The sequence below is a fragment of the Notamacropus eugenii genome, chromosome 3 (genome assembly GCF_028372415.1).
Source record: "Notamacropus eugenii isolate mMacEug1 chromosome 3, mMacEug1.pri_v2, whole genome shotgun sequence".
NCBI lineage: Eukaryota > Metazoa > Chordata > Mammalia > Diprotodontia > Macropodidae > Notamacropus > Notamacropus eugenii.
Window position 1 is genome coordinate 209,073,132 of NC_092874.1, and position 144,179 is coordinate 209,217,310.

Consider the following 144,179-nt stretch of genomic DNA (forward strand, 5'->3'; position numbering starts at 1 on the left):
TCAAAAAAGAAAACTGTAGGCTAATTACCCTAATGAATACTGATTTCAAATAAAATATTAGCAAGGAGACTCCAGCAACATACCACAAAGCTTATATATCTTATGCCCAAGTTGGAATTATACCAGAGGATTCAAGTTTATAAGAAAACCACAAACATAATTCATTATATTAGAATGAGAATAAAAGAAATAATATTAAATCAACAGAAACAGAAAAAGCTTTTGATATGATACAACACCCATGCCTAGTTAAAATTAATAGAAAGCATGTGAATAAATGCATTTTTCCTTAATATTGTAAATAATGTATTTAAAGTATGGCATATAATGAGAATAAAGTAGAGGCCTTTCAAATAGGATCTGAATTAAAGCAAGGATGTCCATTAATAACACTGCTATTTGATAAAGTACATAAAATTCTATTTATTACAATAAAATAAGAATAAGAAATGGAAGGAATAATGATAGACAAAATTATAATTTTTTAAAGATAACATGATGATTTACTTATAAAACCCTAGAGTCAACTAAAGAAATTAATTAATTGAAACATTTAACTTCAGCAAAATCACACATATAAGATAAACCCAAATAAAACATTAGTATTTCTGTATATTACCAACAAAGCCCAGAAATAAGAGAAAGAGAGAGACATTTCATTTACAATAATTTTAGGAGCTATAAAGTACTTGTCAAGACACACATACAGGAGTGATGTGAATGTAACCTGAAACAATTTTTACATAAATACAGATCTAAACAATCAGATAATTATTCATTGCTATGGGTTAGTCAAAGCTAAAACAATAAAAATGACAATAAAACAAGTTAATTTACTTACTTAGTGCCATTGCAATCAAACCACCAGAGGATTACTTTGTAGAGCTAGAAAAAAATATAACAAAATTCATCTGTAGGAACAAAAGAATCCCAACGACACTAATTAGAAAGTATTAGGAAGGAACAGGACCTAGCAATATCACATCTCAAACTATGTTACAAAGCAATTAACATTTTTTTAAATGGTACTAATTAAAAAATAGAGAGATCAATCAGTGGAACAGATTAGGTACACTCTCTCTCTCTCTACATATATATATATATATATATATATATATATACACACACACACACACACACACACACACACACACACACACACACACACAGAAACTTATTGAGTAACCCAAAAATCCCAGACATTGAGAAAGAACTCACAATTCACCAAAAACTGCTTGGAAAACTGACAATCAGTCTAACAGAACCTAAATATAGACCAGCATCTCGTACCTTATACTAAGATAAACTTCAAATGGTTACATTACTTAGATGTAAAGAGTGACATCACAAACAACTTAGAGGAGCAAGGAAGAAATTACTTCTCAGATTTATAGCTATGGGAAGAGTTCATGACCAAATAAGGGATAAAGAGAATCACAGAAGGTGAAATGGATAGTTTTAATTACATAAAATGGCCAATTCAGTTAAAATTAAAACACAATCAGAAAACTGGGAGAAAAAATCTTTGCAGCATATTTCTCTGATTGTCTCATTTCTAAGATATGTAGGGAACTGATATAAATATATAAAAAGGAGCCATTCCTCAATTGATAAATGGTCAAAGGATATGAATAAAAAATTTTCGGAGGAAAAAAAAATCTAAGCTATCAACAACCATAAACAACTGGGGAAATATTCATTGCACTTAGTTAGTCTAGCCAATATAATAAAAATAGAAATTGATTTACTTATTCAGTCCTGTACCCAAACTACCAAAGAAATTTTTTATAGAGCTAGAAAAATGATGAAATTTATCTGCAGGATTCAATGGTCAAGAATCCCAAGAGTAATAATGAAAAAAAATGGAAGAAATGAAAAAAAAAAGTAAATTATTATGACATTAGTAAAAATAGTACTACATGCTGCCCACCAAAAGTTTTCAGGTGGCCTGTGAAAAATGTTGAGTTTGTAAGAGAAAGTAAAGATGCAATGAGTGCTTTGTCCATGCCCACCTACCTCCCCTCCCCCAGTGTAACCCACCTTCCACTAGTTACTGTTGTTCCCATCTTATCTGTTACATGACCCAAGACAACCAACCATTGTCAATCTGTCTCTAGTCTGAGAGGAGAGTCATATCTTTTCACTGTGTTTTTGGTCATTACTGGTGTTGAACAGAGACAAAGTGAGAGTAGCAATGTGCCAATGCAGCTGATGCCCACTATGCAATGAGCAGCAACCACCTAAGGGTTTCTTCTCCTCCCTCGCTGCACAGTCACCCTCCAAGTTACATGAGTGTCCAGTGCTCTCTCCAAGGTCAGACACTCAGTTCAGTATTTCTTTGGATGTGAGCAGTTGCTGTGGAGATTTTTTGTCTCTAACATTAAAGTTTCTGGGGTAACTGTAAAATGGGTGATAAAAAGAAATGGAAGATGGAATCAGAACATAGAGTGTTTAATCTGGAGTGGACAAATAGACACAAGTTTACTTACACGAGAGACAAAATATTGTGCCTTGTTTGCTGAAAATAGCCATTCCAAAGGAATATACTCTTCATCACCATTTAAAATGAAAACCTCCTGACTTATGAAAATTGGACACCAAAGAAAAACAAATGAAGCATTCAAATTGTTGAAAAATCTCAGCGGAGAACAGTGGTTTTTCAAGAAAGTAAACTCAGAAAATGAGGCAGCTACTAAGGTTAGTTTTCAGGTTTCTAAAGAAATTGCTGCTACTGGGAAGTCTTTTATTGAAGGTGATTTCAAAAAGTGTTTGCTAATTACAGTTTCTGGATTATGTCCTGATTGTTTTTAAAAATGTTTTTTGAGAAATAGTTTGATGATTAATTATATACCTTTACTTGGAAAGTGAGCCACTAAAAACCTCTCCGCAGCCCAAAGAAGTTTAACCTATTTTAATTCTGGCCCCTACCTATTGCCAAGTTGCACAGTTCCGGTATAAGATCTCAAATTGTACTATCATTAAAAAACAACTCTGTTGTGGTTATCGTTCAGTGGTATCTGATTCTGCATGACATCATTTAGGGTTTTCTTGGCAAAAATGCTGGAATGGTTTGCCATTTCCTTCTAGACTTAGTAAATGGACAATACAATAATCCACTACAATGGATCCATTCCACTTAGAAAACTGATAGACTGGGAGAGTACAAATTGAAGCATGTTTTTTCCTCCTTTTTAAATTTTCTTTGGGGGGAGATGGGGAATATAGCCAATGCAAAAATGCTTTGCATGATTTCATATGTGCAATGAGTATTGTATTTCTTGCCCTCTCAATGGATGGGTGAAGGGCTGAAGGGAAGGAAAGAATTTGTAACTGAAAATAAAATTCAAAAACAAAAACAACAACACAAAAAAAAAACCTAAAAAAACCAAAATGGATACTTGATTCACATTTTTTAAAAAAGATTACATCATAAATTATAGGAACAAGGAAAAAGTTATCTTTAGGATCTATGAAATGGAAGCTATCATGAAGATAAAATGGGCAATTTTGATTATATAAAGTTTAAAAGCTAGTGCACAAATAAATCTAATGTAATTAAACTTAGAAGGGAAATGAGTAACTGGGCAAAAATTTTTGCATTAAGTTTCTTTAATAAAGATTTCATATTCAAAATTTATAAGAAACTGATTCAAATTTATAAAGACTAAGAGTCCAACTTGTAGATGATAAGAGGATATGTATGAACAGGCAGTTTTCTAAGGAAGAAATCCAAGCTATCAAGAACCCTAAGAAAAAATTCTCTAAATCACTAATAATTAGAGAAGTGCTAATTAAAGCACCTTTGAGGTTCCATCTCACTCACACACAGACTAGCAAAGGTGATAAAAAGGGGGAAAAGCAAACACTGGGGTAAGGGTACAAGTACACCAGTGAACTGCTCCAGCCATTCTGGAAAGCACTTTGGAACCACGTCCAAAAAGGTCCCCTACCCCCACCCCCAAAAGAAAAAAAGTCCCATATGTATAAATCTTTTTCTAGTGGCTCTTTTTGTTTTGCTGGAGACGAGCATTACATTTCAGAATTAAAATTAAAAAAACTTTAAAACTCTGTGTAGGGGCAGAGTCTTCTAATAAAATAAAAAGTGAGGTTGGTTCTCTGGGATGGTAGGCAGCAGAGAATTTTACACGATGTGTAAACACATTTTTTAAAAAAGTAGGATTAGAAAAGTAGTAAAGGGCTAGGTGGTGAGGGGTTTTAAAGTCAGAGGATGTCAGACGTGATCCTGGAGCCCCCGGATTTGTGACTTAAGCTCCTCCCCCCCGTCCTCGTGTCAGTTTCTTCTGAAACTGACCCTCGGGGCTGGGTGCTGCCAGGCGGGGACGCGAAGGGGTCCAGTACCAATGTGAACCCCGTTTCCCTGACTCCCCAGCTGAGATCTTGTCACCATACCAAACGTCATCTGCACGTAAGGTAACAACCAGTTATCCCCAAGTGCCAAGAGCTGCCTCGGAGGCGGCGGCTCCCGGCTCGCCGGAGTTCATCAAAGCCCAGATGATCGTTTTTCCTGGGCAGAAGTTCTAGTTTAGGTCCGGATTTAACTACACGGCCGCCGAGATGGCCTCCAGCTCGGAAATTCCCGGAGGAGCTGGGGATGAATGAGGAGTCCATTCCATGAGGATGGATGACGTACCCGCGGTCAGCCCTTTAAATTTTTTTATAGGAAATAGTTAATTGCGCCCAGCTCTCCCTCCTCCGTTTCCCTTCCCCTCTCTTTCCGGCCGCTCCCCTCCCCCCACTTGGAGGGTTCCTTGGAGGAGCAGCGGCGGCGCCCCCGGTTACACTCGGCCCCGCAGGAGGCGGGCTCTCCTGCGTCTCCTAGCAACGCCTTCCGGAGCCTCGCTGATTTGCCGGCTTCTGCCCTGCCGCCATTTTTCAAACCCCGTAATGTTGGCTATGGTGGCTCCTTCCTGACACAAACCCCTTTCCCTCCGCGGAGGCGTCAGGCCGGGCCCTATTTTCTTCTCCTCGGCCCAGCCCTGGGGAGCCGCGGCGCCGAGATCTTTCCTGTAACCTCCCATCCTTCTTCCACGGCCATGGAGGTGGAGCCGACGGCGGCAGCGGAGAGCCCGGCCCCGGAGCCCGAGCAGCGCCCGCCTCGGAGGCGCGGCAGCCGAGCCGCCGCATCCCGCACGAATAGCGCCGACGAGCCGGAGGCCCGGCTGGACGATCCCGCGTCCGGGCCTGACCCGCGGAGAAGGTGCGTGCGTTGGAGGAGCGTCTGGGGTGGACGGTGGAGGGGGGCCTCGGGCCGAGCGGGGCTGGGGGGAGGCTTGCTTACGTTTAGGCCGGGCCCCTCCCCCTCCTCGCCTGCCTGGGGGGCCTGAGGGTCAGCAGGCACCCACCCACCCCAAAGAGTGGAAGGAGCCCTTGGCAGAGGCACCCTACGTGCCCAGCCGGGCATTGTCCGGACCTGGGTTTGGAGTCTGCCTTAGATCCTTGCTTGGCAAGTCACTTAAGCTTTTCTCAGCCTCAGTTTTCTCATATGTAAAATGAAAGGTTGGACTTGACCTCTGAGGTTCCTTCCATCTCTGATCCAGTGATCTTACGAAATAGAAGATTTGGTGCAGAATAGAACCTTACATGTTTGTATCTGATCCAGTACCCCCTTTTTATATATTACACTTTAACATTCATTTTTTTAAATTTTGGATTCCAAACCCCCACCTTGCTCTTGTCCCTCCCCCAGTCATTGGGAAGGTCAGCAATGTTCACTTATACACAGTGAAATCATGCACAATATATTTACATATTAACCATGTTGCAAAAAAAAGCAAGAGAAATAGAGATGAGAAAAGTATGCTTCACCGTGCACCTCCCTGGAGGTAGAGTTTTTCAGCAGGAGGGAGGCCTTTGGAATTGTCTTGAATCAGTATTTTGATCAGAGGAACCAAGTTCTTTACAGTTGGCGGTTGTTAAAATGTTGCCATGTACAGTGCTTTCCTGGTTCTGCTGACTTCACTTTGCATCAGTTCATAGGAGTCTTCCCAGGTTTTTCTGAACCATCCCCCTCATCATTTCTTATAGCACAGTAGCACTCCAGTCATAATCATATACCACAATTCATTCAGCCATTCCCCAGTTGGTGAACATTCCCTCAGTTTCCAGTTCTTTGCCACCAAAAAAAAAAAGAATTGCTGTAAATATTTTTGTACATATAAACCCTTTCCTCTTTACTTTTCTTGGTCTGTAGACCTAGTAATGGGTTGCTGGGTCAAAGGATATGTATAGTTTGGACATAGTTCCAGGTTGTTCTCCAGAATGGTTATACCACTTCACATTAATCCGCCAACAGTGCCTGTGTCCCTATTTTTCCACATCCCTTCCAGCATTTGTCATTTTCCTCTTCTCCCATGTTAATCACTTTGATAGATGTAAGGTCATACATCAGAGTTGTTTTAATTTGCATTTCTCTAAACCTTAATGACTCAGACCATTTTTATATAACTATTAACAGAGTTGATTTCTTCTGAAAACTACCTGCACATATCCTTTGACTATTTATCAATTGGAAAACTAATTGCTCTTATTAAAAATTTGGCTCAGTTCCCTATTTATTTGAGAAATGAGACATTTATCAGAGAAACTTACTGCAAAAAAAAATTTTCCCCCAGTTTCATGTTTTTCTTCTAATTTTGGCAAAACCTTTTTACCATGATGTACTCATAATTATCCTCTTTATGGCTTGTGATCTTCAAACTGTTCCTTTATCCGTAGATCTGACAGGTAAAATTTTCCATGCTCCACTAATTTACTTGGGATATCATCTTTTATGTTTAAATCATCTACCCATTTTGACCTTTTCTTGGTATACAGTGTGAAAAGTTAGTCTCTGCCTAGTTTCTGCTAAACTGCTTTTCAGTTTTCCCAGCAATTTTTATCAGAGTGAGTTCTTGCCCCCAAAGCTTGGATCTTTGGGTTTATCATGCACTAGATTACTATAGGGGAAGCAACTAGGAAGCAGCTCAGGAAGAACTGAGTTATGTGGCTTCTGATACTCATTAGCTGTGTGACCCTAGGCAAGTCACTTAACCTTTGTTTGACTTAATTCACTGGAAAAGGAAATGGCAAACCTCTTCATTGTCTTTGCCAAGAAAACCACATGGGGGGTCATGAAGAGTAAGGCTTGACTCAACAAGATTACCATAGTTATTTACTACTGTATGTTGTACCCAACCACTTTTTTTCTTAGCTAAGTACCAAATTGTTTTGATAACTACTGCCTTGTAATGTAGTTTGAAATCTGGTACTGTTAGGCCACCTTCCTTAATATTTTTTTCATTGATTCCCTTGATATTTTTAACTTTTGTTCATTCAGTTGAATTTTATTATTGTCTTCTAACTCTATAAAATAATTCTTTGGTAGTTTGGTATGATGCTAAATAATAGGTAAAATTGACACTCATATATATATATATTTTTTTGGCTTGGCCTGCTCATGAGCAATTAAAATTTCCCCATTTTTAATAATTAATTTTTATTTATTTTATTACTTATTTGATATTTGTTAATTTAATATATTAATATATTTATAGCTATATTTTGACCATTTTTAAAGTTTTAATATTTCATAACATGAATTTGATATTTAATATTAATAATAAATTATTTATTTGTTTGTTTTAGTTAGTATTTCTCCATGTTTAGATCTGACTTTGTCTGAAAAATGTTTCATAATCGTGTTCCTATAGTTCCTGTGTTTGTTTTGGCATGTAGAGTCCCACATATTTTATATTGTCTGCAGTTATTTTAAATGAAATTTCTCTTTCTGTGTCTTCCTGCTGGGTTTTATTTTCTTTCTGTCTTTCTTGTCTTTCCCAAAACCTTAAACCCTGTGCACTTTGAAGCTATAGATTGGACAACAGTAGGTCCCTTCCCAAACTCCACTTAATGGCTGTTTACTGGTCTAAAGAGTGATTATCAATGGTAACTGTTGCTCTTTCCCTCCCAGTTTGATTTAGTTATATTTTTTCTTTTGTTCATTGAAAGGGCAATTCCCTGACTACTTCTTATGGAGGCCTATTCACTGAATGGGCGTTACCTCACTCTAAGTGAGTCTCTGAATAGACCGTAGCCGAAAAAGTCCAAGGTCTCCCATTGTATCCTGGGCCATCTCTAGTGATCCTGATGAATATCTGGTCACTGGATCCTGATGACTCAGGAGGAGAAAGTGAGGCTGGTGACCTTGCACAGCCCTCCTTCAAAGTCAAAAAGTCAAAAGTCAAATGCAAATCATATCATCATTTCTCTGATGTCATGGTCTTCTTCAAAAAAAACGAAGGACGAACACAACAGCAGCTGGGTTTTGTTGCTAATATATAGAAATGCTGATGATTTATATGGGTTTATTTTACATCTTGCAACTCTGCTAGTTATCTATTGTTTCAGCTAATTCTTCAGTTGATTCTCTAGGGTTCTTCAAGTGACATCATATTATTTGCAAAGAGTGATAGTTGTGTTTCCTTGTTACCTATTTTTATTTCTTCCATTTCTTTTTCTTGTGTTATTGCCATGACTGGCATTTCTAATACAATATTCTAATTAACAGTAGTGATAATGGCCATCCTTGTTTCACCTTTGATCTTACTGGAATGGCTTCTAAGTTTATCCTCATTATAGTTAATGCTTGCTCTTGGTTTTAGATAGACACTATTTATTTTATGAAAGGCTCTATTTATTCCTGTGCTTTTTAATATTTCTAATATGGCACTCCTTTTTTACATATGAGGAAATCGAGGCCCAGAGAGAAGATTCCATATAAGGAAACATTTTCAGCTTAGGAAGATGAGTGGCCTTGGATAAATCCCTTCATTTCCTCAAGAGTAAAATGAGAGGGTTAGACTTAACCTCTTAACTGCCTTTCAGCCCTATGATCCTATCATCTTATGGAATAGAGGACTTAAAGCAGAGTAGGACTTTTTACTATATGCCATTTGATCCAGGACCCTTTTTTACACATGAGGAAACTGAGGCCAAGGTAAGTTTCCATATAAAGACACTTCCATATTATCTTAGGAAGATCCTAAAGTAGAATGGCCTGAAACATAGTGAAAAGATAGGTGGATTTGGAATTGTATACTTGGGTTCCATTTCCAGCTCCTATACCTGCTTACCTGAGGGACCTTGGATAAATTCCATCACCTTTCTGGGTCTTATTTTCCTCATCTCTAAAATGAGAAGGTTGGATCTCTAACTAACCTTTCCAACTCTAAATCCTGGTCAGTTGTGGTGGTATCATTAGAAACTTTCAGAGATTGAATGACCACTTGTCAGGGATGTTATAGAGCACACTTCTAAGAAGGTTCCTCAGAGTTGGACTCATGAATGAGTGAAAAAGCATTTATTAATTTTAAGTGCATAATATGTGCCAGTCACATAGGGTTAGGGATACAGATAGAAAGGTTAAGGTAGGTTCTGTTCTCTAGCGGGTTATATTTAAACAGGAGGAGATAGCACATACTAGAGGGTAAAGGCCCAGTGGTCCTTACAGTACTAATGCTGATAGTAATGCATCTATCTACTTTAGTGTAATTTCCATTAAGAAGACATTCCATTTCTGACACAGAATTTTTGACAGTACTAAGGAATTTGGTGTCAACAACTTTTGTTTTTCAATCTTAAGTAGCTATGGATGTTGAGGAGGTGAAGTACCTGCAAAGATAGTTGCCTTCTTAAGTCTTTATTGGGTGTGTTCCCATGGAAAATGACTGGGGGATAGAGCTGGTGGCTTGGGGGAATGCTGCTATTCTTAGGGCTCTTGGGAGGGGATCCTGGACAGCTTCTACTATAGTATGTTATATTGGGGATTCCTTTTGTGTGTAAGTCGCACTTGATGATCACTGAGTTCTCCTGCACTCTGAAATTCTTTGATGCTGTCTTTATAAACATTTGTAAATGGTATAAAGTGGTATTTATAGATTTATGATTTCCTTTCCCCTTCAGTACCAGGTTGAGATATCAATACTTTTCAATCCATGGGACAAAGAAATGGGGAGCGATAATAATAACTGATTATTAATGAGTTGACATTTTTATAGCATTTTAAAGTTTCCAGAGCACTTTACATTAATTATCTCATTTAAGCCTTACAACAGCTCTGTTAGGTAAGTTTTGCTAGTATTATTATGCCCATTTTATAGAAAATTCTCAGCTCTCACAAATTCCCCTCCAAATAACTTAAAACAATACCTCATTGAATTTTAGAATGACAGAAATAATAAAAAGTTGGGCTAAAGCAGTCATCCAGCCTGACAACGTAGAAGGATGTTGAGAAAGATCTGACCTACCAGGATGATCTAACTGGGAGTGAAATACAAATACTGCTATGTCAGTAAGCAGAAGATCTTGGGGTCAGCTGCATAAATGGCTGTTTGGGAGTTGTTTGCCCTGGGGAAGGGGGAGCCCAGCAGCATGATTCCAAGAAAGATAACAGGACCCTCTGTTGACACCAGATGCAGGGCCCAGTTCTACTGACTAGTCTGATCCCAGGCTGTGGCTATTAATAGTGAGTGTGGTAGCAGAAAGGTGGAGCATCGGATGGAGAGGACTAGTTGTATTCACTAACAGGAGTCCGAAGTCCCTAGTTTCAGTTCCAAGGCAAAAGGGTAAACTGAAACTTGCAACTTAAGAAAAGCAGAAACCAATGATGTGTTTCAGGGACCATGGGGAGCAAAAGTATTTGCAGTGATGGGTGGTTCAGGGGGGCCCTGGTTTTGTCTCAGGGCTAGATAGGAGTATCAGAGGTTACTCATAAACCAAACTGGAAGATCAGTAACCACACCAGGTCTTAGATTAAAGTGCTTTGGAAGAACCAAAAAGCTAAAGACCCATAGTTAGAACTCTGAAAATAGCATGAAAAATCTGAAGCCTGAGACATCTCTCACACCACAGAAACAGCCCTATCCTAATATAAAATTAACAACTAATAAACAGGCCATTTTTTAAAAAATTAGTAAATAACAGAAAAACAACCTGACTGAAGTTACCATGGTAATAGAGAAGATCAGGGTTCAAACTCAGAAGCCAATGAAGTCAAAACAGCTACTTATAAATCTTTAAAGAAAAATGTAAAAGAATTCCTGGAAGAACTTAAAAAGACTTTAAAAATTAAATAAGAGAGGTAATGGAAAAATTGGGGGAAAAAATGAGTAATGTAACAAAATTATGAACAATTGGAAAAAAGAGGTCCAAAAACTTACTGAAGAAAATAACTCCTTAAAAATTAGAGTTGGGCAAGGAGAAGTTAATGACTATAAGACATCAAGAAATAACAACACAGAATAAAAAGAATGAAAAAATAGAAGAGAACATGAAACATCTCATTGGAAAAAACTGACCTGGAAAACAGATCAAGAAGAAATAATATTATAAGAGGTGTTGGACTACCTAAGTTACGATAAAAAAAAAAAGTCTAGAACTATACTCAATTATTAAGGAAAATAACCTTTAAGTTTCGAACTAGAAGACAAAATAGAAATAGAAAAAAATCCACCAATCACCACCTGAAAGAGATCCCAAAATGAAAACTCACAGAAACATTATTACTAAGTTTTAAAGCTCTCAAGTCAAGGAGAAAATATTACAAACAACTAGAGAGAAACAGTTTGAATACTATGGAGTTATAGTCAGGTTAACATAAGATTTAGTAGCTTCCAAAATAAAAAGACTGAAGGGTGTGGAATATGATATTCTGAAGAGCAAAGGAACTGGTTTTATAACCAAGAATAACCTACTCAGTAAAGCTGAGTTGTAATCCCACAAGGGAAAAAAATTAATATTTACTTAATTAAAGGACTTTCAGCCATTCTTGAGGAAAAGACCAAAAGTGAACAGAAAACTTAATTTTCAGATATAAGTATCAGAAGAAACATAAGGAAGTAAACATGAAAAACTAATCATAAGGAATTTAATAAGATTAAACTGACTTGTCTCATGAAAAATTATATTTGTAACTCTTAAGGATGTTTTCATTATTAGACTAGTTGGAAAGAATATTCATAGATATAGGGCTTGAGTTTGAGTTGATTATGATGGGATGATCCTAAAAAATAAAATTGAATAGAGAGAGGTAAAATGAAGCAAAAGGAGGCATGAATTGAAGAGGTTTTACAGTGGAGGATGGGCAGTGTAGGAACCTTACTCTCACCAGAACTGAGTTAAGGAGGGAATAACATATATATTTAGTTGGGTATGAAGGTGTTCATAACTTACAGAAAAATAGAAGGTCATGTGGATAGGACAAGGGAGGGACTCTTAGAAGAGTATGCAGATTAGGGAGGCATTGGTCAGAAGTGAACTAAACTTCTGAGGAGGGGTAGGATAAAAAGAGGGGTAAACAGTTGGGGGGAAATAGGATGGAGGGACATGTACAACTATTAATTATAATTTGAATGTGAATGGGGTGAACTCAACCATAAAATGAAAATGGATAGCAGAATGGAGCAAAACCTAGAACTTAATAATATGTTGCTTACAAGAAACACATTTAAAAATGAGACACAAAATAAAGAGCTAAAGTATAATGTATTATGCTTCAGCTGATATTTTTAAAAAAGGTAGCAATGATGATCTCACAGTTAAAACTAAAACAGATTTAATTAAAAGATATTCAGTGAAGCTACATTATGTTAAAAGGTACCACAGATAATGAAGTGCTATCAGTATGAAAATATATGCACCAAATGCTATAACATCCAGATTTATAAAGGAAAAGGTAAATGAATTACAGGTCAAAATAAGTAGCAAAACCACAATAGAGGGGGATCTCAACTTTCCCTCTCAGAGTTAGAGAAATCTAACCAAAAAATAAATAAGAAGTCAAGGAGATGACTGGAGTCTTAGACAAGCAAGATATGATGGACATCTAGAGAGAACTGAATGGGAATACAAAAGAATATACTTTTTTCTACCAAACATTTAAAGATAAATTAATTCCAATATTAAATAAAGTATTTGGAATAATGAACAAAGGAGTCTTATCAAAAAAACTCCTTTTACGAAATAAATATGCTGCTGATAACCTAAATCAGGAAGAACAAAATTTCAGACAATTTCACTAATGAATATTGATGCAAAAATCCTAAATAAAATACTAGCAATATTTGAGTGTTTATTTTTGGTATGTCAGAAAGCATGGTTGAAGTTCTTGCTGTTTTAGATTCATTTGATGCATTTAAATATTTTTTCATTCCCTCAGCTTTAATTTGCTAATATCTTTGTTTTAATTTTTTTTTTCAAGCACTGTTTGCACAGTCCTCATTTCCCCTCCGACTCACTGGTCTAGGTAGGGAAGTTGGAATACCCCATTGTCACTTCCAGGCTTTCCCTCTACCATCATCACTCAGTAACTTTTCTTCCTTTAAAGTTCATTCCATCCATTCTATCTGCTATCAGTAAAAACTGAACTTATTCAACTCTCCACCATCCACTTGAGTTTCTCTTAAGTAATAGATTGTAGGGTTTTGTTTTCTTGTCCAATCTGTCACTTTTTTAGTTTTACTTCATTATTTCCTCTTCTCTGTTTTGAGTCCTCTCTACCTTCTCACCTATTCTCTTACAGGTACTTCTTCCTGAGAGACAACAGGAATCACTTCCCTCTCATTTCTACTAGCTTTTGATTTGACCAGGTATTATCACACACTACTTCTATCCTTTGCCTTCTCTCCCACTTTCTATGCACCCTAAAAATGTAATGCAGTCCCACTTCACTCCTGCCTTCACCCTGTTTCCTTGTGTATATTTAGAAACAAGTCTTTTTTACTAGTTTTTCTGCTGTCGCTGTTGATAATTGCCTTCCTTACTTGCTGTATTCATTCTTGCTGTATTTCTATTGTCTTGGATGTTCGAGAAGCAAATAATTTCTTTTGGCTTTCTTTTTAAGAATGTTTTAAGTGCCTCTTTATTATTGAACATCCATCTTTTTTCATTTATACATAAGTTCAGATAAGCTCCGCCTGGGCTGAATCCTGAATATGTTATTCCATTCCCTCCTATGTTTTCTGGTGAGTTCAGAATAATCTGTAGTTATTTGAATTTCCTTTTCTTTGATCTTGAAAGTTTTTCTTCTGATCACTTGCAGAGTTTGTTGTTTCCAAAGTGAATTGTTAAGTTTAGCCACTATATGTCAAGTTTTTCAGTCTTAGAATTTTTTCCCCTGGAAGCAATTTATGTATTCTTTAAATTGGCATTTCATTTTCTGTATTCAGAAGTTCTGGGCAATTTTCTTGTACAGGCATACTTTATTTTATTGTGCTTTGTTTTATTGCACTTCACAGATACTGCAATTTTTTACAAATTAAAAGTTTGTGGCAATCCTGCATTAAGCAAATCTGTTGGTGCCATTTTTCTAACAGTGTGGGCTCTCATTATGTCTCTGTGTCACATTTTGGTAATCCTTGCAATATTTCAAATTTTTTCATTATTATTGTATCTGTTGTAGTGATCTATGATCAGTGATCTTTGGTGTTATTGTTGTAATTGTTTTGAGGCTCCACAGACTGTACCCATTTAAGATGAGGAACTTAATCCGTTAAATGTTGTTTGTCTTCTGACTGCTCCACCAACCAGCCTTTCCCTTTCTCTGTCCCTCTCCTCTGACTTCCCAACTCCCTGAGGCACAATATGGAAATCAGGCCACTTAATAACCTTACAGTGACTTCTAAGTGATCAAGTGAAAGGAAATTGATGAAGCAGATTTCATTGTTTTATTTTAAGAAATTGCCATAGCTACTCTAACCATCTGCAGCCACCACCCTGATCAGTCAGCAACCATCAACATCAAGGCTAGACCCTCCACCAGCGAAAAGATTAAGATTCACTGAAGGTTCACTGATGGTTAGCGTTTTTTAGCAATAAAGTATTTTAAAATTAGGGTGTGTACATTTTTTAAGACATAATAGTATTGCACACTTAACAGACTATAGTTTAATGTAAACATAGCTTTTATATGCACCAGCAAACCAAGAAATTCATGATTTGCTTTATTGTGATATTCACTTTATTGCGATAATCTAGAACCAAACCTGCAATGTCTCCAGTATTATTATTGTAATATTATTAGTTGATTATTATTGGATTGAACAACCATAACATCTTGAAGAGGTATTTTTAAGCACTTGAAGATCTTTCAAATGGAGGAGGGATAAAATTTGTTTTACTTGTTCCAGAAAGCAGACATGCGAGCAAGGGATACTGCTTTTCCCCCTGAATTTTTGTGATATTGTTCTCCCTTGATGCTCTTGCATATCTGTATTCTCCCAGGATCATTCTCCCATGTAAGAGTCCTTTTCTTTCTCTACTCTCTACTGGTGACCCCTTACCTAGGCAGATACATGGTACAGTGGATAGAGCTCAGGGCCTGGAGTCAGGAAATTGTTGTTGAGCTGTTTGGGTCATGTCTGACTCTTTGTGACCCCATCTGGGATTTTCTTAGCAAAGATAGTGAAGTGGTTTGCCATTTCCTTTTCCAGCTTATTTTACAGATTGGGAAACTGAAGCAAGCAGGGTTAAATAGCTTGCTAAGAGTCACATGGCTAGTGTCTGAATTTAAATTTGAATTGAGGAAGATGAGTCTTCTAGACTTCAGGCCCAGCAGCTCTTTCCACTGCACCACCCAGCAGGAATCAAATCAAGCTTCAGACACTTAGTAGCTGTGTGGATCTCTCAGCCTCAGTTTCCTCAGCTATAAAGTGGGAATAATAATTGCATGTATCTTGTAGAATTCTTGTGAAGATCAAGTGAGATGTTTGTAAAGTGCTTAGCACAGTGTCTAGCATGTAGTAGGTGACATATAACTGTGTATTTCCTGCCCCTTCCATCAGCTCTCATAGATTCCATTGTTATCTCTATATAAATGACTCATAAATTGGCATATCTGTCTTTCATCATCTTCTGAGCCCGTGCCCACTTATCTGCCAACTAGTCATCTCCTTCTTGATGTCCCATAGGCACTTCAGGTTTAACAAGTCCAAATCTGACCTCATTATCTTTTCTCCTAAAACTAGCCTCCTAAATTTCCCTATTTCTGTCTAAAGCATTGCCATGCTTCCAGTCACCCAGGTATACAACTTTAGTCATCATTTCTTTCTTCTCTCTCACTTCCCATATCCAACCAGTTGCCAAGCCTTACGGATTTTTTTCTTCACATCCATTACATCTGTCCTCTTCATTCTCACAACCTCCTCTATTTCAGGCCTCATTGTCTTTCACTTCAGTTACTGTAAGTGTATCCCCATTGGTTTTTCTATATCCAACCTTTCCTTTCCCTAATCTATCCTACTCAAAGCTGGAAAATTGATTTCCTTAAGTGTAAATATGACCATATCTCCTCATATTCAAGAGACTTCAGCAGCTAAATAAAGAGATCTTTAAAGGAAAATTTTATTAAAAGTAAATGGAAAAACTATTGAAGGTCCTGGAAAAGAAGTAACTAAACATACCTACTTCCTCATGTCAAAGAGGTGTGAAAATGAGGGCAGACTATCATTTGACTCTGCTTCACACTTCTCTGTCTCTTAGAACTTCTAACTTTCTTTAAGGATCAGCTAAAGATCAACTCTTACAGTAGGCCTTTCTTGCTTGTCTCGAGTTGTTAGGTTCCCTCTTTTGCTCCTCCCATATGTTTGTATTTATTTTGCATATATTTTGTGTATATTTAGCTATATATCTGTTGTTTTCCCCTGGTAAAATATACCTTTCTTAGTACAGGGATTCTTGTTTTTGTATATACTCTCTATACCAGGCCTGTACAATTTGCATCCTGTGGCCTTCGGCGTATGTACTGCATGCCAAAGGATATCCTCTACAAAGGATGTTTTCTTGTACATTTTTCAAGGGCTACCAGAAGGTGAGTTGCAAATGACAAGAGGGCTACAAGCAAACTGTGGCCTACAATTTATATAGGCCCGCTCTGTTCTCTTATACTTTTGTATACTCTTGAGAATATTCTTTATGTCCCTGCTGTCTAGAATATAGTAAGTCACTTGATCACTATTGTAGAATGAATATATAATTTGTGACATGGCTTTGATGGATACTTAGGTCACTTCAGATTTACAAATGTGGGAGATGCCAGGGATCTGCACCTAGTAGAAAATATACTGCATTTAAGTCTTTAACTCTTATCTCAAGGAGCCACAGTTCAGTGATTAAGCTCTTTTTCTCTCATGTACTAACTTGGTGGGGGAGGGGGGAAGAGAACATCTTTTCCTTTCCTCTTAAACCCTGTGGCCCCAGGAAGCAGTGTTGAGATTTTTCACTAATTCTTTTCAGTTTTACTAAAGCACAGGGGGTAAAGTTCTCAGACCCAGAAGGTTAAGTCATGATATCCTTGGAGCCCAGGCTTCCAGGTCAGATGTTAACTATGTAACAGAGTTTGGCAAACTATTCTTAGCATGCAGATCATACAAAAAATGAAAAGTATTTTAATTCTTCTGCACAGCATGACTATAGTGAAAATGTATTTAATAGGTATGTACGTGTAAAGCCTATATAAAATTGTATGCCATCTTGGGGAGGTACCGGGCAGGGAGGGGGAAAAAAATCTCAGTTATATGGTAGTGATTGCACAACACTGAAAATAAATAAAATTAATAAAAAATTAAAAAATAAAAAGTAGAAGGCCATATTTGCCTCTTGAGCTGTAGTTTGCCAACTTGTGCCTTACTGAACTGAATTAAGCCATGAACCTAATCCCCTCCCCTTTGCCGAGAACAATGCCCTCACTGCCTAGAAGCCAGGTTGGTTATGTTTCATCTCTTCTTCCTGGTTCTCCACTATCCAGTAGGTGTCTAGTCTCTGCCATTGGCTCAAGCACCTACTGATTGTGTTCCCCCAATTTTAAGAATCCAGTCACTTAGTTTTTATAAAGGAATGTTTACTTCAAAGGTATAGCAGGAATAAATATATAAACATTCCTTCCCTCCCCACCCTGGCATCTTAATCCTTTCTTACTCTTTCTTGGACTCCCATAGAGTAGAGAGAGTGGATTTACAACTTAATTCCATTTCTGTATAACATTAATCCAGTCAGGTTCCAAGTCCAAATTCCCACCTCTTGGGGTTTGCATCCCAACAGCCTGGCTTCTCAGGACTTCTCTTCTGGGCTGGCTTCAGCAACTGGCTTGGAATCTTAGGCTTCAAGTTTAACATGTGCAAACTCCCAGGTTCAGGGATTCCATCTTCTACATCTAGAATTGAAAAGGACAAAGGAAATAGACTAGTACTCCAAACTTTTTTGGTACCACAGGGCCTAAGGAGAAAGGGAAGGTGGCAGACATGGTGCCTGGGATGTAGGTGAATGAGACCTTCACTCCTTGATGCCTCTGTCAGATAGATTTAAAAACTCAAGAAGTCCTGGCTATAGAATCAATGAAAAGAAGTTGCTCCTACCCACAGGGTAGGGGAACTCAGAATGGTTTCGCCCAGAAATAGGTCCCTGGCATTTCCCTGGCCTCCATTTTAGATTATGTGGATCTGTTACAAAATAAATCATTTAATTTGTCCGAAACTCATTTTCCTCATCTGTAGCATTGTTTTACAAATCTTATGATACTTTACAGTTATTATATGTGATATACTATTTTATTTTCATGTTTTGCCTTAAAGAAGGACAAGAATTCTGCATTAGTGGAGAGAGTTTTTATAGTGGGAGCACCAAAGAAGTAACCACTGTAAGTTACAACCACCAGTCAAAAAAACCACCAGAGAAAATATTCCTTACTGTGTAGTTGTAGCTATTAAAAGAATGACTTTAATCTCTAGCAAATTATAAAGGCTAATTTTTAAAAACAAAATATTCCTTCTAAATTTACTTTAAGATTGAGTGGTATTTTTGACTTATAGTTCAGGGTGTAATAAGCAGTAAATTGGACTGTCTCTAGATGGCAGTAGAAGTTAATTTTACACAAAATGAAATCAAAGTTGAGAAGCTCGTCAATTTTGTTATTGTTCTTTCCTCCACAGTTTGTAAGAAAGTAGCTTCTTTCCTTCCTTCCTACTTTCCCTCCTTCCTCCTTCCTTCTTCCTTCTTTCCTACCTACCTGAAATTTAAAAAAAAAACAAAAAAACGTACAATATAACATTAGCAGACACTGAGCAATTGAGTGGTTTCTTTCATTAATTTTTTTGGTTAAGGTTAAGGAGTCCACATCTGTTGAGTTGTGTTTTCCTTTAACTGTCAGATTTGTTCTTTTTAATTTTTCAATGACCAATCCATATTCAGACAGACATAATAAAACATTTTTTTAAAAAATAAAGACATTTGGAGCCAAGATGATATAATAAGCAGTAAATCGCTGTAACTCCCCCATATTTACCTCCAAACAACCATAAAATAGTGCCCTAAAACAAATCCTGGAAGAACAGAACCAGAAAAAGGTGGATTGAAACAGTCTTTTAGCCCAAGAAATTTGGATGAATGGCAAGAAAGGTAGTCCAGAACAGGAAGCATCCAAGTAAGCCAGCAGCAAGCCCCACCTTAGCAAACAGCAGGAGATTCTAAACCCCAATGCAGTGGAGCAGGCAGATGCCAACACCAGCACCCCTAATGTGCCTTAGCATATCCAGGGAAACAAGCAGACTCCCATTCAGAGAACAGCCAAGTGCTTCAGCGTAGCCCTAGGCAAACAGGCAGTTTCCAATGGCCAGATCTCCATGTGGTTCAGGATACTTAAGGAAACAGGCAACTGCAAGCTCAGCCCCACCCTCCTCCCCCCATGTGCTTTAGTGTATCCCTGGTGAAATGCAAAAGCACCCCACCAGCCTCAGCACATGCCAGATACCTGCACTAGGACTCTGGCTGAGCACCAGGGAAGCTGTCAGACCCCCATGGCCTCCAGCAGTGCCAGCTACCACCCCCAGCCCCCCACCTCCTTAGCACAACAGCAGACATAAAGGTTACCTGTGGGCCTCAGAGCAGCATCAGTGCAGCACCAGGTAAAAAACCAGAGGAGGATGCAACCCCTGGTACAAGAAGCCTGGGACCATGCCCCTACTACCCAGGAGCAGAGCTCATATTTAAAAGAAAGGAAAGAGGCCAAAAACAATGAGCAAAAAAACAGCAACAAAAAAAGAATCTGACCATAGAAAGTTATTATGTTGACAGGGAAGACCAAGACACAAACTCAGAAGAGAAAAACAGTGTCATAACTCCTATGGGCAACACCCCAAAGAAAAAAAAGGGGCATGTTCTTGAGCCCAGAAAGAATTCATGGAAGAGCTTAAAAAGGACCTTAACAATCATATAAGAGAGATAAAAGAAAAATTGGGAAAAGAAATGAGAATGATGCAAGAGAATTATGAAAAAAGACTCAACATTTGGAAAAAGAAAAAAAATGCTTAAAAAGTACAATTGGCCTAATGGAAAAGGAGATACAAAAACCCACTGAAGAAAACAGCTCCTTAAGTAGTACAGGTGCCCTCCTCCCCCCCAAAAAATACAAAAGCTAATTGAGGAAAACAATTCTTTAAAAGTTAGAATTGGGCAAGTGGAAATTAATGACTATGAGACATCATGAATCAGTCAAATTCAAAAGAATTAAAAAATAGAAGAAAATGTAAAATACCTCATGGCAATTCACCTGGAAAATAGATTCAGGAGAGACAATGTCAGAATCATTGGAATACCTGAGAGCCATTATCAAAAGAAGGACCTGGACAGCATCTTCCAAGAAATTGTCAAGGAAAACTGCCCTGATATCCTGGAACCAGAGGGCAAAATAGGTATTAAAAGAATCCATTGATCTCTTCAGGAAAGAGATCCCAAAATAAAAGTTCTAGGGAACAATATAGCCAAATTTCAGAGCTAGAAGTTAAGAAAAAAGTACTGCAGGTGGCCAGAAAGAAACTATTCAGGTATCAGAGAGCCACAATCAACATTACACAGGACTTGACAACTACAACATTGAAGGATCAGAGATTATGGACGATGATATTCCAGAAGGCAAAGGAGCTATCATTATAACCAATAATCACCCACCTGGAGAAATTAGACAATACTTCAAGGGGAAAAATGGTTATTTAATGAAATAGAAGGATTTAAAACTTTCATAAGAAGACCAGAATTTAACAAAAAAATTTGATCTCCAATATCAAGACCCAAGAGAAGGTAAAAAGAAAAGAAAACATAAGGGATTCAGTGGAGCTGAACTGTTTACATCCACGCATGGGAAGGTGACACTTGTAATTCTTACAAATTGTATCACTAATAATACAGCTAGAAGGAATATATAGCAGTAGAATACATAGATATAAAGTGAATTTGAGGGAATGACAAAAAAATAAGGGATGAGAAAGAAAAGTACTCTGGGTGCAGAAGGAAGAGAGAAGTAGAATGGATTAAATTATTTTACTTGAAGAGGTGTGAAACACCTATTACAGTAGGGGGAAAGATGGGAGGATGGGTGATGGGAATCACTTGAACTTTACTTTCATCAGTATTGACTCAAAGAGGGGATAATATACACAATCAGTTGAATATAGAAATCTGTCTTACTCAACAGGGAATTAGGGTGGGAGGAGATTAATTAAAGGCAGGGGGGAGACCAGCAGAAGAGAGGGCAAACCTGGGAAAAATAGTAGAAACAAAACAGTCAAGGAGGGAAAGGGTGAAAAGTAGGGAAACTACACTATGTGTCAGCCACATGTATCAGTATTATTTTGGACTGTTTAAAACAACCAGATAGTGTAAGATGAGAATATTGCTGTGGTATAGAAAGTGATGTGTAGGTGGACTTGGAAAAATATAGAAAGACCTGGGCTAATGAAGGAAGAAGTTATCCATCCTTAGAGAAATAGGATAAATAAGTATAGTACATAAATGCATATGAATGTATATGTCTGTATATGACTGTGATTATTGATATCTAAATACACATATATGTAAATAAGTATACGTATGTATGGGTATACGTGTGTGTATGTGTCTATCTTTGCATGTAATGTGTATATGTGTGCATGTATATATGTGTGTACACACACACACATAATTGTAGCCTGGGGAGGAGGAAAGGGGGAAAAAGAACAAAATAAAAACTGCACTGCAGAAAACAAAAGAAAACTTTACAAAGAAGCAAAAAAAAAAAAAAAGCCAGACAGTTCTCAACAGAATGTATAGTATTTATTATATAGGCTTTCTTGAAATGGAAATTTATTGCTGTATATTTTGAATCCTCTCACATTCTGCTCTGTGCATGACAGTGCTTTCTTCCCCTTTTCTTATTGTGTATTTTATTTTTAATATTTAAGTGTGTTTCTTATTTTTCTTTTCTTATTTTGTGTTTATGTTAAAAAAATTTAATCAAAAAGAAAAAAAGAAAAACTAGGGGGAAAAGATGTAAAGGAAGGAAATCAGACTTTATAAGGTGAGAGCATTGTTAAAGTGTATAATTGATAGTTTTTATTATTTTAAATTAAAATTTTCTTATATAAATAAAACCTATGCAACCAAGAATAGAAGGAATGCAGAAAACTGGGGGGAAACTTTGACAGGTTTGAATATTGTAGGAAATGAGGAGCAGGTTGATTTAGAAAAACATGTAAAGACTTAGACTTTTGAAAGAAGATCCTACCCACCTTAAGAGAAACAGATGACAAGTAGAAACAAGCATAGTGTGGTCTTACATATGTGTGTATGAGTTTATCTGTGTATGTTTATAGATATCTATGTATGTGTGTATCGTGTGTATGTGTATGTACGTGTGCTTAATTATAGTCTTCTTGGGAAGGGAAGGGGAGAATAAGTTAAAAGTATACAACAGAGAACAAAAAAAAAACCTTCAAGGAAGCAAAGAAAAGCTGTATAGCTTTGAAAAAACAATATGTAGTATTATATAGGTTTTCTTGAAATGAAAATTTGTTCCATATTGAATCCTCTCAGGTTCTGCTATGTACACAGTGGTTCTTTTTTCTTTTCTTATTTTGTATTTACGTTTAAAATAAATTTTAAAACTTAAAAATAAACTTTTGCACAAACAAAACCAGTGAAGCCAAGAGTGGAAGGAAAGCCAAAAGCTGGAAATCAGTCTTTAGAGCAAGTGTGTTTGATAAGGACCTCATTTCTCATATATGTAGAGAACTGAGTCAAATTTATAAGAATATATTGCCGAATTGATAAATACTTAAAGGATATGAACAGGCAGTTTTCAGATGAAAAAATCAAAGCTTTCTATAGGTATAGGAAGAAGTGCTCTGAATCACTCTTGATGAAATAGAAATTAAAACAGCTCTGAGGTACTACCTCACACCTTTCAGATTGACTAATATGACAAAAAACGAAAATAATAAATGTTGAAGAGGATGTGGTAAAATTGAGACACTAAGAACTGTTGATGGAGTTGTGAACTGATCCAACCATTCTGGAGCGCAATTTGGAACTATGCCCAAAATGCAACCAAACTGTGCATACTCTTTGATCCAGCAGTACTAGATCTGTATCCCAAAGAGATCATAAAGAATAAAAGAAAGGACCTACATGTGCAAAAGATATTTAGAGCAGCCCTTTTTGTGGTGGCAAAATATTGGAAACTGAGGGAATGTCCATCAATTGGGAAATGGCTGAGCAAGTTGTGGTATATGAATGAAATGGAATACTGTTGTACAATAAGAAGTAATGGACAGATTTCAGAAAAGCCTGGAAAGATTCATATGAGCTGATGGAAAGTAAAATGAGCAGAACCAGAAAAGCATTGTATATAGCATTGCAACACTGTGTGATGATAATCTATGGATGACTTAGCTCTTCTCAGCAACACAGTGATCCAAGACAAATAAAGACTCAGGAAGGAAAATGTTATCCTCATCCAAATAAAGAACTGATGGACTCTGAATGCAGATCAAGGCATACTTTTTTTCACTTATTTTATTCTTTTTCATGATTTTTTTTTCTTTTTGATCTGTTTCGTCTTTCAAAACTGTGACTAATCTGGAAACATGTTTTGCATGATAGCACATGTATAACCTATATCAGATTGCCTACCATTTTCAAAAGAGGGGAGGGCAGGAAGGGATGGAAAAAAAATTTGGAACTCAAAATCTTGTAAAAATGATTGCCAAAAATTGTCTTGACATTTAATTGGAGGAAAATACTATTAAAAATAGAAATATATGTATGTACACAGACACAGATAAAGACATTTGCCATTTTTTCTAGGAAAAATCAGTTTTTATTTAATTTTCAAAGATCAAGTGATAAATTATCTTTTGGAAAAATTTTTACGAGCAAAGTTTACCATGGTTTGTTTATTATAATTTATATCCACACAAGACATAGCAATGTTTTATATTTTCCTTAATGGAGTGGCCACCTTTTTCTGATTCATAATCTACATATTCCATTTAGCTAAGAATTTTATAGCACAATCTTGGGAGGCAGATGACAGCTTTATGATGATCCCTAGGTTCTTAGATATTTAAAGTAGGATACTATAGCGTTTGATGCTGTACAGCTCATGATGGGTGGGGGAAGTACATGAAAACTGTCTCCAGGCTACTTTTATCTTACCTATACAGTATGAGCTCACCTGTAATCCACGATGATGCAGAACCTTGTCATGTTTTTCAGACTTGGTTCTCAGATGCTAATATATGTCTTCTGGCATCTTTAGGTTAGCATCCAAATCTTAGGAAAATGTTCAGAGTAGGAAATTATCAAAAACTGTTTGCCCAACTATAAACTGATGATCTAAATGAAACAGATGAACATTTAATATAAAATGCTCAGATTAACAGTGTAAAATAAAGACTCAGAAAGAAATTAAATTATAAATGAACTCTCAGAAAAAAAAACTAAAGGTCCATTTAAAGAACAGTTCTTTTTGATATTACATAAACTTTGAAAAATAAGAAAAGGAGAGGTGTACTACCAGAATCTTTCCATTATCCAGTGCCATGTGATTGTGCTCTATCCTTCTATCTCTTATCCAACAGTCCAGCTATTCTGGAGTCCTCAGATTCTGATTGATGAACATTCACCATAATTATCCAAACCCAGACCACCACATTACGTTGCTGCTTCCCAACCATCTTCATGCCATTTTATCCTACCTATTTTCCACTTCTAGTTCTGTGAATAGTAATGAAGTGAATAATGCCATTCCTGGAAATGAGCATGTCAATTAGTTGTCATATGACTACATTCACCTTCCCTTTAATATCTCTGAGCAAAAATATACCTCTCTGGATACCACTCCTTCATACGTTCTCTTCCTCTATTAGATTGTAAGCTCCCTGAGGGGAGGGACTGTCATGCTTTTTATATTTGCATGCCAGCTCTTATCCCAGTGCCTGATGCATAATAATAAATATTTGTTCATGTAATCATTTGAGAATCAAAGCATCATATAATCAGCAACAATGAATGGAGTTGGCAAAGAAGGATATTTAAATTTAATATAGGGGAAAAGGTCCCAACAATTAAAACTTTCCCCAGGTAGACTATGTAGCCTTTCAATGTAATACATTTGACCTCGTTGGAGAACTTTGAGGAGATGAGTACTTATCCGCTATGTTATAGTAGGATTTCTTTCTGATATGAGTTAGACTAAATGGCTGATAAAGTCACTTCCAACTCTAAAATTCTGTGATTTTCTATGGGCTGTCCATTGGTCAGCTGCTTTTCCCACATGCCAGCTCACTTCTTTTTCCTATTCTACTTTTTGTTGTTGATATTGTCATATCCTTCATGATATTCCTGTATGTTATTGGTAATATATTGCAGTATATTCATACCCACCATGCACTTCTTCATTGTTCTTTGAATGATCTTCAACTTCTAATTCTTTAGAAACTGTGATGTACTGTTATCTTAATCCATTAATTCTTAGAGATTATGATATTCCATGACTTACAACTACTTAATATCCTTGGATGAATATTGCCATCAAAATGATCAACCTTTTAGGAGAAGTTTGGGATCATTAAAAGTACTACAGAACTTCCCAAAGGCAATCTAGTTATAAATGTAGACATTTTTCTTTTTTGGATTTTTAAGTGCTAGAAACAGGAAAAGAATAAACTGGATAACCACCTGTGATCCCTGCCAATTAAAAAAATATATGGTAAGAAACCATCTACTTAACTATGCTTTGTTTTAATAACACTAATCTTATTGCTGAAAACATATTGACCAACCTGGGGAAGAAAGAATAAATGGAGGTGAGGTTTTAATTCTGTTGTTAAATATCTTAACTATTCCTTCAGAGTACTTCAAAAGTGTCCCAGAATTATAACCAACTTTCTCTTTAACTACTGCTATAGCTCTGTATCTCATAAATTTATTTTATGTATTTTGTTAATAGATGCTCCCTTCGGAGAGGCAGTTCCTTCACATTTTTAACACCTGGGCCACACTGGGATTTCACTTTGGTGGGTAAATGCCTTTTATATGTTTAAAAAAGTTCTTTAAGATTTGTTAGCATTTGGAATCCTATAGATTTAACATTCTTCATGAAGTACATACTGAAGTATTATTTCAATTGCTGTGGCATAGTTTTGAATAGAAATAAAACAGCCATGGAAGACAAACTTAATTGGCATGTAGAAGTAATAAATCAAGAAGCCTATTTAGATTTTTTAAAAAAAACTGAAACTTAAATGATAAATTTTTAAATCATTTGTAGGTTTTTTGATCCCTTGGTAAGCCAATTCAACCTTACACTGTTCTCTTCCCTCCAGTCCTATACCTTCTTTTCCTGTAGATCTTGCCCTACCTTGGATTACTTGAATTGAGAGTGCTGGAACTGGAGTGAGGAAGACCCAAGTTAAAATTCTACCTTAGATAACTTAATTGGCTGTGGGACCTTGAACAAGTCACTTAACCTCCACCTACCTTAGTTTCCTCAGTTGTAAAGTGGGGATATTTATAGTACCCAAAATCCTTCCTCCCCCTGCGGTTGTTAGAATCAAATGAGATATTTGTACAATTATTGTCACATAATAAGTTTTTAAGAAATGCATGTTTCATGCTTGTTTAACAGCTCCTCCTTCTCCACCCTCTTATTTGAGAACCTTGCTACATATTTCACTGAAAAGTTGAGGCCATTAATGGATTGGCCCTATTCTCCCCTCCTCCTCATCTAATACCTCCTTGATGCTTTCTGCTACTATCTCTTCCTTCGCCCATTCATATAAAGACATAGCCCTTCTTCTTGCCAAACCAAACCCTTCTACCTGCACTCTTGATTCCAGTCCAACCAGGTTTCTCCAGATGATTGCACCATCTGTTATTCCCCCTCTCTCCTTTGTCTTTGATTTCTCCCTTTCTATTGTCCTCCTTCCTGCCGCCTACAAACATGCCCTTGTCTCCCCGTCCTCAAAAGTCCTTCATTTGATCCATCCATCTCTGTTAGCAGTCATCCTATATTGTTCCTCCATTTCATGACTAAACTCCTTAAGAATGCTGTTTATAGTCTGTGCCTCTAGTGAGTCAACAAGTATTTATTAAGCACGTAGCACACATGAAGCATTGTGGGGATACAACTTGTGTTTGTCTCATTCTTGAAGGACATCAAGATGATGACATGATTTGCAGTTGACTTTGATTTGAGTGAGGGAGGGCTGTACAAGGTCACCAACCTCACTTTATCCTCCAGAGTCATCTGGGTCCAGTGGCCAGATGTTCATCAGGACAACTAGAGATGACCTAGGATACAGTGGGAGACCCTGACCATTTTAGGCTAAGATCTTATCAGATCCTCACTTTGAGTGAGATACACACATTCAGTGAATAGGCCTCTTTAAATAGTTGCTTGAGGGATGGCCCCTTTAATTAAAAAAAAAAAAACAATCAAACTAGGAGGAGAAAACCCTCACTGTTCCTGGGTAAAAGAACTATTGGAGGAGAAAGTGAGGCTGGTGACCTTGCACAGCCCTCCCTCGCTCAAATCAAAGTCACCTGTAAGCCGTGTCATCATCTTCATGTCAAGGTCCTCTTTGAGAACAAAAGATAAACGCCACCCGTGAGTAGCAGCTCCTCTTCTTTCTCTCCTCTCCTCTCCCTCCTTGCCTGGGGTTCTCTGCCCAGGGGATGGTACACTTTGATGGCCAAAAACTGCCTTTTTTCTTTTGGTTTTACTGATTAGATTTCTTGCTCAAAGACCAAGTCTTAAGCCCAATTCACTCTGGAGCTCATAGGTTGGGCAACAGGTACCCTCCCTCCTAGCACAAAGTGAATGTAAATACTAAAAAATAGTAACTGGGGATAAAAGTACAAGCAAAATGAAGAATTTTTTGTTCTCAAGGAGCTTTCCTCTAATGAGGAAAGACTACATAAAAGGGGACCTGAAAAACAGGAGGAATAGAAGGAAGAAGTGAAGAAATTCAGAGTATGAAGGATGGCTAGTCTGTTTCCTTTCCTCTTGCCATTTCTGTAACCTGGCTTCTGACTTCATCATTCAACTGTAATACCTCTCTCCAAAGTTACCAGTAACATCTTAATTGCCATATCTAATGACCTTTTCTCAATCCTCATCCTTTTTTATCTTTCTGCAGCCTTTGACCTTGTCAACCATCTTCTTTTCTCTTTAGCTTTTTGTGACACTACCCTTTCCTGATTCTATTCTTCCTCCCCAGTCTCCTTTGCTGCATTTGTATCCAGATTTTACCTGCTAACCATGGGTGTCCCTACATCCCTAAGAAGGCCCTCTGGGCCTTCTTTGTTCTCCTTCTCTTTGTGCAATAATCTCTTCAGTTTCCATGTATTCAATTATTATCTCTATGCAGATCATTCTCCGATCTATTTGTCCAGCTCTAATCCCATTTGTGACCTCCAGTCTCACATCTTCAACTTTCTATTTGATATTTTAAACAGGACATCATGTAGACAAATTAAACTGACTTGTCCAAAACAGAACTCTGTTTTTCTTCCAAATCCTCTTCTGAACTTCCCTGTTCCTGTCAAGGATTCCCAGTCACCCACAAATTTGAATCTTAGATGTCATACTTTCCTCTTCAATCTCTTTTCCCCCATATCTAATCAATTACTAAATCCTAGCTACCATGGAGATAATTTCTCATGTGCACTATCTTCTCCTCTAACACTACCACTACCCTGCTGTAGGCCGTTGTCTCCTCCCACCTAAAGTATTGCAGTATCTTGCTGCTTGATCTGCCTGCCACAAATCTTTCTCTACCCAGCACATCATATATCAAAATGATCTCACAGGTCTGCCATGTCAAGCCCTATTGAGGAAGCTCCAATGACTCTTTATTATTTCTTGTTTCAAATATAAAATTCTCTTTTCTAGCTTTTAAAGCTCTTCATAACTTAGCCCCTTGCAGTTTTCCATATACTGTGCAATCCAGTGACACAGGCCTTGCTGTTCCTTGCCCAGAACGCTGCCTCTCCTGACTCCATATATTTTTACTGGTTGTCTCTCATACCTGGAATTCTATCCCTACTCTTCTCTGCCTCCAACTTCTTTTGAGTCTTATCTGAAGTCCCACTTTCTTCAAGAAGCCTTATCTACTTCTTCTTAACTTCCTTCCCTCTTAAAGTATCTTCAGTTAATCCTGTATATATCTTGTCTGCATGTAGTTGTCTGTGTGTTGTCTTCCCCATTAAGACTGTGATTCTCTTGAGAGTAGGAACTGTTTTATAGTTTTTGTTGGTGGTGATTTTGCTGCCTTTCTGTCCCCGTCACTTAATAAAGTGCTTGCCACATAATAGACATTTAACAAATGCTTGTTGACTTGTCTGGATTCGAAGAGCTTAGGTGATGATTTATAATCCAGTTTGTATACATGTACTTGCTTATACAGTATATCCTATTTTTTCTTGTTCTTTTTAAAAGTTTGGTTTTTCTTTAAAGCAATAGACATATTCTAACTTGTATTATAGTAGTGTACTTTCCAGGGATATACACATTGACAGTGAGGCTGATGCACGCATTACCAGAGCTAGCTCAGTGTTTGGGAGGCTCCAAAGAAAAGTTTGGGAGAGAAGAGGTATTACATTGACTACCAAACTGAAGGTCTACAGAGCCGTTGTGTTGACCTCATTGTTGTATGCCTGTGAAACATGGACAGTCTACCAATGCCATGCCAGGAAACTGAATCGCTTCCATTTGAACTATCTTAGGAAGATTCTGAGGATCACCTGGCAGGATAAAGGTACCAGACACTGAAGTCCTTGCTTGAGCTGAAATGTCAAGCACTCAAATTACTCTTCAGAGAGCACAGCTCCAGTGGACTGTTCACATTGTTCAAATGCAAAATGTACGCTTGCCAAAAAGACTATTTTATGGAGAACTTACATGGGGCAGGTGATCACATGGTGGTCAGAAAAAGCAGTACAAAGACACTCAACGTCTCTCTCAAGAACTTGGGGTTGGACTGTGCATCATGGGAGACACTGGCACAGGACCGCTCCACATGGTGCGCTCACATCAGAAAGAGTGCTGTGCTCTATGAGCAAAGCAAAATTGAGACAGCACAAAGTAAACATAGGGTATGCACATTTGGAGTACCCACCTCAAATATTCACACGGACTATTTGTGCCCAACCTGTGTTAGAGCACTCTGAGCTTGTATTGGTCTGATCAGCCACAGTCGGACACACTGAAACTTTACTTTATCGTGGTGATATCATTTTGGTCCTCTTCGAGAATAAAGGACAACAACCAACCAGTAGTTACCATAGTATAGAACTATACTTTTGTCTGTCTCTTCAATCGGTCAACAAGCATTTATTAAGCACATACTATATGTTGGGAACTAGGGAATATAAATACAAAAATTAGATAGTTCCTGCCCATAAGGAGCTTACATTCTATAAAGGTTGCATAGTGATTTACAGGCTATGTGGTAGAGAGACAACATAATATAATGGAAAGTGCCCTGGTTTTAGAATCAGAAGATACAATTTTGAGCCCTGACTCTAAAACTTTGTGACCCTGGACAAGTCTTAAGGTCATAGATCTAGAGCTGGAAGGGACTTCAGAAACCATCAAATTCAGTTCTCTTTTTTTATGAATGAAGAAACTATGGCCTAAGGAGTTTAAGAGACTTGCCCAAGGGTGCTTAAGTAGTACATACCAGAGGTGAGATTTGAACCTAGCTTCTCGACTCTAGAGCTAGTATCGAATTGTTCAATCTCTTCCAGAGAGACAGCATGATATATTAGAGAAAAAAGCACTGGATTTAGAGTCTGGGAACTGTTTGAATCCTCTTACTCCAGTATCCTTTAGTCATTTTTACCCTGGGTAATCATTTTACCACCTTGGGTATAAGTTTACTGATCTCAAAATGAGGAAGTTGGGCTAAATTATTTTAAGACCCCTTCTTTCATCGTGTGATGATCCTGTGGTTCTCCCATCTGTAAAATGGGGATGATAAGCCACTTGTCTAGTGACCAACAAAGGAATATATTGCTGGAAGAACTGAATCTCATCAGTCTTAACATGCTTGCCATAAATGAAATAGAAGAAAGAAGTTGCAGCTAAATGGATTTGGCTCAGAAGTACTGTATGGATAAAGACAAAGAAAGGAATGAGCAGAATATGTTTTATCATACCTATCAAGACTAGGAGAAATATTATTTCATGGGAGGACAAAGTTAAAAACAAAAAAACACCCAAAATGAAAACTCCCAGAAATATCATAACCAAAAGCCAGAGATTCTACATCAAATAAAAAAATGCTTTAAGCATCCGAAAGGAAAAGAATTTGAGTACCAAGGAGCCACAGTCTACTTCAGTGATGTCAAATGCAAATGGAAGTGGATCCCTAAGGGATGCTGACTTAGGAAACCACAAATCAGCGTTATCTGTGTTGTATTTTTATTTCATTTTGTTTAACATCTCTCAATTACATTGTATTCTGGCATAACCAGATTAAATTTTGCAGTGTATTTGGAAGTTTTGTAGTCTGTGAGTTTGACATCCCTGGTCTTCATTCCATAAGAGTAAATGAGAAGAGAACTTGGAATATTTGTGCAAAAGATAAAGGCTTACAACCAAAAATAACCTATCTAACAAAATTAAGTATAATCCTATAGCAGGAAAGTGGCCCTTTAATGAAATACATTTGCAGACTTTCTTGATGAAAATGCCAGAGCTGATTACTTTGAAATAGAAACAAGAGAAACAGAAAAGTGCAAATACTTGTTTAATTGAAAGGGACTGTACAGGACAGACTGTTTAAGAAATAGTTGTCTTCTGAGAACCCTAACATATTCAAGAGTTATAGAAAAACATAAATATGACAGAGAGTCTGAGAATGGTTTTGTTCTCTTTTAATGACCTTAGGAGGAGGCAGAATTAGGAGGCGTAGGGATCTATATTGGAGAAGAAAGGAAGAAGAAGGGTAAAGAAATCATCAGATAATAGAGGTATGTAAGATGAAGAGTGTTCATTCAAGGAGCAGAAAGTATGAGTGCCCCATGAACCTCATTTTTATTTGAACGAGAGAAGTAGTTCTTAGTCCTTGGTGAATATATGAAGTAACATGTTTAGTTTTTTCACTAAGAAGAGGGAAACTGTCCAGTGGAATAGCTTTGTAAATTAGTTGAACTCAACCAGAATTTTAATCTGCAAAACAATTTTACTAACCCTTCTCATGTTAAAGAATCTTATATTCTTTTTAAATAATTTTTTGATCATCTTAATAAGAGATGCCCCCTCCCTTCTCTTTGAGCAAATCATTTTATCTGTAATTCTGTTTACCATGCTTGATAAGAGACCATTTGATTAAAATTAGAGATAAATGAAGTAATATCCTTAAAGGGCAAAGGTGGTTAAGAGTAGGGACATTTGCTTTCTTCCCTTTAGAAAATGATCATAATTTTTCATGTGACCAAAAATGGAGATGTATTTGGGACTTTAACTTTTACTTTTTCATTTTAAAATGTATTTTAGTTAGATGATCTCTAAGGTTCTTCCTAGCCCTAATGTTGTATAACTGTAAACAAAATGTTGTACTTCTAAATTATAGACAAAAAAAACTGTGTATATGCAACTTAATACAGGATGGTGGTAACAAAAGGCTGTGTTTAAGGTGTCATTTATCCAGGTAAACAAATTAAGCCTACTATTCCCTTTTTTTCCCTTTCTGGTGTTTGCTTGTAAGAGGCAGAAGCTAAACCTCTGGTTAGACTCTCCTGCAAGCTATAGTCATAGAGAATTGTGTAGTCCTAGAAGATGAAGAGGTTAAGGGATTGTCCTCAGTCATGCAGTCAGTATGAATTAAAGAACCAGAACCAAGGTCTTCCTGATTCTGAAGCCAGCTCTATTCACTAAATCATTCTGCCATTTAGACTATAAAACCATATTTTCTTGTGACTTGCTGCCAAATTTTTATGTGTAACAGGATATTTGTAATTGTGCAACTTAATTGTTTTTCATATGATGTTTCAGGTTATGTGGAGTTGCTTATATTTTAAGTGTTAAATCTTCAGATTAAATTTGAGAATTTAAATGAGTTTTTCTCTTTTTATAGAAAAGAAAACGAAGGGAAAAAGAAGATGATGTTGTAAGTCTTAACAGCCTGGACTTTAAGGTAATTGATTTGTGGTTGTCTCTGCTAAAGCAAAGCACTGTAAATATACAAATCCTGTCCAGACCTGTGACTTCATAGTAATGAGGAATTCTCAGTGAAGAAGCTTCTTAATCAAGGTAGTTAGCAATTCGGTCATTTATGGTGTTAGATAATTGTCTGAATATTTGAACATATTCTGATAACATTTTATTAACCTGCTGTAAGACATTAACTTGTAGTAATTGTTGTATTAGAATGTAAAAGTGGGATCTATCTTCTTGAGTAATATAGGTTTCCTTTGTTTCTTATTTTATAATTAACAGCATCCTTTTTGAATATCACTATCTAAAACAAAAAGGAAAGATAGCAAAGGAATTTTGAGGTTTAAATGATTTAATGACACTTACATGCATATAAAATTTATTTAAAGCAAATCCAAAACCCCAACACTGCCCCACCCAGGTCTACATGAACTTGGCAAATGATGGAGAACATGTTTGATTGCAGCAAATCAGTTTTTTAAATATATTCTCCAAAATTGTGCATTTTAGAAATCAGACACTTTTGTAGAATTTCTTCCTACTTATTGATTAGGAATTAAATATTTTCAGAAATGTTATTTTGTGAGGAGGCTGAGCCAAGATATTTGAAAAAAGGTCTTGCCAAAACCCCTCCAAACAACTTTAAATACCTCAAAACAAATTCTGGAGCAGCAGAACCCATAAAAAGACAGACTGAAGCAATTTTTTAGCCAAAAACAACTTAGAAACAGGAAATGTCTCTTGTTCTGGTGTGAAAGTGAAATGAAGGCTGCACTCCAGCAAAACAGCAATAGGACTTGGGGGGAACAATGAGTGGCAGTAGTGGTGGTTTCTTATTATTTTCATTGTAATCACAATAATAATTGATAATGTTGATGTTTATGTGTCATTACAAAAATGGCCAGCATGTAAAAATGAATCTTTTCAGATTTACCTAAATCTAGTTGAGAATTTTTTTTTAATTGTTAATCTGGCGGGGGGGAGGTGGGTGAGGTTCCCCTTTAATATAATGATGAATTCTGTTCAGTATGAGTGGGCATACTGATTTGTGGAATTATTTGCGATATTTGTGATTGTTGTCCTTCGTTCTTGAAGAGGACCAAAATGACATCACCATCATAAAGTCAAGTTTCAATGTGTCCAACTATGACTGATCAGACTAATACGAGCTTAGAATGCTCTACCAGACTGGGTACAGATAGTCCATGTGAACGTTTGGGGTGGATACTCCAAATTTGCACATCCTGTGTTTCCTTTGTGCTATTTCAATTCTGCTTTGCTCATAGAGCACAGCATCATTTCTGATGCGAGCACACCATGTGGAGCGGTCCTGTGCCAGTGTCTCCCATGTCGAACAATCAAATCCGAAGTTCTTGAGAGAGACGTTGAGAGTGTCCTTGTATCACTTCTGACTACCATGTGATTGCCTGCCCCATGCGAGTTCTCCATAAAATAGTCTTTTTGGCAAGCATACGTTTTTCATTCGAACAACATAGCCAGCCCATCAGAGATTTGTGGACTTGTTTGCAATATTTGTAGTATTACATTGGAGGAATTGGTATCATTTCTCCTGCAGTGATGGTTCATCTTTTTATACATTTCACATTACTGTGGTATTGCAGGTCATAAATCAGTTAGAAATTTTGACATCAAATTTTCAGCTGAAAATCATATACATATATATGTATATACATAATTATTGAATTAATATAATGGAATGATTTGTCTTTCTTAAACTAAAGCAATAATAATTGAACTAAAAATTGCATATACAAAATTTAGGTTCCATTATATTTGTAAATTAGAACAGAAAACAACCAAGTTCATATTTGGATACCCATGTTGGAGGTTGCTCTAATGCCAGTATTCTCTTAGATGTTAGAATAGAATGAGACTTTTCAGTTCGTTGAATAGTTAACAGAAGTATATTTAAAAACACAGAGAAAACATGTAATGGAAAGAAAATAAACATTTGGTAAGTGCCTACTATGTACTAGGCACTGTACTAAGCACTTTACAAATAACATCTCATTTGATAAATAATTCTTGATCAATAAGATTGGCACTCAGCTTCTCTAGATGTGGTCCTTTTTATCTCTATATGGAAACTTCTCTGGTCCTCAAGGAAGGACATGATAAATAGAATGGTATTTATAAATCTACCTTAAATCTAAAGTGCCCTGACTGTCTGTGACTGGGACTTTTTATGCCTCTAGGTGTCTGAGGCGCTCAGGTCCTGGGGACAGCTTCATCTCTTTTTAGGAAAAGCTAATCCTCCAGGTTTAGGGAAGGAAGCGGGACCTATAACCCATGTTATAGGTGAGGAAAGAAAATGCTTCAGAGAAACACTGATAACTATTAGTTCTATCACACTACAATTCTTGTGAATCAATTTGTGAAATTCTTGGTGAATCAATTTTGCAAGTAAAAGATAGATGAGGTGAGGCCACTCAATAATTCATCTGAAAAAGTGTTAGTAGACTTTAAGCTCAGTATGAGTCAGCAGTGTGATGTGGCACTCAAAAAGGCTATTTCAGTCTTATGGTACATTTAGAAAGTAATATGTCCTCTGCCCTGCTCCGACTATGTCTGGAATACTGTATTCTCTTCTGTATGTGACAGTTTTGAAGGGTCATTGCTGAGCTAGAATGTCATTTTAGAAATTCACCTAGGATAACAAAATGTCCTCAACATGTAGTTAGTTCATAACATATAATTATTAGCTAAAGGAACTAGGGATATTTAACCTGAAGAAGAGATTTCTTGAGTGAGATATTAGTTATTCTCAGATATTTGAAAGGATTACTATATAGTAGAGTATTAACCACTGAATTTAGACAAAACATCCACAGGAGCCTCAGTTGTTATCTGTAAAATGAGAATAACTAGGCAGGAAGAAAGTGGGGGGGCGGGAAGTAATACATAGATAGCAGAGGACTGGGATAAGAAGAGGTAGTAGTAAAAGTGGGAGTGTATTCCAAGATGCATAGGAAGTGGCTTACACTTAAGAGGCTTATTTAGGAGGAAGATAAAGCTTCAAATTGGGGCAACAGTCCATTCTGGATGGTTCCTAGAGCATATGAAGGGTACTTGTCATCATACTCTGGAAAGTTGAAGTTGGACATGGCTGAGAGTTTATATTCTAGATCTGAGTTAGTAAGTATATGGAGATCAAGTACCCAGAGACCTCATTGTAGCTTTGTAAGAAGAGATAATTTCAGAACATATCTATAAATGAAATATCCAAGCTTGTCAGGGAGATTCCATACTCAGGTAGTTGTGTACTTTGTAAAGTACAAAACACTTGTAAAAATGTAAACTGTTATTCCTTTAGTACTTCACAGATACAAGTCCATGCACAGAGATTAGATTCTGATACCAGAATGAGTTAGTGAATGATCTTAGAGAGTTATGGTCAAAAATTCATCAATCTGTTACCAACCTCATGATAAACCTCTTATAATTTAATTAGGTAAGTCAACAAATGTTGACTAAGTTCTTGCTGTGTTCCAGGCCCTGTTTTAGAGATACAAAGCCTAAGACATAGTTCCCTAACCCAAAGAAGCTTCTATTCTAATAGGGAAGACAGCTATGTAATATAAGATGTTTAGAAGATTACTTGGAAATAATCTCAGAGGAAAGGCACAAGCAGTTGGAATTGGGGGTTGGGGCCTTCTTGCAGAAGGTAGAATTTTATCTGAGTCTTGAAGGAAGACATGAGGCAGATATGAAGAGGGAGTGCATCCCAGTTATAGAGGGTAGTCAGTGAAAAGGCACAAAGTTGGGAAATGAGAAAAAGTAAGAGGGACCAAGTTGCAAAGTTCTTTAAAAGACAAATAGGATTTTATATTTGATCTTAATAGAGCCATGGTCAGATTTTTATTTAAGAAGAATTACTTTGACATCAGAGTGAAAGGTGGACTGGAGTAAGGAGAGATTTGTGACAGACAGACCTTCCAGGAAGTTATTGCAATAGTCTAGATGTGAGGTGATGAGGGCTTGCCTCGGGCAGCATCCAAGGAGAGAAGGAGGCAAGAGAAGTTTGTTGTTCATTTTCAGTAGTGTCTGACTCCCTGCAACCCCATTTGGGTTTTTTTGGAGAGAGATACTGGAGTGGTTTGTCATTTCCTTCTCTAGCTCATTTTACAGATGAGGACACTGAGGTAAACAGGATTAAGTGATTTGCCTAGAGTCACATATCTAATAAGTATCTGAGGCCAGATTTGAACTCTGGAGGACAAGCCTCCCAGTCAAGCACTCTAGCCATTGCACCACCTAGTTGCCCTCTTAAGAGATGTTACCAAGGTAAAATTGACAGGCCTTGGTAAAATATTGGATGGAGGGGGGAGGTGAGGGTGAGAAAGAGTAAGAATTGGAGGATGATGCCTAAATGAGGAACCTGGGAGACTGGGGGTATGTTAGTGCTCTCAACAGTATTAGGGAGTTTTGGAACGAGGGAGGGTTTGGGGGGATGATAATAAGTTTGGAATTGCTAGACATTTTGAGACAGATGAACTGATGCAGAGTGAAGTAAGCAGACCCAAGAAAACAATATATACACTCACTCCAACAGTGTAAATGGAAAAAACAATCATAAAACAATCAAAAGTAAATGTTGCAAAATAACAAGAAACAAACATGGTCCCAAAGAGATGTGATAAAAAATCCTTCACCCTACTCCTTTGCAGAGGTGGGAGTTCAGTGGGCATGGAACACCGCATTTGTTTTCAGATTTTTTTTTAGTGTATTTATTGGTTTTGTAGGTGTTTTTTCTTTTTTCTCTTCCTCTTTTTCTTTATTATGTGGGATGAGTCTAGGAGGGTTGGAAAGGAAGGGATATTGAGATAAGTTTTGTTAATGCCTAAACAAAAGATAGCAATTTAAAAATACTTATTCTTTGCAAACATGGAGAGATAATGACTGAAAGGAAGCAAGCAGGTTGGATGGTAATAGAATATGAATACTGTTCTTTGGGTACTCATAGTGGCCGTGTGAATTGTCTTTAATCACACTTAAGATACAGGGGCAAATAGCACAGAAAGTTCAGACAGGCAGTGAAAGGTTACAGAAATAGACCACATGGAGACTGGAAAGGGGTGGTGGAGGAAAGCAGGAAGCCTAGGGAAGAGAATGGGGAAGGCAGGTACAGAGTACCTCACATAGCCATGTATTAGAGTTAGAAGCATCCAGCATCATGGACCAAGATGGAAATGGAAGAGGGTGGGGGAAGGAGGCCAGAACTCGAGGTTTCATTTTTATAGGTTTTTCTTTTGGGAGAAGGGGGCCACAAACTCATTCATGTCACCTTGACGTTATTCCATTATAATAACAAATTCACATCATCTCAGAATTATCAGTAACCCTAAATGAGTGCTGATCTTACTACAGATACCTGGAACTTATCTGAGATTTACATATCATAGGACAAAAAGGCCCTAAAGCCTAAATGACTTTTCCCAATTTAGCACATAATACCAGGATATGAGTTTTGGTGGATTTTTAATACACTTTGCAAATTATGCTCCTTTGGTATTTGGGACAGTCTGCATGTGAATTTGTAGGCTTCCCTTTGCTTTCCATTTACTTCCTACTATTGTTACTTTATAGAAGCTACTTAAAAACTTTCTATGCTGGGTGGATGCGAAGGGGGCAGTGGTCAGGGGGCCTAGAATAAGGTACAGTTTTGATATATTAGGTCAAATCTTAGAAAGTATCTGTGGGTATCAGCAAAGAATAAATATAGGAGAAACTAAAGGCTCTGTGATTTTGTTTACATGAGGAACTCTCTCTGTGATTTCGCACTTGTACGATCATAGTTTCAGAGCTGCAAGGGACCTTAGAGGCCTTTGAGTCTAAATCATACCATTTTACAAATTAGGAAATTGAAGTACAGAACAGTTAAATCCCTGTACCCAGGGGCAAGATATTCCTAACTCTAAGATCAGCAGTCTGTCCAATAGAAAGAAGGGAAGAAAGGGAGCAAAGAAATTAAAAGCTGGGGATATTAAATAGATAGAAATATAAATATCAATTAGGTGGCACAGTGGATAGAGTGCCTGGCCTGGAGTCAGGAAGGTTCATCTTCCTGAGTTTAAATCTGGCCTTAGGCACTTAACTCGCTCTGTGACCCTGGCCAAGTCACTTAACCCTGTTTGCCAGTTTCCTCATCTGTAAAATGAGCTGGAGAAGGAAATGGCCAACCACTCCAATGTCGCTGCCAAGAAAATCCTAAGTGAGGTCATGAAGAGTCACATGAATGAAATGACTCAACGTCATAATAAATAGAGACAGCTCAGGTTCTCTAGAAGCTTTTGCCAGGGGAAGATAACACATAAAAGAAAATTCTGCTCCAAGCCATATGGAAAGGCCCAGCTGTCCTGGATAGGCTCTTTCTCCATCTCCCTAAGGGATAAAGAAGAGAGGCAAGACAGGGAAGGGCATCTTCTGTGGTGAAAGGAAAAAATGATCATGCGTCATAACACTTGTTCAGTTATGTCCAACTCTTTGTGACTCCATTTGGGATTTTCTTGGCAAAGATACTGGAGTGGTTTGCCATTTCCTTCTACAGCTCATTTTACAAATGAGGAAGCTAAAGCCAACTTGATTAAGTGACTTGCCCAGGGTCACACAGCTAATAAGTGTCTGAGGTGGATTTTACCTTGGTCTTCTGGACTGCAGTCCAGGTACTCTATCTACTGCCCCACCTAGCTACTGGAATTGTTTAAAGCCAAAAAGTTGAAAATAGTTTTCAGTTTTCAGTCTTAACTAGAATAACATAAATATTACATTGAATAGGTATTACACTGAAATGGCATGTAAAAAAAAGCTTGACTGTTTTGAGTAAACAATGAAACATGACCTATTTATTATTACGTGTAAACCCTAAATTAATTTTATTATAATTTAATGTTTCTCATCACTGAACTATGGTCATTTCATATTTTTTTTGTTAGCTAACGTTTTATTATCCTCAGTTGTAAATCCACCTTTACTATTTTATTAGGTTTTAAATGATTCATTTTGAAAAGCACACAATGTTTATCTTTCTCAAGGTGTGTCCTTGTTAGCAGCCCTTGCCATTGTTATCTCCAGAAAACACAAAAGGTACTGTTTACCTTCAGGAAGTAAAGTGATACTCTGTGGAGAAATATTGAGTCAGGCTGTTTCTTAACCAAAGTTCATCAACTGTCATCGTCAGTTATTAACCTGGATTTCTTACAAAATAAACTCCAATACTTAGGAAACAAATGGTAAAAGATAATGTTTTGTGTTAACACTTGTTTAAATTTTTATTTATAATTTATGGAATAAAACAAGCATTTCCATGACAGTGCAATAAAAAAAGATGATTGCGCACAAAATTGCAAATCTGCTATACATAGCCTGCTATTCCTTTCAAATATACAACAAAATTATCATATAAATTTCTTTTTTTCTTCCCTCCCGCCCCCAGAGATAGCTATCATTAGACCCAAAAAGGGGTGTGTGTGTGTGTGTGTGTGTGTGTGTGTGTGTGTGTGTGTGTAAAATTATTCTATACTTCTACTTACGAGTTTGCTCTCTGGACGCAGATAACATCTTTCTTTATATATCCTTTAGAGTGAATTTGAATATTTGCAATATTCAGAATAACTTATTCGCCCAAAGTTGTTCTTAAAACAGTATCGCTGTTACTGCATGTGGTGTTTCCTTGGTTCTGCTCATTTTGCTCCTGGTTATTTTGTGCAAGTCCTTCCATGTTTTTCTGAAATTGTTGTGCTCATCATTTCTTATAGCACAGTAGTATTCCATCACAATCATAAACCATAACTTGTTCAGTCATTCCCCAAATGATGGACATCCAGTTCTTTGCTACTACAAAGAGAGTTGTTGTAAACATTTTAGAGCATAATAGGTTTTTTTCCTTCTTCCCTAATTATCTTCAGAAATGGTCTAAGGTGATTTAATAACTCTTTGGGAAAAATTCCAGATTGCTCTCCAAAATGGTTGGGTCATTTCACCAACAATGAATTAGTGTTCCAATTTTTCTGTATCATCTTGCAACATTTGTTACTTTCCCCTTCTATCATTTTAGCTGATCTGGGTAGGTGTAAAATAACATCTCAAGGTTATTCTAATTCACATTTCTCTAATTAATAATGTTTTAGAGCATTTTTATATGACTATTAATTTTTGATTTCTTCACCAGAAGATTGCCTGTTTATATCCTTTGACCATTTATCAATTGGGGAATGACCTGTATTATAGATTTTACAAAGTTCTTTATATATTTTAGATATGAGACCTTTATCTAATAAACTACGTATAAATTATTTTCTGCTATCCTTCTGATCTTGGCTACATTTGTTTTATTTATACAAAACTTTTTTAATTTCATGTATTCAGAATTATTCATTCTACATCTACATTTTACATTTTGCTCTCTACCTCTTGTTTATTCATAAACTTTTTGCCTATCCATAAGTCTGATAAGTAATATGTTCTATGTTCTTCTAATTTTCTTATAAAATCTCTTTATATCTAGGTCATATGTCAATTTTGGCTGTATTGTGGTAAATGGTGTAAGATATTGGTCTATGCCCAGTTATTTTTTCTCAGTATTTTTCTTCTTCAGCCTCTCTTTTCAACCTATCCTTGTTATATTGTCTTCTCCCCTTACCCTCTTATTATTTTACCTACCCCTCTAAAAGTCCATTCATTATCCTTTATTATCCTATGTCTTCACTCCACCCTCCTAATCTTAATCTGTGTACCCTTCTGAGAGTCTCTCCCACTACATCCCCCAATTTTTTACCTCTCTAGAAATTCAGAAGGTTTCTAAACCTTAAACCTAAAGAGTAAGGTTCCAATATTATCAGCCCATCATCACCCCTGCCAGCTTCCTCTGTGTTAGTTCTTCCTTTCAATTCCTATTTTCATGAAATAATTTCTCCTTTTAATTTTTTCCTACCCATTTTTTAAAATTTTAATTATTTTATTTGTTTTCAGTTTTCAACAATCACTTCCTTAAGTCTTAAATTTTCTCCCCCTTCCTCTATGCTTCTTCCCCAAGACAGCATGCAATGTTATATGGGTTCTACACATACATTCTTATTAAACACATTTTCACATTAGTCATGTTGCATGGAAGAATTAAAGTGAATGGGAAAAACCATAAGAAAACAAAACAAAACATAATGCAGGAGAAAATAGTCTGCTTTATTCTGTGTTCTGATTCCATAGTTCTTTGTCTGGATGTGGATGGCATTTTGCCTAAAAAGTCCTTTGGGGATTGTTTTGGTTCCTTGCTTTGCTGTGAAGGGTTAAGTCTATCAGAAACAGTCCTTGCGCACTGTGGCTGTTACTGTATACAATGTTCTCCTGGTTCTGCTCATTTCACTTAGCATCAGTTCATATAAGTCCTTCCAGGCCTGTTTGAAGTCCTTCTGTTCATCATTTCTTATTGCACAAGTATTCCATTACATTCATATATCACAACTTGTAAAGCCATTCCCCAGTTGATGGACATCCCCTCAATTTCCAGTTCTTGGCCACCACAAACAAAGCTACTATAAATATTTTTGTACATGTGGGACCTTTTACCATTTTTATGATCTTTTTGTGATACAGTCCCAGAAGCAATATTGCTGGGTCAGAGGATATGCACATTTTTGTAGCCCTGTGAGCATAGTTCCAAATTGCTCCCCAGAATGGTTGAATCAGCACACAGCTCCACCAACAAAGAATTAGTGTTCCAACTCTCCCACATCTTCTCTGACATTTATCATCTTCCTGTTTTGTCGTGTTAGCCAGTCTGATAGGTGTGATGTGGTACCTCAGAGTTGTTTTGATTTGTATCTCTCTAATCAATAGTGATTTAGAGCATTTTTTCATATGACTATAGAGAGATTTAATTTCTTCCTCTGAAAACTACCTGTTCACATCCTTTGACCATTTATCAATTGGAGAATTACTTGTATTCTTGTAAATTTGACTTTTAGAACTACTTCATCATACACAACTTAGCCCCAGCTTTTCTTTCAAACTACCTTAGTAAGGATAAGTTTTAAAAATACTATTACTAATGATAACTAATATTAATAACATATATGTGTATCATAATTAAACAGACTTTAATCAGTGCCATATGATCTTTAATGATTTCCTTACATTTCTTCTAGATCTTATATCAGATTTTCCATTGAGTTCTAGTCTTTTTGTTACAAATTCCTGAAAGTTTTTCAGTTCGTAACATGTCCATTTATTTTTCATTCAGTATTATACTCAACTTTGCTGGATAAGTTATTCTTGGATGCAACCCCAGCTCCTTTGCTTTTTGAAATACAATATTTAGGAAAATGGATCTCTCTTTTTTTTAAACCTAAGTAGTATGTTTAAAATATCACTGTTCAAAAGTCAGTAAACCTAGAATAAGAAGGGAAGCAAGGGTGGGAGTAGGAGTGCTAGGAATATCTTGATATTAACTATTTCTGATATCCAAGCTATGTATGGAATAGAATTTACAAGACCAAAGGCAGGCCCCCAATGGATAAGTGGTCGAAGAATATGAACATACAGTTCTTAAAGGAAAACTTACCATCATTATCCAATGAAAAATTGTTCTGCATCACTAATAAGAGAAATGAAAATGAAAGCAACATTGAGGTTTCAATTCGCATGCAAGCAAATAGATTGACAATGTTGGAGGGGCTACAGAAAAGTAGACCCTGTTGGAGCTGTAAATGGAGCTTTCCATTCCTAAAAACAATTTGACCTTATCGTTTTGTTGTTGTTGTTAACTAAAATGTTTGAACTCTTAAACCAACAAATCGCACTACTAGGCATAAACACCAGCAAGGTTAAAAAACAGAAACAAGGGTCCCAAAATATTCATAGCAGCACATGAAAACAAATGCACAATGATTAGAGAATGAATAAATTAATTGTTTCATTAGTGTTTTATAATATCACTACATTGTAAGAAGTGTTGAATTTGAAGTCCAAGAAGCATAGGAATACTTAGATGAACTGATAGAGTGAATTAAGACAAAATAATAAAACAATGTTTACAATGACTATCGTGTTGTCATTGGAAGAATACAATAAAAAATAAAACTTAGATCTGTATGATTTTAATGAGGAAATTTAGCCTAGAAGAAATGAGTATCTTACTCTCCTTTTTGCAGAGATGGTGCATTATGGGTATGAAACATTTCCCATATTGTCAAGATTCCACATACCCATCCCCTTCTTCATCAGGGATGACTCTCTGGGTTTGAAAAACAAAGGGAGAAGGGTTGTATTTGATAATGAAGGCAGAAGAAAATCAAAAGCTGTCAGTAATAATTTAAAAGGTACAATCTGTTTCATTGTTTTAAGGCAAATCATTTTTTTAGATATGCCACAATTCTGAATGGATTATAATTTCCTTTTATTAATAAAATAAAAACAAATTCATGAGCAAGTGAGATTAGTTAGTCAAGACCATGCCTGTACAACCCGTAGCCCATGGGTTGTGCAGGCCTAGTCATGAAAGATTCCTTTATGTAGGGAGTGTAAGAGATGACAGAGCTCTGATTAATGGAAAAACCAGTGAAGTTCTTAGAACTAAGAGATAAGTGAAACATACCCTCAGAGAAATGGAGAAAACTACCAGGACAGAAAATGTATAAAACCCTTTTTAGATATGGTCACTATTGGGGATGGGTGTGTGTGTGTGTGTGTGTGTGTGTGTGTGTGTGTGTGTGTGTGTGTCTTGTCACAAGAGAGGATTAAATGTAGGGGTGATGGGGAAAGATAGAGAAAGGAACATACATGGAGGAAGTAATAAAAAAGTAACTTGAGGGTATTATTTCAATTTTCTGGCTAAAATAGAAGTTTCATATGAGCCCTTTGATCTAAATTAGTTGCTTTTAATCAACCAATCAGTATTTATTAATCACCTACCATATGCCAACCACTGTGTTGGCCACTGGAAAAAGATGAACAGAGAATTAAATAATTCATTCTTACAAGGAGTAGTTTACGGTTTAATAGACAAATACATTTAAATATTGTATGTATATGTAACAAACATGAAGTTACTACAAATATATGGGATAGGAAAGCATTTAAGCAATCATGAAGAAGATGATGCTTAAACAACATCTTAAAGAAAGAGAGGGATTGCATATTCTAGACCTGAGAGTTTACATTTAGTCCTAAAAGCAATAGAAAGGCCCTGGAGTCGGTTGGGTAGGGGAGTGACATGGTCAGACTTATGCTTAAGGAAAATTGGGCTAAAGTGATGACACACAAGGCAGGGAGACCAAGGAGATGATTCATGATTGAGAAGGATGGGGGGGGGAGCCAAGATGGCGGAGTTAACAGCATGCACTTTCCAGAGTGCTGCTCTCAACCCAGCCAAATAACTGTGAGAACATGGCTCTAAACAAATTCTGAAGCTACGGAACCCACAGAATGATGGAGTGAAGCAAATCTCTAGCCCAAGACAGCCTGGAAGGTTGCTGGGAAGTGTCTGTCATGCCACGCAGGAGGCAGGGCGCAGTCCAGCTTGGGCTGTGCTGGCACAAACAGGACCTGAGCAGGCCTTAGGGAGACTGAATTTCTTGCACCTGTGGCAGTTTCCAGACTTCAGGACCCCAAAACGCCGAGAACAAATTGGAAGGTCAGTGGAAAAAGCCTGTGGGACCAGTGTGGGAGAGTAGAGTGGTCTAGCAGCAGGGGCGGAGACAGAGACTTTCTGGAGCTCTAGGCCCAAAGATTGTGGGAGAATTCAGTGGCTGACGGCCCACCCCCACTGAAAGCAAAGATCTACCTTGACAAAGAACTCAAAAGTCAAGTAAATGGCTGAGGAAATGAGCAAAAACCAGAAAAAGAATCAGACTATAGAATCTTACTTTGGTGACAAGGAAGACCAAAGCATGCAAACGGAAGAAAACAAAGTCAAAACTCCTGCATCCAAAGCCTAGAAGAAAAATATGAATTGGTCTTAGGCCAATGAATTGGTCTTAGGCCATGGAAGAGCTCAATAAGGATTTTGAAAATCAAGTTAGAGAAGTAGAGCAAAATTGGGAAGAGAAATGAGAGTGATGCAAGAAAATCATGAAAAAAGGGTCAATTCCTTGCTAAAGGTGATCCAAAAAAATGCAGAAGAAAATAACACTATAAAAAAATAGACTAACCCAAATGACAAAAGAGATCCAAAAAGCCAATGAAGAGAAGAATGCCCTAAAAAGCAAAATTGACCAGATGGAAAAGGAGATCCAAAAGCTCACTGAAGAAAATAATTCCTTAAAGAGAAGGATAAATAGTGCTGTTTAAGATGCTGTTTATACAAGCATAAGATATATTTCAATATTCTTTTTTTCTTTTTTTAGATAGTATTTTATTTTTTCCAATTACATGTAAAGACAATTTTTAATGTTCATTTTTTGTAAAATTTTGAGTTCCAGATTTTCTCCCTCCTTTTTTCCTTAAGATTGCGAGCAATTTGATATAGGTTATATTTATGAAATTATATAAAACATATTTCCCCCATTTGTCATGTTGTGAAAGAAGAAACAGGTCAAAAGAAAAGAAACACAAAAGAAATAAAGTGAAAATAGTATGCTTCAATCTACATTCAGACTCTATCCAAATTCTTTCTCTGGATGTGGATAGATTTTCCATCATTTGGGTTGTCTTGGGTCATTATGTTGCTGAGAAGAACTAAGTCAGTCATAGTTGATCATCACACAGTATTGCAGTTACTATGTACAGTGTTCTCCTTGTTCTGCTCATTCCACTTTGTTTCAGTTCATGTAATTCTTTCCAGGTTTTTCTAAATGCCTTCTGCTTCTCATTTCTTATAGCACAATAGTATTCTATTACATTCATATACCACAACTTGTTCAGCCATCCCCCAATTAATGGATATCTTTTCAATTTCCAATTCTTTACCACCACAAAAAGAGTTGATATAAATACTTTCTCTACATGTAAGTCCTTTTCCCTTTTTTATGATCCCTTTGGGATACAGACCTAATAGTGGTATTGCTGGACCAAAGGGTAAGCAGAGTTTGGTTGCCCTTTGGATTTACTTTCAAATTGCTCTTCAAAATGTTTAGATCAGTTCACAAATCTACCAACAGTGTGTTAGTATCCCAATTTTCCCTTACTTTAACACTTATCATTTTCCTTTTCTGTCATATTAACCAAACTGATAGGTGTGAAGTTATGTCAGAGTTGTTTTAATTTGCATTTCTTCAATAGCGATTTAGAGCATTTCTTCATATGACTATAGATAACTGATTTCTTTGTATGAAAACTGACCATTTATCAATTGGGGAACAAATTGTATTCTTATAAATTTGATTCAGTTCTTTATATTTTTGAGAAATGAGGCCTTCATCAGAGACACTTGCTGTAAAAATTGTCTCCCAGCTTTCTGCTTTCCTTCTAATTTTGGTTGCATTGGTTTTGTTTGTGCACATTTTTTTTAATTTAATGTAATAAAAATTATCCATTTTGCACTTCATAATATTCTCTGTCTTTTTTTTTTGGTAATAAATTCTTCCCTTCTCCATGGATCTGACAAGTAAACTATTCTTTGCTATCTGATTTGCTTATGGTATTACTCTTTATGTCTAAATTACGTACCCATTTTGACCTTATCTTGGCATATGGGTTAAGATATTAGTCTATACCTAGTTTCTTCAACTTTTCCAGTTTTCCCAGCAGTATTTGTCAGATAGTGAGTTCTTATCTCACAAGCTGAGATTTTTACATTTATCAAATCCTAGGTTACAATGATCATTTGCTACTGTCTTGTGTATCTAATCTATTACACTGGTTCACTGCTCTGTTTCTTAGTCAGTACTATGTAGTTTTGATGATTGCTACTTACTAGTGTAATTTTAGATCTGTTATGGCTAGGTAATCTTTACTTGCATTTTTTTCATTAATTCCTTTATTTGTTTTACCTTTTGTTCTTCCAGATGAATGTTGTTATTGTTTCTAGATCTACAGAATAATTTTTGGTAGTTTGATTGGTGTGGCACTGAATAAGTAAATTTAGGTAGAATTCTACTTTTTATTATATTGGCTCATGAGCAATTGATATTTTTCCATTTGTTTGGATCTGATTTTATTTGTGTGAAAGTGTTTTATAATTACATTCATGTAGTTCCTAGGTTTGTCTTAGCAGTTAGATTCCCAAGTATTTTATGTTATCTAGTTATTTTAAATGGAGTTTCTCTATCTACCTCTTGCTGCTGGGCTTTGTTGGTAATATATAGAAATGTTGCTGATTTATGTGGGTTTATTTTATATCCTGTAACTTTGCTGAAGTTATTAATTATTTCAACTAGTTTTTTAGTTGATTCTTAGGATTCTCTAAGTATAGCATTATACATTTGCAAATGTTTCCTCAATTTCTTTTTCTTCTCATCGCTCAAGCTAACCCATTTCTAGCACAGTATCAAACAACAGTGATGCTTCACCCCTGATCTTATTGGAAAGGCTTCTAGCTTATCCCAATTACAGATAATGCTTGCTGATGATTTTAGACAGATTTTGAGGAAAGTACCATTTATTCCCATGCTGTCTAGTGTTTTTAATAGGAATGGGTGCTGTATTTTGTCAAAAGCTTTTTCTGCATCTGTTGAGATAATCATGTGATTTCTGTTACTTTTGTTATTGATTTGGTCAGTTATGCTGATAGTTTTCCTAATATTGAAGTAGCCTTATATTCCTGGTATAAATCTCACCTAGTGATAATGTATGATCCTGGTGAGATACTCCTTGTAATCTCATTAAGGAAATTAGTCTATGGTTTTCTTTCTCTGTTTTGGCTCTTCCCAGTTTAGGTATCAGCACTATATTTGTGTCATAAAAGTAATTTGGTAGGACTCCTCTTCACCTCTTTTCTCTATTAGAATTAATTGTTCTTCAAATGTTTCGTAGAATTCTCTTTTAAATCCATCTCTGGTGATTTTTTCTTAGGGAGCTCTTTGGTGGTTTGTTCAAAATTTTTTTTTTCACTGAAGTGAGGTTATTTAAGTATTCTATTTCCTCTTCTGTTAATCTGTACAGTTTATATTTCTATAAATAGTTACATTTCACTTATGTTGTCAGATTTATTAGCATACAATTGAACAAAAATTACTTTAGTTTCCTCTTCATTGGTGGTGAATTCATCCTTTTAATTTTTGATACTGGTAATTTGGTTTCTTTTTTAATTAAACTTTTTTATTAATTAATTTAATTAATCAAATTAATCTTTTTCATAAAACCAAATCTAAATTTTATTTATTAATTCAATGGTTTTCTTACTTTAAATTTAATTAATGTCTCCTTTGATTTTCAGGAGAAACAAATGTTGTTTAATTGGGGGTTTTTAATTTGTTTTTTCCCTCACTTTTTAAATCTACCTTTCTGTGGCCCTTATCAAATTTAATTTTTATTGCATCATGATCTGAAAAGGATACACTTAATCTTTCTGCATTTGATTGTGTTGCCCTAATACATGATCATTTTTTGTGTCAGTGCCATATACCAACGAGAAAAAGGTATATTCTCCTCTATCCCCATTCATTTTTCTTCCAGTCTATATCCTAACTTTTCTAAAATGCTGTTCACCTCCTTAACTTCTTGTTTATATTGTGGTTAAATTTATATAGTTCTACAGGGGAAATTTGAGGTGCCCCACAGTTTTATTGCCTATCCCCTCCTGTAATTCCTTCTGTAATTTAGCTTCTCCTTTAGAAATTTGGATGCTATACGTTTTGTTGCATATATGTTTAGTATTGATTGTCCATAATCCTTTCAGCATCATTGTCCATAGTACCTTTTAGCAAGATATAGTTTCCTTCTATATCTCTTTTAATTAGATGTAGTTTTGCTTTTGCTTTTGCTTTGCCTAAGATCATAATTGCTACCCCTGCTTTTTTTTTCACTTCAGTTGAAGCATAACATACTTTCCTCTAGCCTTTTCCCTTTACTCTGTGTATCTCTCTGCTTTAGGTGTTTCTTATAAACAATGTATTGTAGGATTTTGATTTTTAATCCACTCTGCTATCCATTTTCATTTTATGGAAGAGTTCATCCTGTTCACATTCACAGTTATGATAACTACCAGTGTATTTCTCTCCATCCTGTTTTCTCCCTGTTTATACTTTTCTCTCTTTTCCTTCACCCTGTCCTGTCTCACCATTGTTTTGCTTCCAACCACTACCTCCCTCAGTATGCCAGTCTCCCTTCCCCTCCTACTTCATTTTAGGGTAAAACAGATTTCCATACACAAATGAGTGTGTACTTTGTTCCCCCTCAGCCAAATCTGATGAGAGTAAGGTTCAAACAATGTTCATTCTCCCTCCATTGTTTCCCTCTACTGTAAAAGATCTTTCTCACCTCTTCATGTGATATAATTTACCCTATTCTGCCTCCTCCTTCTCCCAGTATATATAGTCCTCTTTCTCACCCCTTAAATTTTTTTTTATATCATCTCATCAAAGTCAATTTATATCCACACCCTCTATTTATATTCTTTCTAACTAACTGCCCTAATAGAGATGCAGTTCTTGAGAGTTCTAATTGTCACCTCCCCAGGGGGGGCATGTAAACAGTTTAACCTTATTGAAGAACCTATGTTTTCTCATTGCTGTTTACCTTTTTATGTTTCTCTTTATCTTGTATTTGAAAATCAGATTTTTCCATTTACCTCTGTTCTTTTCATGAGGGATGTTTGAAAGTCCCCTATTTCAATGAATGTCCATTTTTTTCCCCTTGAAAGATTATGCTTAATTTTCCTGGGTAGTTGATTCTTAGTTGTAATCTAACCTCCTTTATCTTATGGAATATTATATTTTAAGCCCTTTAGTCCTTTAATGTATTAGTTGTTAAATCCTGTATAATTCTGACTGTGACCGCTGCAATATTTGAACTATTTCTTTTTGGCTGTTTGCAGTATTTTCTCCTTGACCTGAGAATTCTGAAATTTGGCTATAATATTCTTGGAAGTCTTCCTTTTGGGATCACTTACAAGAGGTGATTGGTGGATTCTTTAAATTACTATTCTAACCTCAGGTTCTAGCATATCAGGGCATTTTTTCCTTGATAATTTTTTGAAAGATGCTGTCCAGGATCTTTTTTTGGCTATAGTTTTCAGGTAGTCCAGTAATTCTTGAATTATCTCTACTGGATTTAATTTCTAGGTAAGTTATTTTTCCAATGAGGTGTTTTTCATTTTGTTCTATTTTTTAATTTTTTTTTATTTCGATTGACTGATTCTTGATGTTTCATAGAGTCATTGGCTCCCATTTGCCCAATTCTCATTTTTAAGGAATTAGTTTCTTCAGTTAACTATTGTGCCTTCTTTTCCATTTGGTGCATTCTGCTTTTCAAAGTTCTTTTCTTTAGTGGATTTTTGTACCTGTTTTTCCATTTGGCTAATTCTACTATTTTTTTTGGAGGGGAAAAGGCAAGGCAGTTGGGGTTAAGTGACTTGCCTGAGGTCACACAGGTAGTGTCAAGTATCTGAGGCCAGTTTTGAACTCAGGTCCTGCTGACTCCAGGGCCATACTGTGCCACCTAGCTGCCCCTATTAATGCTACTTTTTAAGGAGTTGTTTTTCTTCAGTGAATTTTTTTTATATCCTTTTCCCTTTTTTGTGCTTCATTTATCAAGCTGTTGACTCTTTTTTAATGATTCTCCTGCATACCTCTGATTTTTGTTTTTGCCTCAATTTTTCTTCTCCCTCTCTACTTGATTTTTAAAATCTTTTTGAGCTCTCCCAGGAGGACTCTTTGGGCCTGAGACCAATTCATATTCTTATCAAGGCTTCTCATGTCGGTGTTTTGACATTGTTGTCCTGGTTTGATCTTCCCTATCACAATAATAGCTATGTATGGTCAGGGCTTTTTGTTGTTGCTGTTGGGATATGGGGAGTGTTACTCATTTTCCAGCCTATTTTGTGACTTTCAGAATTGAGCCCTGGACCAGGACCTCAGGGGCTAATGACTTAGCTGCTGCACTGAACTGGAGTCCTCATGTGCGCAGCTGGCCTGCTGAGCCAGAACCACAGAGCCTTGGTTGCTGATCTGGACTGGGGCAAGAGGCTCAGATTTGCCTGGCCACCACCTTCACTGGGCTATGCTTGTCTTTCACCCAAGTGAGACAGACCTTTCCTGCAGTCCTTCTAAGTTATCTTGGGCTAGAAAATTGTTTCACCTTTTCCTTTTGTAGATTCTTTTGCTCCAGAATTTGTTTTGAGGCTTGGTTGAAAGTTGTTTTGAAGGAATTGGAGAGACTTTAGTCAACTTCCTGCCTTTTCTCTGCCATTTTGGCTCTGCCTCTATATTTCAGAATTAAGTAGATTTATGATTTCATCATTGTGGATACTCCCTCCAGCTGTGCAGATCACAACCTATGCATCCAGTGAGATCCTAAACTCCTATAAATCTTCCTTAAAAGAGTTAATCAACATGTACTAGGCACCTCCCTCTAGGTCTTACTTGCATTCAGAACAGGATGCAGACTATCCATCTTTCAGTAATCTTTTTACTCTACTTGACCAGTCCATCTTTAGTTATACACCATTTCTTCTTTATAGATTGATAATATATTGTAGCCTATTTAACCTGTTTCTTGCTTTCAGATAGCCCGCATTATTAATTCTTTGGAAAATGTGGTATTCAGTGGTTTGTCGTCATGTAGCATCAATGGAAATATTTTAAAATGTTAAAAACATAGCCTTGTATGTTATGGAGAAGTTTGTGATTGTTGAAAGGGAGTTGTAGAATTTCCCAATTCCTATTCTAGTTCACTTTCTTATTATTCAGTTGAGGAGCCAATTCACTTTTCATCTTTACTATATGTACTAGTGGATCAGCTCAATGAGTTACCCATCCAGTTGTCTAGACTGGTTGTCTCCAAAGTGGGGTTCGTGTATTTCAAAAGATGCACAAGATATTAAACTGAAGTTTTGGAAAGAAAATATTAGAACTTCTAATTTTACCTAAAAAGAATGAAATTGAGCTTTACACTGGTGCTCTCATTTAGTCTTTATGTTAGATATTCATGTGTCATGTATGGTACTCAAAGTATCTTGAAGAAAGAGTGTAGAAGGATTGACAGTGATGCCTTTACTAGTTCTTTTATTTTCAGCATGTTGTAATATATTGCCACTTATGTATGCCCTGTCAAATAGATTTGAAGATTGCCTTATCTAGTTTTTACTAACTGTAATAAAATGGACAAGTGGCTTTAAAAGCTTCCTGTAAATAAAATGCAGATTGAAGATGATACTAATAATGAAAGCATAAGAGAACAACAAGAAAATGACAGAATTGGCATCTCCTTCCTCTGGTACAAGTTCTTTGTCATCCACGTATAAAGAAATATAAACAACAAAAATCTAATCAGGTCTGATAAGTCAGCCTAAATAATTTGGAATTGCCAGGGATTTGAAATAAAGATTGCAGGAAGACCTGAATTCAAATTCAAATTTGACCTCAAAGCTTTGTGTCCCTGGACAAATCATTTGAGCTCTCTCTGCCCCAGTTTCCTCGTCTGTAAAATGAGGACAGTAATAGCAGCTACCTCCCAGTGTTGTTGTAAGGGTGAAATGAGATAATATTTGTAAAGTGCTTACTTAGCACATTTCCTGTATAAATGTTAGCTTCTCCTCTTCCTCCTCCTCTTCATACTCCTTCTTTTATCCTCCTTTTCCTAATAATAATAATTATAAATTATATCCACTATCCTTAGCACTGAACCACTCCCTTTGTGCATATTTTGCATTGAGATATCACCTAAAAATATTATGAAGCCATCATGATTAGCAAGATATTTAAAAGCTTGTGCTATTCTTTCAGCAGTGTTTAAAGTCATGTGGTACTCAGTCCAGTGCTTTACAAAATTTTACAAAATTAATTTTGCAAACTTAGTTATATATGTTTAGAAGCCTCTTTGGGGTTTTCTTAATAGCACATGAGAGCCACAAACCATTGGGGGAACATTTTTGTAAGATTTTACATGAAAAACAATATGATAGCCAAAAATAAAGTACATTTCTTTTTCAGCAAAGACACAGAGCATTGCTAAAGATGTGAATAAATGGACCTTAAAAGAACTTATGCAGTATAGGAGATTTGTTATAGACTTGAATGAAAATACAGATGTTTCTAACATCTGAATTTATGATATTTGCTAGATTCTGTTTCAGTAAAGAAATACTCAAAGAACTGTTTTCTCCCCTGATCCACTAAAACAGTGATATGTCAGAGAGATAAATTTTGAGGAGTAAATGACTTTTTGCATGCAAATCATATGGGGAGTGACTGAACAAAATATATTATCTAATTTAATTAATACTTTCGTGCCATAAGAAATTATGGAGATCATTCAGGGAAAAAAATTTGGAAGACTTGTAAGAACCAATCCAGAATGAAATGAATAGAGCTAGGACAACAATTTATGAAATACTTAAGTACTCTCATCAACTCATTGATCACCCATGATTCCAGAGACTGAAAATGAAGAATGTATAACCTTCTGAAACAGGTGGTTGACTAAATATACAGAATGAGATACACATTTTTGACATGGCCAAGATTGGAATTTGTTTTGCATGACTATGCATATTTATTACAAAGATTCTTCTCTCAATTCCTCCATTCTTCCTTCTCTCCTTTTCTTCCTTCACTCCCTTCCTACCTGTCTGTATGACTCTGGACTTCACCATGCCCCAGTAACCTTTTTATTCTGCAAGATCAGTTCAGTCCTGGAGCTCATCCCATCAGGACCGCCTTACCCCTTTCCTTTTTCCCTCTAATTGAAGAGTGAGGAACTTGTCCCAGAACCTCCAATTAAGGAGAGGCACCTAGGCTAACTGTCCCTTCACTTACCACTACATGCACTCTTCTTGACTCCATCATGTCCTCATATGCTGCCCAGCCCCTTTGCTTCTCATGTCCCACTTTTCAGTTTCATTTCATGTAATATCTTCTCCCATTAGATTGTAAGCTCCTTGCTTTGTATCCCCAAAACTTAGCACAGTGCTTGACATTTAGTAGGTGCTTAATAAATGCTTATTGTCTAACTGACTTCCTTTTGGTAGGATATAAGATTTGGGGGCAAAAAATTAGGTCCTTGCTTAGTAAAAAAAAAAATTAATTTAAAAAAGTAAATTAATTTTTATGAAAAAAAATTGTATGTGTACTCACTAATAGAATGACTGCTTTGACCAGAATTGATAAAATGGTCTGGAAAAAGATTATAGAAATAGAATGTGGAATTCATTCATGGACAAGCCATTGCAACAAAGATGTTGGAACCATACTCTGCAATAAAAGTATAACCTTTGGAATTAGAGCTATGCAATAAAAATAAGTATTTATGTAGTTCTTTACTATGTGCAATTATTATCTCATTTTATCCTCACAACAACCCTGGTAGGTAGGTGCTAGAATCCTATTTTACAGGTGAGGAAACTGAAGCAAGCAGAACTTAAGTAACTTATGCAGGGTCACACAGCTTAAGTAAGTGTCTCATATCATGTTTGAACTGAGATCTCCCTGATGGCAGGCCCAGCACTCTTATCTACTGTGTTACCTAGCAGCTAATTCTTTGCAATGAGGTAGAGAGTTACTTTGAAAATCTTCTGTATCATCCAGAGGTTCAGTGGTTATCTCACAGCAAAATACTTAAAAGAACTGTTGAACTTAAAGATAAGTTACACATACTGAAAAGAAGTGTTTCAAACTTACTGGACTTTTCTATGATGGCAAGTTTCTATTGATAGTATGCTATTTTTTGTAGTAGCAAATATTTTTGAAAAAGGTAAACATGGATACCCTCCCTTCAAGGAAAGAGAGATATGTGCATATGGAAGGAGCATTTTGAAAATGGATGTGTACAAACATTTTCATTTTTAGATTATTTTATTGACCAAAATGATATGTTATCTAGAAAAACTATCATATGTGTACCCTTAAACTGGTACAGTACTTGTAGCCTGTTTACAAATCTTCTGGAGAGTTTTAAGTGGGTTTTGAACCTAATTGTTAAAAAAAAAAAATGTAATACCTTCTAATCAGTTTTCAAGAATAACTGATAAATATTAGGGAAAATGGAAACAACTTTGCTGAATTCCAACAAAAACTTCTGTGTAATTAGTGAATACAGTTGTAAATATATCATTTTTTCAGTAAGTACAACCAGCCATGTATTTCTTCCATTTGAATTTTTCTGAGTCATCTTTTTCAGCTATGTATCAATTAAATATCATGCTAAGCTGCATATTTAACTGTGTCCAAATAAACTGAACTTAAAGTAATTCAGAGGTGTGATTCTATCACAAAATGTTAAATCAAGATTTTAAAACATACTGAAGCATATTCAATCACATTAATTTCATCAAAACTATTAATAATAGTTTTAAATAGTTTTTAAACTATTGTTTATTTAACCTAATCATTTAAAAAATTTCTTGATTTGTTTTATAATATATACATAATAAGCTACTTATAAAAAGTTGTATATGTATATAATAATATATAAATGTATGTAATTATATATACATATCCATTGTGCTCAAAAATTTTTTTACTGACAAAAGTATGTGATCAAAAACATTTGACGACCACTTACCTAGAAAATAGATATTTTTCATCCACGTGAAGTTTTTCTTTTGAAGAATTTTTAAGTTCCATTCATGGTGATGGGATATATAATCTGACAGCTAAGATATATTGGGAGGAAGGAGTGATAGAAACAGGGGACATGAAATTTTACATAAAGATCCCTGTGGTCTGTATATTCATTTTTTTGTTCAGTCATGTCTAACTCTTCCTGACTCCATGGTCCATAGTATACCAGGCTCTTCTATCCTTCAGTATCTCCTGAAGTCTGTCCAAGCTCAAGTTCATTGCTTCCATGACACTATCCATGGCCCCTTCTCCTTCTGCTTTCTTTCTCAACATCAGGGTCTTTTCCAGTGAGTCCTAAATTCCACTGAGTCCCGCCATACATGTGGCCAAAGTTTTTCAGCTTCTGTATTTGTCCTTCCAGTGAAGGTTGTTATTATTGTTGCATTGTTTCAGTTGCCTTTTTGAGGATGAGTTTTTCTGGTTCCAAGCCCAGTGCTCTATCCATCTAGTGCACCATCTGGCCACCCATTCAAATGAATAGTCTGAATTATGTTCTTTAATTTGTTGTCTGATTTGATCTACTTGCTGTCCAAGAGACTAGCAAAAATCTTCTCTAGCACCACAATTCAAAAGTATCAATTCTGTGGTGTTCAGCCTTCCTTATTAGTCCAGCTATGTGTAAACCCTCATCAGAAAGTCATTTTGCTTTCTTGTTCTTTTTCTTTAGAATGTTTATATGGTTACCTCCTGTACAATATTGTGAACCCCTGTCTATAGTTCTTCAGGCACTCTCTCAACTAGATCTATTCCATTTCATGTTCACAAGGGGTGTTAATTTTGGTCATAATTACATAGTCTGGTAGTTTTCCCTTCTTTCTTCAGATTAAGTCAGAATTTTGCAATAAGAAGTTCATGATCTGAGCCACAGTTAGCTCCAGGTATTGTTTTAATGCCTATTTAGAACTTCTCCATCTTTCATTGCACCCTATATAATCAATGTTATTTCAATATTGACCATCTGGTATGTCCATGTGTGGAATTACATTTTGGGTTGTTGAAAAAGAGTTTTCTATTACCAGTGAGCTATCTTGCCCTGCTTCATTTTGTACACCAAGGCCAAACTTGCCTGTAATTATTTTCTGATTTCCTACTTTAGCATTCCAGTGTCCTGTGATGAATGTGATGATTTTTTTTTCCTTGGTGCTATTTCTAGAAGATGTTGTAGGTCTTCATAGACCTGAGCAACTTTGCCTCTTTGACATCAATGGTCAGAGCATAAACTTATATTACTTTGATCTTAAATGGTTTGCTTTGGACTTGAACAGATTTCATTCTATCATTTTGAGATTATATCCCAGTACTGCTTTTCTCATCCTTTTGTTGACTATGAGGGCTCCTGCATTTCTTCTAAGGGATTGTTGCCCACAGTAAAATGTAATGATTGCCTGAATTCACCCATTCTCATCCATTTAAGTTCACTGACATCCAGGATATCAATGTTTAATCTTTCTGTCTCCAGTTTTACCACATCCAAGCCCTTGATTCATAGGGCTTACATTCCAGGTTCCTATGTAATATTGATCTTCACTTCTTTCCTTTCATCACTAGACACATTCACAGCTGAGCTTCCTTTTAGCTGTGGCCTAGCCACATCATTCTTTCTGGAGCCACTTGTAGTTGTCCTTTGCTTTTTCCCAGTAATGAGTTGGACACCTTCCTACCTGAAGGGCTTATCTTTCTTTGTCATATCTTTTATCATTTTAATACTATCCATGGGGTTTTATTGGCAAAGATACTGGAATGGTTTGCCATTTTCTTCTCCAGTGGATCACATTTTGTCTAAACTCTCCACTATGATCTGTCCATGTTAGGTAACCCTTCATGGCCTGGCTTATAGATTCATTGAATTACTCACACCTTCCATTACAACAAGGCAGGAGGAGGGAGTATATTCATTTAGAAAATCACATATTAACATTATGCGCATTCTATTGTATTTTTATTTATATCTCCCAATAACAAGTTAATCTATTCCTTCTACACTCTGGACTGTTGCAGCCAAGTGCTTGACACTTGTGCTCCAGAATACCAGTCCAGTGCTGGGAGTAGGGAACAGATGTTACTCTTTCCTTTGGGGCTACCTTCAGTCCCACTACTTAGACCTCACCCAGGACTTGGCCTGAGGTAATTTGGTAGGAAAATAAGTGTGGGAACCAAGATTCAAGGAAGATAAAATAGAATTCACATATATTGGTATTTAAGGGAGCCAGCGTATTTATTCCTCAGGGGTGTCTGGGCAAAAAGACAATTAGTATGTAATGAACTATGTGGGTTGATAAAACGACAGTACCCTGTTGGTTGAGATTCAGTGTTGGGACAAAATGAGGCATTACTAGGTCATTGAACAATCAACAAAAGGAGTATGTTAGTCCTAACATAGCAAGGATATGCGGTAGCATTTAGCTTGGGGGGAGTATCTCCATATGGAAATATATCTGCTTATCTAGGCTGGATGTGATGACTCCTGGTGTCACCAAGAATCCACCTAAGTCTGTAGAACTCCAACCCCACTGTGGATGGATATTTCCCTAAGTGATTAGGAAGTCACATCAACAAAATCAGAGGTCACAAGAATGTTTTCTCAAGAAAGGCATAGATTTGAAACTTGTTCCAGGGAGGGGCGGAGCCAAGATGGCAGAGTGAGAGCAACTACTTACCTAAGCTCTTAGACAAACTCCTTCAGATTCCTCTAAAAAGAGAATCTGACCAAATTTTGGAGGTGCAGAATCCAATAAGAGAAAGACTGTGGTAGATTCACAGCCCAGGACAGACTAGACGGTTGACAGGAAGGATCTACTTGGCGGGGTGGAGGAGCACACAGGGAACAGTGCAGCGTGTCCCTGCCAGGAGTGGCAGGACTGAACAGGAAAGCCCCGGGGTGACCTGAGGCAATGGCAGCACAGCGGAATAGCAGCAAACAGTGGGAGCCCAGCGCAGCCCAGCAAGTGAGAGCCATGATGCCCCAGGTATCAGCAGAGGCTGCTCCTGAGACTATCAACCCACACATTAAATGTCTGTAAGTCACCTACTTGAACTTCCAGGAGCCAAAATGGTGGAGTGATGGGTAAATGCTCTCTCCTCCTCCCCTTGTGGACCCTGAAAGAACCTTAAAATATTTCCCCAGAAAAATCCTGAATCAGTAGGATCAGCAGAAGGAGCAAACAGTCTCATAGCATGTGAGGCTAGGAAAATCACTAAGGAGGATTCCTCTTACTGTGGCGGAGGACCAGAGCTGTCCCAGACAGCCCAACCTCAGCCAACCAGGAGATCCGGAGCTCCAGCGGGGTGGAGCCTCACAACCACCAACACCAGGACCTCAGGCATGCCTCAGCATTCCAGGGGAAATAGGAAGTCATTAGGACAGCCCCAAGTCACCAACCTCTGAGCTTGACTTTGCTCTAACTCAGCTGAGATCTCCTCTGACCAGACCACCCCTCCCCCACACTTAACAAGCTAGCTCCAGGGCTAATCCAGGGAAACACAAAACCAAAAAATAGAATTCACCTGGCCTTTGCTTTCTCACACCAGCCAGCTCAGCACCAGGTTCTTTAGCTTCTAGCTGAAAGAAGCAGAGGCCACAATACACAAATCGTCATCAAAGCAAAGCAGGAAGAAAAAGACCATAGAATGTTTCTATGGGGACAAGGACCAAAACATGAATACCAAAGAGGTCAATATTGAGACTGTACTCACATCTGAAACTTCAGAAGGGACTATGAACTGGTTGCATGCACAAGGAGCACTCTTGGAAGAGCTGAAGAAGAAATAGAAGAAAAACTGGCCAATGATTTTAAAAGTTTGAAAAAAGAATTCACTGAAGAGAACTCTTTAAAAAGGAAAACTGAACAAAAGGAAAAGGAAGCACAAAACCAAACTGGGAAAATTGGAAAAATGGAAAAGGAAGTACAAAAACTAACTGGAGAAAATAACTCCTTAAAAGGAATAGTTGGACAGATGGAAAAGGAGACTCAAACGTTAACTGAAGAATATAATTTGATAAAAATTAGAATTGGGCAAGTAGAAGCTAATGACTCTATGAGACATCAAGAATCAATCAAATAAAATCAAAAAATGAAAAGACAGAAGAAAATGTGAAATATGTAATTAGAAAATAGATCCAGGAGAGAAAATTTAAGAATTATTGTCTACCAGAAAGCCATGATGAAAAAAAAAGAGCCTGGACAATATCCTCCAAGAAATCATCAAAGAAAACTACCCGAAGTGCTAAATCCAAAGGGTAAAATAGTCATTGAAAGAATCCATTGTTCACCTCCCAAAAGGGATCCCAAACTAAAAACACCAAGAAATTCCAAAACTGTCAAGTCAAGGAAAAAATACTACAGGCAGCCAGAAAGAAACCATTCACATATCAAGGACCTACAGTCAGAATCACACAGGACCTTGCAGCTTCTACATTAAAAGATCAAAGGAATTGGAATATGATATTCCGTAAGGCAAAGGAGCTGAGACTACAACCAAGGATCAATTACCCAGCAAAGTTCAGCAAAACATTTCAGACAAGGAGATTCAAGACATTCAGTGAAATCAGGGATTTCCTGATAAAAAGGCCAGAACTCAATAGAAAATTTGATCTCCAAACGCAGGTCTCAAGAGACACATAAAAAGGTAAACGGGAAAAGAAAAACTGGTTACTCAATATGGATAAACTGTTTACCTCCCTATAAGGGAAGATGAAACTTGTTAATCTTGAGAATTATGTATCTATTATGAAATATAAAAGAGATATGCAAAGGTAGAGGGAGCGAGGATAAAGAAACTTGTTCCATTCAAGGCATGGCATTGTGGCCTTTCAGGGGAAATATAGCCTAACTCATGCTGTGGGGGGAAAAGAGGAATAGGTTCTCAAATACCCCTCCATGGTGGCAAAATCCTAACAATCTCTTAGGCATAGAGGATCTTCCACCATTTGAGTTCTTTTAAGGTCTTTACTAAACAGTCCTCCAGGAAGAAAAAGAAGAAAAAAACAATTTCCAGAACTCCCCTTCCCCTCAAGAATTACTATAAAGAAAAAAAAGTAGAAAAAAACAAAGCCAGAAACTCCAAGTTTACTCCCCTCTTGCACCTGAATGATGAAGTTGCAGTCTCAACAATCTGATTCATGTGGTGTGTGATACCACATTTTTGGGTAGATCACAGTAGATCTCCTAATGTAGGGTGGTAATGATTAGCTGGAACAGCATTGGTAACATCAGGGCTAAAGCACAGATGTTGATTCTTCTGAAAAGTCAAATAATTCTTATCACACATCAGAGTCATCTGTAGTAAAGTGGCTAAGAGGTCATAAGCTTCTTGCATGCAACCTTTCCCAGGATCTAAGTTGATACCAGTGCTTTCCTGTACCACCACCTATATAGTATTCCCTAGCCCACCTACCAACATCTCTCCCTCCCTTAGAGCTGTACTAGGGAAATGAAACAAAATCTTTGTTCACTTAGAGGCCTCTGTGGAAGGGACTGCCTTCTTCCTCTACAGGGGCTAAATATGAACTCTCACATCACGTCCACCCAATCAGCTGAGGAAACCCCTTGCTTCCAAGTAAATACATACCTATGATAGTTATGCAGCAACAGTTTCACCTCTCCCCTGCTATTAAAAAAGTGCAATAATACCTCGGAGGTGAGGGGGGGGGGGGGTGGAAGGTCTCTAAGCTTTAAGAGGAGTGTGGTTTTATCACCCTTTTTCTGTCAGTACTGTCTATATCAGGAAGATTATTTAGTAAAATACTTGAAAGGAGTTAAATGGGAGAAATCCTTTGTAAGATCCTTAGGACCTTGCCCCTGTGGGGATGATATGTGGTAGGACATGATCCTCCATTTTCTCCCAAGAGGGATTAGTTTTCCTTAAAGGGCATGTCTCACATCTGTTCCCTTCTATCCATTCACATACTCATATGCCATTTAAAGCCTTCATCAATCACTTTTTTGCCTAGACTTTTTAACTCCATTCTTTCCATCTCCAATCTACCCTCTACAGAACTACTAAAAATAATCTTCCTGATACACAGATCTGACCATGCCAATTCCTAACTCAGCATCCTTCAAACTGATCTTCCTAAGGCACAGGCCTCCCTAGGATCCAGCACAATGGTTCCATGTTGCCTCTTAAATCATATATAAAGTCCTTATTATGGATTTTAGGATCTCCCACAGCTGACTTTAATCTACTTTTCCAAACCTTTCTCACATAACTTCCCTTTATGTATTATAAATTCCAGACAAAATATACTATTCCCTGAACTCAGCCATCTCCTCCTTATCTGCTTCTTTGCCTTTCAGAATCTTCCTTTAAGGATCAGTTCAAATACTATTTTCTCTGTGAAAGGCTTCCCTATTCCCTCCCCAATTATTCAGTGCTTTCTTCCTCTCCTCAGTTTTTCCTTTACTGCTTTGATTTCTTTTCTCCTGTCACTCCTTACCTTGTATTATAGTTATCTAAACACATATATGTTCTTTTGGTCTTCACTTTTGTGTTTGTATCCTATCTCAAGCATCTAGTATAGACAGTCAACAAGCAAGTACTGTGCTTATTTTGGGGGATACTAAGAAAGGCAAAAATAGTATCTGTTCCCAAAGAGTTCATAATCTAATGGGGGAGGCAACATGTGAACAACTTTACAAACCAGAAATATACAGGATAAATTGGAGATAATCTTAGAGGAAAAGGCATTAGCATTAAAGGGGATAGAAAAGGTTTTTTGAAGAAGCTGAGATCTGAAGCCCCAGAGATGGAGAAGAAAAGGAGAGAATTCCAGACAGGAAAACCAGCATAACTGCCCAGAATTAGGAAACAGAATGTCTTTTGTGAGGCCAGAGTAACTGATTTGCAGTTTGGGGAGCGGAATAAGATGTAAGAAGATTGGAAAGGTAGGAAGAAACTAAACTTTAAAAACCCAAGAATTTTCTATTTGGTGTGAGAGGGAAGCCACTGGAGGGAGCTACTGTATATTATTGACTAGGAAGGGTGACGTGGTCAGACTTGTGCTTTAGGAAGATCTGTTTGATTAGCAGAGTGGAGAGTATTTACAGGGATGAAAGGCATACAGCAAGCAGGGAAACCAACCAGAAGGCTAGTAGGTAGGGGGCACTATCAGGACAAAAAGGTACATTGATTGTTTTCTTCCTTCAATACCAGTCCTATCTTTTGTGTATCAATCAATTAGCAAGAAGCTAGTAAGAACCTACTAAGTGTAGTGTACTGTGTTAGGTGCTGAGGATACAAATATAAAAACTCAGCCCCCTGGTGGGATGCACAGTTTACAGATAAGCTCAGTATCTGGAGCATTTGAGGTCTTGGGGAGGAGCCAAGCCGTCATGCTTTGTTATTCCCTAGAATCATAGAGACACACTGACCTTTTTCTGCCTGCCTAGTGTCCCAACCCTTTCCATTACTCTGCCTTTGCCTTAGAAAAGGGTGTGTTGTGGACTGCCTTATCCCACTTAATTATTGTTGTGACTTCGCTAGCCCTCTTCTGTTAGAATGTAAATTCCTTGAGGCCCCAGCAGACATATTTTGTTTCTCCCCAATAGAATACATGTTCCTTGAAGGCAGAGCTTGTCTAGTTTAAGTATTTGTATCTCCTGAGGCTGAGCTGGGTGTTTGTCACTTTCACTGTAGTAACTAATAAGTGCTTCTCATTCCTAAGTAAATACAAGATTATAGGAAAAATATATTTAGTGCAATGAAGCATTTAAAATTATATATAAAAAGCATATGAAAATTCTGAAAAGGATTTTAGTTTTATATACTTTTTTTTTAAGTCAACAAGCATTATTAAGGGCTTATCTTGTTCAGGCACTATGCTAAGCATGGTATACAAACAAAGGCAAAAAATCTCATCCATTGCCTCAAGGACCTCACATTCTTTTGGGATCGATACACAAGCCATAAGTTTTGTGTAAATGGCAAATAACCTCAGGTAAAGGGCAAAGGTGGGGGTTGGGAGTCAGCCAGCAAAGGAAAGAAGCCTCTTGTAGAAGATTGGGATTTGAGCTGTCTTGAAGTAAACCAGAGGGGGAGGTGAGCATTCCAGGATAGTCAGTGAGTATTATAGCTTCATATACAAACCCCTTTTTTAATGTTCTTTATACATTAAAAAGATTTTTTTTTTATATTTGCCAAGTTAACAAGTCTTCAGAGGGGAAGGGACTAACAACAGAGGGAATGAGGAAGAGCCTAGAAGGTTATGAGAGTTACATAAATTATTTATTTTAGCCTTTATGCCAAAGATTAAATAGTGTATTTTTGGAAGCATTTTTAAGTCCTTCATTTTAATGTAAGCATGCTGGAGGAGTTTCAGCTACACATTAGGAACATCCACCCTACCCAAACCTGGTCTGGTATACTAAAGAATAAGAAAATATTCATTGAAATAACTATAGACATTCCAAAGGTCTTGTATAAAGGATTTTCTCCCACACAGTGAAAACTGAGCAGCCTAGGTGTGCCAGCAGCTGTCAGTTAACCAATGTCATGTGATTCCTGGAGCCAGCCTATTAAGCTAGTTTGCTGCTGCTGCCCCTCCTCCTGAGGTTCCTGTACTTTGAACTCCCTGAAGTTAGTGAAGCTGTGAGCTTTACCACAGCACGAAGCTTGGGCAATGGCAGATAAGGGTGGCTGAACGCTTAGGCTAAAAAAACCCATGTAATTCCATAGTAATTCTTTGTAGACGCGAATCTGATGTGGATTATTTCAAAAGATCGTATTCGAAACTTGGTAAAGCATGGTGGCTCATGATGAAATTGGAAGTTTCCTGCCTATTAAAAGAACTATCCGTGTCCTAGATGTTAATAATCAGCCCTGTAGAGAACAAGAGGTAAGGCTTTGAAAATGGTTTTAGTGCTTTTCTCAGTTTTAAATGTTACAATCCAACTTCTATGAATGTTTGAAGCTGATTTAAGGGGCAGAAATGTAAAATTTAATTATTTTTTACCAACCTAGTTTAAAATATGTACATTACTTTAGATATCAGGCTACTAAGTACTGTAAGAAATGTAAAGAGAATTTGTTTCTTGTGGGAAAAAGAAGTAGAAAGTTGTCTGGTCTTAGTTTTTTTTGATTCTTGATCTGTCAGCTTCTTTTTTATGTTATGTCCTTCCTCAAAAATAAAGTATAGAATCTTTTAAATCTCCAGTCTTGTTATAACTGTCTGAGTTAGTTATTTATAAAGTTCCTTATAAACATATCTTTAAATAAATCAGGGGTGTTTTATCTGACAGTTTTAAAAGCAAGATTTGTGTTAGACATTATTCTCCAGTTATTTTTAGAAAGTCAGATTATGAACACTGACAAGTGTCTTTTTGTATTTAAACTTATACCTATCAGTGTTTAAAACTGTTTCCTTTCTTTATAGATCGGTTTTTGTTTGTTTTTTTTTTTCACTTGTGTGTTTCATCAGGGTGTTAAATAGTGTTTGAAGAGGAACTATAGTGTTTGAAGTAGAGTAGTGTGTGGTGTAGATGGTAAGGTAAGGCAGGGCCAAGTTGTGAAAACAGTGATTATATTTGTTCCAAGAGTTGATAGGGAACCACCAGAGTTTATTGGAGGGCTAGGGGAGTAGGAGTTGGGTTTGAAAGTGTTGCGGTAATATGATCAGAATTATTCAGGTTCTTTGTGGGAAATAAACTGGCGGTGGGGAGAGACTTGAGACAGGGAGACAAATTAGAGGGTTACTGCAGTAGTCTAGGCTGTTAGTAACTAGGATAAAGGACTGAGCTGGAGTGGTGGTTGTGTGAGTAGATAGAAAGGCATACATATATGGGAGAAATGTGGCAATACTAACCATGAAATGGAAATTTAAATTGCAGAGTTTTGTGTTGTGTCCCCTCCTCCCCAGCAAGTTACCTTTACTGTTGGTTAAAGGTTGCTTCTAGGAGAAAGTCCTTTAATGCATATAATATACATTGTTGCTCTTTGTACTGTAATGAAAGCTTCATGAAGTGGAAGAGTATTCTCCTTGAGGTGGAAGTTTTATCATCCATTTCTTTTTTTGTTTTTATATATGTAATCCCTTCTTAACTCCACACAAACACGCACAAAATCTGCAAGCGATCCCTTGATTGGGGAAGGAACATTATTTAGTTTGTCAGAAAACTAGAATTTATTAAGTGCCTTCTGTATTTGTGTTTCAAGCAGTGTTAAGTTTGGGGGATACAAAGAAAGGCAAACAGCAAAAACAAAACAAAAACCCAGTCACAGGAGTGAGTGTGTGTGTGCGCGCGTGTGTGTGTGCATACACATATGTATGTAGAGGGAAGTATAGTTATATATGTATATACACTTATGCAAACAACACATCAATCACTGTTGCCACCTTGGACTTAGCATTTTGAGACACGAGGGACATAAACACAATTTCATTGGAAAAGTTCCTATGAACCTACAAAGAAGCAAGATAATTTCTGTTTTAAAGAAACAGAAGCACTCTCAACAGTCCCTGCTCTCCCAATAAAAACTGCTTCAAATGATAATTCATCCCTAAAAGAAATCTCTTTTAAACCATACAAGTTCATTTTAGAAACTTGTATTTTGTTTGACAGGATAAAATACTCTCATCCAAAATGGAATGGTTAATAAATTGTATGGCTTGACAGCCCTGAAAAGTGGCAACACTGGGTGGTCTTTGACTAGAGTTCACACTCTTCTTAGATCACAAGTTGGCCCCATTATAAGCCTCTGTAGGCATGTGGACAGTGCAGTGGCTTTGGTTGCATCAAGTCTGATTAGTACAGCAATCAGATCAGTTTCCTTCAGTACTTGAAAATAACTAATTGCCACCTGATTGTTTGAACATCTGTTGTGTGCTTGTTGGAAATAAGAAAGATATCTTAAGAAACCAAAATCAACTCCCTACGCCACCCCCACCCCAATCCTAATGCTAACCTAAGCCCTTTCTTGTTTAATAAAACTAATTGGTTAATGACTTAAACCTACAACTTGCACAGAAATTATGTAATTTTAGTACTAATGTGGTTCAGACTTGTGCAAGATACTTGATGTTTACTTTTTATGTATGTTTGCAAGATCATTTATAAACTTTGTATAATCCTAAACTTAGCTATTCAAGTTTCCAAGAGAAAAATAAAAACTATACCTATTGTTTGCCCGAAGAAGAAAAAAGAAATCTGTATTTTTTATATTTGCCTTTTCAGCATTGGTTTTTACAGTAAGGAAATAATTTTTTTGTTCCTTAAATTGATTCACTATATAGTCATACAGTACTTAAGTTGTAAATGATATGAAGAAATTTTCCTTTCCTGCTAGCTAAATTTCTTTACCTTTTTAAATTCACTAGAAGGCATCTAGGAAAGCCAAATCTGCTTTGCCTGAAGGAAAGGAGTTCATTTAGTTCCCAAAAAAGAACCAAACTGACACCTGTTTTGTTTCTACTTAATATTAGCTTATCTTAATATGAATCTTAGTTTGTTCTAGGGGAATGGTAACTATGTCTCCGTTCTAACAGAAGTCCCTTTGTACTGTTTTTACTAAATGGAAAGGAATGCCTTCTGCTAGACTTTCTGCACATGCATGTGTCACTTCAGTCTTGCACAGATGTGTAAAGACATTCACATATGTCCTTTACCACAATGTGTCAATTAGCTACATATCTGAAAGGACTCTTATTTTTCAATTTACTTATCATTTGCCCCATTTCTTTAATATTCTTAAAATTGGAATTCATTTTTTTTCTGAAACTATAACTATGCTCTTGGAATTAACATTGCTGTTTTTAATTACTATAAAGCTCTCTTGACTACATATATACTAATGAAGTACAGAAACTTTAGTAAGTACATATCTGTGGTCCTTTGGAATTTGGGACCATTGTTAAGGAGATTTAGTTCTAGTATACAAATATTATATAAGGTTATTTAACCTTATTTCTTCTGATAGTAATTTTAGAGATGTCTTTTTCCTGCTCCCCCTATTTCTTGATTAACTCCAAGCACTAAATGTATGATTATTTTGTTTTGATTCTTTTAAAGTAAAGTATTTGTGATGTCAGCCATTACCTTTTCTTATAGCGGTCAAGGCTGCAGGAAACTGGCAAAAAATATACGTTGATAAATTCAGTGATCACATCTGATCATGATCATCTTTTAGAATATTAAAGTTATTGGTTTACATGAACATTCCAGAATTTTAGAAGATTAGTAACCCCAAGATAGAGACATTATAAAGAAAGAATGGGTTTGTTCTCGACTCTGAGCTTTTCCTCTTCCTAAATTAGAAGAATCATCAAATTCTAAGCATAAGTAAAACTAGAATAATGATAATGATTATTTAATAGTTTTATGAGGTGCTTTGTAATCCCCAGATGAAAGGTAACATTCCATTCAGGAGGTATCATATGGTCGGGGCTGAAGAGACAAGAAAAAAATGAAAACATATTCTGCCCTAGAGACTTCTGCTTATCCTCTGGAAGAAAGGACTTTGTGTACTATAACATAATATTTCTGCATTCTCCTTTTTAAATGTGTTATATTAATAAAACAGTATATGGGAAGATAATTAACAAATTAATGAGGTCTTCAGGTATTGACTTAGCAAGGATTTATAAAGTATTTTCTATGTAAAAAAAATCAGAAGCAAGCCTTACCCTCACGGAGCTTACATTCTCAAACAGACGACAATGTACAAGATAAATGCAAAATTGGTGAAAAATACACCTAGAGAAAAAGGTGGCACTGGGATCTAAAGGAACCAGGAAAGGTCTCTAGGAATATGTGGTTTTTGAGCTAAATCTTAAAGGAAGCTAGGAATTCAAGAGGCCCAAGTTGGAAGGGGAGAGCATCCTAAGCATAGGGAGCAGCCAGTGCAAAGGCTCAGAGGTAGAAGGCAAAACAAGGAATAGCAAATGTCAGTATGTGCTAGATCATAAAATTACAGGTAGGGCATCAGAATGTAAAAAAAAGTGGAAAAGTATGAAGGATTGATTATAAAGAGCTTTACATGCTAAACGAAGGACTTCAAATTTGGTCCTGGAGGTAATAGGGTGCCACTGGAATTTATTGAATAGGGTTGTGGTGGCATACTCAAAACCAAGCTTTAGGAAAATCACTTTGACAGCTGCTTGGAGGATAAATTGGAGCAGAGAGATTGGAGTCAGGTAAAGGAGAAGGGAATAAGCATTTCTATAGGGCCTACTATGTAATAAATACCTTGCTGGATGATTTACAAGTATTATCTTATATGATAGCAGCAACAACCCTGCATGGTAGGCACTATAATTATTCCTGTTTTATGGTTGCGGTAACTGAGGCAGATAGAGGTTTAGTGACTTGTCCAAGGTCACCTAGCTAGTGTGATACTGGATTTGAACTCAGGTCTTCCTGACTTTAGGCCCAGTGCTCTATTCTCTGTGCCACCTAGCTGTCAATTTGAAGTCTATTATAATAGTTCAGGTGAGGGGGCCTGAACTCTATGGGGTTGACTATGTGAGCAAAAGGTACATATATGATATAAAGAAAAAAATTACAAGATTTGGTAACTGATTAGATGTGTGAGGTATTCCAGAGAAAGGAGTCAAGAATAACATTGAGTTGCAAACCTAGGTGACTAGAAGTGTATTGGTACCCTCAATAATAATAGGGAAATTGAGAGAGGGGAAGATTTAGAAGTAAAGTTGTTTTGGACATATTCATTTTGAAAGGACTAGAATTCAAGAGAGAAACTAGGGTTGGGATAAATACATTTGAGGATCATCTGCATAGAGATGACAGTTGAACCCATGAGAGTGGATAGAATACAGGTGAGAAGATATAAACAGAAAAGAGATAAGGGCCTTGGGGGTTCAGGGAGAAACACACCCACAGAATAGTTATGACATGGATGAAGATCCAACAAAAGAGATCAGGGACCAGTTGTTAGGGAGAGATTGAAGATTAGAGAGAGAATTAGAGACATAAGAGAAGACATAGAGAGACATAAGAGAAGACATTAGAGAGAGAGAGAATAAGGAATAGTGAGAATAGCCTTTTGGATAAGGAGTGTGGGATCCAAAGGTACATGGCAATGGTTGGGGATTGCCTTTGACAAGTCAAAAGTCTGTCTCATTGTCAGAAACTAGAGTGAAAGAAATGGTGAGAGACTATGTCAGAGGGTATGACAAGGGAATTTACTGTGAATGTCATCACAGATGAGAGAGCATGGAATGCTTGAGGAGAAAAGAAAAGGTTTGGAACCTCTGCTATGATTGAATAAGAGATCAAAGGAATTGCTGATAGGATTACCTTGTTGTGAGGGCCAGTTTGACATTAGCCAGTATAACTTTGTAGTGGATTCAGCACGGTTTCATGATTTCTTCAAGTTAGTTCCATTCAGGAACAAAAGAATAGGTGCAAAGAGGGTAGGTAGTAGGAGTAACCTAGAATTGGGATTTTGGAAAGCAGTAAGTTATAGAACAAGAGAACAGGGATTTAAGAATATAGTGTAGAGTTGAATAGGTTCACCAGGTGATCAGGATTGTGAATGAAGAAGTACTGAGAGTAGGGTTAATGACCTGGGTTAATACTGAGACATGGAGAGATTAGAAGTCATGTATGATGAGGACAAAGAGTAAGGTTAGGAAAAGTAGGGAAACCTAAGGTGAGATGGAGAGATAAATGATAGTGATCAGAGAATGGAAATTAACTGTTTGAACGTAGAAGTAAACCTTGTGAGTGATATCAAGATCCAGGGCATGGTCATCCATCTTCTTTTGGAGTAGAGGTCATGAGAATTGATCTGTTGGTGAACTGGAAAATAAGGTATTTGACAAACATTGAAATGTATGAAGAAGCCCTCTAGATGAGAAAAATTGGAGTGGAGATCACTGTGATGATCTAGACAATGAACTCAGTGAGAAAGGGAGGACAATGACTTGGGTGTCAAATAGCTACCAAAGCTTCATTGGGTTCTACATTTGGATTAAATCAATTTCAAAGGAAGAGAGGTTGCTGAATGATGGCAGCAGAGGCAGAATCTGGAAGTAGCAATAGGAAGGAGCAAAGAGTATTCTATATCTATCATTTCTTTGTCAGTCTGCTCCTTATCAGTCTGATTTCAGGAACTTAACCTCTTAGTGTCTCAATTTCCTTATATATAAAATGGATTTGAATGGAGGGATTTGGATCTTACCTTTGTTATTTATTTTCTATGTAACCCTAAGCAAATCATTTACCATTCTGGACCACACTTTCTTCATCTATAAAGTGATAAGAGTTGAGCTAGATTGCTTTAACTTATTGACTTATTGACAAAGTGATATCTAAGGTCCCTTTCCAATAAATTCTAATGATTTCAATCTTGCTTTATCCTATTATAAATAATGTAGCATAGAACAAATACAACAGCAATGTATTCTAAGACATCTAGGTAGCAACAGTAGATAGCGTTAGACTTGGAATTAGGAAGATACACACACAAAGAATGCCTTCATCTTAGGCTATCTAGGAATGCACCAAAGCCCCACCCCCAGACATCTCCATCCATGTTAAGTGACCTGGGGATGCTACATAGGCTCCATTATACCAAAGTACAATAAACAAGGACACAAATGGGGATGGTGAGATGGAGTGCTTTAAGAGGGAAGATTATTGAAATAATAACTGCAAGCAAAGCAAAATTCTAATCCCAAAAGGTAGGAGTAAAAAGGGGAAGTGGTGGAAGGGGAAGAGTAGTGCCAGGGAAGCAAAGAACTGAATTGACTGTGGTATATTAATGTCGTGGAGAGTTATTGCTCCATAAGAAATGACATGGTTGATTCAGAGAATCTTGGATAGTATGAACCAATGAAGAGTGAAGTGAGTAGAACCAGGAGATCCATTTATATAAGGACAACATGGTAGAGATAAACAACTTTGAAAGCCTTAAAAAACTCTGATCAGTGTAATGACAAACCATGTCCCCAGAGGATCTATGATGAAGCATGTTACCCATATATTTCATCACAGTGAGACACTGGACAAAATGTACAAAGTATACACATTTTGGACATAGCCATTGTATGAATTCATTTTGCTTGACTATGCTTATTTGTTATTCCATTTTCATTGGGGGTTAGAGGAGAAGAGGAGGTTAACAAATGATGCTTAAAAAAAGGCTCATTGTAATATTTTTAAATACATGGAAGACAAAAGAAGGAAGCACAGACAAGCAGGACAGTTTTGAAAGTAAATGTGTAGACCTCGTCTTTTTTAAATAAGATAAGCGCTCTGAAATAGAGATTCACGGTTTCAGAGAATTCTCTTGTGTTGTCTGTGTATGAAAATGTTTTGTTTTGTCTTTTGGTGTTTACATTTAGAATTAAAGATGAAAAAAATTCAAAATCCCTGATTAACCCCTGCGCAGTAGAAGAATTGAGAAGCCTAGGTATACTGAAGATACCTCAGTTCTGAAATTTTAATCAATAAAACATTTGTTCTTTCTTATTTTAAAAAATTCAATAGTATCCTCATTTTGCCCTTTGTAGGTATTGAGGAATAGCACTTGATTAAAGAATTTAATATTGATATGTACAATTCAGAGACCAAAAGAGGATATATACCTTTACTTCTATCCTACTCTATTTTAAAACTGATAAAAATTTGATGTTTTGTTTGTTAATATTAAATATTTGACATTTTCAAATGGAATTAGAACAAGAGATACTTTGGTGTATTCCTGTTACTAAATGTTGTGTTGTGAAAGTGATTTTTGGACTTTTTCTTTCATTTTCTTAGCTAAGTACAATGTAGTTTCATAAAAAAATCACATTTCTGTTCTTTGTAATGTGCAAACATGTATTTTCTTATTGCTTCAATATTATTGCCCTGACTTGTTTGCAAAAAACCCATGTTTAGTATAACCTGTTGTTGTTTTCACAGGAGCCAAGCAATAAAAGAGTTCGATCTCTGGCCAGAGTCTCATCTTTGGCAAATTTAATCTCTCCCGTGAGAAATGGAGCAGTCAGACGTTTTGGTCAAACAATTCAAGTAAGAAAAAAGTTCCTTTTTGAAGAAATGGAACTATGCTCTTTTTGTAGAACTTTTTGGTCTGGGCCTGTGAATTTATTGGCATGGGAACTCCTGTTGAGGAAATTCCCTCTACTAATGTAGGCAATTATTCTTTAACTTACGTTCTTAAATAGTTACCAAGGGCATACCTACACTTTGTGTCAGAGGCACTTGAACCCAGGTCTGACTGATTCTGACTTTATTTCCTATACTGCCACTTTAATGAGAAATGGAAATGTCCTAGCATATTTTGGAATAATTAAGTAGCTAAATAACTTTGTTATCAAAACAAAATCACCATCTCAATTTGTAACAAGGATTTTCTTGGATGATCTATACTCTAAAATTACAGTTCCAGAATAACAGATTTGATCTGATAGTGATAGACTATATGGTGGGAGAAAGCTTTAACCTCTTTTTTTATTCTAAAAATAAAAATGCCTATTAAAATTTCATTTTCTGCTAAAGTATTTTCTGATTATTTGGTTTTGTTGTTGTTGTTGTTCCCTGCCCTTTTAATAGTCATTTACACTCCGTGGTGACAACAGATCTCCTGCTTGTGCCCAGAAGTCATTTAGCAGGGCTACTGTCCCAACTCCTTCTAAAAGAAGAAATAATGTAAGATGGTCAGAGATGTTAGATATCAATATGAAAGAATCTTTAACCACCAAAGAAATCAAGCGTCAGGAGGTAAGTTGTGTATCCAAAGTCATTAATGCATGACATCTGTTATAGGAAAAAGACCTGCTCAAGTTTTAGGAAGTTGTTAATACATCTAAGTTCATTTCTCTAAATTTCTCAACTTAATTTTCAAGACTAGCAAAAACAGCTATGGAAAAGTAATTAAATTAACAGAATGTTGATTCTCATACTCTAATTAGCTTACTTAACATTAGTGATTCCATATACCTTAAAATATAATCATTTCAAATTATTTCATGCCTCATCATGGCATGGAAGGTGATGCTGAGTTTTTTTAAAGCTCTAGCAGTGACAGGGCGTACTGTACTAAAAATGAGCAGTGAGATAGCCATATGTCTGTAATCTGAGAAGTAAGCTCAGTGGCATCATGGGGCTTAGCCCCATAAAATGATAATTCTTTCAGCCTTGACAACTCATAAGGAAAGGCCATGCACTAAAGTATGCCATAATTGTGATTTGCTTTGGTAAAGGGACTGCCTCCACCAACACAGAATCACAGATCCTTGAAGCAGTGATGTAAGGGTTGTGAATTACCAAAAGTATAGCTTTAATGTAAACATCTCTCATATCCACCGCCTTCTCTTGACTCAGATAAGCTATTGCTTTAGTTCAAGTCCTCATCACCTCTTGCCTATATTATTTCAACAGCCTTCTAATTGGTGCCTTTGACTCTTTTCATTCCAATCTGTTATTCATCTTGCTGCCAAAGTAATTTTTCCCTTAAGTCCAGATTTGTCTGTGTCATAGCCCCATTCAATGCCTTCCTGTTGCCTCTAGGATAAAATATAAAGTCATCTGTTTATCTTTTAAAGCCCATTACCTCCTAGCCCTCCTCTGCACTTTGTGATCCAGCCAAACTGGCCCTCACTCTGTTGCACCAAATGTGACAGCTCCATGCCTTTGCGCTGGCCACTCACCCTGCCTCACCTCTGCCTCAGAATGCTTCTTTTCCTTCAAAACAAAGCTCAAATACTGCTGTTTGTGTGAAGCCTTTCATGATGTCCTTCCCCAACTTTGGTGATCTCCCCAAACAACTTTGTGATTAATTAGTTACTGTTCTTAAATTTGTTCTGTGTACACGTCTATTTGTACTTGTCATATTCTTCACTCCTTTTCCCCCATTAGACTGTAAGCTCCATTTGAATAGAGATGGTTTCACTCTTTGTGTCTCCAGTGCCTGTAGCATAGTAGGCAGCTTCAGAAATGTTTGTTGGCTGATACAGCTCTTTTAGATGGGATTGTCATAAAATCAAAGAACTGTAATGGTTGTAATTTTAGAAAATCTGGTTGTCATGTTATTAGAGCTTTTACACTAAAGATTTTACGATTTTCAAATAATTCTAGATGGCACACATTATTTCAAATCATGTAATGGTCCCCAAATGTCTAGTACCTTAGTACTTTTTTGTTATATAAAACACTGAATAATAATATATATGTTGCATATATTATGCATAATAATTATATATATGATGATAATTATAACTAGCATTTATATAGCACCTATTATGCTAGACGCTGTGCTAAGCTCTTTAAAAATGTTATCTCATTTGATCCTCACAATAACCCTTGGAAGTAAGTGCTAATATTATCCTCATTTTACAGTTGAGGAAATTCAGGAAGACAGAGGTTAAATAATTTGCCCAGGGTCATACAAGTAGTAAGTGAATGAGATTGGATTTGAATTCAGGTCTTTCTGACTCCAGGTCCAGCATTCCATACACTGTGCCACCTAGCCGCCAAACCAAAAAAAAAAAAATTTAAGAAACTTTTAAACTAGTGTTTTGAATTTATTCTTTGATTATGATTTCCATATAAGCAATTTTACATTAACTACCTGTTTTTACAGAGAGGCAAAGAAGAATTGATTTATGTAATGCACTTCCTTTTCAGGCAATCTATGAAATGCTCCGAGGAGAACAGGATTTAATTGAGGATCTTAAGCTTGCCAGAAAGGTTAGTAAGTAGTTTTTGCTTTTAAGAATACTATTGCCCCAATTTCTACCACTTCTCTCTTCAACTTCACCAAAATAATTAAAATTCCATCACTTTTTCAAAAATTCTTTAAAATGTTTATATTAATATTTATACTTGGAAATAGAAAATATCTATTCCTAAATGATATCTTTTGAAATAATCATCTTACATGGTTATCACCTCTACATGTTACATTTAACTTGGCCCATTTTGTGACTGACTGTACTCACAAGATATATCCGTAGTAGTCTTGATGTAATTATCTAGTTCTCCATGTGACAAGTTTCTTCTTCTACCAACAGGCCTACCATGACCCCATGTTGAAGTTATCTATTATGTCAGAGGAAGAACTCACACATATATTTGGAGATTTAGATGCCTACATACCTCTGCATGAAGGTAAAATCTTTGATTTAATTTTCAACTGCATATGAAGATCTATAGCATGTTATTTTAAAAACAACTTTAAAATTTTCATTTTAATTAAAATGTAAACTTTTTTGCCTTTTTCAAATTTTAGATCTGTTGGCAAGATTAGGAGAAGCAACAAAGCCAGATGGGACAGTAGAGCAAATTGGTCATATTCTTGTGAACTGGGTATGTGATGAGTCATTTAATCTAATTAATTTGTTGAAAGTATAGTTTATTGAAGTGTGTTGGCAGATTTTTGAAAGATATGAATCATTGAACTAGCTACAGGTAATAACCTATAACTGAGCATATTGAATAACAATGATAGTAATTGCTTATATAGCACTCTACTGGTTTACAAAATGCCTAATGTGTTAGATCATTTAATCTTCATCAAAAGGAGGCAAAACAATCTCTCTCCCTCTTCCCATCCCCACCCTTCTTTTTTTTAAACAGATGAGTTCACTAGGTCTTATTAGGTGACTTACTCAATATCACACAATTATTAAATGACAGATTGGAAACTTGTACCGATGTTTTTTGTTTCCTGTGCAGAGGGGAGAACTTGTTATTTAGTTAGAATTAGGGAAATTCTTTGTCCTCAACTGGATAGAATTCATGATGGGATTGTAATTTTAGTACTACCCAAACCCACTGTGATAAACATGTCAATTTTTAGAATTTACTATTTGTTATGTGTATAAGAATTTTGGTGATGATGTTTATCCTAAAATCATTTTAAGTTTCATTGTACAATCTTTTAGTTGCCAGGTTTAAATGCTTATAAAGGATACTGCAGTAACCAGCTTGCAGCTAAAGCTCTTCTTGACCAGAAAAAACAAGATGCAAGAGTTCAAGATTTCCTTCAACGATGTCTTGAGTCTCCTTTCAGTAGAAAATTAGATCTTTGGAGCTTCCTGGATATTCCTCGAAGTCGCCTAGTCAAATACCCTTTGTTGTTAAAAGAAATTCTCAGACATACGCCCAAAGATCACATTGATATAAAACCTCTAGAAGAAGCTGTAAGTAATAAAAGAAATTTAATCATGTAAATCTTTAGAAATGTTTTATTAGATTACCTTAGAATGGTGTGAAATGGTACCTTCAAGTTAATCATGAGCATCAACAGACATTTAATGTGTACTCTCTTTGAACAGATCATTTTGCACTGTGCTTGGGTGCCCGGGAAGAAGGCAAATTCTGCCTTTTAAAATATAGTTGGGGGAGTGGAATATTAAAGATGTTATAATATTTGCTAAAATTGTCACTGCTACAAAGGTATCTTTGACTTTTAGCTATTGGTAATACAAGGAGTACTCTCTGACATCAACTTGAAGAAAGGAGAATCAGAATGCCAGTATTATATTGACAAACTGGAATACCTGGATGACAAGCAGAAGGATCCAAGGATTGATGCTAGCAAGGTGTTGCTTTGTCATGGAGAATTGAAGAATAAAAATGGGCATGTAAGCTTATTTCCTTACTGATATAAAGTAAAATTAGAAACAATTATTAAACCTGTTTTCTTTTCACCATTTATTGTATCTTCTAAAAATGACTGGAGATGTATTTTGAAAGGTAGTCACTGAATAAAAAAGGATCATTATTTTTCCTTTGTATAATCAACTTTAAGTAATATTTCAGATATTTGATAAAGTAAGATAGTCAAAACTATTTTCTAAATACTTTTGTTTAAATCATGGAATTTTCAGAACTAGAAAGGACATTTAGAGATCATTTTCATTGCCTATTGCCCATGCATGGAACTCTGCCTCCTGCCTTCCTTGGCTTTTTTCAAGTCTCTGCTAAAGTCTCATTTTCTGCCAGAAGCCTTTTCCAGTCCTTAATCTTAGTACTTTCCTTGTAAGACTGTCCCCCAATTTATCCTGTATATATTTTGTTTACACGATGTCTCCATTCCCCTCCCTCTATTCCCCATTAAACTGTGAATTCCTTGAGAACAGGGAGTGGTTTTGCTTGTTTTGTTTGTATCATCTATTTAGCTAAGTGCCTGGCACATAGTAGGAACTTAGTGAATGCTTGTTTACATGACATGATCATCTGTCCCAGACTTCTCATTTTATGGACAAGAAGACTGAAGCCTAGACTGAACTAATTTTTCATAAGGCCCCACTGACAGTATCATTTTCTCAGCTTAAATTCTTACTCTTTCTCTTTAAATACTGTACAGAGGTAGCAAAAAGGATATCTGATCTTTAGATTGGACTATCCCAAATTTACTTTGAAGGACTGATCATGTAAATCAGTCAATTTTTAGCTCTATTAAAATGGCGATGCCAATTATCAGCTGCTCTTGCCTTCCATTCCTAACTATTTTGTGTTTGTTTTATGCTTATTCTTTATATACTTCTATATGTAGTAGTTAGAAATTGTTTCATGTCTCAAAGCTAGACGTACCAGAGGCTTAAAATATACTATCTGATGAATGATTATCAGGATTACTACCATGAATATGTTAACATTTTTTATATCTTAAGTTTTTTAAAGACAAGGAACTGTCTTGTTTTTGTCTTTGCATCCTTGCATATAGTGGGTACTTAATAAAATTACACATAATTGAGTAGTCATTTACATCTCAAAAACAAAATGCACAGATTGATTTAATGTTTGTATTCTTCTATTTTTAATCCTTACTCTACTAGAGCTGTCTCTAATGACATACACTAGTTGTTGAGAACAGGAGTCATAGTCTGAAATCAGACATTTTCTGAAGAACAATATTTACACTTAGAAAACTAGACCATTTTGAGAATATTTTCCTTGGATAATGAAGACAGTTTTCAATAGAATTATTGAGATAAATGGTATTGTCAGATTAACTTAATGTTAACATTATGGTTGTGGTAAGTGTTCATCATGACCATACTCACACTGTCCATGGGATGTTTTTGGCAAAGATACTGGAGTGGTTTGCTGTTTCCTTTACCAGTGGATTAACGCAGAGGTTAACTGAGTTGCCCAAGATCATGCACCTAGTAAGAATTTGAGGCTGCATTTGAACTCAGATCTTCCTGACTCCAGGCCCAGCACTCTCTCCACTGAACTAGCTGCCCCTAGTAATGTGGTGCCAGTCTTCAAAAATAATAGTTTCATATTTTGTCATTTTTTTCTCTCATTTCCCCAGAAACTCTACATTTTCTTGTTTCAAGAGATCCTTGTCTTGACTCGTCCTGTAATACGCAACGAACGCCACTCTTACCAGGTATACCGTCAGCCCATTCCTGTTCAAGAACTGGTTTTAGAGGACCTGCACGATGGTGATGTGAGAATGGGAGGCTCTTTTAGAGGTGCTTTTAGCAACTCAGACAAAGGTAAAGAAAAATGTTTTTGATAATTTCATTTTTTTAAATGTTATTGTATGGATGAGCCTTTGAGAAGTTTAAATAAATTACATTTCTGGATTTCTTTTGTAAGCACAAGTTGTTAGATCACTAAGCATAAACAAATGTTGCTAATTAAAGATATTGTGCTAATTAATTTTAAATCATTTTAAATGGTGTCTGGTACTGAGATGTGATATGTAGCATCTTTTCCTGTAATTCACCAAAGCATAACCCAAAGTTTCTTTGTTCTAGGAAAATATTTTTCCCCTGATTGTTCAAAATAAAACCATTTTGTCTGAGTATTCTTTTAAATTCTCCAAAAGTGAAAAGTAGAACTGGCTTTGGCATCAGGAAAACCTCAATTCAAATTCTGTTCCTGACACATAATAGCTGGGTGGCCCTTAGTTTCAGGTGAGGTGCTGATCCACTTTAGTAGAGGGAATTCCTTCATCAATAAACAGGGAAAGATTTCTTCCCCCAAAAAAAGTACTAGATTTCACAGAAATTAGGCTAGACTTCAATCCACTAGCAAATAATTAAATACTGGAAATATTCTTGTGTTTGTATCTTTTGAGATTTATGATGCATACCCAATATCCATCAGATTGTTCTCATATTAGTAAAGGGAGAAGGGCAGAAAATTTAAGTAAGTCTCCAAATTTCCTTCTGTGTCTGTAAAATCTTTTAAGGGAAGTAAGATTATCAGTCACAATCTTTTTACTAGTATAATCTCTTTTTAAAAATAAGATTTCCTTTTCTTTTTTTATTTTTTCCAGCTAAAAATATCTTCAGAGTTCGTTTCCGAGAGCCTTTGCCAGGACAGTCCCACACTTTACAAGCTAATGATGTGTTCCATAAGCAGCAGTGGTTCAATTGTATCCGAACCGCTATTACCCCCTTTCATCAGATCACCAGCCCAATAGAGTTTAAGGGTTTGTCGGAGCTCAATAAGGGATGTGAAAAGAATAACTCTTTGGGATCCCACATCAAAGCGCAAAGGAAATCAGCAGCACTTTCTGGTCTCATTCCTCTAGAAGTGGATGAAAATTCCCCAGAGTATACTTCCAGTGTAGCTGTAAATGAAGACTCCACAGGTATAAAAGCATACAAAATACAATCTGGGTCCCAAAAAGCACAAGAGAAGGTTCAACTGAATGATAAAAGGAAAGAAACTTTGGTATGAAGGGGACCATGTACCAGCTGAAGAAAAGACTTTATAAATATGTATTTTTTTCATATAATGTGAACATGCTAGGTTTACTTATCCTAATGTATTGGTTTTTTTAAATGGCAGCTACTGGCATACTAATAACTTTTAAACTAAGGTCTGTTTTTTAAAGAATATGGAATTTATATTTTCTTAATTTTTTTAACCTTTTTAAGGCTTAGTATAATTAGATTGGAAATTTAAAAGGTAGAGTGTTCACAAGTTCAGGTTTCCTGTGGCTTCTTTTTTTCTATTTTTTTTCCCAATTACATATAAAGACAATTTTCACCATTTGTTTTTTCCTTTTTTTTTTGGATTTTTGACTTCCAAATTCTTCCTCCCTTCTCATCTCTCAATGAGAAGGTAAGCAATTTGATATGTTTTACATGTGCAATCCATGCAAAACATGTTCATATTAGTTATGTTGTGAAAGCAAAAACAGAACAAGGGGGAACAAATCCCAAGAAAAATAAAGTAAAAAAATCTACTATGGCTTCTTGATATTTGAAATGTCAGCAAAGCTCACAACTTTGCAAATGCTAATTCTTTGCCAGTATTTTTTCCAAAAACTTTCCAACTGAACTTGTCTTAAAATTGAGTTTTTACATAGGCACTTAAAATCTACATGGTATATAGCTGTATTAAAATCTGAATTGAGATAGAAATTCTTTGGAAAACAGACCATGGAATTCAATAGTTTCTGTCTTAACAACTGGAACTCTGGGTTTTTTTACTGCACATTTTCTTCATTTTTCATTCACATAACCTGCCAATTATTTACTCTTTTTTCATTGTAAAAGTAGTATTAAGGATTTTCTTTTTAAAAAGTTTTTGATGGTTGCTCAAGTTGGCATTTCTTTAAAGTTTGACCTTCCTTGTCTTAAAATATGTGTATATATGTGTGTGTGTATACATATATATTTTTAAAAAATAATTTTTGGCACACTTTTTCTTGAGCCAATAAAAAAGGTGTAACATTAGGGAAGATGGTAGACTCACATCAAAGGGCTTGATTATGCTCTACACCACTGAAAGAGGGGTATTGTGATGCACAGTGAAAGTCTCAGGGCAAAAAAAAAAAGAGAAGGAGAAGGTCAGGTTGACTGGTAACAAGCTTCAAAAAGGAAAAAAGGGAGTTGTTTTGTCTTAAAGTAAAATGTCTGGTTTCTGCCAGAATGTGAAAGAATAAAGTATTGAGGACAAACCAGAGGGGCATAAAGCAAGTTGAAGAGGGCTAGAGGAAATTGGACTTTATTTGCAAGGTGTTAAGAACAGTGAATAAGAAATGAATTTGGGAAAAGAAATGACGTGGAGAAAATTATTGACAAAATTGGTTAGTTGTATTATCTTAGTGGTTTAATTTCATAAGAAGGAGTAAAGACTTGGGAGGCCTTTCCAAAATGTTTCCAAGGTAATGTATTATAGTCATTAAAGGTTTGTTTTCTTTCCATCTGTGTAAAAAAAACACACAAGTATAATGCATCCCTACAATGGCTAAAATTTTGACATATATATTTTGCAATGGAAAAGGTAATTGGAAGTTTGTAAATACATGAATCAAATGAGGGGGTGTCTGTATAAATGAATTATGTTATTAAAAAACCCAAACTTGCCCCAAAATTTTCTTGTATATGTGTATATCCGTATATATGTTATATAATGTAAATATAGGGCATGCTGATGTATTAAGTTTACTTTTTTCAAATTGCCCACACCCCTCTTTGTCCTCTCCCTCTCAGCAGACTTTAACAAATACTTCACTTAAAAAAATGAAGTTCTCTATGCCAAGCCGTCTTTTTTTCCACAGCTCTGTACTCAAATCACCTCAACATCTCAGAGGAAAAAGTGTATCTTCTTGTAGAGCTGTGTCCTCCCTACTTGTGCACTTGATCCCATTACCTTCTGTCTCTTCTGGGGGCTTTCTCTTAATATCATCTTTCCCTCTCTTCTCTCTCACCTCTCCTTAGCCATTAGTTCCTTAATGCTCAGGTATTTCCCATCCTTTAAAAAAGAAGCTTTACTTGATCTCCCTCAAGCAATTGTTTTTCTGTCGTAGCCAAACTTTTAGAAAAGGTCATGTTTGTACTAATTTCCTCACCTCCCACTCACCCCTTAGTTTCTTGAAATCTGGCTTCTGAACGCATCACTCACCTGAAACTATTCTTTCCAATATTAGCAGTGATTGCTTAATTGACAACTTTGATGACTTTTTCTCAATCTCTCTCTAACACTGTTGACCACCTTCTCCTAGAATCTCTTTCCTCTCTGTTTTCATGACATTGCTTCCTTCTGATTCTGTCCTACCCGTTTGGCCTTCCTTCTCAATCTCTACCATTCTGGTTCTACCTCTTCTGCATGAGTGTACCAGAAGGCTCTGTCTTAGAATGCCTTCTCACTATACGCTTACTGGATCCAGTTAGATCCGGTGGGTTCAGCTATTGTCTCTGTGCAGATGACTTCTAGATCCATATATCCAGCCTTAATCTACATCTCCAACTGGATATTCATACCCATTCCAAACTCAGTGTGCCCTAAACAGAATTCACTCTGTTCCCTCTACTGTTCCTAACTTCCTTATTTCTGTTGAGAGCACTATTTTCCCTTCCATTTGCCCAGGGTTTCAGCCTTGAATTCATCCACAATTCCTCCCTCTTTCTTAATCCTCACATCTAATAAATTGCCAAATCTTGTTGGTTCCATCTCCATAATATATCTCACATCAGTCCTCTTTTTTTTTTTCCACACACATGACCACCACACTATACCCTCGTCAACTCTTGCCTAGACTAGTGTACTAATTGATCTCCCCTCCCCATCTACCATACAGCTGCTGAATTGATATTTCGAAAACAAAGAAGTATGTCGCTTCCCTGCTCAAGAAGTTCTAATAGCCCCCTCTTGCCTCCAGAATAAAATTCAAATACCTGTATTTGGCTCCTCATGATCTGATTCCAAACTGCCTTTCAAGATTTACTTACTATTTCCCAATACCTGACATTCCTTCGATATCTGACCTTTCAACTGTGCCTTTGTACATGCATACCTCAATACACCCGATACATTTCTGTCCTCTACCTCAAAGAATTCCAAGTTTCTTTCAAAGTTAGCCTAGGTGCCATCTCCTGTTGTCCTGTCCTTAGAAATTATTTTGTATATCTAACAAATGAACTGTTTTAAGCCTCCCCCTGAACATCCAGCAGCTGTGTAATATTGATAATTAAGCATTTCACATTTTATTTTTGGCATTGCATACTTTCTAGTCACACAGCCCAACTTGGTCTTTTTGGGGGGAGTGTCTCATGGTGCGGCTAAACTCTCCAGTGGCAGCAGCTTCCCCTGCCATCATCCATTGCCACTTTCCTCTAGATTGTTTTGAAACTCACAAGGTCGCTGGACACTTTCATCTTGTTTTATTCATTCTCATAAGACCAAGTCAGAACAAAGAGATGTGAAAGCAGCCAGACCCCACCCAGCAAAATCTTTCTGGTTAAATTCTGCCACGTGGGCGGGATGACTGTTGTACTGTTCTAGAGAAGAATCTTGTCCTGTTTGGAGTCATCTTGTCACCTGGAGAGCTACAGTGAAGAGACCTCAGCCAGAAACTATCTTTTCACAGATCCCCTGAATCTTGTGGCTAAGCAGCCAATATCCCAACACAAACCCCTCAGTCACATGTACATATAGAAATAGACTTCTACCATATTCCCACAAGATTCAACTGAAATCAGGCAGGGAATACCTTCACATGCTCCAAGGAATGGGTCTTCTAGGCTAGTTCATTTGCATGACATTCATTCATATACACATACATGTATTTATATGTATGTATGTTCATATAAGTATGTGTATATACACACATGCATGTTTATTATATATGTGCCTCCCAGTGTGATTTCATTTTCTACATGTGTATTTTTTCTCCCAATAGAATATAAACTCCTTAAGGGCTGGGATATTTTATATATTTAGTACCTAGCACAGTTTCTGGAACATACATGTTTAATACTTGTCATTATTCTTTAAAATAACTCATAGCAATCTGATCAAAAGGCATTGTTGATCTATAAAAAATATTTCCCATTGACCTTCCCCCTTTTCTATTTTGTGCTCTTCTAGTTATACCTTTTGAAATAGTTATAGACAAGAAAGATGTCTTGACAAATGAAAATTGAAATCAAATTTAACGGCAAACTAGATCTATAAACTCCACAAAATACTACAGCAAACCCAAGTTGATTCACTTATTCCACTCTGAAAAAAATGAAGCCAAAACAAGTGATGCCAGCTATGGGCCCTTTCGTACAAGATGCCCCAATTTTAATAGATTAAAGTTGCACTATGACTTTTGGGTCTGTATGTAATTCTGTAGGCTGATCCACATCACAGAAGATGAAGGACTAGATTTGAAGCTACTTACTTGAACAAGTTCAGAAATTCCAGGATGGGAATCCACAACTGAAGCAACCTTCTCTTTTCTAAGCTCTAACTCTCATAAGCTTCATAGATTTAAAGCTAGAATTTAAAGCTAAGAGAATATTTTACACATGAGGAAATTGAAGTCCAATGAAATTACTTGCTGAGGCATACAGAAAGTAGAACTGGTATTTAAATTCAGGTCTCTTGACTCAAAATCAAAGTGAAAGGAACCTGAGTCCATCTAGTTCAACCTTAACAAGAACCACCTTTATAATCATCTACTCTTTGTCTGAAAATTCTAGTGACAAAAGCCTAGGGCTTCAAGTTTGTCCTTGTGTGAAAGCTAAATTTCCCTCTTTGCAGCTGCTGGTGCAAAGTAGAATAAATCTAAACCCTCCTCTAGAGATAGGTCTTCAAACATTTGAAGACAGATAATATATCTCCCCTAAATCTTTTCTTTTCCAGACTAAATTTCCTTAACTCCTTTAGCTAATCTTCATATTGCATGGTCTCAAGGCCCTTTACCCTAATTGCCATCAACATTCATTCAGCAAGTTAATGCAGTAAGCTGGGGGTGGAGGGAATGCTTGCTTTTCATTTCTAAAATCATATTGCTACCTTTTTATTTTTATATCATTCTCATTTCCAATTATCTTTCTTCCCTCCCTTATCCAGCAGTCCTTATAACAACAAAAGTTAAGTGAGGAAAAAAAATTCAGCCGAGCTCACCAGCACACATCTGATGTTATATGTTCCCCATATCTGCCAAGAAACAAAGGAGACAGTTTTTCTCAACTTTTCTCTGGTACCAAGACAGGTCATTATAAAACACAGGGTGTTTTTCAATCCAATTACATCATTGTAGTCATTTTGTATGTTATTTTCCTGGCTCTTACTTACACTTCTCTGAATTCATAATATTCATTATTTCTTATGGCTCGTGATATCCATTACAAAATTTATATACCGCAATTTGTTTAGCCATTCCCTAACTGAAGGGCATCTACTTTGTTTCCATTTCTTTGCTATCACAAAAGGATGCCACTACAAATATTTTGACATATATGGGACCTTTCTGCCTTTATCTTCTATGGGGCATATACCTAACAGTTAAAAACTCTGGATGAAAGGGAATAGATATTTTAGTCGTGTTTACCTTAGGCTAATTCCAACTTGTTTTCCACACAGGTTGGACCAATTCACAACTCTACCAATACTGTAATATAACATACTTTCAGTTGTGGGGCAACTTCATTCAATCTGTACCCTCAGAATTGCAGCTGAGAAGCCAGTAAAGAAAGGAGAATTTTATTATCTGGTGATATATCTGTATACTTCAAACTAGACAGAAAATATAAAGACCCAGTTGTATGGATTCAGAGAACTAACCACTTCTCAGGAAATCTCACATTTCTCAGTGGCTAATGCCTAGTACATTTGTATTGTGTTTTCATCACAATTAAATCAGAATTTGAGAGCTAAAAGAATTTGAGGACCACCTAGCCCAACACCCTTATTTTAACAGATGAAAAAACTGAAATCCAAAAGTGTTAAGTGACTTGCCTAAGAGTACAGTGGAAAATAGACTGTTTCTCTTGGCTCCAGGACTAACACTCCTTCTACTACACCATTAGGCCTCTCTTAGACATAAACTTTTATGGTTTCTCAACTAGATCCTCTTTTGATAAGCATTTAAAGAATAAAGAGGTGGGGGCTGTTTGGTTTTTGGATTTTTGTCTTTTAAAAAGAGGATGGGATAGTTAATTGTTCCACAACAGTTTAAATTCCTATGAAGAGGAGTTAACATGAATTTCCCAGTCTAGAAAGCTTCACCCTTCCTTCCCACAATGTCAGACACAGCTGGAACCCAAAGTTTTTTACATCAGAGCTGTTTTAGTCACAGACCTCAGGTACTAGGGTGGAGAATCCCACTGATTCTATAACTAGATTTTCATAATCATATCACCTTTTACTTATGGCATTTTATAATAAGAAGGCAAAAGTCTCTGCCTTTAAGGAGCTCACAATCTGATGGCAGACACATTATGCCAACAACTGTTTACAAACAAGTTATATCCAAGATAAACTGGAAGTAGTCAATAAAGGAAAGCCATCAGAATTAAGAAAGATTTGGAAGGGCTTCCTGTAAGAAGGTGGGATTTTATCTGGGAAAGACGGAAGGCAGAAGGCAGAAATGAGGAGAGCATTCTATGCACGGAAGACAGAAAAAGCCTAGAGTGAGCAGAGAGATGGAGTGTCTTTTTCATGTAGCAGCCAGTAGGCCAGTGTCACTGGATCAAAGAATATATGGCAGGCAATAAGTAAGAAGACTGGTAAGGCCAATTGGAGGGTGGGTGGGCTGGGTCATAAAGGAACTTTGAATGCCAAATAGAAGATAATTATATTAGACCCTGGAGATCACAGGGAACCATTGGAATTTATTATGAGTGACATAAGTGCCCTGCATCAGTGTGATGGTAGTATCAGAGGAGAGGGTAGCATTAACAGAAGAGGAAATTGAGGTTAAATTAATTGCCCAAGGTCACTCAGCTCATTAGAGATAGACCTAGAATAATAATCCAGATCTTCTCATTTATTTGAGGGCCCCTTGTCTCCCTCAATGGAATGTAAACTCTTTGAGGTTAGGAAGGGGAGAAGGGGGTTGGGGGGTTATCCCACATGCCTAGCGTAGTAACTTTCATATAGTAGGGACTTAATAAATGTTTGTAATCTTTTGAGGGAACTTCTAAAACAGTGACATTACAGATCTATTTGAACATTTGAGAGATTGACCTGCTTGGTTTTAATATCTACAAACTTAACTGAATCCCCAAATTGCTGAACATAGAAATGCTAAGATATGTATTTGAAAAAGACATGTGAGAAGACATGTAATATCCTGCAAAAACGTTTTCAAAGTTCTAGAGTCAAGTATTAGGAAAAGCACAAAGACTATACTGTGTAGTACTTAATTGACAGGTTACCAGAACAAACCAAAAACCTCCAAAAAACTTTTAAACTAAAAAGATTACTTACACTTAACATTTTCTCCACTTAAGTATTTCCTAGTTATCTCTCAGCAAAGAGCTTTAAAGCGTTGTTGAACTTTTAAAATGTCCCATCATGCTAACCAGAAAATAATTTTACAAATAATGAACACATTTAATCTGTCATTTCAAAGTAAAGGTGACATTTTACATTTTTTATTGCTATCTCTTGTCTTTATTTCACTTTCATTTCCCAACAGATCCCTCCCTCTTTCCCACACAGAGAAACATTCTAAATTTGTAGCAAAGAATTTTTTTAAAAAATAGAAAAGGTAGGCAAAGCTAATCAATACAACAAATCAATTCCAGCGCTATTATGTAGTCACCCATCTCTGCAAAGAAGAGAAGGAAAATGTTCTGGGGGGAAGGGGGATCTCCTAGCCTTGGATCATTATTTACACTGCATTCAGTTTTGATTTTCGTTATTCTTGTCCATTTGCATGGTTGTTATTATATATATTGATTAATTGTTTGCTAAACTTTGGACCAGTTCATGTAAGTCTTTTCATATATTCTTCCTATTCATTTCTTATGCCTTGGTAATGTACTACCATATTCACATACCACACTGTTTAGTCATTCCCCAGTTAATGGGCATCTACTTTGTTATATTTCTTTGATATTACAAAAAGTGCTCCTATAAACATCTTGGGACATTTTGTCCCTTTCTATCTTTGACCTGCTTGGGTAGCCTCATAATGAGCTCTCTGGACCAAAGGATATGGACATTTCAGTCACTGAATACATAATTCCAACTCCCAATTCCACCAACAGTGCCTTAGTGCACCATCACCCTCCAACGCTGACTAATCCCGTCTTTTGTCATCTTTGCCAATATGCAGGTTGTGAGGCGAATCCTCAGAACTGCATTTCTCTTATTGGTGATTTGGAACAATCTTTCATGTGGTTGTAACTTTGCATTTGGCAATAACCTTTGGTATTACATATTTGTATCAGTTCTCTATACATCTTTTATTCTGAGTTTATACACCCAAAAAGGAGTATTTCTATTTATATAACAGAACAAAAAAGAAAATTCTGCACAAAACCGTATTTCCATTTTCTACTCCTTACTTTGGGGGAGAGGGGAAAGGTAGGGGGAGAGACAAAAAACAAACTCTACATATTACTTTCAAAACTTCTTTCCTTCTGAACTTCCTTCTCTTTTCTGTGGAAATTTATAATTACCCTCTTTGGGGAGATTATCGTTATTGTTAAATCCCTTCTTCCCACCCCCAATTAAAAACAAATCCAACCAGTTGCCCTGTCCAGAAGTGTGTGTCTGCACCGTGTGTCCGTCATCTGTCATGAGGTGGGTAAGCATGCTTTATCACAGGTTGCGTGAAGATGTGGTTGTTTATTGCATTATTGCATTTATCAGTTCTTACGATTATATAGGAAAATGTGAGTCTCCATTTCCTACTATTTGCTTTATATGTATAATAAATTCCACAAATTACTTCTCCAAGTGTCTGGCTTATCTGTGCTTCCTTCTGAACTTTTTTGTTCCCTTCTGTAAATATTTTTTTTTTTAATTTTAAAAGGCCTTTTTTGTTGTTTTTATCATTGTTTCTAGCCTTTCCCCCTGAAGCTTCAACCCCCCTTTTAAAAAATGATAGAGGAAAAAAAACTTTTTAACAAAGAAATGTAGTCAAGCAAAGTGAATCCACATGTTGGCCATTGCCAAATGTTTCTTTCTTCACTCCTCTCTGTCAGGAGGTAGATAATGTTTCATTGAAAGTCCTCTTGAGACACTGTTGGTCTCTGCATTGATCAGAGTTCTTTCTTAAGTCTTTTCAAGTTGTTTTTCTTTATAATGTTGCTATTCTCGGGCAAATTGTTCCCCTAGGTCTGCTTACTTCACTCTCCATTAGTTCATGCTTCCCAGGATGCTTTTGACATAGTCCCTTTCATCATTTCTTATGGTGCAATAATATACACTCTGCTACATTTAGCAATTGGAAAAAAACTATAAAACAATTTAAAATACTTTTCACCCAAATAAAGACAGTAATAGGGAAGATAGGAAGAGGAGAGTTGTTAGTTTTTTCTGAGGTGTGAGGGCAGATAATGTATTCAGTTTTAGACATGTTGAGTTTAGGATATCTACAGGGCACCCAGTTTGAAATGTCCATTAGGCAATTGAAGACAAGACTGGAGGTCAGGAGAAAGCATAGGGATAAACACATCTGCGAATCTGCATAGATGCAGAGAAATGGCAACTAAATCCTCTGGAGCAGAGGAGATAACCAAGTGAAATGGAATAGAGGGAGAAAAGAAGAGGAGCCAGGACAGATCCTTGGGGACACCAATTACTAGTGAGTATGACCTGTATGAGGATCATGCAAAGGAGACCAAGGAGTGGTTAGGCCCATAGAGGGAAGAGTATCAAGGAAAAGGTAATCAATTTTAAAAGACTGCAGAGTTCGAGAAGGATGAGGGTTAAGAAAAGACTCCTTGGGCCATTAACAGACACTGGTAACTTCAGAGCAGTTTCAAATGAATGATGTTGGAAACCAGAATGTAGAGAAGGAAAAGAAAGTGAAAGGAAGTGTAGACACTTAAGGACTTTTGCCATTAAACAGAAGAGACATAAGATAGCAGAGATGGGTATCAAGTGGGTATTTTTTGAGGATGGAGATATGAGTGTGTTGGCAGTAGGAATAGATTGAGGATAAGAGGGGATGAAAGAAGAGCAATCTGCTGGAAAAAATAGAATGAGATGGGATCACTAGTGCATTTAGAAGGGTTTGGAAGGAGAAAGGCTATCTCTTCCTGTGAAAGAGGGATGGAAGTGATAGTAACTGAAAGTATCTGGATGGTAGGAGAAGATGAGGAGAGGAGAAGAGGGAACTTTCCCCAAATGGCCTCGATTTTTTCTGGTGAAATATGAGGCAAAGTTCTCAACTGTGGCATGAGGAACAGGAAGCTATAGAACATTTGAAGAGGGATGAAAGGTTCAGAAAAGCCAGTGTGGTAAGCAAAATAGTGAATCGATTAGAGAGGTGTACAAAGATTGCCTTACTGCAGTGAGAAAGCAGTTGCAATTATGTAACAAATTTGTAATAAGCCCAGTCAGCATAATTTCATGACTTTATTTGATAGTATGTGAGTAGGAGTGCAGTGAATGCTAGGAATAATGCACGGCTTGAGGCTTGGCAAGGTAAGGGTAAGAGGACAAGGACAAGGGTGGGGAATCTGTGGCCTTGAAGCCACATGTGGCCCTCTAGGTCCTCAAGTGAGACCTTTTGACTGAATTCAAATTTCATAGGAGATTTATTCTGTGAAGTTTGAATTCAGTCAAAGGGCCACATTTGACCTAGAGGGCCACTTGTGACCTCAAGGCCACAATTGAAGAGGGTGTAGAATTTAACTGGCTTACCTTTCAAAGGGTCAAGGTCAGAAAAAAGAAGTATATTTAGTCAGTGTAGGGGTGATGGCCTGGAAAAAACCTGAGGGGTGGAAGGTTTGGAGGTTGTGGTAAGGATGACAGTTCTTGGAGTTACAAAGTAGAGGGGATGGTGGAATGACAATAGATAAGAAGAAAATGACATACCACTCCATTATCTCTGCCAAGAAAACTTCAAATGGGTTCACAAAGAATTAGACGTGACTGAAAATCAACTAAACAAAATGTCCCGATGAAGGAATTTCAGAGTTCATGAACTTGGAGATAAAGCTCTTATCAGTGGTGGCAAGATCAATAGTCTGATCATGTCTGTGTATTAGTGGAGTGGGGTGGAGGTCATGAAAAATAAGCAGTAGAACTGGGTGGTCAGGGTGCTTGAGGGAGTATCATTATGTATTTTGAAGTCCTCTAGTATAAGAGTAGGAGTTGTGGAGGAGAGGAACCAGAAGGAGAGTGAGTCAGGCACTTAACTAGTTGAGAAAGAGTATCTTGAAGATTAGTGGACAATAGCTACCAGAATCTTGACTGGGTGATAAATACGGATGGAATGACCATCAAAGGAGTGGTTTCTGAGTGATGGTGGTAGATGGACAGCCTAGAAATGATAGTGGGGAGCAATGAGTTAGGGGTTTGGGTATGAGTGAAAGAATAACATGGAGTCTATGTCATCAAGATTGAGTCCCAGTGAGAGAAAAGAAATTAATTGGAAAGAAAAAAGTGTTTAAGATGAAAATGAGTTTGTAATCTTTGGAGCAGGGATCCAGTGGAAAAGATGGGTAGCTTTTAAGTGTGACATTGGGGAGGATGGGTTGAGAAGAGTGGGAATAAGGAAACATCCAGTGGGAGCAGAGAATGAGATTTTTACAATAATAGTAGGGGTTAGGAATCACTGGGATGGGATGATGGGATAATCATTGAGGCCTTTATTAAAGTAGGTTATTTATTGTCCATTGACATTCAGCTTCAGAATGGAGTTGTCCCCAAGTGTCAGGAAGCTTTGTATAACTGGAAAACAAGGAAGGGAAAGGAAGGAGCACTACAGGGTGCCTGGATGGTGTCAAGACAACTATTGTGGAGTTGTAGGAGGCCAAAGATGGTACCTGAAATGACTGGATGGCTTGGAAGGTCACCTTCCCAGGGAGGTGCAGACAAATCATTTGGTTAACTTTTTCATTTTGGGGAGAAAAAGTCAAGGCGTTATGGGTAGGGTAGGAGTGGGAGTTAGTGAAACTAGTGTGACTGCAAGTGACAGTTCCTAACAGTAATGTCTCTCTGCTTGGCAAGGAGATCAGCTAATATTGTTTCAGTTCTCTTGGTTCTCTGTGTGGCAATTGTATTATACCAGTTTCTACATTCTTTAAGACATTATGATGATCCACATTCACATTTTCTTCCTGTATTTCCAATTTTTATGTAGCGCACATTTGGACTACCTCCTCAACTCAGTGCTTACAAGTTTGCAAGCTAAGTTCCCAGGAGATCTCTGATTTGAGAGGCACCTGTAGTCCAGGTTCCTGCTACTATTGCTCCCAGCCTCCTGCCAGAGTGTTTTCAGTTAAGAGCCAGACACAGAGCCTTTACTTTTTAGTAAAGGCATTTACTGAAATAGAATAATGAAAACAGTGGCTATAAATTCCCCCCATAAACTTAGGGCACATTTTCTCACAAATACACAGTGTCCTTGGGAGATTGAATGAACATAACCTTAAAATACAATGGTGGTAAGACAAATATGGAAAACACACATGGCCAAAGCTACTCACTCACCCAGTACTGCATTGCCTTTTTTAAAAGTCCTTTCTCTCCCTGGAGCCCTCATAAAGATCAACTCTCTATTTGCCAAGCCTCCTTTTCCTTTGAATCTAGAGCTAACTCTTCCTTTCCTTTTAGAGTTGTGTTCCCTGAAAGTACTTCTTGCCACAACTGGTTGCCTTTCTATATTCATATCTTTGCAGTATGTGCAGCCTGTGCTCCTTCAACTATGCCTCCAGCAATCTGGAACTGATTCTTCAGTGGAGAAATTCTCTCCTTTCCCTGAAGAACTGTGTTTATTATAGGCAGTTATCTCTTGTCTCAACTGCTCTGAACTGTGGAACTGTCTCCAGAACTTAACTCTTTAAAGCACTCAGGGCATAGCCAATTTTTGGTACAGCCAATCTTGTTTCCCTTATTGATGCCAAGAGTCAAACTTCATTTTAAAAAATTCACCAATTCTGACAGATCCCTTAATTTACCCCTCAAAGGAAACCCTATGAATGCTTCTATTCAGCTATTTCCTTATATCTTTGTCTTCTTTTTTGTAGCAAGAATGTCTATATTGATATGACTCAATTCCTCTAGTAGTATGTCAATTTGTTGGATCTCACATTTAGAATAATAGTATTTAGTTTGTAGATAATCTAAAAATAGTGATTCTTAGCTCTTTCTATCCTCCTTTTCAATTTGCCATTTTCATTGCCAAAGCACAAGATGACCATGTAGTGCTGAGTGCCATATTGCATTGTTTCCTTGGTTGACATGGCCAGAGAATTTATAACCTAATGACCAATCTACTAGGTTCATCTGTGGATAACAAACATGATTGATCACTGGAATCATAATTGAAATCTTTTGAAAGCAGTGTAATATGGTGGAAAGAAAGAAGATATCTGGGTTCAGATCTTATCTCTTAAATTTATTAACTCTGTGACCATGAACAAGTCAACTAATTTCTTTGGACCTCACTTCTTTATTTGTAAAATAGGAATGATACCAATTTGTTTCACAGAGTTATTGTGAAAATCAAATAAGATCACATACATAAAGTGATTTGCAAACTTTAAACATGTTAGATAAAATACCAGCTTATTTTTGCTACGGTTTCCATGTTAGTAAATCTGTTAGAATCTGTGTTCCACTGTCATAACCTATGAGCACCTGGAGTCATTTTCCACACCATGATGAGGCATCAGAATAGAACATAAACATAGTAAAAAACACAAGTCAGTACACAGACTTTTTTTTAATTCCTTAGCTAAGAAACAAGCTTCATCTGGTATGGGCCTGATGACAGACTATTTGTGTGGTTACAGACTGCCTCATGAACGCTCATACTCTTGAGTCACTTTGAACCTGGTCCTCTAGCCCTTGACATTCTCTTTTCTCATGGAGAATACCAGGGGCTTAGAATTGTATTGATCATCTTGGTTCGGTCATCCTAGCTCCATAGGAACTGGCACTGGAGCACAGATCCACACAACCTCTCCAGCCAGCTACATGGGTGACAATGCCTGCCTCTAACCATCCCTATGCACACATAACCCAATTCACTCTAAATAAAGGTTTGGGGGCTCTTTGCCTAATGTCCTTAAATGTACCCTCAAATTCCCCAAGGATCTGTACCCAGTACACCCCTTTGATCTGTCTCCCTTATACCTCAAATCAATCTATGTCACTCTCACACTGTCACTAAAAGTAAACACTAACTCTCCCTACTCCACCCATTCAAATACATAGGAAAGAGTATATCAAGTGTCCTTGAATACCACTTTATGTTTCATCACAAACATACGGGAGTTAGGTTAGTAACAAACCTACTGTATTCATTATCAGAATCAGAACAAAACTCCTATAGTTGAGGGTTACTTACGCCTGTAGGCAGTTGAGACTCATCTTCATCTTAATGCATAACAGGCCCACTTCACTAGATAAGTTCAAAGATGCTGTTAGCAAGTTCACTGTAAAGTGGCAAATATTTTGGCCACAGCAACTCTGGAAGGCCATCTACAAACGAATGGACAGTTTACCCTCTGTGTTGGTTGGAGAAGGGCACACTTCAACTAAACCTGAGAGCTTTGGAATATTAAAGTATGACAACACCTGTCTCCCTTCATGACTGCTCAAATGATGCCCCCTATACCAGGCTGGTCACCTTTTTGCAGCCCTTCCCTGTTGTTCCATTATATTTACTTTGTGTATAGTTATATATACAAGCTAGGGATATGCTGACAAGTAATTGATAACTGCCTGGGTGAGGGAGGGCAGGAATTTATTTAGTAACCCATTTTTATGTTAAATCTGGTTTGTTAACATTTTCTCCATCTCTTTCTTAAGTCTAGACACTCAACAAAACAATAAATCAAGCTTTGATTTGTAGCATTTACCAATTTCTGAGGTATAAGTACAGTCAGGTCTCAAGTCATTTGGAGCCTTGTGTATATTGGCTTATTAAAACTGAAGACCTCGGGAGGACTTTGCCAAGATGAGAGAGAATCTTTGGACTAGACTGTTCACAGACATACAGAAAAACCCATTCATCTGGGGGTCCTAAAAGGGCTTTCTGTTCAAATCTGGGAGTGACAGACAGGGGAGGCAGAAAGGTGATAACAAGCTTTATGCAAACTCAAGAGCTAGAAAAGGAAAGATGGACACATGGTAGGGAGTAGATTGAAGCTGAGATTTGATTAAGCTGGCAGTTGTGGTAGTTGGTGAGAATAGAAGCTAGTAAATGGTTTCTTTATTTCTTTTGTTTTCCCCAGCACAGGGCTAGTATAATTTCCACCCAAAATGTTAACTCTCGATCCTTTCTCTGGAATCCCCCTTGGACAAGCTCTAACTATGTAGCCCTCAGAGTTGTCTTGGCCTGTCTTCTCTTCTCTCTCCATACTACTTTACTTGGTGATTTCATCAGCTCCCATGAATTTATTTACCATCTTTATGCTGATAACTTTCAAGTCTACTGATCCTGCCTTAACCTCTCTCTGAATTCCAATATCACATCTCCATCTGCCTTTCAGATATCCTGAACTGGATGTCCAGTACACATCTTAAACTCAGTATGTTCAAGACAGAAGTCATTATCTTTCCCCTTCAACTCTGCTCCACTCCTACCTTCCCTATTATATAGTCAAAGGCAACACCATCCTCCCATATACTCAGACTTACAACCTAGAAGTCATCCTGGATTCCTCAGTCATGGCCCCTTTATCCAAGCTGTTGCCAAGGCCTGTCTATTTGACCTTTGCAACATCCTTCATATATAACCCCTCTGACACTGCCACCATTCAGGCTGTCATCACTTCACATCTGGTTTATTACAAGAGCCCATTGGTGGGTCTGCCTATCTCACTTCTTTCCCCACTCATTTTAATCCATACTCTATTCAGCCACTAAAATGATTGTCTTCAAGTCTAAGTACAATCACGTGATTTCCCCTACTCAAACTCCAATGGGTTCCTATTTCTTCCAGGATCAAATAAAAAATGCTATATTTTGTTTTCAAAGCCTTCATAACCTAAGCCTTTCCTACCTTTTCAGTCTTTTCACACCTTACTCTCCACCCCAAGTACTCTCTCCTGTCTGGTCCACAAGTAAGACACTCATCTCTCAAATCACAGCATTTTAGCTGACTATCCCCCATGCCTAGAATGCTCTCTGTCCTCTGTTCCAACTACGGACCTTCCTGGCTTCCTTTAAGTCCCAACTAAAATCCCATCTTTTACAGGAAGCCTTTCCCAGTCTCTCTTAATTCTAGTACCTTCTTTCTGTTACTTATTTTATCCTGTATTTGACTTCTTTGTATATATTTGCATATTGTTGCAAGGAACAAACTAGAATTTAGAGGATCTAGGAAAAAAAAATGTGATTTTAGTTGGAACTTGAAGGAAACCGGGGAAGCCAGAAGGCAGAGCAGAGGACAGAGAAAACCAGGCATAGGGTCAGAGGAAATGCCCAGAGACAAAGAGGTAGAATGTTTTCTTCATGGAACAATGAAGAAGTCAGTGTCACTAGAACAGAGTGCTTGAGAGTGGAGGAGGTAAGGTGCAAGAAGACTGGAAAGGTTGACATGGGATATGTAGGCAGGAGTGGGGCGGGGGGGATTATTATGAAGGAGTTTGAACACCAAACAGAGGATTTTGTATTTGATCCTAGAGTTTGTTGAGGGGAAGGGTGAAGGGGGCAGTGTGTGACATAGTCAGCCCTATACTTTAGGAAGATCACTTTATCAGCTGAATGGAGAATAGATTGGAATAGGGAGAGATCTGAGGCAGGCAACCCAGCATCAGGCTACTATAATAATCCTGGTATGAGAAGCTGAAGTCCTATACCAGAGTGGTGGCAGAGTAAGAGGAGGGAAAGGGGACATATTCAAGAAATGTTGCAAAAGACTTGGCAATAGATTGGATATGGGGGGAGGGTGAGAAATATTGAGGAGTTTGAAGGTAACATCTAGATTTTCAGTCTGGGGGACTAAGAAGGTAGGTGGTGACGCTTTCAACAGTAATAGAGGAATTTGGAGAGCAGGGATTGGTGAAAATATATGTTGGAATATTAGCTATTATTCAAAGCCTTTCACAATCTTCTACCAATATAGCTTTCCAGTGAAGTATGATTATTCATTTTTCCTGGAATATGTTTTATTTTCTTCTGTAGCTTTATTCATTCCATTCTCCTTATTTAGAATGCCATTCCTCTGTCTTAATGTCTATCTTTATGAAAATTCTCTTTATCGTTCAAGTCCTATCTCAAACACCATCTCCTCCTGGAAAAAAAATATGTTGGAAAATATATGTGTGCAAGGCTTTAAATGCCAAACAGAGGAATTTTAATTTTATCCTTGTTGATCTATTATTTTCAGTCATGTCCAACTCTTTGTGAACCCCTCTGGGGTTTTCTTGGCAAAGATATTGGAGTAGTTTGCCATTTCCTTCTCTAGTTCATTTTACAGATCAGGAAACTGAGGCAAACAGGGTTAAGCGTCTTGGCCAGGGTCACACAGCTAGTAAAGGTTTGAGTCTTGATATGAATTCAGCTCTTCCTAACTCCAGGCCCGGGGCTCTCTCCACTGTGCCACCTAGCTGCCTAATCTTATCCTAGAAGTAGTTTGTTGAGTAGAAGAGGGAAACAATCAGACTTGTACTTCAAGATAATAACTTCAGTGGGTGTGTGGAGGAGGGATTAGAGGGGGGCTATCAAGGAAAGGAGATCATTGTTATAATCCATGTGATACTTATGAAGGCCTGAACTAGGGTGGTAGTCTTGTGAATAGATAAAATGGGATGAATGGAAAAAATGTGTAGAGTTAGAAATAATAAGACTTTGCAATTCGCTGAGTATGTGGAGTGAGGTAGAGTAAGGAGTCAAGAATGACACCTAGGTTAAGTGTCACTTGGGAGAGGACACTGTCCTTAGCAGAAATAGGGAAATTTGGAAATGAAGTGGGTTTGTGGGAAAAGTTAAGAAGTCCATGCAATATCTGCTCTAAAATATTCCAAAGGCAATTAGAGATATGGAACTCATGTATAAAGGAGAGCAAGTAAGTATGAGAAGACTCAAAGCCATGACATATATGCCATATATATGTATATATATATATATATATATATATATATATATATATATATATATATATACACATCAATATAGATTTAGATATAGATATAGATGTGTTTCAATATAATTAGTTTCTTTGTAATCCTATGGGTTTTGTTTTATGCATGTAAAAACTGAGAAGGTTTCACCATAACACCAAAGGAGTTCATTACACAAAAAAAGTTTAAGAACCCTTGACCTAGAAGGAACTGGATGGTTATCTTCAAACATTTAGAGGAAAGTCACTATGGAAGAGAAGGAGAAAAAGTCCAGTGAGTCAATTCATGAATGAGAAGAAAAGACTTTCCACTGCCTTTAAAAACTGTCTCTCTATGACTTGCTTTCCAGCCTCTGCCTCTCTCTTTCCATTCCCATTGTTACAGCCTGGTCTAGGTTCTAAAGCCATCATATTTAAGCTACAGAACTAAGTCTTTTAACTTATCACCCTATTTTTCCTCCTACTGATGACTCTTCTTTAAGAGTTACTTCCTAAATCACAACTGTCAAACTCATGAGGTAATGTGTGACCTAATCATGTCATGTTTAATTATGTCTCATATCTAATCATGGGACAGCAAGATGTCTTAAAAAGGACAGTGGACTTGAGTCAAAGGAGAGCAGGGGTCAAATACTCCCACTGGCCCCAGGCCAACAGCAGGAGGAAACTGAAGCTCAAGTTCCTCAACTATAAAATGTGTTAATAATACTTGTAATAGCAATTTCATAGGTTTGTTGTGAGGGTAAAATGACATAATGCTTGTAAAGTACTTTATAAATTTAGAATGCTAAAGTAATGTCATTTATTCTTATTAATGGTATGTTACTCTCCCCCTCAACAACAACAATAAAAAATCAATGGTTTTCCATTGCCTAATGGTTAGAGAGCTTGGCCTAGAGTCAGGAAGACCTGAGTTCAAATCTGACCTCAGACACTTATTAATTATGTTACTCTGGGTCACTTAACCAGTGTTTGTCTCTGTTTCCTCCACTGTAAAATGTGGATAATAATAGCACCTACCTTCCAGAGTTGTTATGAAGATCAAGTGAGATAATAATTATAAAGCTGTTAGCACAGTGCCTGGCACATAGTTGGTGCTATATAAATGTTAGCTATTATTATTACCTATTTATTCAAAACTTTTCACAATCTGGTACCAATATAGCTTTCCAAGGATATAAGATTATTCATGTTTTCTTGGAATATGTTTTATTCTCTTCTGTAGCTTTATTCATTCAATTCTCCTTACTTTTAGAATTCTATTCCTCTTATGAAGACTCTCTTTATGATTCAAGACCTGTCTCCAATGCCATCTTTTCTCAGATACCTTATCTAATTATCCTCCCATACTTGGTGCTTATATGGCAGTGATTGGCATCACTCACAAGGCACAAGGGTCTCAGGTGGTAAGTCTTTGTTTATGTGCCTAATTTCCTTGACTAGACTGTGTCTTCACCTAACTATGGAACTCTCTACAGAGAGAGTATTTGCCTAGAGCTAGTGCTTGTTAAGTGAATAACCAAATGAATAAATGTCTGTTCAGTTGTTTCAGTTGCCTCATTTGGGGTTTTCTTGGCAAAGATACTGGAGTGGTTTCCCACTTTCTTCTCCCTCACTTTACAGATGAGAAACTGAGGCAAACATCTAGTAAGTGTCTGAGATCACATTTGAACTCAGGAAGATGAGTCTTTCTGACTTCAGACCCAGCACTCTATCCACTGAGCCATCTAACTACCTATAAATGAGGGAGAAAGAAGAGTCAGAAATGATCCCTGAGTTACAAATACGATAGACTCAAATGAATATTGAAGTCATAATTCAGTTTTAGGGAGAACTGGGCTTCTTGACCCATCTCAAGCTTAAGAAGCTACCCAACTGAGCAATTTAGCTCAAAGGTTATGCTAGTGAGTTCTAGGAAGTTCCTGGGATATGTGTAGCTCTAGGAGGCAAAGGGAGTGGTAGGGTTGGGCAAATTAGACTGGCATATAATCAGATAATTTCATCTTTGCTCCAAAACAACAGGATTTGGGCTTGGCCAAACAGCAGAATCTCCTCCCTCAGGCTAATGGAAATCTGGAAAGCTCTTTGCTTACCCACCTGGGATATTTCCCTAAACTACCGTTGATCTACCCAGAGGAACAAGGATGGGAATTCAAAATTTCCAAAGACAAAAAAATAGATTAAAGCACATGGGGAGGGGCATGATTGTTGGGTTTGGGTTGGATTGTGTGTGTGTGTGTGTGTGTGTGTGTGTGTGTGTGTGTGTGTGTGTGTGTGTGTGGAGGTGGGAAGGAATTGAAAGAGAGTAGTGCCAATTCCCTTGGGAGTTGAGGCCATCTGTAGCAAAGAGAAAGATTACAGAATCATAGGACCATTGAAAGAAGGTAAACACCTCCAGAGAAGGGAGAACCTAAGAAGCATTGGTCCCTTTACCCCATTACAGCAAAATCAAAGAAGTTTTATGGGTGGGACACAATGTCATCTATAGGCTGGGTCACAGTGGAGATCTGGTTATGTTGCTACCTGCTGGGTGAAAAACTGGATTTAGCTCCTCCTAGGGGCTAATCAAGCATCAGCCCATTGTCTAAGGTAAACAAAATAACCGATTGTGAACCTTGCCTTGTGGGTGCTTTCTGAGTATGGGGTAAATAATAGCAGTGTGGTTTGTTGTTCCTGGAGATTTAGCCAGCTGGTCTGGCATCATGGAACTTTGTTTGGCCTTTGGGATACTTTGGGAGTAATTGCACTCCCTACCAGGATCAATTTCATCTTCCCAGAATATACTACTTTATCATTAAATCTAGAGGGGATGAGAAGAGAATGATGGTTAGTGAATTCTCAGATCTTTATGATGATGTTAAAAAACTATTAATTATCGTACTTAGAAGACTGGCACAGATGGTACGGATGATAAAGAAGTTCTTTCTAATAACTTTGGTCTGACCATTTCTACTCTAATATAGCCTGGGAGCATGGACCCAAGAGAAGATTCTAGAATACTAGTATTCCATGAAGTGTGAATTCCTATTCTACAAGAAATTTAATGTAGCAATGAACATTAAGGGTCTGGAGAAGAATGGAAGACTCTTTTCTTTGAATTTAAAGAAAATAGGCATGAGAGAGAGCAGGGAAGAGAATGTTAAGGTTTATATAAGCAGGGAAAGAGCAGGACACACAGCAAATCCAGCAAATATTGCTGAAAAGTCTGGTAGTTGTGGGTACTGATATATGACCATGGAATAGAACCACAGAAATGGTGGAAACAGCTCTGACTGGTTCAGGAGAGAGAGAACTGTTAAGTTTTCAGTGTGAATAATTTGTCCCTTGGAATTTGGCAAATGTTACAGAACAAGGCTGAATTTATTGTTTTGTTGGTTATCTAGATTTAAGAAAAAGATGGAGAAAATGTTAATGCAGATTTAACTTAAAATGCATGACGCAGTTTTGGAGAGCTTATTGTTAAATATTTTTCAATAGACCCCTCGATGAAGCAAAGGTATTATTATAAGTCAAAGATACAGTTATAGCAAATTTGAAGCAAAGGTCTTTTGAAAGAAATGGGAGACTAGATGAGAAAAACAGGACTCCCTAGCTTTCACAAAGATTCACCATTCACAGGCCTGCAATACTGTGCTTGCAGTACATAACTGTACAAACATACATACCTATATATATATACATACATATGTGTATACATACATATTCATATATCTCAATCTGTCTCAATATATAAATGTAATCTATATATGTATGTATATGTGTATGTATGGTGTGTGTATAAATGCACACATGTACACACACACACATTCATACATATATTCACTTCAGGGCCCAAAGATACTAACATCTTTCCCCTAAGAAAATACTAGAACCATGGAGCTCTCTATGTCACTCAATCCTGCAAGGTCAAAACCTATAAGAGGCTGGCTAGGCTCTTCTATATGAGGTTGTCTCTCACAGAATGGCTGAAACATAATGATCATGTGCTCCATCGCTCAAACAACAATGCAAACTACATTCCCAATCTTTTAGACAACTCGTGGAAGGTTGTCTAAGTCCACATGGAAGAAAAGCAAGTAGGAATAGCTGATGAGGCCATTGTCAGTGCTTGGTAGGACTGGAACAACTTCGTTCCCTGGTTCCGTTTCCTTTTCCTTAAAGCTCATCCCATGGTTCTTAGCCTCTGAAATACTAAGGTCCCATTCTTTTCTTGAGTGCATTTAGATTATGTGTGGTCACTTTCTTGGCAGCTGTTACAGGAGTGAAATCTACATCCTTGACCTTCCCTAGATTATAGTGAATGTATATCATTCTTTCATAGTCTCTGTTCCCTCAGGCAAAGATTCTTACAAGACCAATATAGTCTCTGGTATTTTCCTTCAGAAGATTTCTTATAAGCCTCTGTGTCATCCCTAGAGTGATTGTTCTGCCTTATATTTTTAGTCCTTGTTTTGACATGAGTTCGGGACCATTTGCATATAGGACTTACCTATGGTTGTCTTTCTAGACAACCTTGGCTCTATTTTCAATGTTAATTACAACATTTACTTGCTTTTGTTTATATAACCCTTAACCCTTTCTTCCCTGTTCCATTTCTCTTCTCTATTTTTTTCAAATTTAAGAAAAGGAGTCTTCCCTTCTTCTCCAGTCGCTTAATAATTATTACAAACGGTGCAAATTAACCCTTTAAATTCCTAAGTACCCAACTGGACTCTAATGAATTTGCTGTATTTGAGGCCTGTACACACTTGCTCCAGTTTGATTTCATCTTCCATCTCAGGCATCAGTGCAACTTAGTTCTATTAATTTCCATGATTTAACATCCACATGGAGCACAGTTATATGACTTCTTACCTCTGCATTGAATTGTAAATGCAACAAATGTAGAATATGCTCGACTTGGTTTTGCCATTCTCAAAGCATTATCAAATTTTTCTAAAACATTTTTTTTGCCATGTCAGAGTTGGATTCCTGGCCATCAGACCTCCCAAAAGTAGAAAAACATTGCTACTGAGGCACTCCCTTAGTCAGCCCCATTTCACTATGTAAAAGACCCTCCTATTAGACAGTGATATTAATACCCATGTAACATTCACATTTATTCCTCAGGTGAGTGTGGCAAAACCAGCACTTTTCTGATACTGCTTCTTTCTTCTTGCCTCCAACATGGGAATGTCCCCTGAGTGACCTATATGATTGACCCCAGCTTCCCTGACAAAGCTTCCTTCCCTGTCCACTCTCCCTCCTCACTTCCCGGTCAACATGGAGTAGCCTAGGACAAAACTCTCTCTAGGACTTGATTGGCCCCAGCTTCCCTAATACAGCTTTCTAGTCATCTAAGGGCATAAAAATTCCCAGTCACATGGAATCTAGGCCCCTTGGACATGGTAGATTTCTGAAGCCCATTAGATCCATTTCTATATGGAAGTGACAGGGACCATGTCTAAAAAAATGTCACTGTTATATGTCCTTGCCATGTTAGGGCAAAGTAAAACTTGTATAAATGTACAACTTATGAAGTGCCTCACTTCATCCCAATATTGACCTTGAATTAAGAGTCATGCCTCCAAAAAAGGGCATGACTCTTCTCCTGAAAAAATTCCTAAACTGGGTTACTGGACTTTCTCTGTTATGATATACCTCCCATCAGATGGAGCTTTTCTGACTAATCCAGTGGGCCTCTCCCATTCTTTTTTACATTCAGAAGAGGTTTTACTGTGGGACTTAAGGGAATTGACTCAGTTCCAATAACATCCCCTATCAGGTTCCATTCATCTGTCTTCCATTGACTTAATGGACCTGGTGTAGTTGTCCTCTTGATCTCACAGTGACATTATTCTCAAGGGAGATACCCTGTCTTGAACCTCTAAATACAAGCAGAGGCAAACTCCTTACTTGATGGAATACAGCCTCACCATCACCACCATATTTGTTTTCTGTGGAAGCTGGTCAAGGATTTTCCTTAACTTCTTGAACAGGTAAAAATTCATATGTACTTTTAAACTTAATCCTGAATTTCTGTGTTCTATTTGCCCTTTGAGTTATCCTTTTATTAAAGGTTTCCTCTACCTCACATGGAATGGTGGAGATGCCCCAAATCAATATTAAGTAGTCATTTCCTATCTGATTTTTTTATGATTTATTGTGTTCACATGATTCTGAATATTTACAACTAGTACATTCATAGTGATTTGTCCTCGCCCCCTTCGTAGATTTACTATCCTACTGTCCCCCTAACTCACTTACATTGTGCTTCAAAATTTTGTGTATAAAATCTTCAATTTCATACACATTGCCTATTACAAATATCAGTAAACACTTACTACACACATCAATATTTGCATGGTGGAAATATTTTGCCAATAACTCAATTGGAGGATCACAATGCCAATATCTAACTACTTACTAAGAACAGTACAGAGTGGACCAAGCAATTTAGTTAAATCTGATCTAGCTCAGCAGCAGAAATAACATAGTCACAAGCAAGTGAAATTCTAATAATAACTGTAATAATAAATTTAGTCACAACATGGGTGACATTCTTGTTGGTGGCTCCAGATATCAATCATTAATATTTACAAATGCTTGACTCATACACTAATATGAGGGTCTCACCAGGTAAAATTTGAAAAGATATCAGTTCCAAAACCAGCAGGAAAAGAATTATATCTCAGAAAAATCCAAACAGTATAGCATGCATGATAATTGATATGCAAAATTCTCCTCAAAATTAAACACTAATGGGCTTAATTCAGCTTCCAGCTCAGGTGATAAAACAAATAATAATTATAAATTGTAACAACAAAATTCATTTTAAAATCAAGATGAGAAATAAATCCTGGTAATGTTGGTATCATGGGTTCTTATATAATAATGGAAAAAAAAAAACAGAACAAGAAAAAATTGATTCCAGAATGAGATTACCACAGTGTAACAATGACTCCTCCCAGATGAGTAGATTTATAAAATATGACCCTCTTTCATAGTAATTGTACTCTTAAAGGTGTAACTATGAAATGGCTTGTGCTTATGCCACAGGTTAGAGAACAAGTTCTCTAACAGCTCTCTCCACTGTATCCCCATGTCCCAAAAGAAGGGAGACCAGGCAACCTAAGGACAGGGCTAACCACAGATATGAGTGGAGGGAAGGTAGGGTCAGGGTAGGGATCACTACTTTCTCTGCCATTAGAGCTAGCTGTGGAGACAAAACACACACACACACACACACACACACACACACAGTCAAACTGTCTGCTTGTCCATTTAGAAGTTATTTTTCATGACCTTGAAGAAGGGAACTGCAGATGTGGTGGACACTTCTGCTGCCATTTGCTCTAATGTCGTGGGATGATTGCCACCTTTCCTTTCTCCTCTCATTTTTCTATTTGAGAGTGCCAAAGCTATGGTTTCTCCTGTATCAATGAATAACTGCGAGAGTTGGACAATAATGAAAGCTAAGCGCCGTAAAATCAACACTTTCTAATTGTGGTACTATAGAAGACTTTTGAGAGTCTCTTGGACGGAAGAAGATCAAATCTGTCAATACTTAAAGAAATTCATTCAGGCTATTCCCTGGAAGGTCAAATACTGAAGCTGAAGCGTAAATACTTTGGCCACATGATGAAAACATGGGACTTAGAAAAAAAACCTGATGTTGGGAAAGATTGAAGGAAAAGAGGACATCAGAGGATGAGAAAGATAGTGTCATGAAAACAATGAACATGAACTTGGACACACTATGAGAGATAGTGGAGGAAAGAAGTGTTTAATGTGCATGGTACATGGGATCATGAAGAGTTGAGCATGACTGAACTGAACCACAAAAATTCCCATCAGGACTCATCAGTAAAATCAGACCAAGGGTTGAGTTGGTTTCCTTTCTTCCCAAACTGGGAAAAACTACAATCCCATGGTTCTTATGGTCAGTCAACCGTTTGCCAGAGGTTTTTACATATTTTTAAAATATTTTATTTATGGTAGGAAGTTGACTATCATTGGGAAGGGACTATGGGCCTGCTTCATCTCCCATTACACTTTTCTCAACCCCACTTTGTTCTTAACCCAGGTGCTTTACATACTATTTGAAGTCTTAGTCTGGAGGGGAAAAGGCTGGCGAAGAATGTTAAATTTCTTATTGATTGATTCAATATAGATCTAAGATACTCAGGCAATTAATATCCTACCATAATATTGAAAATGAAAGGGAGAAATGTTTATTATTTCTCCATGGACACTAGCCTCACTCATAATGAAATCATCTCCCTAAGCCGTAGGTCATGGAAAGGTCTCAACTTCCAGTCCCTGTACTAGTAACAGTAAAAATAGTGAAGAAAGGGACATTGTGAAGCTTCCCAAAGTCAGTAGTCCTAGCCTGCTTGATGTGGGGGGAACACATACAGAGGAGCTAGCAGAAAGAATCAATCAACATTTATTAAGTGCCTATTATTTGCCAGGCTTTGTGCTAAACACTGAGGATATAAAAAGAAAAAGACAGTCCCTGCCCTCAAAGAGCTCCCAATGTAAAGGAAGAGAAAAAAAAAATATGTAGAAAGAATTATATACAGGATAAGACATAATTAATAGAAATGAGGCACTAGAATTCAGAAGGTTTGGGAAAGAAAGATGGGATTTTAGTTTTACTTCAGTGCCTTCCTTTTACTTCAAGAAAGGGAAGATGGAGATTTCTGAAATAAACGTCACTGGTGGTGACTAAACTAAATAGTTCCAGAGATTCTCCTTTGTCCTGAGTCAAATGGGACCCACCCCAGGCATCCTTGGGTTGTTTTCCTAGTTTAACAAAGGTCATGCTCAGAGGTTCCGTTCCTGGTTCCAGGGGACCACATTGGAATTTGGGGGTCCTTCGTCCATATGGTAACTTGGCACTTAGAGGTGTTGGTGCTTTCTTATGATATGGTAAGCCTTCAGTGGGCCTTGGATGCTATTCATCTTGCCCTTACCCTGACAGCAAAAGGTGGGGCAGGATGTTACATCGGTTAAAAAACAGACAATTTCAAATTCAGCCTTAAACTCTCAAGAAGCCAGAGAGGATTGAGGAAAGATTGGCCTTTCTCCATCTTGGCATCATGGCAATTATGCTCATGAGACAGGTAACTTGGAGATATTCAGCCAAATAAGCTTGTGCTTGGGCCGTTGCCTGACTTTCATCTTTTGAGTTTCTTTTCCTGAGTGGGTAACCAAACAGCAGTCTTGAGATGGGGGTATCCTTGGAAGTTCAGTCTGAAAATCTGTGAGTACAGCATTGGCAGTATCTCTCAGCAAAATTGTGGCTGACAGTAGAAGAAGCTTCTGTATCATAGGGAATGGCGACAGTCAGAATAATTGGCCCATGCCTGATTGTTTTACTGCTAGATTTAAAAAAGATGAAAGGCAAAATGCCTAATTAGCAGTCCTAAAGACTGTTTTATGCCTTGATAAGGCCATTGTATCTGTAGATTTTTCACAGTAGCTATAAAGTTATTGAATCTTGTTCTGTTAATGTGAAAGTGTGAATCATTTATGTTTAACATATGTTAGGTGTGTAGTAAATTACCTAATTCATAATGTACAATGACTCCCTTATTTCTTCTCTTCTCACTTCTTAGGGAAACTCTAAACAGGATTCAACAAATAGAATCATATTGGGGTACATTGGGTTCGGGCACTTAAGGAGCCAAAGAATTTGAGAAAAGGGATCCACCTCTCAGAGGCAGATTCCTCTAGGACTAAACCTGGTCCAACAACATCAATGAGTCTAGAACAGGGTGGGGAAAGGGCCCCAGCCCCTTGGCCCCAGTTGGGGTTCCTCAAGGTTAGGCAAATAGACAATACAATGAGTACTTTCAGTACTAGAAAGTACAATGTGTAATCTCTTTTTCTCTGCGTTGAGAGATTAATGTTTTTTTGAGGAAACATTTGACTGCTTTGTTTCTCTTTACTGCAGTTTGGGGAGTAGGGATCAATTTAGGGAAAGAAATTGGACTAAGCCATAGTCCTTGGTGAACACTGGAGTGGGGGGGTTGGACTGGAATCAGGAGAAGTGTTGGAAATTTTCTACTAGAATATTTCCTTGAAATCACAATGCTTGTTATTTTAAGTAAATTGCTTTCTTTTACTAATATCTCATCTATGATTTTTTCCTATGGTGGAATCCAAGAGGAAATGGGGGATTTCCAGTGGTATGGGAGCAGGAACTAGCATATCTAAATATTGGAAGTCATAGGGGAACTCAATAGCCCCCTCCCCCTTTAGGATTACAATCTCTCCTTTATAATATATTGTAAATACCACCCCTCCCAGAAACTGATTAAATAGGGAGAATACAACTTCCCTTAATATTAACAAATATATAAGAAGATAATAATTATGTATTGCCTTAAAGGGATATATAAATGCTTGGTGGTCATTATTTAAATTCCATTCTCTGATTCTTACTGTCTGCTCCTTTATTCCCATTCCCCTCCAACCAATATTCCAGTGTCCCTCTCTAAAGCTACCTACCTCCTCCACTGGGCTTTCTGGAATATATGCCCCATAGGTAACAAATTTGGCTTCATCTTAAATCTTTTCCTTTTCCACTCCTTCCATTTTCTTGCACTGTTTGAAATCTGGCTCTCTCCTTTTAATCTAGTTCCTTGGCTTCTAGTTGCACTTTTACTCATTCTTGTCCCCAATAGTCACTTTCAAGCTCACCTTCCATTACCATCACTCAGTAACCTTTCCTTCGAGGATAACTAAATCCATATCTACCACCCAATCAAAATTCTGGTAGTTACTATCTACTGACAACCAGCACATTCCCCTTCTTTCCTCATAAGTTCAGCATCTAGTTCACAATCTTTCTTCCCTAAACCCTGTTCTCATTATTATAGGGGATTTCAACATACTAATACTCCCTCAAGCACTCTAACCAGTTCCTGATTTACTCACTTCCCTGCTCATGTCCTATTTCATCACATCTTGGCCATGCATAGATATGACCATCTGGATCTTGCCATCCCCAACAAGAGTTTCACTTCCATGTTCATGAACTCAGAAATTTCCTCATCTCATTTCAGTTTGTTGTCATTTCACCTTTACCTTTCGGTCAGCATCTCCAAATCCCGTTCTTTGTCCTCACTTTCACCTTTCATCCCTCCACCCCTCAATTCTTTTCTAGGCTATCACCCTGTACTGGTAATATTCTCCTCCCTTCCATATCTTGACTTATTGTGTAAACCCGTTGAACTCTATATTATCCTCTTCTCTTGAGTTCTTTTGTTCTCTTTTTCATCAATATCCCTTTTGGTGCCTGCCCCATCCCATTTTACAAAGTGGGGGAAAGGGAACTTTTTAACAAATCAGCAAAGAAAACAAATCCACAGTGGTCATCTTGAAAAATGTCTTTCTTCTTCTTCATAGTTCCCAGGTAAGATGCTTCACCATAGGCTCTCTAGAGATGTGCTTAGCAATGCTTTGATCAGAGTTCCTGCCTTCCAAAATTTTCTTTACAATGTCACTGCTTATGTACAAATCATTCTCCTGTTCTCACTTTATTCTGCATCAGCTTCTATTTCCCAAGTCTCTGAAACTGTCCTTCATCATTTATCATTGTGTAATAAAATTCCATTACATTCATATACCACAGTTTTTAGCCATTCTCTGAATAATGAGTACCCCTTTGTTTGTAGTTACTTTCATTTTTTTCCTTCTAAGCTCCGCATCTAAACAAGTTTGTTTTGCTTATGATTGCTTGCTCCCTAGTATCATCCTTACTATTAACACACACCCCCATACCTGTCTGTTTCCCAAGCTCTGTGTGTGTATGTGTCTGCTCAACCTTCCCTTCCCCCTTTCAGACAAGAGAGATTCACTGATACTTCCCTCTCCTTCTCCTCCTTGTTTGGGTTTTCTTACATTTTATGTTTCCGTTCTTCTCCAAGCTGCACTGCTGACTTATCTCCAAGGGACTTTCACAATCATATCATAGAAACCTGTTCACCCTGGAAGCTTTCCCACCCTGAGCCACTTCTCAAATTGGAAGCACCTTCCACAATATGTTTTGCATGATTTCACATGTATAATCAGTATCGAATTGTTTACCACCTCAAGGAGGAAGGAGAAGCGGGAGGGAGGGAAAGACTTTGGAACCCAAAATTTTGTTTGTTTGTTTTTTGGGTCCTTTTGGAACTTAAATTTTTTAAAAATTAATATGAATAGTTTTTATCTGTAATTTGGATATACTTAACAGAATAAATAAAACATTAACAAAAATTTTTTAAATTAAAAGCATTTTATTAAAAAAGGGGAGTACCCTCCACTCTTGTGGCCTCTCCCTCTGATTGTCTGGTTCTTTGCTGCAACTTAAAGAGGAGGCCAAGGTCATTCATGTCTCCATTCTCCTGTGCTTCACTGCTTATTCCTCCGCACAGGACTTTTCTCTACACTCTTCTCCCATTTTCAGGTCTTTTTTATGTGTTGTCTTTGCCCTTTCCAATGTAAGCTCATAGACATCTTTCTTTTTCTTGCATTTATATTCACAACACCTAGCACAGTGCTTAAGAAAAGTTTATTGACTCACTCACTTCTTACATACCCTAATTATGAGAAATAGAATATTTACCCCCTTTTCCTTTCTATATTATATTCCTTTTACTCTCTTTCTCTCTCTCCCTCTCCATCTCTCTCTCTCTCTTTCTCTCTCTCTCTCTTTCTCTCTCTCTTTCTCCCTCCCTCCCTCTCTCTCTCCTTCTCTCTCTCTTGATTTCCATCTTAAAACCCTCTAAATAGAAACAATTCACCCCCATCTTGTTTCTCTTAATTGAGTCACTCAATACACTTTGAAGACATTACATTTGAAGAAATAATTGTTCTCTTCCCCTTATTAAAATGTTAGTCCTCCATAATCGTACTTTTGATGATTCATTTTCATTGCTCCAATTAATTTATCTTTCTAGGTTTCTCTTGACTCGTATTTGCATTTCAAAGGTCGGAAGTGGTGCTTATTTTATCATTTAAAATACTTGAAAGTCTTCTCTCATTTTACCATCCCCACTCCCCTAGGATTATAATTGGTTTTGCAGGACCAACTATTCTTAATTAAAAGAAATTCTTTTTTGCCTTTTGGAATATTGTATTCTGTATTCCAATGTATCTTCTCATTTGTAGTAGAAACCAGGTCCTGTGTCATCCTGAATGTAGTTCCTTAGTGCTTTAGAACTCTTTCTTTCTGCTTGCTTCCTGATTTTTTTTTAAATTTGAAAGCTCTGCATTTTGGTTATGACATTCCTAGGACTTTCTCTTTTGGAGTTTCTTTCAGAGGGTGGTTGGTAGATTCTATTTTTACTTGACCTTCTAGTTCCCATAACTCTGAGAAGCTTTAATTTATGATTTCTTGAAATAGAATGACCCAGGCATTTTTGAAAATCATGATTTTCTGAATAATCTAGTGATTAAATGATACCATGACACACACATGTTTCCTAGGGCAATTTTCCCCACTGAGAGCAGATATCTACATTTTTTTTTTCTTTTAACATTTTTTAAATTTTTTATCAGTTTTCAAGATTTTAACACAGCAGGCACCAAAGAATGGGGGCAGGGAGTGGAACACTCTCTCAGGGGTAGAATACAATACAATGTAATGTAAGTTATAACATCTTTCACACAGAAGTTTAACAAAATGACTCACAGCTAATTGTGGCCTTTCTGTGTAAATCAAAAAAAAAGGTCTAGTTTCCCATTCATCATAGAGATAGTATTAGCAGATGTGTAGGGCAGGAGCAGGCTTAGACTCAGGGACTGGGGTTCCAGGAGGTTCCAAAGGAGCTGTTTGATGGTTTCATTAGATAGGTACAGGCTGTGCAACCTTGGGCAAATAGTTCAACCTCTCTGGGTCTCATTTTCCTCATCAGTAAAATGAGGGTGTTAGATCAGAGGTGTCAAACAACTTCACACAAGACTCCTTCGTGCTTTTCATGCTTCTCTTGATTTTTGTTTTTGAAAGTCAAATTTTCTATTCAGCTCTGGTCTTTTCATCAAGAATGCTTGAAGTCCTCTATTTCATTGAATGACCATTTTTTTCCTCCAACGTGTAATAAAATATTGTGCAGTAAGAATTCAAAAAATGAAGAATTCAAAGAAATATGGGAAGACATAAATTGAGATAAAGTAATGTAAAGTGAGATAATGTAAATAAAAGGAAAACTAACATGAATAATTTAAATGATTTGTCTTGGTCTTGGAGAACAGCAAAGCTTCCTCCTTTCAGCATAGAGATGAAGAATTATGGGAGAGGAATGGGCAAATGAAGTCACAGACACAGAGAATATAACACTTATCTATGCTTAAAAAAATCTTACAAAGTGTAGGCATAGAGGTAATATCATAAAAATACATGTATAAAACTAAAAGCAACCATCATATGCAATGGCTGTTTACTAGAAACTTGCCCAATAAATACAAGAGAAAAGTAAGGATGTCTAGCTCTAGCCACTATTATTTGATATATTACTAGACATGTTAATAATACCAATAAGACAAGAGAAAGAAAGTCCAGTAAAGGCATAAAAAATAGATAAAAGAAGAGATAAAACTATCCCTATTTCCTGACTACATGATGTTATTCTTAGGAAATCCTAGTTAATCAACAAAAATACTAATTGAGACAGTAGCTGCAGCAAAGTTTCAAGTTATGAAATAAACCCCTGAAAACCATCAGCATTTTTCCATAATAATAAAATCCAAGAGGCAAAATGGAGAAGGAAACACCATTCAATATAACCCCAAATGCACAAAAATATCCGTAGATCAATCTAGCAAAGCACATAAAATATCTGTATAAATTCAACTGCAAAGTACTCCTTAAAGGAATAGAGAACAACTTAAATAGTAGGAGGAAAATTCAGTGCTCAACGTTGGACCATGCCAATATAAATAATAAAATAAGTAATAAAAATGATGATACTACCAAAGTTAAGTTATTGTTTTAATGCTGTACTAGTCAAATTTTCCAAGACATACTTTACAGAACTTGATTAAGAAGTAAAATTTATTTGGAGAAACAAATGATGTAAAATATCAAGGGGAATACTTTAAAAGGTATAAATGGTGGGATAATAGTTCTTCCAGGCCTCAAAACAGTTTATAAAGCAGGGTCATCAAATCACTTGATATCGGTTTAAAAAAAAACAGAAAAGAAAATCAATGGAACAAACTAAACAAATAGTCTAACAAACACATAATTTGTATAAACATATACAAAAAGACCAAAATCAATAGCCAGTACATAAGTGGTTAAAATATATGAACAAGCAGTTTAAAAAAAAGTTGAACTGTTAATAACCATATAAAAGAATGCTCTAAATTACTAATAAAAATTTAATACCCAGAAAATCTGCAAAGTTTACAAAAGGTAAGAGTAGTCAATATTGAAGAACATATGAAAGATCAAGAATATTAATGGGTATGTTTGAAACACTGCTTGGAGCTGTGAAATAATGTAATTATTTTGGGAAACAATTTGGAATTATGCTAGTAATGTGATTAAAATGTCCGTGCCCTGTTAAGCCAAAAATTCCATTACTAGACCTAGAGTAGACTCTAAGGAAGCCAATGACAATAATAATAACCCATACTCCAAAACATTTATAGCAGTACTTTTTGTGATAGCTATGAATTGAAAACAAAGTAGATACCTATTAATTGGGAAATGGCTAAACAAATTACGGTACATAATGTAATGGAATATTACTATGCTATAAGAAATGATATGTGTGATAATACAGAGAAGCAGGAAAGATCTATATGAACTAATGCAAAATGAAGTAAGCAGAGCCAAGAAAACAATTTATTATGTATGTATTATGTTGCATATACATATATAATATTATGTGTTATATACAATATATTATAATACATAAACAATATATTAGCTATATTAACATTAATTAAACATTAACCACAACAATGTAAATGGAAAGAACAAATACACATTCCACCAAAAATCAAAAGTAAATGTGACAAAATTACAAAGGTTAAATAGGACTTATATGAAGAGATATGAAAAGACATCCCAACTTACCTGTTTATAGAAGTTTACAAGTATTCCGCATATTTTCAGACTTTTTCAACCTATCATTCAGTTGTACAGATTTTTTTTCTCACTGAAAATATTATTTGTCATATGGGATGACTCTCTGGAAGAGAGAGGGGAGGGATTTGGAATAACTATACTAAAAATAAAATAAATAAAATATCAATTAAAACATATTAAAAAAGAAAAAAAGAAAAAGGTGGGATTGGGGTGCCAGATCTATACAACAATAAAGTAGAAACTATTTGGAAGAAGATTCTATAGAAGTTTTAATTCCATCAGAAATAGAGAAACTTAGGAAGAATTAAATAAGCTTATGAGCCATGAATTAAAGAATAAAAGTCTACAATAGACAGAAAGGGAAGAGGTTAGTGGCATGCTCAGAGTCTCAAGCTAGTTAAGAGTCTGAGGTAAAATTTGAACCCAACTCCAGAACTCTATTCACTTTGCCCCATTGTCTCTCCAGAGAGGTGAGCAGTCTATAATCAGATGTGATTGCCGTATCAGTAGATTTTTACTTAACTCTTTGTCTTTGTTATAGAAAAGGATTTTTTGAGGATTTTATGTTTCTATTGAAAAATTTCTGTGCCTTACCAATTTTAAAATCCTACCAATAGGGCAGATGGCTTAATCCACGGCCCCTTCCCCAACCAGGATCATTGCAGAATCTCTGCATTGGAAAGGACCTCAGAGGTCTCTAGTTTAGTTTAACACATATCTGAATAAAAATTCCAATTAATGTTCATTTAGACTTTGTTTAAAGACCTCCAGTGAGAGGAAACCAATTAACTTCTGAGGCACTCCATATTTTGACATCTTTAATTAAGAAGTTTGTCTTTACATTAAACTCAAATCTGCGTCTTTATAACTTCTACCCAAGCTTTAATAATAATAGCTAGCATTTATATAGTTCTTTAAGATTTACAAAAGACTCTACACATGACTAATATAAAAACAAAATTGACTCATAAAACTTTAAAAGAAAATTAAAAAACCTGTTGTAAGTATTGGCGGCCAGACCAGATAAACCCCCTAAGACAAGTTGAACAAATTCCAAGATGTTACAATGGAGTACAAGGTTCATAGGTGCAGCAAGCTACTTCTTTGTCTACTGTTTTCTGCTCAATGAAAGACTTAAAAAATAAGATTTTTTTTGTTTACCCTTTAGGACAATATTGTTATACTGACAAGAGAATATGTTGGGAATTGGAGGTGGGGGTTGAAGATGATTGATTGTCCTTCTATGCAGAAATTTAGACAATTGACTGAAGAATATCATCTTCTGCTTTCCTATCAGTTTGAGTCCTATGCTTTAATATTCATATTAACAAATGCTTTTTGTAGGTAGAATCCGTCTAAGAAACTAGACAAACCAGTCTCCAATTAGTATGCTCGGGCAAAGGAAGATCTCATTGCTCATTTGCATGGAACAGGTTCACACACCCATAGGAAAGCCTCTCCCTTCATTGTTGAGATGTTTCCTGAAATATCTGAGCAATAGCTTCATTTATCAAAACATAGAACAAACTTGGAGTTTTCTCCCCTCTCTGGAATAATCAATAAATGAAATTTTGTATTTGGCATCAGACAAGTCATTACTCATTCATTATTATTTTATCCAAATCAGACTAGAGTTTTAGAATCATGAGGGATCATCTAATCTAGTTTTTTTAAAGATGTAAAAATTGAAGTCTAGGGGTAAAACGTCTTGTCCATGGTCACATAGCTCACTACTGGCAGAACCAATGCTAGCTTACTAATAGAAATGGAAATAACAAACAGAAATATTATATCCACAGAAAGTTAGGCACGTTAGGCACTTAATAAAAGGCAGTTGGGTGGTACAGTGCATAGAGCACAAGGCCTGGAGTCAGGAAAACTCTTCCTGAGTTCAAATCTGGCCTGGGATACTCACTAACTGTGTGACCCTAAGCAATTCACTTAACCCTGTGTGACTCAGTTTCCTCAGCTGTAAAATGAGATGGAGAAGGAAATGGCAAGCCACTCCAGGGGTCCTGAAGAATCAGACATGGCTAAATAATAAGCAACATGAAGAGAGCGAGAAGCAACAGCTTTGGAATCTGTTGGTTTCAGGTCCTGACTGACACAAACTTGAAGCAATTCAACCTTTCAGTGGCCCAGCAACTCTCTAAAACTGAGTTAAAAGGGAATTGCCAGTTTGCATGGTTAAAAGAATTTTGCACATTGGAGGGTTCCATAGTAAGAGGCAGAGCTAAGAACAGAATGTATCAGACTCTCCAGTAACCATAGAAAGTATGACACTTAGCCAGCATATCCATCCTAGCAGCATATGACCCCAGGGAGTAAATATCTGTGCCATCTCATAGTTACACAAGGATGAGATAATTTCTGTCCTCCTATAGTTTGTATGTGAGAATGTGCATATGTGTAAGGATGGGTAGAGGGAAGATAAGGCATAACACAAACATAAATAGCTACAATGCAAAACAAAACATGATGGATGTGGAAAAGAAGCACAAAGGGCTACGTGAGTTCCCAGGATAGAAAAAAAATCATGAGACAAGGGCAGGTGCCATGCAGAAGGCAGTATCTGAGTTAGGTCTGAAAGAATGATTAATACTTCAAGCAGTCTCTGATGGGATATTTTTAGGATGGTGAAAAATGCCAGTCCCAGTATGGAAATCATCTTTTTCACAATAGCTCAAAGTGAATTAGCAATGGTTTCTCAAGACTTAGCTACAAGGTGGCAACACCATAACAGATTTCTGCCCATTTCATTGTTCAAAGGAGGTATGATTATGATTTTTCCTGAGCTGTGCAAGTGTGACAGATTAGTGTGCCACCTCACCAAGCTTCTTTATGGTCAGACTGTATGAAACAGCGTGGGCCCTTTTCCAGGGGAGTTCATGTATAAGGGGACTTACCTAGAAAGGCACCATTCTGTAGTGGATGGAGAGCTGACCTCAGGGTCAGGAAGACCTAGGTTCGTGTCAGCCTCTGGCAGAGACTAACTGTGATCCACCAGTTGAAATGTTGCTTAACCTCTCAGTATCCCTTAGATAACTAGCTCTCTAATACTCTCTAATACTACCTCTCTAATAATTGCAGGAGAGGTGCCAATATACATGGCTAAAGAAAGTTTCCTCTGCATGAGAACTCCTAAATGAATTCACAGATAGGAATTTAAAAAAAATAGCAGGTAGATGTACGTATTCTTGGAGTAAGGTATAGGGATTTTCCTTTAATAGTCAGAGACTGTGATTGTTGTTTCGTATTTATTTAGTGCCCACAGTGGTGCCAGGACTGATTAGCATAATTGCGAAAAGCATTTCTCAACCTTTTATAGTTTCTGACACACCTACAGGCTTTTCAGTGAACTTGTCAAGACATATTGGAAAGATGGAGGAATATTGCAGAATCTTTTTGTCCCAAATTTAGGATTTAGGTTGTATGTGTGTGTGTGTGTGTGTGTGTGTGTGTGTGTGTGTATGCGTGTTGCCCATATGTGTGTCTACATAGATGGGTTTGTCTAGGTGGGACTCACAGAGAGGCATCATTTAATATCTCTGTTCTTCTCTGTCCACCCTTCTCCAAAGGAGACCTTAATGCCTGCCAGAAGAGGAACAGGAGACCGGAGCCATAAGGCTGGCTGTTCTGCTGTCTTTGGAGAGGGAGTACCAGACTAGAATTATATCTATCTTCCTATCCAAATATTGTTAGTCTAGGGGAAATAAATTTGAGGTTCAAGCTGTGCCCTTGACAACCATCCCTTTTATGAAGGCAAACTCCAAGGTATATATCCAAAGGCTTGATTTTCCAGTTCCAGAAAGATCATCACACATGTCATGATACACCAAAGGTATCTGCTTTGGTAATATAATCAGGTATCCCAGAGTATTTCTTGGGAAATGGAGATTAGACAACATATTGCTAACAAGGTTAAGATCATGGGGTGAACTCTGAGAAAGGTCTGTTAGCTTTGTACAAAAACAGCTTTGTTCTTCTGTCATTGCCTTGGTCAAATAACTTTCTCTTAGTCACAAGGTGGGGGAACTGAGCAAAAGTAAGGTGGGAAATAGTCATGAAGTGTTGCTAAGATCAAGATCAGGGTTCAAATTGCAGCTGTTTTTTAACATCTGTGTGACCTTGGGACAAATCACAATTTTCCTGAGTCTCTTTTTTCTCATCAATATGGAGATTGCACTTAGGAGATCTCAAAGTTCCTTTCCAGCTCTAATCTTTAGTTACTCTCATTGTAAAATCTGGGAAATTTATGCCTAGCAAATGTACCAAGTAAGGTAAAAAGCAAAGTAAATTAGAGATCCCAATACAAGGAAGAACATTTGCTCTCATGCATATCATCAAAGGATGTTATGATGAGACCCATGACTGGAATACAACTCTAGAAGAGTAAGAGATTAGTATAGGTAAAAGACAGGGAAGGAAATAAAATTTTATATATATATACTTAAATATTATGTATATTTTTATATATTAAATATATATAAATTACATATAAGAGAAGATATACTCTTGTGTCTAGGAACCAGAGGAGCAAACATGATAAGGAACGTTTATATGAAGATCACTCTAGGCAGAAATAAAAGTGATAATTGCCACAAAATCTGGAAATAAAGAGAAAATAGATGTGTGTTACTGGATTCCTTCTCCTAACCCCAACTGCACTGGCTGGTGGGGTCCCCAGAAGGTGACTGACTACTTTTCCCTTTATGGTTCTAAAGATAACCCAAAGGTACCAAGATTCCTAATACTCTTTTTCTTGAGCCCCTACCTTGTGTGCTTCTCCTCAACATCAGCCAACCAGTTAGCATTATAATACAGCTAACTTGTCTATCCCTTTTTATTTTTTGCTCTGTCAGATTGAATGATTGCATCTCCTGCTATTTTTGATTCATCTGATGCATAGTAATATTTTTCATCCCCTCAGCTGTCTTTCTTTTGATTTGGGTTTTTTGGGAGGGGGGGGTGAATTTTTTTAAATTTATTTTGTATTTAATTTTTCCTGTTAGATGTTAAAACAATTTTAACATTTGTTTTTAAAACTTTGGGTTCCAAATTCTCTCCCTTCTTCCTTCCCTACCCCATCTCCACTGAGAAGGCAAGCAATTTGATATGTTATACATGTGTAGTCCCACAAAACATATCCATAATGCCATATTGTGAAAAAAAAAAACATAGAAAAAACTCAAGAAAAATAAAGTTTTTTTTAAAAAGTATTCCTCAATCACCATCAGTTCTTTCTCTGGGGATGGATAGCTTTTTTCATCATAAGTCTTTCAGAGCTGTCTTGGATCGTTGTATTGTGAGAGTGGTTAAATCACTCATAGCTGATCATCTTTGTATTTTGTACTTTGTACCTTTTACCCAATATATTTCACTTTGCATCTGTCTTTTTTTTTTTTAATGTTTCTTGTGACCAACAGATTTAAGGGTTTTGTTTTCTTATACACTTCTTCATTTCTTTGGATTATTTAAACCATTCACATTTAAAGTTATAAGAGTTAAGTTCAAATTTTCCTCCACCTCTCTAATTTTATTTTTCCTCTGCTTTTGTAAACACAGTATTGTATTCCTTCAGTTACTTTCATCTTTTTTTTAGGTAACCCTGTTCCTACTGGATCTTTTCCCTTCACCCCTGATCCACTCTTTTTTTTCTTTTAACAGTACATTATTTTTTTGCAATTACATGTAAAGATATTTTTCAACATTCTTTTTTGTAAAATCTTGAGTTCCAAATTTTTCTCTTTCTTCTCCCCAAAGACAGAAAGCAATCTGATATAGGTTATACATGCACAATCATGTTAAACATATTTCCACATAATTCATGTTATGAAATAAGAATCAGAATTAAAGGAGAAAACCATCAGAAAGAAAAAAAGTAAAAAATAGTATGCTTCCATCTGCATTCAAACTCCATAGTTTTCTCTGGATGTGGGTATCATTTTCCATCATGAGTCTTTTGCAATTGTTTAAGATCATTGTATTGCTGAGAAGAGTTAAGTCTATCAAAGTTGATAGACTTTGTCTCTGTTATTGTGTACAACATTTTCCTAGTTCTGCTCACTTCACTCAGCATCAGTTCATGTAAGTCTTTCATGATTCTGCTGAAATCCACCTGCTCATCATTTTTTATAGAACAATTATATTCCATTGCATTCATATACCACAACTTGTTCAGTCATTCTCCAATTAATTGTTATCCCCTCAATTTTCAACTCTTTGCCACCATAAAAAGCTGATTTATACCCTCCCCTAGTTAACTTTTTTTCTCACATTTGCCTCAAAATCTCCTCCCTAGTTCATGTTCTCCCATCTCTCAGGTGCCAGTTGCCTCCAGTGATTCCAATTCCCCCCATTCTGATATAGGATGAGCAAACTTTTAAAAAATCAAATCCTCCACATCAAATCCAATATAAAGTCCCTATTTCCCTTCATAGACCATCTCTCTTCACCAATAAGAATACACATCAGTGGAACCCCCTCCCTCCCACAAAGTAAGTTGTTCCTTTCTCCTCCTATTCAATTCTATCCCATTCCTAACCCATTCCCTTGTAGACTCTTCTCTTTCTGAGGCTCTAGAGGTTATTTCCCCCTCATTGTTAGACTCTGAGTTGGCCCTGGCACATTATACACTCTTCTCCATCCCCTTCAATCCCTCCTTGTGTTTCATGTACCCTTTCATGATGCAATGTAGTCCTACACAAAAACTATAATAACAACAAGCAAACATCAATTCACCTGTAGGTAGGGTGCCACCAGGTTCTGTTCATAATGCCTTTTGTATACAGTTATTTCCACCATATTTCTGTCTTTACTTTTATCTCCCTGTGTACAGTTAGAAAAAAAACTCTTACTAGTCTCTCTGCCATCACTATGTTGCTGTACTTGCCTGCTGCACTTGTTAACTCTCACAGTTTCTTTTGTTTCAAATATTCAAGAAACAAATAATCTCTTCAGTTCTAGTTTTTCTTTTAAATTGTTTCAAATGCTTCTTTATTATTGAATATCCATCTTTTTTCATGTAAGATTAAGCTCAGATTTGCAAACTCAGTAACTCTGGACTGTATTATGGGTTGCATTGCTCTTCAGAACACGTTATTCCATCCCTTCTTATGTTTTCTGGTAAGTGCAGAATAACCTTGAGTTATTCAAATTTCCTTTCTTTTGTATTTGAAGGTCTTTCTCCTGATTGCTTACAGAGTTGAATTGTTCAATTTAACCACTATGTGTCTTACAGTTTGCAGTCTTGGGTTTTTTTCTTGAGAAAAAATCATGAATTCTTTCCATTGGAATTTCATTTTCTATATTCAGAAGTTCTGGGCAGTTTCATTATTTCTTGTATTATAGTATTAAGGGTTTTTTTTTCCTGTTGCATTCCTCTGAGAGATCTATAGTTCTTAGGTTGTTTCTATACATATTGTTTTTGAGATTAGTATGCACTGCTTGCATAGTGAGCATATTTCCTTTTCTTTTTTTCTTTCTTTTTGCTTCTTTTCTTCTAGGTAGTCTTTCACTTCTATGTATTTATATTCTCAATCAATTGTCCTCTTTTGTTTCTTTGGTGACTCTTGCCATCTCAGATTCAAAATTTTCTATTTTGCCTATAATTTTTTCTATGTGAGCAAGAAATTCTTTTCTTGTAATTCACATTTTTCTTTTGAACCACTCAACAATAGCATGTTGTGTCTCCAGGTTCTCAGATATCATAGGGTCCTCTGTCTTATCAAGTGTTATATTTTCCTTTGTTTTGTACTACTTATTCATAGATTCCTGAACTTGTTTAAGATCTAGAGACCATATTTCCTTCTGTTCTTACTATTTTTCCTACTGATTTATCTGCTGATGTTCAAGGTCTTTGAGCTTTCTTTCTTAATTATTAAGTATAATTTATGAGGTATGAGCACTAAGTGTTCTTTAAAAGTTTGACAAAATTCTCCTGTGAATTCATCAGGACCAGGAGTCCTCCTTCCCCATTAACGCTCCCCACTCCCCCACTTTGGTAGTTGCTTTATAGGTAGTTCAGTTTTCATTTCTGAGATTGAGTTATTTAAGATCTCTATCTGATCTTCTGATCATTTGGGTATTTTATATTTTTGAGAGTATTCTATTTATGTTCTCATTTTGCTTCACATATAACTATGCATAATATGTTCTAATTATTCTTTTTAAAATTTCTTCCGGATTTGTGATATTACCTTGCTTATTTGACATTTTATTGATTTGATCTTCTGCCCTCTTTTTTGATCAGGTTAGCTAAAAGTTTATCAGTTATATTAGCCTTTTCAAAGAACCAGCTTTTAGTTTTATTTATCATTTCCAAGTGGGCTTTTTTCTCCTATGTATCTATTTCTCCTCTAGTTTTAAATTTTGTGCTTATTTTAAGTTTGTTTATTTGTTGCCTTTCTTTTAAGAAATGCATATTTAGTTCAGTAATCCTTTTTTTTTCTAGGCAGTTTCTGTCACTTCCCTATAGCAATTGCCCCACAGATTCCCCTTTTCCAAGGTGCCTCATTCTGAGAAAAATGCCAATTCTTTCAATTCTTTCAAGTTCTTTGTACCCATGTACAGTGTACACTGTATATTCTCCTTCCCTGGGTGCCTGATTATATAGCCTACCACTGATCTAGACCCTCCCGTTGGTTACTTTCTTTCCTCATTTGCCTCAAAATCTCCTCCTTGGGTCCATGCCTTCCAAGACCTCAGGTTTCAGTTGGCCTCAAGAGCTACAAACCCTTACTCCTCTGCCCCAACACATACACTTCTGAGGCAGGATAAGTGGTCTTTTCATATACCACATCCCTCAGACAGCACCTATTGTAAAGTTCCTATCTCCCTTCACAGAACATCTATCTTCATACATAGGTGCATTCATCAGAAGAATCCCCTCCCACCACCAAACCAAGGCCTCCTTCCTTTTCTACTCCTTTTCAATCCTCCTTTTCTCTTCACCCACTCCAGTGTAGACTCTTCTTTTCCTGAGAGAACATAGGGATCACTTTCCTCTCATTGCTAGTACTCAATTTGACCTAGGTATATCACACATTCCCCTCTATCCTTCTCTTCCCCTCTCCCATCCATTCAGCCTCCCATTTTGTAATGTAGTCCCACAAAACAAACATTGATTCATCTGTAGGCAGTGTTGCAAGGTTCTGTCTATAATGGCCCAGGCCTGCCACTCTTCCATTATCTCCATCTGACTTTCACTTTTACTCCTGTCTCCTTGTGTACTTTTATTTTTTTACTAATTAATTTATTTATTTTCAGTTTTCAACAATCACTTCCATAAGTTTTAAATTTTCTCCCCTTCCTTCTCCTCTCCCTCCCCAAGACAGCATGCAGTCTTATATGGGTTCTACACATACATTCTTATTAAACACATTTTCACATTAGTCATATTGTATAGGAAGAATTAAAGCAAATGGGAGAAACTATGAGAAAAACCAAACCAAAACAAAACAGTGTGTACTTTTAGAAAGAAATCTCTTGTGTCTCTGTTCCTGTTGCTATTTTTGGCTGTTGCATTCATTCACCCCTCTTTCATTTCTGTTGTCTAAGGTATTCAAGCAAATAATCCCAAGTATGGGTTTTTTTCCAAGAATATTCCATATACCTCATTATTACAAGTGCCTCTTTATATACAACTTTTTTTTTTCATTATGCTCAGACTTACAGGGTAGATGACCCTGGGCTGCATCCTGAATTCCATTTCTCTTTAGAACACATTATTCTTTTTTTTCTTGTGTTTTCTGGTTAATGCAGAATAGTTGCCTTATTTCCTTTCCCTTGTATTTGAAGGTTTTTCTCCTAGTTATTTGCAGAATTTGTTGTTTCTGAATTTAAATGTTATAATTAATCATTATGAGTCTTGGAATTTGAAGAATTGGATTTGTTTTTTTGTTTGTTTTTCTGGAGATGGGATGCATGTATTCTTTCAATTAGTATTTCATTTTTCTCTCTTCAGAGTTCTGGGCAGTTTTCTGCTATTATGTCTTGTACTATAATGTTCAGGTCTTTTTTTTTTACTTTTGTTCTTCTGGGAGACCTATAATCACTGAGTTGTCTTTATGCAGTCTGTCTTTATGATCAGTATGGTTTGCTTAAATAGAGAATATGTTTTCTTTTAATATTATTACATTTTCCTTCTATTTTTTTGAATTGTGCTTCACTTCTGTGTATTTATATTCCTAATCAGTTATTCTTTCTTATTTCTTTGTTAACTCTTGCCATCACAGATTGAAATTTTTCTATTCTCTCCATTATTTTTACTGTGTAGGCCTTAAATTCTACTCTCATAATTCTCATTTCTCTTAAACCACCTAGGAACAGCGTGTTGTGGTTTTATGTTCTCCCCAAATTCTATAGAGTCCTCTGTCTTTTCAAGTATTGAGTAACTTCCCTTTGATTTGCAGTATTTATTCATAGATACCTGAAGTCTATTACTAAATTTAGAAACCATATTTCCTTCTGCTGTTAATGTTTTCCTTGTTGCTTTATCCAGTTCAGTTTTCTTCCTCTTGAGATCTTTGACAATTTCAGTCTTTTTTTCCCTTATTTTCCCCTATTGCTCACTTTTTAACTCCTTACTCTCTGATGGTGGTTTCCCTTGGGACTGTGTCTCAAAGTGTTTTAAATTTCAAAAATTTCCAAAGAAAGTCTTCTCCCTGAGTAATTCATCGTTTACCAGCATAGGTATCTGCCCTAAGTAATTTTTAGGGGGACATAATTGGTCCTGGCTAGATGCTCTACTTTTACTAAGGATTAATTTTAATGCTATATAGCTGCTTACAACTCCCCATACACTCTCCTCATGGTCTCCTCTCTGCTTCTTTTTGTTCCTCAGTTCTCTGGAATTTCAAAGCCCTGCTATGCTGATACTATTGTAGTCCAAGATAATTTCTGTCATTTGGAGTTTGGGTCTGTGACACACTGTGAGGAGGGATGAGGTTCAGGGTGTGGAGTTGAGCTCTATTTTAATCCCAGAATGGGTGGTGACTCTTTCTCTGTGTTCTGCTTTTCTGTGAGATCTTCTGCATCATAGAATGATGCTGTAATACTGACTATCAAGACCTTGGCAAATTTCTTCAGTTTGGTGCTTGAATCTCCATGGCAAGAGAAAGTGGGAGGTGGGACTGTGGTGTAAGGATGAATTTTGTTGACAGCCCATGAGTTGGTTTTATGTAGCTTTACTGATGTATGTTGGGCAGTGGGGGAAGGGTTGCTGAATGTGCTCAAGATAGATGTTACATCATATTTTTTTACCTTCTTTTGGATTCCTGGTATCCTAGACCTTTATTATAAGGTACCCTTATTCTTATCTCTGCCTTCTTTAGGGTATATTATGCTATTATTAGTGGGATTGCTCAGTCAAAAGATATGAACAGTTTAATGATTTTGTTCAAATTGCTTTCCAGAATAGTTGGACCAATTCACAGTTCCACAAGTGTACAATTGTAGTATCCCTTGTGGAATGCTCCCCTAACTTGTCCCTAAAAACTTAGTCCCCAGAGGGTGGCTGCTATCTCAGATTCTGGGAGAAATTTTATAGGTAACTATTCCTATTCTATATTCCATGAGTCTTTACCAACATTCTTCCCATGAACAATCAGCTGGTAGACTCAATTAGATCTTATCAAATGTATTTATTCAAATAGTACAGAAAAAACAGTAGCTACAAAATATTTCCCTCACCATACCACTCTCCAGCCCTCACCAGCCACACTCTCCCATGACTATATATGGTGTTAATGGGAAGGGTAGCCTCAAATTTAGAGCAGTTGCAGTAAAGTATATTGGTAGGATACACAGACGCCAAAAGGAAACTCACAATTCTGGTATTGTAGGATCAGAGAGTCTTTTCTCGTTATAGAGTCCTCACGTTGGGTTCTCAGGGTCTACTCCTCTCCACAGACTGACTCTTAATGACCAGGGATCATACTCTTTGAAGCTGTTTCCTCCTTTGGATAACTATCTCTATATACCTGAATGTCTGGAGTATGTGTCTCTGCTCCTTTAATTATGCCTGAAACTCTTTTGATGTACTTGAAGTGTACTTGCTCTACTACTAGATGCAATGGATACTGAGAAAGGGGAACAGACAGGATTCCTTTCCCTTCCCTTGCTGTACCCCTTAGTGCAAAGGTCTTATCCACAACTGCCAAATTTCAGGAGTCAACATATAGCATTCCTTATTTATTCTGGGCTCAAGCTTGTCTACACAAGATTCTCCTCACTGCTAGAGAATTATTATTCAATGATCTATGTCCATGTGAGCGGTGAAATTGGTGAGAGCTTGGGAGAGGAGAGATGACTGAATTTATGGCTTCTAGCTTGAAGAAGGGACTATATGTGGATCCAGACTCTCTTCAGAGGAGGTCCCTGGAGGTAGAGAAAGGGAAGAAGTCAATATGTGGAGGATCTGGTGCTTCCATCAAGTCCCTTTCCTCAAATTGCCACAGTAGAAACTTTGGAGAATTTCCCTTGGGTGAAATTAAGGATTGATATTGTCATTCTCTCTCTGTCTCTCTCTGTCTCTGTCTCTCTCCCTATCTGTCTCTGTCTGTCTCTGTCTCTCTCTCTGTCTCTGTGTCTCTGTCTCTGTGTCTCTCTCTCTCTCTGTCTCTCTGTCTCTGTCTCTCTCTCTCTCTCTCTCTCTCTCTCTCTGTCTCTCTCTCTCTCTCTCTCCCTCCCTCCCTCACTCCCTGCCTCCCTCCCTCCCTCCCATTCTTCTCTTTTCCTTTGTTGTGCTGAGGCATATCTTTCCCAGTGGGAAAGTTAATTCACTCTGTGTATTTTGTGATATGTTCTAATCAATATAACTTCTGTTTTCTGTTTGCTATCAACTTGGATAAATGAGTTTATTTGCTATTTGCTATTTTTGATAGTCTTTGTGGAGCTGTTATTTATTAGGAAGTGAGTCATTTTTAATATATAACGTGGAGCTTTTCTTTCCCATTAAAGGGATAGAGATAAGGAACACAGTTTGGATCTAAAAATTATTTCCCCTAGAATAGAAATACTTAGGGGGGAAGATAGATATTATTTTAGCCTGGCACTCCCTCTCTTAGGATATCAGAGTGACCAGCCTTGTGGTCCCAATCTTTTGCCCTCTACCTAGAAGGAATGAATCATTTGTTTGGAGTAGAGTAAGCAGAGGAAACTCTAGAGATAGCTATTCATGCTTCTCTGTAATTCACATCTAGACAAATCCTTGTGGAAATACATAAACTACATGGGTATGCACATACGTTCTATACTAGCACACATGTAGAATTCTACCAGGAATAATCCCACAGGATTACACAGTACCTGAGAGTGTTTGGGTGAGTAGCACAGCTGACCATTGACTTGTGTTTTAGAGTCTCAGAAAAGAGACTGCAGACCTCATAACAAGTACATATCTTGACTGAGAGAGAAGATAAAAGAAGCTGAGCTTCAACTCTCAACAGTTGAGAGAGAGCTGAGAGAAAATGTTCATTGCTAAGATTATGGAAATTCACATAGAATTTTGGTAAGAAACCTTAGTGTTCATGGGATGCAAAAGTTAGCCAGTCAATAGAAAGCTGCTCTATACCTAGTTTTAAAAAGAATGGACAAATAAAATGTCTGTTCACAGAATAGGTCGATAAACTGGTGAGGGCCCTGACCTAAAGACAGCTCACCACAGCCACTAAGTTGGACTCCCTGACAAACAGGAAGAATCACAGGTACAAGCAAAAGAGACAACCCACCAGCTTTCAAAGACATTTTCAGGGAAGCAGATCCAGGGTCCTGTAAGCCAAATGAACCTAGAAAAAGCTCCTTTCCAGCTTCGGTTGTAGAAATGTGTAGGGTGTAGAAAGATCTCCACAGAGTATGGTAACATTTTTCATTATCCTAATGTTTTAGAAGTTCAGGGATAAGTAGGAATGCAGAACTACAGCTCTGATGAGAACTATGATCACCCCACTTCATTAACTAGTTCAGGTGACAGCAGGTCACACAAGACATTCAAAACTTTCTGTTTTTCTATTTGTTTCCCACAATCTTCTTTGATCCCCAAAGAGGTTGCTTCAGTTGGTTGAGGAGATCTTGCTTCTACTTAGTTGCCATAATGTATCTATATTTTCTGTTCCCAGGGAAATTATTGATGAGCCCATCACAATTTCTTCCTTTCCTTAGCACTTGGACATGATGACTCCCCCTTGGTCAGTACTTCCCACCAAGACCTTTGGGGATTCAAAATAGCATTTGTACTTCCTTTCCTTTTGTTTTTCTAATTCCCCCCTTCCTTTGAGATCATTGGACCAGGTTATGCAAATCAAATTAGAGAATTCTAACCATTACTTCAAGAAGAAAGGAGTCAACTCTTTTCAGGGTAAGAACATATATCTGAGGGAAAAAGGACCTGTAGTCTTTGAAGAGTAAATACCCCTAGAACTGATGACTCCTTTACATGGATAATTGTCCAAATATATCCAGGACTTGTCTACAAGAGTTTAAAAGCATTTTTAAGATTGCAGTTACTCCAGAACTGATTTCTTTTTTACACGAACAAGCAAGTTACAGAACTTAGAAAGTATTAATATCATATTAATTTTACTTTTGATTGTTATAAATAGCAAACAGTTTTCTAGATATTCCATACTGTAGGGAAAGCCCTGGCTTTGGAATCCAAGGACCTTTATTTGCATTCTTGCTCTGCCAGTTTTTGTTGTGCTAGTTTCAGCAAATTATTTTATCTCTGAATCTCAATTTCCTGATCTGTAAACTGGGGACAATAATATTTACACTGCCCACCTTAGAAGTAAGGATCAAACAAGATAACACATGTGCTTTCTGCTACAACTCTGACCTGGGTGAACATAGGAGCAATGGGTGTACCCAAGAGGGGAATAAAGGTTGGCATGCATAAGGCTGAATTGCCAATAAGCACTGAGAAATGAACATGGGGCCAGGAATGGAAGTCTTCTGAGACCACCAAAACTAAGCTTTACCTCAACACCATGTGGTTTCCTTCCACTGGATTCATAAGACCCCTACACACACACAAACACACACACAGAAGTGACAATATGTGAAATGTACTTCTGTACTGGATAGTGGATTCCAGGTGGCCTTTGTGTTCTAGCCTATCTACAAAAGTCGCATAATAAAAATTCCAAACGATTGGGACTTTATAGATTAAATTACTAGGGTCTGGGGTACATTAGAGTGAACCTAAAATTTTATTGGGGTTACTTTTGTTTGTCCAATGGAATTCTACTAAATTGAGTGCATGGCACAGAGGATTTCTGACACTTTTCAATAGCTCTTGGAGAAAATGTGAATGAGATAAACTACTTCAAGGTTCTGGACCATCCAGAAGACCTTGTTATGTTCTTTAAAAAGATCTTGGAAATATATAAAGAGAAACAGAGATTCGAAATCACTAGTCTAAAGCACTAGAAAACTTCATTTTTTAATGGGTAAGGTGGTATATTCCAGGCATAAAGGAAAGCCTGTGCAAAGGAATTTAGGTAGGAGAGGCCAAATTTGTGGAACACAAAGGAGGCCAGTTTAGATGGCCTCCATAGAATATGTGGAGAAGGGAAAAAGGAAAAAATTGCAGAAAAGGTTCCTAGAGTCAGATTAAATGCCATGCAGAAAAGTTTGTATTTTAACCCAGAGGTAAAAGGGAAAAGAGACGTTAGTCTCAAGGTTCAATAAAGCTCCTTGAGAAGAGTGACATGATCAGATTTGTTTTAGGAAGGCTATTTTGAAAACTGTGTGGAAGATGAACTAGAAAGATGAGAAAATAGAAGCAAGGAAAACTGATGCGGATGTGCCTACACTAGTCAGCAAAAGAACCATGAGATCTCTATCTGGAACTCCCTCATTACACAGAGAGGTAAAATAATTTTCTGAAGGTCACTTTGTTACTATCGTTTCAATGTGATATTCACAGCACCTACAGTGGCCATGAATATGCCAGAACAATTCTGAATCACAAAAAACAACAGACTCACCACATGGAAGACAGAACCAAAACATTTAATCAGACACAAGAAAGCCAAATCTCAACACCAGAAAGTCAAATCCATCATACTAACAAAAAAATCTATACACAACAACAATGCAAAAGGCAATGCCATCCCCAAGCCTTCCCTCTGTTAGGCTTCTGACAAACCAGTTCCTTTAAACAGATCACAAAGAAGCTCTCTCATTCATACTAGCTTTCTCTCTCCCTCAGGTCTGACTGCTCTGACCAGTTTCCTCTCAGTTCTACTCCAGCTCTGCCTCTTCCTGTTCCACCCTTCCTACTCCACCCCCCCCACCCCTGTTCCATCAGTTCAACAAGCTTCTCCCACCACAAGCTCCATGTGACTCAGACTTCCATGTGACCCAGGCAGATCACATGGGCCTATTAATGGATGGGAAAGATCTTCCCAATAAGAAGCAAAATTACATTAACAATAAACAAAAATATATCATCAATACAGTTACTAACTCAACAGAGCTAAAATTCAAATTCTTAACTTCAAATATAGTGTTCTTTCTAATATAGCATACTGTCTTTTAGCTAAAATGGCTCTAAATCAGACTTGCACATCTTGTCAGTAGGTAAGGGCCAAAGTTAAAATAGGACCTGGTCATTAATCACTTCTTCAGAGAGAATATGAGGGACACAAGTTTATGGACATCCACCAGTGATGTCATGTAGATGTGACATCAGTTTCAAACGACACAATTGTTTTCTGTAAGCAGGTTTCCCAATGACAAAAAAATAATACATTGAGTTCTGCTAAGATCCTCATTAAAACAGTTCACCCTTTAGAGAGGACATTGACTATGTAAGTCTGCTCGGCAAAATGTACTAGATTACTGGCCCTAGATGAAACTCCCTTTATGCACTAATAAATGACCCTTGTTCAGTTCATTGTGTAACATCTTTGTGTTGTAATTTATATATAAGCAACTCTGTACTTTTTCTGGAGTGCCATTCGCAGTATACAAAGCTAGGAGATGCTGTTCCATCCAGTATCTGTTGAATTAAATCAATAGAGTTATCCCCAAAAGGTAGAAAAAGACTTATGATCTCCTTTTCTTGTTCACCCTTGGGGACATAAGTGAGAAATCTCTGAATCAATGAAATATAATGCTTCCCCTTTTCAAAATCTTTTAAGTTTGACCAGTGCAAGATGTCTTGTATATCAGAATTCAATTACTGGATCACATTAGTGATCATGCTTTTCTCAGGGAATAGGAGCCTATGCCTTTGTTTTTCTGTATGGTAATGAAGAACCAAATATTTCAATTGTTTCAGCAACTATTTCTTGGTTTTAAAGGAAACAAGATTGTCATCTAGGTTCTTAAGTTTTTACTGCCTTTTAAAAATATGTATATGCTACAGCAACAGTGTGAAGTTACTGCCTTTCATTCTGCTGAGAATGATTTCTCTGGTGGCTACAACCATGCTATCTGACCTCTCTCTGTCAAGGGCATATACCAGACCTACAAAACTTGGCAGTAGGGAGGGGTCAAAATTAAAATGGGCTAAACTTCTTTGAGCCATGGATAAGTATTTAGTGGCTCACTTTCCAAGTAATGGCATAATTAAGGGTTAGACTAGTTTGCAAATAAATCGTATTTTTAAAAAGGGAAATTTCAATTGGCATTAATTATTACACTTATTACTTAAGATTTTTATTTGTCATGAAATCACATTGTTTAAAAAATTACTTTGCTAAGTGGTACAAGTTTAATACACTTTTCAGGTTTTCTTTGGGTTAACATTTAGTTAATGGAACGTATTGCACTTCTAGTCAGTAATCAGTTTATTGTACTTTGGAATCATGTTTGAAATCAATTTCTTTAGAAATCTGAAAACTAACCTTAGTAACTGCCTCATTTTCTGAGTTTACGTTCTTGAAAAACCACTGTCCTCCACTGAGATTTTTCAACAGTTTGGTTGCTTTGTTTTTCATTGGTGTAGAATTTGCTTAAGTCAGGATGTTTCAATTTGAAGTGGTGATGAAGATTGTATTTCTTCAGAAGGGCTATTAATTTTCATCAAACAGGGCACAATATTTTGTGTCTTGTGTAAGTAAACAAATATCTATTTGTCCAGGCTGGATTAAATAATCTATGTTCTGATTCGATTTTCTGTTTCTTTTTATCATGCATTTTACAAAGTCACCCCAAAAACTTTTATGTTAGAACCAAAAAGAAATCTCCACAGCAACTGCTCATACAAAGTAATTCTGAATTCAGTGTCTTACCTTGGAGAGAATGCCAGACACTCATGTAACTTGGATGGCGGTTACCCAGTAAGGGGGGGCTGGGAAGCCCTCATGTTGTTGCCGCTCATCGTATAGCAGGCTTCAGCTGCTTTGGCATGTGGATGCAATCATTTTGTCCCTGTCCAGTGCCAGTAAACACTGAAAACACAATGAAAAGACGTGACTCTCGCTCCTCTCTGACTAAAAACAGACTGAGGATGATTAGGTGAGTGGATCACTTGACAAACGGAAGAGACTGTGCAGTGACAACTCACCCACCAAGTTGCATGATAGGCACAATAATGACAAGTAGAAGATGGGTTAAGTGGGGTGCAGTCAAAGCACTCTTATATCTTTACTTTCTTTTACAACCTCTACAATGTTCAAGGCTGCCCAAAATCCTTTTACAGACCTATGTGCCATATGTTGTGCAGGCCTACTCTAAATCAGTGATCCTATTATTTACTCACCTGGAGTTCACTCAAAGTAATTTAATGGGGGGAGGAGGTGGAGCCAAGATGGCAGGGTAACAGCATCAACTTTCTAGAGTGCTCCCACCAAGCCCAGCCAAACACCTCTAAAAAAAATGACTCTAAACAAATTCTGGAGCTGCCGAAACCACAGAATGACAAAGTGAAGCAAATTTCCAACCCAAGACAGACTGGAAGGTCGCTGGGATGTGTCTATCGCACCATGCTGGGAGAAAAGTGCAATACAGTGCAGGCCAAGAGTGCACAGAGGGGACCTGAGCAGGCCTTGGGGAGACTGAATCTCTCACACCTGTGGTGCTTTCCAGTCTTCATGACCCCAAAATGCTGAAAATAAATTGGAAAGTCAGTGGGAAAAGCCTGTGGGACCAGTGTAAGAGAGTGGAGTGGTCAGGTCCCAGCCCCAGGGCAGCAGAGGGAGGAGGGGGTAGAGGAACTCTTGACAGCCACAGCAGCAGCAGGGGCAGCTGTAGCCACTTTTTCTGGAGGGGGGGGGCACGAAGGATTGACAGTACACCCCCCCACCCCCACTGGAAGCAGAGAACTACTTTGACAAAGAGCTCAAAAGTCAAGTAAATGGCTGAGGAAATGAGCAAAAACAGAAAAATAATCAGACTATAGAATCTTACTTTGGTGAAAAGGAAGACCAAAGCATGCAAACAGAAGAAAACAAAGTCACAGCTCCACCATCTAAAGCCTCTTAGAAAAATATGAATTGGTCTCAGGCCATGGAAGAGCTCAAAAAAGGATTTTGAAAATCAAATAAGAGAAGTACATAAAAAATTGGGAAGAGAAATGAGAGTGATGCAAGAAAATCATGAAAAATGAGTCAACTGCTTGCTAAAGGAGATCCCCAAAAAATATTGAAGAGAATAACACTTTAAAAAATAGATTAACCCAAATAGCAAAAGAGATCCAAAAAGCCAATGAGAAGAATGCCCTAAAAAGCAGAATTGGTCAGATGGAAAAGGAGATTCAAAAGCTCCCTGAAGAAAATAATTCCTTAAAGATTAGAATAGAGCAGATGGAAGCTAATGACTTTATGAAAAATCAAGAAATTTTAAACAAAATCAAAGGAATGAAAAAATAGAAGACAATGTGAAATATCTCACTGGAAAAATAACTGACCTGGAAAATAGATCTAGGAGAGACAATTTAAAAATTATGGGACTACCTGAAAGTCATGATTTAAAAAAAAAGAGCCTAGACCTCATCTTTCATGAGTTATCAAGTAAAACTGATCTGATATTCTAGAACCAGAGGGTAAAATAAATAATGAAAAAATCCACCAATCACCTCATGAAAGATATCTGAAAAGAAAAACTCCTACAAATATTGGAGCCATACCAGAGTTCCCAGGGCAAGGAGAAAATACTGCAAGCAGCCAGAAAGAAACAATTCAAATGTTGTGGAAATACAATCAGGATAAAACAAGATCTAGCAGGTTCTACATTAAGGGATCAAAGGGCTTGGAATATGATATTCCAGAAGTCAAAGGAGCTAGGATTAAAACTAAGAATCACCTACCAGCAAAACTGAATATAATACTTCAGAGGAAAAATGGTCATTTAATGAAATAGAGGACTTTCAAACATTCTTGATGAAAAGACCAGAGCTGAATAGAAAATTTGACTTTCAAACACAAGAATCAAGAGAAGCATGAAAAGGTAAACAGGAAAGAGAAATCATGAAGGACTTAGTAAAGTTGAACTGCTTACATTGCTACATGGAAAGATAATATTTGTAACTCTTGAAACTTTTCTCAGTATTTGGGTAGTTGGAGGGATTATATACATATATATAGACAGAGGGCACAGGGTGAGTTGAATAGGAAGGGATGATGTCTAAAAAAAAGTAAAATTAAGGTGTGAGAAGAATATTTTGGGAGGAGAAAGGGAAATATGAAATGGGTCAAATTATCTCACATAAAAGAGGCAAGAAAAAGCTTTTTCAATGGAGGGGAAAAGGGGGGAGGTGAGAGGGAAAAAGTGAAGCTTACTCTCATCACATTTAGCATGAGGGAATAACATGCACACTCAATTTGGTATGAAAATCTATCTTACACTACAGGAAAGTAAGGGAGAAGGGGATAAGTGGGGGGGATGATGGAAGGGAGGGCAAATGGGAGGGGGTAATTAGAAGTAAATACTTTAGGAAAGAGATAAAGTCAAAAGAGAGAATAGAATAAATGGGGGGCAGGATAGGATAGAGGGAAATATAGTTAGCCTTTCACAACGTGATTTTATGGAAGTTTTTTGCATAACTACACACGTTTGCTTGCCTTCTCAGTGGGGAAGGGTGGGGAGAGAGGAAGGAAGAGAAGTTGGAACTCAAAGTTTTAAAAATGAATGTTAAAAATTGTCTTTACATGCAACTGGGAAATAAGAAATACAGGTAATGGGGTATAGAAATCTATCTTGCCTTACAAGAAAATAGAGGAGATGGGGATAAGGTAAGGGAGGGATGTGATAGAAAGGAGGGTAGATTGGGGGAAAAGGTAATCAGAATTCATGGTGTCTTGGGGTGGGGGGAGGGGAGAGATGGGGAGAAAATTTGGAACTCAAAATCTTGTGGAAATGAATGTTAAAACTAAAAATAAAATAATTAATCAAAAAAAGAAACGTAATAATTTAATGGTATTTATCTATGATAGCATCCTTTCCTTGTGTTTCAAAGGTGTTCTTACTCCTTGCCAAGACTAATCCTTCTATTTTGATCATGTCCTCTCCTACTTCCTCTAAAACCTTGCTTTAACAATCATCCCCTCTCATGTATCTTTAATCTCTCCCTTTCTACTGACTCCTTTCCAACCTGACTATAAAGGTACTGAGGTCACTCTAGCCTTTTTTTTTTTTTTTTTTAAATCCTTCCTTGGACATGTTTACCTCCATCACTGCCTTTCTTATCACTTTCATGCCTAAACATCTTTAAAAAAAACTCACAGCCTCCAATTTCTTACCATCTGCCTTGATCTCTTGCCATCAGACTGGCTTTCAAAGGTCACCAATGTCCTAATCATTAAACCAGTGGCTTGTTTTTTCAGTCTTCTTTATCTTTGCCCTCTACGCAATATTTGATATTGTTGACCACTTCCTTCCTTTTGTATATACTTTCTTTTCTTGGCTTCGGAGACATTTCATTTATCCATTTGGTTCTCCAACTCTTTAACTGCTTTTTTTCTTTCTCCTTTGCTGTTTTCTTCTTTCTGAGATTAATTTTGAAGTATTTCTGAGTTATTAATCTCTTGGATATTTCCCAAGATTCTGTCCTTGATCCTCAAACCTTACACTCAAATCTTACCTTTTTTATTTTGAGATCTAGCCTTACATTTTCAGTTGGCTACAACAAGGGTCCTTAACCATTTTTTTGTGTAATAACAGTCTACTGAATTCTATTGACCCCTTCTCAGAATGTTTTTAAATACAAAAAAAAAAAATACATAGGATTACAAAGAAAACCATTATATTAAAATAAAGATATAATTTTTTTCACATCTAAGTTTATGGACCCCCTGAAATCTACCCATGCACCTGTAGTCCATGGACTCCTTGGTCAACAGTCTATCTCCACATGGATGTGTTACCAACACTCCAAACTCAACAAGTTCAAAACCTAAACTTAGATTTCTTTTCCAATTTTGCTGTTTCTTTCAATGGTACCACTATGCATTTACTCATGTCTGAAACTGTATTATTATTTTTGGCTTTTTCCTCTCTCACCTCTCACATCCAATTAGTGCTCAGGCCCTGAAAACTCCTTCAATTCAATTCAACAAATATTCATTAAGTGCCTGATATCTTATAGTCTCCATCCCTCTCACCTCTAAGCATATAGTGTCCTCATGACTTGCCAAGGTTAATGTACAGAGCACCATGCAAGTTCTCCAAAGTTATCAGTGATCTTTTAATTGCCAGATCTAATGGCCTTTTCTCAGTCTTCATCATTCTTTACTTCTCTGTAGACTTTGACACTGTCAACTGCTCTAACTGTTCTCACCTCCCTAATTTTTCATGATGCTTCTTGGACTTGATCCTCCTCTTACATGTCTAATGTTCCTTCCCTGTCTCCTTTGCTGGATATTCCTCTAGGTCATGTTCACTAATTGAAGTTATTCCTCAAATCTCTGGAGTTCTAGTCTCTTCCTTCTCACATAGTGATCTCCAAGAATTCAATTATCATCTCTATTCAAATGATTCTCATATCTATTTACCCAAGTCTAACCTCTTCCTGACCTCTAGTGTCACAGCACTATTGGACATCTCTAACTGGATATCCTATAAACATCACAAACTCAACGTGTCCCAAACTGAACTTGTTATCTTTCCCTACAGACCTTCCCTTCTTCCAAACTCCCATATCAAGGTCATAACCACACTTGCAGTCATCTACACTTACAAACTCAGTGTCATTCTCAACTCCTTGCCCTCACTTAACCCCTAAATCCATTCTGTTGCCAAATCTTATTGTTTCTATCTTTCCAACACCTCTAGAATACATAGCCTTCCTTCTTTCTACTCAGTCAGTTTCCACCAAGTTGCAGAGCTCCACCACCTCTTGCTTGAACTATTCCAATTAACTTCCGTTTGATTTTCCTGGATCATGCACCACCACCCACCACACCAGTCAATAAATTCCAGTGGTTCCCTGTTATTTCCAAGATCAACTATGAAATCTTCTTTGGGGAGTTTAAAGGTATTTATACCCTGGCCACTTTCTAACTTTCCATAACTTTTCCACAGAATAACTACTAGCTACACTGAAAGACATGCCTCAAGTTCTTTAATATTATGTGGCTACCAATCTTCAAAATGCAACGTCAGCTTCTTTTGACACAGATTAAAACCCACTTACGCCATCATTGTTGTTGTTCAATAGATTTTCAATCATGTTCCATTCTTCATGACCCCATTGGAATTTTCTTGGCAAAGCTAATGAAATGGCTTGCCATTTTCTTCTTCTTCTTCAACTCATTTTACAGATGAGGAAACTGAGGCAAACAGGGTTAAGTGACTTGTCCAAGGTTGCATGGTTAGTTAATGTCAGAGGCTGGATTTGAATTCAGGAAGATGAGTCTTCTTCACTCCAGGTCCAGCACTTTAAGCACTATGGCACCCCCTAGCTGCTCTATGCTATTTTACATGGGGCTATGTTGAGGGCATGGTCAGTGACCACATGCTTAGTTGTGTAATTGAGTCTGGCTTCAAAGGTAGGGGATCTTGAAATGACTGTAGGACAGCCCAGGCAAATTTTTGTAGCAAAGCACTTTCTTTTCAGAGCTCTTGTTTCCTTTTTGCCCCGTTCAGATTCCACCTTCAAGAGACACACCTTGACCCCCAGGGGTCCAGTATCTTCTCATATTCCATTTGTTCATCTGGCTGGTACCAAGATCTGACTACTCTAATGACCTCTCTCTCCAGGCTTACCCTGTGAGGGAATATGCCATACTCCTGGCCTTCCAATAAATCAGTTAATAAGCAATTATTAATCAGGCACTGTGCTTGGAGCTCTAACATTTAATTCAATAAATATTAACTGAATGCCCACTGCATGCACAAGGTCCTGTCCACAGAGGCACAAAGGCATGACACAGATCCTATTTCTCTAGTACCTTACACTTCAGTGGGAAGAGAGCAGAGGAGGAATGACAAATACAAAAATCTCTCTGATACAAAGGAGGCTGAGATAAGAACAAAGGAGTATTCAGGACATTATGCTATGAAGAAAGTGAGGGTGGAGAGACCTCTTCTACCTGGGGAGAGATGGCACGTGAGCTGGGCCTTGAAAATACTGGATCTTTAGGCCCTTCTCTAGGATCTCAGGACAGCGACAGAGAATTCAGAACCCCTGGGGTTGGGTCCTCATGCACTGCAAGCTGTAGAACCATCCTGTTATCACTCCCTAGGGCTTCCAAGGTCCTTGCTATGTGGTTTTACCCTAGGGCTTTCTTATTGGAGTTCTCTGTTCTTGCCATCTCTGGCAAGACTCTGACACAGAGTCTCGATGGCTCCATATGTTCTGGTCTTGTCAAGTCCATAGGCTACTCTGCATAGGACTAGCTTTGTTGGCAACTCCCTTTCCAATTGTCTTTGGGCTTCTGGATGTCTTTTTGACTTCTTGGAGTTTATCATTGAATTTCTTGATCACTATTGAGTAAATAGTGAGCACTAAATTGTGAGCACTTTAGGTTTTTGTTGAAATAGGTATTTGGTCTACCACTATTCCAGCAACCATTTTGGCTAGATACCTGAATCTTGAACTATGATATGAGTCATTGAAATAAATGAAGCTCTACATGCTTTGCTTTGGGTCCAAAACCATGGTTTCTTTGTTTCTTTTTCTTTTCTTTTCTTTTCTTTTTTTTGTTACAAAAATGGTCCAGAGTTTGAGATGAGAGCTCCTCTAATCTTGAGTTCTGTGTGGTTTGGTTTGTGTGGTAAAAGTCACTCAAAGAAAGGAAAGATCTAATGTGACCAAAGTAACATAAGAAGGAAAATAGTAATCTAATTAATTTAAAGTTTAAGAGTATCTAGGGTCTATGGAAAATGCTTCTGTCTTAACTGAACACTGTCCTATCCAGTTTATATGTCATGTGAAAATGTATCTTAAGAGAAAGAAGACCTGGTGTCAGATGAGCTCTGGTCAGAGAAAGCAAGGAATCAGAAGGCCTTTCAATTCATCTAGACAAGAATATGTTACTCAATTAGCATTTATTAATCTCCCAATATGTGCCAGGCACTGTGCTAAACGTTGAGACATAAAGACATGATCAGACATACTGCCAAAAAAAAAAGTAGTCTCCGCTCTCAGGTAGCTCATAATCTGATTGAGGGGTGGGGGAAGCCAACATACAAACAAGTGTTTATAAACAAGACATACACAGATAACTTCCGGGGTAGTCTATAAGGCAGGCCTGCACAATCTGTGGCCCACCAAAGGATTTCAGGTGGCCCACAAAAAATGGAGAGGAAATATAGAGGAAATCCTTTGGCAGGCCACCAATTATACAGTCCTGCTAAGGGAAGGAACTAAAATTAAGGAGGAATGAGAAAGGCTTCTGGCAGAAGGCAGGATTTTACCTGAGACTTAAGGGAAGCCAGGAGGCAAAAATGAAAAGTGAGAGTTCTGAGTCAGGGAAAATGTTTAGAGTCAGAATCTTGTAAAAGGAATAGAATGGAGGCCTGTGTCACTGATTGCAGTGACAGAGGGAAGGAAGTAAAATGTAAGATGACTGGAAAGGTAGGAAGGGACCTGGTTATGATCCCTTTAAAATGCCAAATGGAGGATTTCATATTGGATCCTAGAGGTAATAGGGAGCCACTGGAGTTTATTGAATGGGTAGAAGGAGGGGCACTACGTGTGACATGCACCAGAGGAAAGCAACTTGGAGAGCTGAGCAGAGGATGGATTGGCGTGGAGAGAGACTTGAAACAGGGAGGCTTTGCTTTAAAAGCTACTGCAATATTCCAGGGTAGTAGTGGTGGTATCAGAGGAGAAAAGGGAGCATGTAGAAGAGATATTCAGCTTGTATACTGAAGCCTGAGTAGCATCGTAAATAATTCCCATTATTACCTTCTTCTATAAGTGTTGACTTGGCTTCAGTCTGTGCCCTATATCCCCACCCAAGTGCACATGCGCACACACACACACACACACACACACACACACACACACACACACACACACATTGAGATGTTTTGGTCGTTCTACAAAGGGACTGTTGCTATAGAGAGAGGCACCTATGCCCCAGATTCTAGGTGGGGCAGGAGGTTGAGCTATACAGGTACACATTTACTGGTTTAGTGGAACTTCTGTTTCTACACAAAAAAACCTGTTCTACAGGAGTTACAGTCCGGTTTGATGTGAAGCAATCAACACTGGCCTGTTGCCAAAGTCAATGTCTTGTCTCTCTTGGGAGGAATAAAATCAAACCAAGATGATTTCTTGTTTTTCTTCCTGTCCTGCCCCCAATCTCCACCTGAATTTAAAGAGGATCACGTGTTCAGGGGGTAACCTGAAGAACAGGAAGCAAATATTACTTGGACCATAGACAACATTTATTAGTCCTCCACAACTCAAACTGCAAGATAATAAAGTGAATGGAAATAGCCAAATCTGGATTCATTTATTCTTTTATTTATTTTGCATAAGATGTTCCTCACTCTATATAAAGGAATGTGCTGGTAAAGCTATTTGTATTAATGGCTTAGGACATGAGACACTAGATCCAAAGTCAGTTAATCATCTCAGAATCACAGAAATTTGAAAGCTGGAAGAGATCATCTAATCTCAACATTTTACAAAAGAGGAAACTAAGATCCATAGGCAAAGGTGCTAGCTTACATAAGAGGCAAGATTAGGAACCAGACTTCTGGTGTTTCACTATATTGTACAATGTGCAAGGCCTTGGTGTCAGAGAGGGGAAGAAAGAGGGGGAGGGAAAGCTAAACTAAAAGACAGCAAAAACAAAAGACATAGAACAAAACATTTTAATGGACACCCCTCCCCCAAGGAGTGATAAAAAAATTAAAATGGAAGGTCAGAAATCCCAGTCTTTTTTTCTCCCCTTCAGAAAACATCTAATGAAATTTAGTTCATTAGCAGGTGGTGTTCAGTCCACAGTAGATCTCCTGATAATTACAATCCTGTTTTCTGCATCAAAATATTGTAAGGCAGGCCTAACTCAGGCCAATCTGTGGAGAGTGAAATCAAACTCAAACTACAAAACATCCCCCTTCCCCTCCAACCTGGGGTGGGAGGGTATATGCTTCCCAACCCTGGTAGTCCCTTTATTTCTTCTGGGAGTTGCTTCTTTGCTAAGCTGAGCTGATTCCTTGATGTTCTAGGTAAAAAAGGAGGCACCCAAGATCAGGAGACAGGATCAGGAGTTCCATCACCTTCAAGGAAACATGGATCTCTGTGTGGGGAGGAAACAAGGCAATCAAAGCTGCTGCTCCTCCCCTTAGACTTGCAGAATTTTTCCTTTTTGAAAGCCATTAGAGAAGGGAGTGAGCAGTCTGTAAATACTAAAGCTCTTTTAGGCTCTCGTGGTTCTGGCTCAGTAAGACTACAAGAAATAATCAGAGGATACCTGTCAGCCTGCTGTTCTGAACATGGAGGAAAAGGTCACTCCACTATGCCTCTCCAGAAACAATCCCACATGCCTCCAAGGACATTGAAACCAGCATGGCCTATAATATTGCCCATGCTCTAGGGCCTAGGACTTCACTGGCCAGCCCTGCTCTTATACCTACACTTATACAAGTACAGTTATCCCTTCCGCATAACAACTTTCCCCATCATGGTTTTGATATATTGCCAGTTGGCATAAGAAATTAAATG

General features: G+C 37.1%; 1 protein-coding gene across 2 annotated transcripts; it reads left to right on the top strand.

The window, feature by feature from the left end:
* The first annotated feature begins 5,054 nt into the window (after window positions 1-5,054).
* On the top strand, window positions 5,055-83,444 carry NET1 (neuroepithelial cell transforming 1). 2 transcript variants are annotated; one of them, XM_072654215.1, is made up of 12 exons: window positions 5,055-5,218; window positions 26,309-26,375; window positions 33,444-33,503; window positions 74,055-74,162; window positions 74,706-74,873; window positions 76,779-76,841; window positions 77,165-77,261; window positions 77,383-77,459; window positions 78,038-78,295; window positions 78,569-78,739; window positions 80,419-80,605; window positions 81,394-83,444. In XM_072654215.1, exons 1-12 carry the CDS (start codon window positions 5,055-5,057, stop codon window positions 81,798-81,800), a joined length of 1,827 nt encoding a protein of 608 aa, XP_072510316.1. In that variant the 3' UTR covers window positions 81,801-83,444. The 2 variants fall into 2 exon arrangements, with proteins under 2 accessions (XP_072510316.1, XP_072510317.1); XM_072654216.1 differs by lacking the exons at window positions 5,055-5,218; window positions 26,309-26,375; window positions 33,444-33,503 and adding an exon at window positions 65,770-66,025.
* The last annotated feature ends 60,735 nt before the right edge of the window (window positions 83,445-144,179 follow it).

Bases quoted from the DNA above. Each gene is read 5' to 3' on its own strand.
- NET1 (XM_072654215.1), top strand. From the start codon at position 5,055: ATGGAGGTGGAGCCGACGGCGGCAGCGGAGAGCCCGGCCCCGGAGCCC. The intron at 74,163-74,705 runs GTAAGAAAAAAG...CCCTTTTAATAG, and splicing joins GTTTTGGTCAAACAATTCAA to TCATTTACACTCCGTGGTGA. The intron at 77,262-77,382 runs GTAAAATCTTTG...TTCAAATTTTAG, and splicing joins CTACATACCTCTGCATGAAG to ATCTGTTGGCAAGATTAGGA.